The 144,179-nt window shown below is 42.7% G+C and overlaps 2 protein-coding genes, 1 long non-coding RNA gene and 1 pseudogene across 7 annotated transcripts in view; 2 read left to right on the top strand and 2 right to left on the bottom strand.

The window, feature by feature from the left end:
- Ncbp1 (nuclear cap binding protein subunit 1) overlaps window positions 1-15,499 on the top strand; it is a 37,279-nt gene extending 21,780 nt beyond the window's left edge. Inside the window, exons 13-23 of the mRNA XM_020158597.2 lie at window positions 268-330; window positions 530-604; window positions 2,908-3,011; window positions 5,266-5,388; window positions 6,452-6,554; window positions 7,136-7,229; window positions 8,309-8,412; window positions 10,006-10,120; window positions 12,063-12,191; window positions 12,867-12,980; window positions 14,233-15,499. Of these exons, the coding sequence (XP_020014186.1) occupies window positions 268-330; window positions 530-604; window positions 2,908-3,011; window positions 5,266-5,388; window positions 6,452-6,554; window positions 7,136-7,229; window positions 8,309-8,412; window positions 10,006-10,120; window positions 12,063-12,191; window positions 12,867-12,980; window positions 14,233-14,346 (1,138 nt within the window). The 3' untranslated portion in view covers window positions 14,347-15,499. The remainder of the gene's footprint in view (window positions 1-267; window positions 331-529; window positions 605-2,907; window positions 3,012-5,265; window positions 5,389-6,451; window positions 6,555-7,135; window positions 7,230-8,308; window positions 8,413-10,005; window positions 10,121-12,062; window positions 12,192-12,866; window positions 12,981-14,232) is intronic.
- A 2,306-nt stretch (window positions 15,500-17,805) lies between these two features.
- On the bottom strand, window positions 17,806-42,190 carry Xpa (XPA, DNA damage recognition and repair factor). Of its 4 annotated transcripts, none has more exons than XR_012440373.1 (7): window positions 41,902-42,190; window positions 36,770-36,880; window positions 31,228-31,333; window positions 27,962-28,145; window positions 25,834-25,951; window positions 22,892-23,124; window positions 17,806-18,033 (listed from the first exon to the last, which is right to left on the bottom strand). XR_012440373.1 is itself a non-coding variant. In XM_020158598.2 (6 exons), exons 1-6 carry the CDS (start codon window positions 42,071-42,073, stop codon window positions 17,885-17,887), a joined length of 840 nt encoding a protein of 279 aa, XP_020014187.2. In that variant the 5' UTR covers window positions 42,074-42,186; the 3' UTR covers window positions 17,806-17,884. The 4 variants fall into 4 exon arrangements, 2 of the variants coding, with proteins under 2 accessions (XP_020014187.2, XP_020014188.2); XR_012440374.1 differs by having other exon boundaries at window positions 27,980-28,145; window positions 41,902-42,188; XM_020158598.2 differs by lacking the exon at window positions 22,892-23,124 and having other exon boundaries at window positions 41,902-42,186.
- LOC109682969 (large ribosomal subunit protein eL27-like) lies at window positions 31,420-35,913 on the top strand (annotated as a pseudogene).
- A 22,514-nt stretch (window positions 42,191-64,704) lies between the features above and the next one.
- On the bottom strand, window positions 64,705-127,492 carry LOC141415400 (uncharacterized). Of its 2 annotated transcripts, none has more exons than XR_012440371.1 (4): window positions 127,223-127,492; window positions 81,215-81,406; window positions 79,906-80,086; window positions 64,705-66,454 (listed from the first exon to the last, which is right to left on the bottom strand). It is a non-coding gene; the product is annotated as an uncharacterized lncRNA (long non-coding RNA). The 2 variants fall into 2 exon arrangements; XR_012440372.1 differs by having other exon boundaries at window positions 81,254-81,406.
- Between the last annotated feature and the right edge of the window lie 16,687 nt (window positions 127,493-144,179).

The following is a 144,179-nucleotide window of genomic DNA, read 5'->3' as shown; positions in this document are numbered from 1 at the left end:
TATATAAAATATACATATGGTGCCTGTACAAATCATGTCTGCTACTCACCTAAAAAGAAATAAAAGGTAGCATTGTTAGAAGAAATATGGTACTATTAAAATGAGTTACAGGATTTGCAGAGAAAAGACTAAGTGGCAGGAGAAGACACAGCTACAGGTAGAGGGGTGTGCTTTTCATTAGTCATAAAACAGGATTTGTATATTTGAAAGATTATGTAAGTTTCTCTCCTAAATTACAACCATTCTTCCTCCCCCTCCACCATATAGGTTTATTAATTGGTTTTCTCATCATCTAAGTAACTTTCAGTTCCGTTGGAGCTGGGAAGATTGGTAAGTGTAGAGTTTTATCCTTCCTTTCTCTATGGTCAAAAATATTAATACTTAAAAGCAATCTACTATCAGTATCTGACACTACTATTTAGTATCTTTGGTATTAATTAACTATGAAGCAAAAGGAAGCTATAGTTGGTATAAGTTAGGTATACGCAAATTATGTCTAAGAACTTAAACAACTATATTTCCTCGTTAGGTCGGATTGTCTTACTCAAGATCCTGAAAGTCCCAAACCAAAGTTTGTAAGAGAAGTTCTAGAAAAATGTATGAGGTAAGTTCTTTGTGTTTTCTCCTTAGTTTAGGCTTGCTAATTCCTCCGGGAGGATTTTTTTCTTCTCTTCATTTGTGATGTATGACCACAATATCATTTCTTTTTTTAAATTCAAGTACTTGCCCAACTTCTATATTATTTTTTTACTCAGGCTTAAGACTGAAAAATTAAGCATCCATATCATTTGGATTCTATGTGAATTAAGCCAGTAAGAGGTTTTTTGTTGGTACTATGCTATTAAGTGATTTCAGACTTATAGAAAAATTGCCAAAATAGAACAAAGAGCTCTCTATTTCTGTTCACCTAGATGCCCTAGTTGCTACCATTTTGTCACGTTCTGGCCAATGCTTACTCCTTGTGTTCCACCCTCTCGCTACCATTACAACCCTTTGAAAATAAGAACTTATAATGGCCCATCATTTTTCAACACTCCATGATATTCTTTCCCCAAAACAAAGCCACTCCTACATAGCCAGCATACAACCCTCCAGATGAGGAAATGTGCTCTGGTATAATCCTCAGACACTAAAATTTTGCCAGCCATCACAGCAATCCTTCTTTTGCCCAGGAACCCTCTCTGGGAACATGTGTAGCACTGAGTTGTCATTCTCATCAGACTCCTTCAGTCTTTAACAGTTAATACTCTTTCTCTGTTTTTCTTTTTCTTTTTTTTTTTTAATGTTTATAATTTTTTTTCCTTTTCTTTTATTATTCATATGTGCATACAAGGCCTGGTTCATTTCTCCCCCCTGCCCCCACCCCCTCCCTTACCACCCATTCCACTCCCTCCCTCTCCCCCCCCACCCCCTCAATACCCAGCAGAAACTATTTTGCCCTTATTTCTAATTTTGTTGTAGAGAGAGTATAAGCAATAACAGGAAGGGACAAGGGTTTTTGCTGGTTGAGATGAGGATAGCTATACAGGGCATTGACTCACATTGATTTCCTGTGCATGGGTGTTACCTTCTAGGTTAATTCTTTTTGATCTAACCTTTTCTCTAGTACCTGTTCCCCTTTTCCTATTGGCCTCAGTTGCTTTTAAGGTATCTGCTTTAGTTTTTCTGCGTTAAGGGCAACAAATGCTAGCTAGTTTTTTAGATGTCTTACCTATCCTCATATCTCCCTTATGTGCTCTCGCTTTTATCTTGTGATCAAAGTTCAATCCCCTTGTTGTGTTTGCCCTTGATCTAATGTCCACATATGAGGGAGAACATACAATTTTTGGTCTTTTGTCCTTAATCAGTTTTAGGGTCTAGACCTTTCTTGGGCTGATCTGATATTTTCTCCTGAGCAGACTCAGGTCTTCCCAGGGTTTTCATCTTAACTTCACCCATTTTTCCCTTTGTAATTGGTTAGTGTTTTGAGGGGATAGTCTGAGGTTACACTCTTCATTAACTTTCCATTTTCCATTAAAACGTTCTGCTTTTATCAGTTACATTATGATGGCTAAGTAATGATTCCCTTTCCTTAATTAGCCTACATTTATTAGTTGGCATTCTACTATAAGAAAGAGCTATCCTTTCTCATTTATGTATCAGTAGAGACTAATGATTTTCTGGTTCATCCAGTATTTTACAATCCATGACTGTCATGATTTATTTTGATGCTGATATTATCCCTAGATTTGTTCATGGGAAGCCCCTGTAAGTCTTGTCTTTTTTCTTTTTACCCCCACCCCCCAACATTCCTTGAGCATTTCCTGATTTTCTGGCATAAGATTTTTTCCAAGCTTTTGCTGTCTTACCTTTTCCCCTCCTTTGGAATCTATTCAAAGAGCCATAATTTCTAATCATAGAATATGGTAGTTACGAACCATGACCTGGGCCCTTGATGTGCGTGTTTGTTATGTGGCACATACACACATACACACATACATACATACATACATCTATAAATGTTTTTATATCCTCCTTTGTGTATGTATCCATCTCCTCACTTCCACCCCAACATCTTGTTTCTAGACTTCTATTGCATGACTTGTAAATACTTTTTTATAGGCAGAAAGAAACTTATCCTCCATATTTATTTATCTGGTACAGTAACCAGTCTCCCAACCGTGCTGATTGTCTCCTCCACCTAAGTCCAATATCACTCAATATCCTTGACCACCAAGCTTGTGGGTCCCCTAGCTCACACTTTAGTGCAAGCTAGTAAGTTTTGAAGTAGGCCTGATTTTCATTTTTCCCTCATTCACTCCTTTATTGTCAGCTGTGCTCAGGGTGTTAGAGATTGTGGCTTTTCAGGTAAGTTGGGTGCTGCCAAAGAATAACAGCTGTTTTCTGAGGCTATTATTTGTATTATAGGTTGTCTTATCATCAGCGTATATTAGATATTGTTCCTCCTACCTTCTCAGCTCTGTGTCCTGCAAATCCAACCTGCATTTACAAGTATGGAGATGAAAGTAGCAGTAAGTAATTACACAAATTCCTCTGTCTTTAAAAAGTACCAATGCAAGTGTGCTCTGATGTCAGTTACTTAAGGTGGAGAAATTAAATTTTTCTTGAAGTTTATACTTTTTCATATTTGAAAAATGGTCCTTCACTAGCCACTACACTGACGATTTTCTCATGATCTAATTAGTTATTATCGGCCTATAACGTCTTCTGTTTTATACTGTTTACAGTGTTATGTCCATGACATTTTAAATAAGGTGCCAAGTATAGCGGATGAATTTATAGCCAGAATGTACTAACATGAAAAAGTGTATTTTTTATGCTTCTGGAAATTACTTGAATTGGTCATCATCTGATAACCATTCAGATCTGGTGCTGGGAATATGGTGTACATGACAATATACCTCTAGAAGTAAATTCGTAAATATGGTTTTCTTACCATTCAATCACATCACCTCTGAGGGTACACTATGAATCAAAGTGGCTATAGTTTGTCCTGTCATTTTATGCTTTGCACAGTATTTATCCTTAATGAAGGTGAGGTGTGTCTCTTGGTGATCACTGGTAGTTAGGTGGGTTTTTCCAAGTTTGACATTTCAGGTCGTACTAAAGCCAGCCCCTCCAAGATCCTTCCATTTTGTGTTGTGAAAGGTTTGCATCTGAGAATTCTGCCATTTCTTGTTTTGTGCATTACCCTAATATAGAAATCCCTAACTATCTAGCTATTTCCAGTTTCTGTTTTCTTTGTAGTCTCTAGCCCAGGCTCTGTAAACATCCTTTAGGAGCCAGTTTCTTATTGCCTTCTGACTTCCCTAATATAAATATCTTAATTTCTTGGGTAGAATGTAAATTCCTTGGTGACAGAGGATTCTTATTTTATTGTTTGTGGTTTTTGTTTTTTCACTCAGTTTCCTCCCATTTTCAAGGGAAAAGATCACAGCAAGTGTCACACAACTATCCTCCTGTGACCTGTTTTAACAGACTTTATTCATTCCAAGTGCTTGATAGCTCACATCCTATGGCCCTATGTCAGGATTGCCTTTTTTGTTAAAAGTGATTTCTTGTTCCTCTGGTGGTTCATATGGTGAGGACTCAATAGATGCTAACCAATAATGGGCACATGGTGTCATATCACATAAGCATCTTACTTAATGTAGATTTACCTTTACCTTTTCATACTCAAACTTACTCCCCACCATCCCAGAGGAAAGAAGAAAGAGAGAGTGTTGGCAAAAATGAAAAAGAAATAGGACTGGGTGCAGTGACTCACACCAGTTATGCAGGAGGCAGAAATCAGAAAGACCACAGTTTCAGGACAAGCCAAACAAAAAGTTAACAAGACTCCCATCTCAACAACAGCAACAACAGGCTAGGCGTGATGGTATACACTTGTAATCTCAGTTATATGGGAGGCCCTAAGTAGGAGGATCATGATCCAGGGCAGCCTGTGCAAAAACACAAGGCCCTGCCTGAAAAATAGCTAAAGCAGAAAGGGCTGGGAGTATGGCTCAAGTAATAAAGCACTAGCTAGCAAGCACAAGGCCCTAAGTTCAAACCACACTACCACAAAAAAAAAAAAAAAAAAAAAGGTCTGGCATGGTGGCTCACAACTGTAAGCTTAGCTGCTCTGGAGGTAGGGATCAGGGGGATCATTGTTCGAGGTCATACCAGGCAAGAAAAGCCTAACAATCAATAAGCCAAGTGTAGTGGTGTACACCTATGGTCCCAGCTATGCAGGAGAGGTCTTAGTTAAGAGGGGTGTTGTCCAGGCCAGCACAGGCAAAGACCTAGACCTACTGGTAGGGCAATACTGCACCTGAAAAATAACTAAAGCAAAAAGGGCTGGAGGAGGTGTGGCTCAAGTGGCAGAGTGCTTGTCTAGCAAGCTTGAGGCCTTGAGTTCAAATCCCAGTACCAGCAAAAAGAAAAGAAAACATGGCTTGTGAACTTTACAGAGGCTAAGAAGAGTTGAGGCTGGGCCTAAGACAATTGTAACTATCACCTTTCTCCTCACTGCTCATCTTGAAGATCCCTGTACTCCACATTTCAGTTAGTGAGGTGTTCAAGTAAGAATTGTGTCTTATTTTAGGAGAAAAACCATTGATCTTTGAAATGAAGCCTTAATATATGGCACCTTAGTTTGAATATTGATCTTGAGATAGAGTATTCTGTTTTGAAAGGAATCTTTTTTAAGTTTCTCAAATTATCTAACTACTCATAAGAATAGTCTTTCATCTTCATCTACCTTCCCCTCCATTCTATGTTTAGATTCTCTTCCTGGACATTCTGTGGCACTCTGTTTATCTGTTGCCTTTAAAAGTAAGGCAACCAATGATGAAATCTTCAGCATTCTGAAAGACGTACCAAATCCAAACCAGGATGATGACGACGGTAAAAAAATTAAATATTTCTTCCATAGAACTATGTAGAGGCCAAGTTCAAGTATAAATATAACTCTGACAACACAAGTTCGTCTTAAATTCAGTGCTGATAAAGCAGTATGTCAGTTTGGCCTGTCAATTGTTCTTCAAACCAAGGTATTTCCCCCCTTATTTAAAAAACAGGTCTTGACATTCCTGTGAAATAATTACTTAGATTAAGGACATAACTTGGCTGGGGACGTAGCTCAGTGGTAGAACACTTACTTGTCCAGCTTGGAGAAAGCCCCAAGGGTTTGATCCCCAGCACCACCAAGGGGGGAAAAAAAATACAAGGCTCTTTCAATATTCCCTGCTTTCACCAGAGAGATTCCTAAAAATGTGGTGTGTTAGAAAGGTAGATATTTTCTCCAGATTTTAAGCTATCATGACATTTAACATTTACCATATAATTTCAACCAGAATCTTAGTTTTGTTGTTTTCTGAGCAATGGTGGGAAAATTGACAAAATAACTTATAAGTTTATCTGAATTAATAAAATAGTAAGGAAAAAAGTGATGACTTTCCTTATCCCATATTAAAACAAATTATAAAATGTTTAGTTATTTATAGTAGCTAAATCAGTGTGCTGCTGGCACAAAAACCCCAATCAGGAGGACAGAGGACAAGTCTCCTGGCACAACTGGGTAACCCATTTGCTGGGGAAGCTTATTTAGAACATGGAAGTCATTACACATTGTCAAACATCCTAAGGCATAGGCTTGTATTTGCTGGTTTTATTTTTAGTTAATATAGTACCTTGCCATTATGTAGAAAAGATACAAATAAGAAATCTGTGTGCTGTTTTCTAAAAGAAATGAATCATATAGAAGAATTGGGGAAATAGCCCTGTAACACTTAAGAATTGATCGTGCTTAGTTTTATATTTTAGCATTTGAGATGTTTTTCTTTTATTTATTATTGCTGAAGAAGGACATTACATGAATGTCTGATTTAGCATTTAGATGTAAGCATGACATCTGCTTGGCATTCTAGGTGATATACTTACATTTTTTTCTCTTTGAAACATTTTTCAGATGAAGGATTCAGTTTTAACCCATTGAAAATAGAGGTCTTTGTGCAGACTTTGCTGCATCTGGCGGCCAAGTCATTCAGCCACTCCTTCAGTGCTCTTGCAAAGTAAGTACAAGCTTGGTGGACAGGAATGGTATAGTAATTTTTACCTAAAATTGTCAATTGTAAAGATCTTAGTGTTATTTGATAAAGTGTAATTTGGTTTGTGATAGCTAAAATCTTTATCCCACGGCTTCTGTCAGTCTGTATATACAGTTGCCTATGAACATGGAAGACACATTTTTTTTTTTCATACAGACATTAAGAGAAACTGGTAAAACCCCAGGCTGTTCAAGACAGTCATTTATATGGTCAGAAGCTCCCAGCCTGTGTAAGCATCTTCCCCAAGGAGCATAACCGGAAATGGGGTGTGTTGGGAGCCACCCAAAGGTGGCACTTAAAGACATATCTTCTAGCTTGTCAGAATCCAAAAGAAGAAAGAACATATAGATATTCCTCTCTTAAGACTTTGTGGCAGCTTCCATATAAACCAAATTCCTAATCATACCTTTTACATCCTTAAAAGGATATAAAATGATTAATATTTGGCTATTGTACACTTTTATACTATATTGTAACTTGACTTTGAAAACATTAAAATGCCTAATGAATAAGTATATATGGTATTTTTCCTCCATTATTAAAAGGTTTCATGAAGTCTTCAAAACCCTAGCAGAAAGTGATGAGGGAAAGTTACATGTGCTGAGAGTTATGTTTGAAGTGTGGAGGAACCATCCACAGGTGAGAATTACTTCATTGGACATGTGAGCCCCTGGTTACATGGGTATAAAGATAAGGCAATCTGAACTCATTTTTTTAAAACATTTTTTATTATAATATGATAGTTATATAGGGTGTTTTGTTATGACATTTTCATATATTCACATATCTTACTCTGGTTTGGTTCATCCCTTCCATTTTTCTCCCTCTTCCCCCACTCATCTCCTTAAAATAACTGACTGGTTTCAGTGCTCCATATTCATACAGACATAGAAAATACATTGACCTTATTCACCCTGAACCCTCTTCATTTCCCCTCCCGCTAATAACCTCCTCTGTTCTACATTCCTGTCCTTCATTGTTTTAGTGTCTGTTCATTGTTTTGCCCTGGTATTTTATCCATAGATATATTGTACTTTAATCAGTCAAACCCCTTCTATTATTCTTCCTTCCCCTTTTTCTTTCCTATACCTCGGATAAACAGTTTTCAGTGTATTTCGTTGTGTCCTGTTCCTACACAGTTCAGCAGTCATCTACACATCTGTACATGATGTATTTCAATATTATTCACTCTCTATCATTCTCTTATTTCCCTCCTTTCTTAGTCTCCTCTAATAGTCCCACTATTGGAAACATCAGAACATTTTTAAATCTATAGAAGCTTTTCATGGTATGGGTGTAATGATGATGTTGATTTATTCTTTAAGGAATGAGCATCATTTTTGGATTGCAGTATCTCAACACATTGAAATGTTGAGTAAGAATGTTTGTTGTTTGGCAGAGTCTATAAATTGGGGAGAAAATGGTTATTTATCCAGTTTCTACAGCCAAGATCAGATTTCTCAAGCCTCGATATATTATTTTCATATTGTGTATTACAAAAAGAATAGAAATAAATTTCATAAGACTTTATGCTAAAACATTGTTATATTTTTAATTTGGGGAATTCAGTTGAAATTATGTAAGACCTACTGGTCAAACCAATCGGTTCTATTGGTGCTGAAAATGAATTTTACAGTGCTCCTACTTTACTTTCATAATAAAGTATTATAATTTTGGCTACATGTAAGTGTGGTTTACCTTAATTCTTCTCATTGTAGATGATTGCCGTACTGGTTGATAAGATGATTCGTACACAAATTGTTGACTGTGCTGCAGTAGCAAATTGGATTTTCTCTTCAGAGCTATCTCGTGATTTTACCAGGTATGGACCAGAATTTGGAGCTCATATAAGAGACTTCATGTATCCCAATTCTGTGTTTTGTTTTGTTTTTTTGGCGGTACTGGGGTTTGAACTTAGTCTCATGTTTGCAAGGCAGGTGCCCAATCACTTAAACCACTCCACCAGCCTGTATCCCAATTCTTAGAAAATATGAACTTCGTAAATAATTCATATTACCTAGTAATGGTACTTATTTGTGAAGGTGCATAGCCTTTACAGTTGATAAGGACTGGAGCAACATGAGTTGACACAAAACAGGAAACAAGCAAATTAATTTGCAAAGAGGTAGAAATCCATCATAGTCCTTTATCTTCTCCACTGTATCAGTTATTGCCAGAGGACACTGCTCTGAGCTATACTGAATCCTTAAGGTGATAGGGTGTGGCCATAGGTTATCAGGGGCAGAAGTATGCCAAGCAAACACACAAGGCCCTGAGTTCAAATCTCAATACCCCGCCCCCAAAAGAAAAGGTTATCATTCCAGCCAAGTTGGTATTGACAAATGAAGACAACAAAAAGGCATTCTCAAATTTACAAACACTCAGAAAACTGACCACCCACATATGTATTAGCCATTATCCTGAGTGGTTTGCATTTTCAGTTCATTTTTTTGCTCACAACACTATAGTGGAGGTTCCATTATTGTCTACATTGTACAGAATATGAAAATGTCACAAAGTGCTAAGTCGCTTCCCTAAAGGCACACAACTAGGAGCAGAGCCAGGATTCAGACCCAGGCATTCTGAGGTCTCTTCATTGCTCAAGCGCTTCACCTGTTCTTTAACACCTTACTGATAAACAGCTAGTTCTGCAAAGCCTTCCTTGACTTCTACCAGAGTACAATTGCTCTGCTTTTTTGCCTGTCTGCTAACATTCTAGACTTCGAGTTTATGAACAATTGTCTTGGTCCATTGTCCAGCACAAAATTTGTAGAAGGAAGTACTACTTTGTGCTATATCCTGTAGTAAGGAGACCTTATTTACAAACATAAAAGTAAGAAACTACTTTTTTAAAAAATAAGCTGTTTATGCAGCATTTTAAAGCACCTACCAGGTAATCCTCATATGTGAACTATTTCCTGATAACTGATACAAATGATCTCATTCTTAAAGGCACAGTCCATTATCAGCTAATGAGTTTCTTGAATGTCCCAAGAGAATTGGCTGAGTGAATGTTAGTTACACAACATGAAGGGTATAAAGTGGCATTAGATTAGGTCCCATTTTGAAAAAAGTTCAACACTTAACATTTATATTTAGAAATGAGAACTATATTGCTATTCCTAATGTTAGTGTTTTTTTATAGTTTGTCACTTTAGTTCAATGAATATGTACACACCTATATCTAGATAAGGGGTAGAGGGTAATTGTCAAGGATACAATATTGCCTCAAGGAGTTTACCTGAGTCTAATAATAAAAGGCAAATCATGATTGTGCTAGAGAAACATACCCAAATCTGCCCAAAGGGTGGAAGATTCTGTCAGCCCTTAAAAATGAATAGGTTATGAAATTTGAGAGGTTTTATTATCTGTAATCATAGCTTAATATATTAACCAAATGCCATCTTACTTTAAGATTGTTTGTTTGGGAAATCTTGCACTCTACAATTCGTAAGATGAACAAGCATGTTCTGAAGATCCAGAAGGAGCTAGAAGAAGCTAAAGAGAAACTGGCAAGGCAACACAAACGGGTAAGTCTTGTGTCGATTTCAGAAACTCTGGAGAATAGTTAAAATCTACTGCTTTGATGGTGATTTGTTTCTGAGGCCAAGTTCTACAGAGCTGTTTGCAGAAGCAGAGGAAGGAAGAACAGGTAGTCTGTTGTGTGATTTTTTTTTTTTTTTTTTTTTTTTTTGTGGTACTGGGGATCAAACTTAGGGCCTTGTGCATGCTAGGGAAACACTTAATCTCTAAGCTGTATCCCCAGGCCCTGTTGTGTGCTCTTACACTGCACAGTACAAGCCACTTTTCTCTAGTTCATCACCTCTGTCTCTTGGTTGGCTTCCTTTAAGAGGTCAGTTTTATTTCTGAGTCTCTGGTGAAGGGGGAAGGGAGAAGATAAAAGGTGCTTGTTACATCTCCAGTGCTGTGGGGAACAGATGGGATGGGACAGTCACTCCCAAGCCCCAAGTACTTCTCATGGTAATAAGTTATTTAGTAGCCTAGAGGGAAGCTGTGATCTGGCTGCATTCTGTGACTAAGTGTAATAGTATTGATACTCTGTGACAGTATTTTCTGTTATTAGGCATATTTAGGAGAATAGAAGGTGGTTGGGGGGAGGGGGACATAACAAGGTCAATGACTTAGCTGTGCATGGTGGTACTCACCTGTAATCCCAACACTGGGGAGACTAAAGCAGGAGGATTGAAAGTTCCAAGCCAGTCTGTGCTACATAGCAAGTTTAAGTGCAGGTCCCTGTTCAGACATTAATAAACACTTATGTCAATGATCATGCACTCTCACAAACCTAAAATACTTTATGGTAAATGGTGCCATTCCATTTGATAGATGTGTAAGTTGAGGCTCAGAGAAGTAACATAACAGGCTCAATATTACATAGCTAGTGACAGAGCTAGGTTCTGACCAAGATCTTTCACACTCTGGAGACTTTCTCATGTGCCACACTGCTTTCTAGAAATATGCTAATATGGTAGCCACTAGTCATATGTGACTGTTGAATTTAAAATTATCTAAATAACAATTGAAAATTCAGTTTCCTTAATCACACTAGTCATATTTCAAGTATTCAGGAAATCCATGTAGTTGGTGGCTGTTGTCATGGGCAGCATAGAATCATATAACATTTCTCTTATGGCAGAAAGATCTGTTGGGCGTGGCACTCTGGAAACTTACCTTAGTATGGGTAAGGTTCCAGGCACCATCTGCTCAGCTACTTAGAACATAAAGAGACCCCATATCAGGTGCTGTGGTACACAGATGGGCCATAGCAAAATAGTAGTATCTAGAAGGATTACCAGGCTTTGCTTCAGTGACTCTCTCGCCTTCTTGCTGAAAGAGCCAGGTGCAGCTAAGTCATCTAACCTCAGCCTTTCCCTTGTCTGTAAAATGGAGATAAAGCATGCATTTTAGTCTTTTTTTTTTTTTTTAAAGTTAAACAAACGCTATATGCTTTTCAGGGTGAGATGGAAGGGAATTAAAACTTTACAGGGGTGTACTAAGCCCATCTTTTTTTTGCTCTTGAACAGTATGCTTTGGATTATTACTTGCCAGTCAAAGCCATTTCTAATTATGATAAAGGTGAACAACTGGGCTGTGAGCTGCGAGCTGCATGAGGACCTGCCCACCTTCCCATGTAAATCATTAGGTGATGAAAGACTAGCAAGGTGCCTCCTTTTACAACTACACAAGTGGTCAAGCAGTGATATCCACATCCCATTGCTGTTACCAAGACAAGTTCCGCTCACTATCCCCAGCCTAGCAAGCATCTATGAAACTTCTGAGTACGAAGACCCTGTTTCTAAACCACAACAGGATCTGGAAAGTGGGGAGGGGGAAGGCATTTCACTGTAAGAATACACATCTTTAAATAGCATTTGACTAGTCACAGTAAAATCCTTCCCCTTCTTTGATGGATTTCTAAGTGTTCTCCTTTGGTTCCTGTGCCTTCTGCAGCGAAGTGATGATGATGACAGAAGCAGTGACAGGAAAGATGGGGCCCTTGAGGAACAAATAGAAAGACTCCAGGAAAAAGTGGAGTCTGCTCAGAGTGAGCAAAAGAACCTCTTCCTCGTCATATTCCAGGTAACTTGCAGTTCCTTGACATGTAAAAAAATCAGTGCATTTTTTTATTTATAATTTTTCTGGAGTTTGTTTTTACTTTGGTTTTTTTTTTTTTTTCCAGTTATTACTTTTTTGCTTTGGGGTATTGTTCTCATTGTTGTTGAGATAGGTTCTCACTTTTTACCCCAGGGTGGCCTTGAACTGGTGATCCTCCTGCCTCAGTCTCCCAAATGCTGGGATTACAGATTTATATCAGTATTCATAGCAAATACAAGCTCACCTCATGGAGGCCACCACCTACACCTCTGAGCTCTGTACTATTTACTTAGTGTTTAAATACCTATCTTATGCTTAACTGTTCCCTATTGCTGGTGATTTAGATAACTGTTATCATACATATGGAAATTTTGTGTATAGATTCCTGTTGACATGTTATTTCCTTAAAATAAAGTAGTATTACTAGGATAGATAATTTAGACATTAAAAGTCTGTATGTATTTCCAAAAAAGGATGTACCAGTTCACATTATTACCAGTCTTCCTTTTTAGATTGACAGTATTTCGGTGCATCATGAAAATTAGGCACACGCCATAGTCTTGGTGATGCAGGCAATACTTTGAGGGCTCTTTATTATGAGTTTGTTTCTGAAGTAGAAGATTCTCCATCTAATACTTCAACTTCATTCATCCTTTCCAGCGTTTTATCATGATCTTGACTGAGCACTTGGTACGATGTGAAACTGATGGGACCAGTATATTAACGCCGTGGTATAAGAACTGTATAGAGAGGCTCCAGCAGATCTTCCTACAGGTTTGTGAAGAGATTTGAGTAGATGATAAACACTACTGTTCTCAAGACACAAAGGTTTTCCATTAAAAAAAAAAAAAAAAATTCCTTGTTAGACTGGGATGTAGCTCAGTGGTAAAGCACTAGCATTCCTGAGGCTTGGTTTTGATCTCCAGCACTACAAAAAAGTCCAGAAGGTTATGTAGTTCCTTTCAGGCCCTTTAGTTCCTGTCCATTTGCTGCTAGTATTCTCACCAGAGCCTTGAGGCTTAAATTAGTTTTATATTACTCAACTTGTAATTGCAATTTTCTATAGTAGGAAGCCCAACTATAAATTGTAGAGAAAAATGCTAAGGAACAGTATTTGAATTTATAAAAGTTCTTTAAAATGTCACTGCTCACAAAAGCCAAGGTAAGCTTTCTGAGGTCTCTGTAAAAGCAGAATGCTAGCCAGGCACTGGTGGCTCATCTCTGCAATCCTAGCTACTTGGGAGGCTGAGATAGAGAGGATGGAGGTTTGAGGCCAGCCCCAGCAAATAGTTCACAAGACCCCATCTCCAAAATAACCAGAGTAAAATGTACTGGAGGTGTGGCTCAAGCAGTTTACAGCCTGCTTTGCAAGTGGGAAGTCTTGAGTTCATGTCCCAGGACTACCCAAAAAAAAAAATGCCAGCTCCTGCTCTCAGCTACATATAAGTTAAAGATGTACAGGAGAGTGAAGCAATTCTTTCTCTTCAGATACTAGCCTCCTAAAGTCATTTGTTCTAGAAAAGTGATTAATGCAGAAGATTTTTCTAAAAATACTTCAATTCTTTAAGCCTCCAAATGGGAATTCCCTCTACATTTTTTTCATTCCTGCCAGTTGAAAAGCTTTAGCAGCCCCTAGTCTCCTGCGAGTCTCTGAGTATATTTTAGTCTACCCTACAGCACATAGAAGAGCTTCTTTGAATTTCAGACACATTTTGGCTTCCTAGCTCAGTCCCTGTTTGGATTACTTTTTAAAAAGTCATCATAAATTATGTCCTACTTAGCAGGGAGAAGGAGCTGAAGCTACTCTGTAGTAGTAGTAGCCACAATCAGGTGAGTTATTGAATATTCCCCTTTTCCCATTTGCCTCTGCATTTTCTTAATGTTGGGGCTTTTCAGGAGCCAATTATTCTTGTCAGCAGGAATAAACTACTTTTTTCCTACCTCTTCCACAGGCTGCCCAAGGAAATGTCCTACAAGATTGCTTACATGACTTTTCCTGACCTAACATCCTTTTCTTTGTCTGCAGCATCACCAGATAATCCAGCAGTATATGGTGACCCTGGAGAACCTTCTCTTCACTGCTGAGTTAGACCCTCATATCCTGGCTGTGTTCCAGCAGTTCTGTGCTCTGCAGGCCTAAGGATCACTTTATCTCCCATATGTCAAGACTGTTTTTTTTAAGTATCTTAAAATAATTTGTTTCCTTTTTTTGTTTGTTTTGAATGCTTGCTTTCTTTGTAAACTTTTACTTCTTAAAGGAAGAAAGGGGAAGAGGACAGTGAGGAATATGGCATTACCCTGCCTTGCCCCTAAATAGCAAATATTTCTTAATGACTATAATGTGACAATGACCATGATGTATTATATATGTGACAGATACAACATTTTTGTGATCAGTTTGATATTTTTTCTCTTTAAGGCACAAAACCACCAGTTTGAGATATGTGAAACACTAGAGGTCAAGCTTGCAAGGTAGTAAATAGAACTGATGGGTTTATTACCAGGTAGCATAGCTTTTTCACAGCTCCTGGATAACCTAAAATGGGTAAAATAAAACTAAAACTATATTTTGTAAACTTTGGTATTTCATGATTTATTATCTTAATCTATTTTAAAATTGGTGATTTCTTGCTGAAGGTATACTTACCTGCACTTGAAAGTGTTTTCTTCTAAATATTTTTAAGTAGTACCTTAAGATAATACTTCTTAGTATATAAAAGTGTTACTAGCCGGGAGCTGGTGGCTCACACATGTAATCCCAGCTACTCAGGAGGCAGGTATCAGGAGGATCGAGGTTCAAAGCCAGCCCGGACAAATAGTTCCACGAGACCCTATCTTGAAAAACCTTTCACAAAAATAGGCCTGGTGGAGTGGCCCTGAGTTCAAGCCCCAGTACGGCAAAAAAAGTGTTACTATTTAGAATACTGATTCCTAAGTTTGTCTGAATACAGATCACCTGGAATCTCTAAAGTTATTTTAAAACTTAAGCTGTGGTGTCTGGAGGTAGAATACAGACACCATCAGTTCTTCAGCCTCCCCAGAAGATTCCATTTTGGGAACCACTGTCATAGGACATCTGGTCATTTCCTATAGCCTCAGAAGATTTGTCCAAACTCTATACAAAGGTCATGCTCATGAGGAACTGCAAGGAGATAGATTGACTAAAACTGCACTTGGAATTAGATGTGGGTTTGGGTTTTTCTGTATGAATCCTGGTTCAGTAACTAATTCCTGAGCCTATTTCCTGTATGGTATTGAGGCTTAAATAAAATGAGAGCGTTTTGTAAAAATAATACTTAAGTATAATGAATTACCTCACATTCCAAATTTCTAGGATTTTTACACTTCATTAAACCTTAGGAAAACTAATAATAATTCTAGTTATTGGTAGTATTTTTGTGCATTTATACAACATAGGTATCTTTTTTATTACCTAAGTTTATGATGTATTAAGCATTTTCCTTGTTTGGCTATATGGTCTCATTAGGTTACTATACATTTTAATGGTCACTCAAATAATCCACTCAATAGATGGGAATTCTTAGAATTTTAAAGGTCCCATAAAATTTAAGGCAAGAAATAAGTACTCAGTAGGTCAGGGTTGTATGGCAGGTTCTAGGCTCAATATTCCCTTACTTACACCTGCTCCTCTATCCCATCACTTAAACATAGAACACCATGTGACTAATTTGAAATGGCTCCTTTCCCTCAAGAAGCCAAAGTGTAACTAATTAAGGCATTGGTAACTTTGACCTTAAACTGCTTTGTAATCTTTTCACAAGGCACAAAGTCTGGCTAATTATTAATCATCTTTTTAGAGAAATTTACAGGTTTTCATTTCCTTTCTCTTGATCCTCTCTTCATAGGTAATGGTTGATTGTGACCCTGCTCTGCCCAGTCAGGCAGTTGTATAGAAAAACTGGAATAGGTATTGAATTTTGAAGAAGGAAAGATACAAGAGCAAACATTCAACAGTTCCTCTCCCCACTAGTGAGGTTCACACAAGACAAAAGGGCAGTGTGTACATCATACCATACAGTAAATTCTGCTAAGTGGTACTGATGCCATTTAACATGCTTTTGTCAAAGTGAACATGTGCTCTTTTCCTGATCTGTGAAAATGAAGGATAAAAAGAAGCCTTGCCAACCCGGCAGAGTGGATTTAGCTGTCAGTGGTATCGGTATACTGGGATTATCTTCATTGATTAAGATAAAGAATGAATAGAAACACCTCAACTAGACAAATCTCTATATCAGCCTTGATAATAAGTGCTCAGTATCTAATTGCTATTAAAGATTCATCATATTAAATCTTTACAACAGCCCTCTGAGATGATTATGCCCACTTGACAGATAGACAAGCCCATGGAGAAGTTTGCTCAGGGTCCATAGCCAGGAAGTAGAATTTAAACTTCAAAACATGTGGCTCAAGAGCTCCTTAACCCCCACAATGTAACAGTGCTCTCAGCCACAGCCTGAACCCCCAGTGACTCGTCATCAGGCTAGGACCTTTTTCCTCACATAGAATCTAGCTGCCCATTCAGAATCTATTTTTACTTAGCTGTGATGTTTAGCATAGCACATACAAAAAAAAATCAGTACTTGAAAACTACACTGAATATTTCTGTGTTGAGTATGTCTATAGAGAACAATTAGGAATTATAGTCCCAAGACCTAACTTGGATTTGACTTGTTTTCAATCTGGCCTTTTTCCAAGTATAATCTCCAACAGCTGGTCTCAAGAGAAGATGAAAATGCACAAACTTCTATTTCTTCTGTCTGGAGCAGTGGATACAAATTCATGTCAAACAATAACTTGAAAATGTCCAGTTTATCTCAACTTGAATTTTTTGTCAAAATAATGACATATAGACCCTGAAGTCAAACTACTTGGTAATCCTTTTGACAAGATTGAGGGGAAATCTGAGTAGCTAAACTTGCCAAATGCCTGGGGTGAGGTGAGGTGGTGGATGAGCTTCCCTCCCTGAGAAGTGCTAAATAAGCATGGAAGCAAGCTGTCTTCCCTCCCAGGATTAAACGAGAATACCTGTATGGCACTTAGCAGTACTTATGATAAACGAATTAATACCTTCTTTGACAAAAAAACTTTTCCATTTTGACCCAGCATTTAGAAGAGCTGTCTGTGTGTGAAGCCCTACAGAAATAGGCCCTTAGGGTATAAGAAAACATGATCAGACTCTGGCAGTTCTTTGTTTATTCCTGCAATAAGCCAGCACTTGTCCCAGCAATGGCTTCCCACTTTGTTGTCTTAGAGGTAACAGTAATTCCTAAAAACCTGGCCCGACTGCGGTACAGCAGCATACTGCCATTCCCCGTTTCTTGGGTTGAGTATAGTCAGCTTCAGCCCTCTTTGGAAACTTTTCCTCCTGCCCCAAACTAGGGTTAGCCTCTTGTTCCTCGATGTGTAGCCGTGACCTGCCACTTTTGAACCTGCTCTTACCATTCATCTCCCACACACCTGACATTTCTCTCAACAGACCAGCTGGACCTTAACTGGAACTTGTTCCTAAGCCATGACATCTATAATTGTCACTGAAGCATTACTTATAAAGTTTTTTTCATCTATGAAGACCACATAGTGAATTTTGAACAAAGCCAATCTCAATTTCCTTTATTTAAATATAAAATTCTGTTAAAAAAAAGTCACTGAACTGAATGTCACATTTTTTCATATGTCAGTTCATGGCCACACACAGTACAGGTCTTACGGTACATGTCATCTTCTAAGTTTTCTTCTGGTCCATACTCATGTTGGTGAGCAGTTGTTTCTCTCTTCCACACGCTGCTTCTTACTGCTCGCCGCAATTCTATGAAAAAACAAGTTTTTCAGCAGAATCCTCAATTAGGCTTTCAGCCATTTTGTGCATTTAAAGTATCTATGGTTGGTTTACTTTAGTTTTACAACAGGAGTCAAAGTTGATTACACAAACTCGCAGGTTTTTTTTCTTACCTAATGTTCTTGGTCTATTAAATCACTTAAGTCATTGCTGGAGTGGTATGAAATGACAGATTCAGAAACGGGTATGGGGGTTGGAAGTATAGCAAAAAAAGTAAAAAGTAACAGAACAAGGTGCATTGAGGACAACTGATTGGAAAACAGGATGCCACAGCGGCAAAGGGGACTTGGCTGAGAAAAGAAAAAGGAGTAATATTTTAAATTCCATCTTTACAAGTCAGGAGCTACTTTTATACAAGAAGCAAGACAAATTTTGCTTGCAAGAAACTAAAAAGCCAAGATCTCTACCACTGTATGTTGATGTGTTTTCATCTTAGAAAAACCGCTCATGTGAGTGACATCAAGTCTACTTAAGTGTGGGGAGTGGATTATGAGAAGCCTATGAGAACTTGTCATAAGCATAGTGCTCAATAATCGCAGGCTGAGTTGGCACAGCCCCAGCAGCAGGAAAGTGCACAAAGCAGCACAGCTGCTTTTCCTAAGTTTAAGTTCAGAGAAGTAGGAATGCAGCTTTCCCTTGTTACAATGTCATGCCCCTCCCCAAGAACTGCTGCTCCACCTCCTTGTTTACCAGACTTGCTAAAGGAGGACAGGAGGGTTTTTTGATGGGTTTTGATTGGTTGCCTGGGGGTTGCTTGTGAGATTGCTGCTGAATGACCCGCAGCTGACTGCTGTGTCTCCACCAGAGCAGCTTTCTGCACGAGAACTTTATACATAGGCTAAAGAAAAGCTGAAGAGAACATGGGACAGTGCAAATCTAAGGACTGAGACTTTAAGAGTTATGCTAATGTAGGTTTTAGACATGGCTGCTGTTGTTTTGTCTGCAAGGGTGAGGAAAAAAGACTGAGATTATGCTAAAGAAAAACTAAGAAAAAACATGGGACAGAGTGGTCTAAAGAAAGAGACTTTAAAGAATAGAAGACTTTAGAAGCAAGGTTTTTATTAAAGAATAGTAAAAAAGCAAGGCCTTAAAGAATAAGACCCCAACTTTCTGCATGTCTGTTTGCCTGTCCTTAGTCCTTTCTCATCTCCAGTCACTCCCAGTTAGGCCAGTTAGGTCAGTAGAACAGGAGCATGAAAAAGCTCACTCCACTTAAGTACTTTACTCTGTCAGCATTATTTTAGGAAAGGAGTTGCCAATAACTTTGAAAATGACAACCTACAAATAAGAACCACAGAATATTAAGAGCAGGAAAGAACTGTCAAGTTTTTATTTTGCTTCATTTTATTTTGCAGGTAGGGAACTGAACAAAGATGGCACAGATTATCTTATTCCAGTGCTTGGAGTTTTTGACTTCCGTGATGTTAAGTCATTTTCATTGCATATTGCATTTTACCTGAACAGGAAACCAAACACTTAATGCTCACTGGAAATTAGCAAGCTGGCAACTTCTCAGTTTTTATTTAATAAATAAAAAGTAACACTAATTTTTGTTTACATTTCTCACCAATGATCAACCCAGCTCATCAGTCTTTGATAGTGATACTATCTAAGAGAGTATGACAGCTGTCCTTTATAATTTCAACCATAAAAATCAATGTACATTAATCCATTTTAGCTCTGTAGTAAGTGGTATCAAAATGCTACTTGGCTGTATTTCCAGCCTTAACATATCCTGAGGGTAAAAAGTGAACAGGGCTGTGTACTCCAGGCGCTGTTGTAAGCACTTCAAGTGCATTTAATCTTCACAACCTTTTAAGGTAAGTACAACTATCATACATACATTTTATAGATCAGAAAACCAAGGCAGAAGTTATAAATTACCCAAGGCCAAACATACAAAGGTACAGTCAAGCTTGGGCCCACATTCCTAACTACTAAACTGTACTGCCTTTTTCATACCTCCAGTATGCAAAGCTCTTTGTAAGTAAAAAATAAATGATGCTAACTATAACTGCACAGATGCCTCCTCATTTCAGATAATGTAGAAGCTACTTTACTACCTCACCAAGAAAACCATTCCAAATTTGATTGCAGCCTGATCATGCTAAGCTAACTTCTCTGCTGCATTTGAGTATTACGTATACTTAGGAGAAGAGGTAAGGAAGAAAATTTATTTTCTTCAGCCATAACTGAAGCTAAGGTTTTACACCAAGTAACTGTTTCTTGTCACCTCTGTTAATCTGTCAACCTACATAATAGAAAGCCACATCTTTATTATTTATTATAGACAGTACTAGAAAAGTTTGTGCTAGAAATCCAGAATGGTTTGGACCAGACTGTTTTGGATTTTGCAATATTTACATATACATAATGAGATGTCTTAGGGATGGGCCCCAAATCTAAACAAAATTCATTTATGTTTCATAAACTTAAAGGTAATTGTGCATAATATTTTCAGTGTGCCTATGTCTTAGCTACAGACTGTCACATAGGGTCGAGTGTGGAAGTTTCACCTATGGCATCATGTCGGCACTCAATGTTTCAGGTTTTGGATTTTCAGTTTCAGGATGCTCAACGTGCCTAACAGCAGGCTTGTTTTTTCCATACCTTTCTCTCCCTTTGTGAGCAAAGCAATCCCAAAGCCTACGTGGGGCAAGAAAGTAGGTGTTCATAGTAGGCCAGTGGCAGTCCAAAACAGGTTAGGAGGACTCCCTCCAGAGGCACAGCAGTGATAGCATATTGGTCACACCTGGGGGCTTTGATCGAGTCATGATATTAAGACTAATGGCAGCCAGATCTCTCTCTTTCTCTCTCTCTCTAAGAAAAAAGTTGTAAGGAAGAAAACCTGAAGGAAATCTGAGATTTTGAATTAGAACTGTACATATCAGTGTGAACTCAGGTTTATAGAGTATGTATAGAAAGAGAGAAAGAGACAGAAATATACATGTGTTTTGTGCTGAAAAGCAGAAGTATTCAAAAAACAGGTCACAAAGAACACAAGAGCTAGCTTAGAGAGATTTCCTCTGAACCAAATCTGAGATAATTTGGGGCACCAAAAGAACTAAAGGCAGAACTGGGCCAAACCCCTTTGAAAAAAGTAGTAAAATAAATAGGAATCCACAACAATAATAAGTGAATGGGGAAAGGATGCTGTGAATGCTGACTGCCAGCTGGGTAAATGGTGGGGGGAGAGCGGGAGGAGGCAGAAAAACGTTCTTGCAACTTGTCATACTAAAGGCTGACTCCAGGAAGAACCATCAATAGATGGATGCTAAATCCAGGAGAAGTAAGATATTTGCATGGTCTTAAATTTTTTCTTATCAAATCAATCAAACTGCTACCATTTAGAGCAAATGGATGTCATGTGCTCTAGATCTGAAGCCTTAGAAAGGTATATCACTTATGTAATAACCCTACCGTGAAATACATATAATACACTGCATTCATCACCCAGCAGGAAATGCCAGAAAAGCCCCAACTGAGAAACACCTTTTTTTTGGGGGGGGGGGCGGTTACTGGGGTTTGAGCTCAGCTTTGCAACACAGGTACTTACCACTTGAGCCATGTCTCTAGACTGAAAAACACTTCTTAAAAGGCAGGGTAGGAGAAGGAAAGAGACTTCAAAAGTTTCAATGTCATAAAAAGATAGGTATTATGAAAATCTACAGCAGAGTTTAGAAAGACTTGGTACCTAAAACCAGTATCTGATCCTAGACTAGATCCCATTGTAAAAGTGAAGCCCTGAATGGACATTATTGGATCAATGAACAAATCTAGAATATGCTTGACAGATTAGATTAAAATGCTAAATCAACATTAAATGTGCTAAAGTTAGTAATGTTGCATTAGTTAAGAGAATATCCCTATTAGAAGATACACTTAAGTATTAAGTACAACTTATTCTTAAATGGCCCAGAAAAAAGTAAGCTAGGTGCCCAGTGGCTCACACCTGTATTCCTAGCTACTCAGGAGTCAAGAGATCAGAAGGAACTTGGTTGGAAGCCAGCCCTGAAAAACAGTTTGAGAGACCCTATTTTGAAAAAAGGGCTGGCAGAGTGACTCAAGAGGTAGAGCACCTGCCTAGCAAGCATTAAGCCCTGAGTTCAAACCCCAGTACCACCAAAAATTACATGTGTACATACATACGTAATAAATACACTTCAGAAAGATTAGAAGTGTTTCACGTTGTGTCTATTAACAGTGCGGTAAAGCAGAAATCACCTCTGTTGTGGAAGGAGACCAGACACTTATAAACACTGGATGGGAAGGCAGGAAGCACTGACTCAGGATGCTGCTCGTTACCTACGGGACAAGACTCCAAGGAAAGACACAGTAGCATGCAAAGCTCTCATCTTATTCTACACTCCATGAACCAGAGCAAGTTAACAAGGAAATCTCTGTGTTTGTGTCCCTCAAACTCTCATGAGAAGCCAGGAACAGAATCACAAGCCCAGAACATACAATGCCCACCAACTTAAGAGACCTCAAACTGGGACTTTCTTACCTACCTCTTTTTTTTGGGCGGGGAGGGGAGGAGGAAGAGTGATGCAAAGTAAGAAGCAGCAGCATTTTCCATCATTCGGAAGGAACCTCTACCAGCACTGAGTTAAGCTGGAAGTACTGATAAACTGAACAGCAGCAATGCCACCATTTCTACATCTGCCTTCTTGGATCTAAGACCTCTAACAAACCTTGTCTATTTACATACACTTTATACTATTTATCCTTTAATTTTTTTTATACTTTAATTTTTTCTATAATAAACTCAATTCTCAAACTGCTAGAGTAGATCATATTCTAAAGGCAGTTAAATGTAATTTCTTACCTTCCCATAAAGAAGTAAACTCTGTATCAGCTTCTTTGTGGATCAGTATCAGAAGACCAAGAGGAACCAGGTTCCAATTTCTTTTCAACTAAAAAACCTTTAGACTTCCTTTTATTCCTTTCTGTTCTGAGCCTTCTGAGCAAACTGCACTGTCCGCTCCTGGTTCCTAAGCTCTACAGTCTACTCCACTCAGCCCTCTGGCCTAGTCAGGACAGGAACATATCCATCAATCTCTAAAGTGAATCAACAAGAAGCCACAATTAAAGAAGATACCCACATTGACCTCTCTGCACATTGAACACCAGAAGAGAATGGAGTAACAGTCACTGAACTCAAAGAGAACTCAGTCATATACAAAAACAATAAAATGAAAAACATTCTTATTGGTAGAAAAGGAAAATACAGCACTCATGTAATCATAACAAAAAGTTTCCTCAAACGCATGCTTCATTCAAACAAGAAATAAAAACTTTAGGCCAAATTTGAACTCAAGGATGAGGAAAACCCATAGCAGTTTATCTGGTGATTAATAGCACCTATTTAATATAGTGAGAAACAAAGCCAACTATTTTTAAGTGTATATGTTTTGAAATTTGTAGAAATATTTTGTAAAGGTTCTATTCATACTTATATTTAATATATATGCTTTTCTTAATAAAATCTTTGTAGAAAAAAAGCATGAGACAGATGCTATAATCTTTTACTCTGTTAGTCAAATTACTGGAATTTAGTTAGCATTAGATGACTTCTTAACCAAGCCACAGAATTAGTATCAAAAGATGATTACAGATAGCCCTCCTTTAAATATTTCATTACTCTGCAGAATCAAGTTTCTAATTAATATTTCTTTTACCCATGTGTCACTGTCTGCACCAAAATATCATGAAAAGTGCTTTAAGGAGGCAGCAAAAGAGAGAAAGTCAGGTGAGTTGAGGTAGCTGGCTTAAGAGAAACCTTGGGCTGATAGATAATCGATTGCTTAATGTGCCTTTTCACTACTTCTTCTTTATCAGCAGCTCTCCTTGCTGCTGGAAGACAGGAAGGATTGGTGTAGAACACTATAAAGATGAAAGAAAAGGCTAAGTTTCAAACCTCTCAATTAGTCCTTGCTGGCATGTGTGAATTACTGGGACAGAGCAGTGGCTCATTTGGAGAAGATGCTTCAAAGAAATGCTTCATACAGCACAGTTTGCTTTAGGAAACCTCTGCAAAGCCTCAAAAATGTGCTTACTTTCTGATTCAGACACTGATCATTAACAGTATGTATAAAAAGATGTTGTACATGAGATTGTCTTGATAAACTTCAGAAAGGTCCAGCACCATCTTTATTTTTAAAAAATTTTAAAGAGTCTATTCATATAAAAGAACTGGAAGGACATTAAAGAGTTTCTAAGGCCTGTCTGGGTAGTAGAATCATAGACACTAGTTTTCTAACTTTTCTACATTTTTCTTGAGTTACTCTTACGATGGAAACGAGGGAAAACCTCACAGTGAGAAGAAAAAAATGGAAGCTATATTCAGTTTTTGCTTTTTTCTTTGTTTTGTTTTTTTGCTTGCTTATTGTTTTGGTTTTGTGCTCCTTTGTTGAGCCAGGGTCTCACAGATAGCTGAGACTGGCTCTGAACTTGCAGTCCTCTTACCTCCACCTCCTGAGTAGTAGGGCTACATGCACACACCATCACTCCCTTTGTTTTGAAGACATCTGAGTTACAGCGGTCACCCTCCAAAACCTTTTTTAAGCCCAAAAATACAGGCAAAATTATGATGACTAGAACACTAATTTAATATATATGTAGCCCAACACACACACAAAGTGTGTGCTGGGAATCTACATAATTACTGCCAGGTGTGGTGGTATACGCCTGTAATCCCAGCATTTGGATGCTGAAGCAGGAGAATCACAAGTTGCTGCATAGCAAGACCCTGCTTCTCAAAAAAAAAAAAGGGACCCTTATGTCTTCTGCAGGGATTTTGTTGTCTTAGAGCATGAAGAAAGAACCCTGTGTGCTCCTACAATGCCCTATTGTTTGAAATTTCTCTCCTGACAAACTCACTCCCGCACTCATGCCAGGGCAGTGCCTTGTAAATACTGGATGCACAGATGGGTTGGTGGATGGATGCATGCATGTGTGGACAGCCTTATGGATACATACACACATGCACAGATGCATGGACAAATGAATGCACAGACAAAGGAACAGAGATTTGTGTGCAAAGATAGATGCACAGATGGAGGAATGACCATAGGCATGAAGACTTTCTCTCAAGAAAATCTGGTTCCAGTCCCAACTCATGTAAGAAGCCACTCAACCTTCCTGGGTCTTTTAGTCATATATAAAATAAAACTGCTTATACTAGCTGACATCAGAAAGTTCCTTTTCTAATTGCAGCCAGGCATGCTGGCACATGCTGATAGTTCCAGCACCCAGGAGGCAGAGGCAGGAGGATCTTAGGTTCAAGGCCAGCCCAGCAAAGTTAATGAGACCCTATCTCAAAAATAAATACATAAATGTAAAGTCCCTTCTAGCTACTAAGACTCAAGAGTACAATTTTTCATTTTAAGCAATTAGAAAAATGTGCTGATGAGCATCTATGTTTTCAAAACACTGTGCATCACTTTGAAGTTCAAATGCCAAACTTTAAGATTCAGATGCCAAGTCCTTGACCAGGGTACCATCCTATCCAGACACCATTCACAAACAAAAACACAGTTCACGTAAGCATGACAGCTTGCAGGCTTTTTAGAAATGCGTGTTGAGAGGTTTGGACTATGCCTAAACCAACCTACTTAGGACAGACAAACTTGGAGTCATTTTTTCCAAACTCGAGAAACACTTTCCAATCTATTGGTAGTATTATGTTTTTAAGCAGAAAGACCTTAGCTAAATCCTTTCTACCTAATGACAAACACTATCCTTCATGATATAAAAGTATCCACTCACCTTTTACTTTTTTGTCAAACTTCTTCTGCTTCATTTTTTCTCGGTTTTCTTGTCTTGCTTCCTTTGCTTCTTCCAGTGCCTCCTGACTACCCCAAACTTCAAGAGACCTCTTCACAATCTACAACATAGTCCATACTTAAGTCAGTTGCAATTCGGAGTTGCTCGATACTGTCAAGTTATAGTTATCAAGCCCATAGCTACCAAAGAATGAACTAACAAGTACAAATTTATACTTACTTGAAATTTAAAATATTTTAAATATTAATAAGAAACTAAAAACACACCTATCAAAACCTAGAAAGCCTCATCATAAATGCACTGAGTTAGACTATAAATAGGTGTCCTCTTGTACTTCTGTCAAGGGATCCACAGCAGGATGTGTGTCTGTAGGCTTGGTAATTCTGGCAGACTCACCAAAAATGTTTGTGGAAGATTAGCCACATCAGATCTGAATATGAGGTCATTTCCAAAAATCTCCAACCAAGAAAATCACCAGTTACAACTGTTCGTCTCCTCCTGGATCAACCACTGGTCTCCCCCACTACCTGACTGACTCTGGTCTATAGAACAGGACCTTGAAAAAAAAAAAAAAACTTTGGTACATAAATTACCTAAAGTGTCTTCACTCTATTTTTAAAACTTTGGATTATACTTTACTCTTTTTCTCAACTTTTTTTTTTGTGTATGTGGTACTGGGATTTGAACTCAGGGCCTCACACTGCTAGGCAGGTGCTCTACCACTTCAGCCACTCCACCAGCCCCTACCTTTACTCTTTTTTTTTTAAGAGAATATACAATAAGAACTATGCTCAGGATACTTCTTACAATATATTAAGGAGACCAAAATATCAATTATTATAGCCAGACTCAAATTTCTTGACACAATAAAGCAATACACTTGTATTTCATAAATTCTAAGATACTGCATTTTCCACAATTTAACATTGCTGACAATACTGCATCACCGGTGTGCCTAATGGGACTTTAACAATAAGAACCAAAAGTTGCCAGAAGAACTGGACTCAGGCTGAGGATGAAGCTCAGTGCAGTTCCCAGCCTCTCCAAAAAAAAAAGCATGGAAGAATTGGACTCTGAGTGTAACAACGTCTAGGAATACCTTAATAATTCTCTTGCACTTGCATTTTCCTTTTAGACATGTGTGCAAGTATGACATACATAAGATAACTATAATAAGGCCTTCAGTAAGTATAAAAGCACCAAGTGATTAAAAAACCCACTGGGTCAGTTTAATTAGCATTTTTCTTATTTTTAATGGTACATACAATAAACGGTGAATCTTCTGATAGTCTTATATTTAATGAAATTCTGTACATTTTATTTTATAATATAGTTTCTGAATTTTATTTAAAGGTATGGAATTTTCTATATTTCAGCTAAAACTATGCTCTAAAGCAATGCCTCCCAACTTTTTGATATAATGCACACAGAGAACACAATAGTATGTAAACCATTCTGGAGCAGATACGGGAGGCTGCCTGTGACTCTAGTCAACTGACCTGGGCACAGCTACCACATGAGTGACTCTTGTGGCACACCTGTAACCAGTCCCTAGCAAGAGGAGCTGAGATCACTCTGATATGCTGGTGAGCATTCCAGATGACACTTACCAAGTACAGTCACATTTCAGGCATTAGTAAAATTTCCTAACATTTTTCTCTTTTAAGATTTTTTTTCTTTTGGGTAGAAGTGAGGGGAGGAAATAGAGGAATGAGGTCTGACTCCCTGAACATTTTCAGTTTCAGAACTGTACATCATGTGCCATAGCAACCAGCCAGGCACTGGTTGCTCACCCCTGTAATACTAGCTCCTTGGGAGGCTGAGATCAGGAGGATTGCAGTTGGAGGCAAATAGTTGTGAGACCCCCATCTCCAAAATAACCAGAGCAAAACAGACTGGAGACACGGCTCAAGCAATAGAGCACCTGCTTTCCAAGTGCAAAACCCTGAATTCTAACCCAGTCCCACTAAAAACACTGCCATTACATACAACTGATACATTCCAAAACAAAGAAAGGAAAAATATCCTTTTCACTCTGTAAACAAAAATGGAAACTAATTATAAGTAGTTTATTGCTAAAACATAAACTAAACCAGAATTTAAAACTCACAAACAACTTGTTAGAGACCTGTAGTTTTAAGTAGAGTTTCATGTCACCCCACTGTGCATGATGAGGATTCTTCTTCACAATAAATTTAAGAGGTGGTTCTCTTTTTTCTAAATCACAATCTTTCAGAAGGTATTCTTGCTTTGCTTCTGTTTTGGTTATAAGCTTGTGTTTATCATCAGCATCTCTGAAAACAGATTCAATCCATTACATAAGTATATTAAATAACCTAATTTTTCACATAGTCTAGCAACCAGGGGCATGTGCCCCAAAAGAAACATAAACATCTTTTCCTTCCTGCTGATCTCATGTTCAGATCAGCAGCATAAAAATTCTAACAGAGGAGTAATGCACCTTTTCCTTACTCTAAGAAGTTACATTAGCAGCCGGCCCTTAACACAAAAATTTCTTGAGCTGGGGGCATGGCTGCGGTAGAGCGCCTGCCTTGCAATCATTAAGTCCTAAGTTTACACCCCAATACCACCAAAAAAAAAAAAAAAATGTAAATCCCTCTTATTCTATTCCAGAAGGAATTTGAAATGAGTTATAAATGGGGAGAAAATATAAATGAGAAAAAGACTCAATGTGAAAGAAAATGTAAATTAAATCATAAGGTCAAGATGGGCAAGCAGTAAGGAATGTAACAAGTAAGTCTGAATCTCGTCATCGCAGCTTCATTTCCAGCTGGTTCCTGGTGCTCTCAAAACCAAGGTAAGAATAGAAACAGAGTCAATGCACAGTTCTCATCCATTTGTTCTTCATCTACAAACCAAGTACCATGCAAGGCACTCGGAATACAACCTTGCTTTAATTAGGAGTAAACTGAAGCCTTGCTTTCATGAGACTTGTGTTCTAGTTAGAAGACAGTCAATAAACATAATGATGACAGATAAAAGAGCTGTAAGAATACAAAGCAGAGTGAAGGAACAGAAACCTTCAGTCAGAAGAGCAATGAGAGAAGGCTAGTGATGAGGGGACAAGTGAGCACTCTGAGGAAGTCAACAGCCTGAAAACCTAGCAGAAGGAACTATGAGCGCAGAGCTCTAGGGCTGGTGGACTCTGCATCTGCAGCTCAGAAAAAGGGCATGGGTGCTTACAGAAGGGATGGTGAGCAGAGATGGAGGTAAAGTCAGAGGCCTGCAAGAGCCTCGGAAGCCGTGGTGAAGACAATCATTCTAAGTGAGATAGTTTTGGACAAAATGCGACACGGAGAGGAGATTCTAGAGGTGCACAGGGGAAGGCTGAGCAGAGACCAATTAGAAGACAGTGTTCCACCCAAGCTCTGATGGTGGCCTAGACCAAGGGAGAAGTGGGGAGAGGTGAGAAATAGAAGATTCAAAATATAGTTTGAACACAGCCAAACAGATGTGGAATTAAACATGCAGTAGAGACAGTCAGTGAACAAAGTATAGGTCAGGAAAGAGAAATCAAAGGTTGTATCAGGACTCTCACAAAACCTATCTAAAACTGGGACTAACTTTAAGAAAGTTAAGTAATCTGGAAGTGTAAATAAAGGGTAATGGATATGTAGACTATTCTACTAAAATCATAATATTCAAAGATGTTGAAAAGAAAAAGAATGGAGGACTATGTTTCTTTTTTTTTCTTCAGTGTGTTTATTACAAATGAGAACTACTAGAATTTACATCCAAAACTAAGGCAAACTTAAAGTTCCAAAGCTAAAAAAGCTTGCTTCTGTCATGGACATTGCAAACCTCCTCTGTGATTTCCCTTTAAACAAGAGTATTTTCCAGACTAATACACAACTTTCTTTAAACTGATGTAGCAATTGCTTCCATTTTCTCATGGAAATAAAAATGTATGTGGTGCTTCAGTACCCAAAGATGGAATAGTGGCCTTAAAGGACAGTGGTAACGCTGTGAACCTCAGCACTTCATCCGTGGGAAGTGAACTTATGATTGAACAATCTGGCTGGAGCTCCAGGACATGTCCAGCCACAAGCTGATCATGAGACCAGGGACATCAGCTTCCACTCCCTGTCCACTGAGGATTCTGCTCAGCAACAAGCCAGTGATGACAGCTCCCAATGTCTGCAGCAAGGACTTTCACAAGTGGGTCCTCTAGGAGAGGGAGGAGATATCTAAGGCCAGGAACAAAGCAGGAGCAGGGAATGGTTAAGAAGAACAAAAGATTCCAAGATTGGGCCTTCAGTGTGCGAAGGCCACCAACACAGGACTTGGTTGAGTAAACAGGAGGACAGGAGAACTATGGGGAGTGACACGGATGATTTTAAGGTCATATAAAAAGACAATTCTGAGCATGGAGGTATACACCTGTTATCGCAGCACTTGGGAAGTGGAGGCAAGAGAATCTGGAGTTCAAGGTCAGCCACAGCTTCACAGCAAGACCCTGTCTTAAAACACCAAGGGCTTGGACTGGCAGAGTGGCTCAAGTGGTAGAGCACCTGCCTAGCAAGTACAAGGCCTTGAATTCAAACCTCAACACCAACACCACCACCAAGGGCTCAGTGCTACAGTACATTCTTAGCATATGCAAAGACCCGAATTTGGTCCCTGCTACTGTAAAAATAAATAAACATGTAAGGATAGAGGCTGGAAGAAAAAAAAAGATAAGAATATGATTTTTCCTCATCTATTCTCTTTATGAGGGGAGCAAAAAGGTGAATGAAAAGAGTTATTCTTAATTTCCCCTCCACTCACTGAAGGTCCTCTGAAGGTGCCTGTAGACTGGGATAAGTAAGAAACAGGGGGATCCTTAGGGCTGGGTGAAAAATAGGGTTAGAAATCTGCTACTGAGAGAGATGGAGGGAAAAGTGGGGGAAGGGACCCAGAGCAATGGAAAAGAAATTTCTATGGCAGAACCAGGGACATCCTCTCTTTTATAGGGAATATTATAAACAGACTTTCTGTATTTCTTTGGCAAAATGGGAACCATAGAAATATTTTGAACCCTTCAAGATAAAAATCATAATTACAAATTGCACATAAAATATCAAATCCAAACAAATATAACCATTACTTTGCCCGAAACCTAGATACAAGTATTAAATTTTAACAATTACTAATACCATCTGGTCTGTAATCCCAGCTACTCAGCAGGCTAACACAGAAGGACCATAAGTTTGATGCTAGCCTGGACAATTTAGTGAGACCCTATCTCAAAATAAGGTAAAAAAGGGCTGGACATGTAACTCAGTGGTAAAGTGCTTGCCTATCATAGGTGAGGCCCTGGGTTCAATTCCCAACACTATAAATCAAAACAAAACCACTCTGCAATGCAATAAGTACCTGCAGTTATCACAAGTTGCCAAATCGAAGTGGTTCATAAGATAAGAATCCATGAATTCCTTCCCACATTCTTCACAGATTACATAATCAAATTCCATAACAGGCCCTATAGAAAGGAAGATGAACTCTTTATGTTTCCTTTTTTGCAACTAGAACAATATATATTTTCCTCTATTTTGTTAGCTTATCATCATGTACTTTAAGCCAGACGCAAGTATCTATGAAAAAAATAAAGCCCTGATTAAATAATCATGTTTATCTAAAAAAAAAAAAAAAAAAGAAGAAGTAACATAAAGGGAAAAAAAGCTATCAGTTCAACAAGTAGTTCTGAGCCCCAATCTTGTGCACAATACTGTGTTAGTGTGCCATTGCTGCTGTAAGAAATCACAAGTTGAGTGGCTTAAAACAACACCCACCATCTTACAGTGTAGTTTAGCAGTCTGGTGAGGCTCAGTGGGCCAAAGTGAAGTTGTGTGTAAGCTGCATTCCTTTCTGGAGACTCCAGGGCAAAACATGTCCAGCTCTTAGAGGCCGCCTGCATCCCTTGACTCAAGACCCCTCCTCCACCTCAGGACAAGCAACACCTCTCACATGGGCATCACTCACTTCTTCCATAATCACATGACCTTAAGGAAGCCTCAATTACATTGGGCCCATGTGGATTACCCAAGATAATCAGCCTATCTCGAGGTTTGTAATTTTAAATCATATCTGCAAAGTCTCCTTTGCTACAGTACTGTAACATATTCACAGGCTCTAGGGCAGTACAGGTATGGGCATCTTTGCAGCCATTACTCTGCCTGCTATGGTACTGTCAAAAGTACAAAGGAGATTGGTCCTTGGGTAAGAGGGAGAGGAAGGATCTGCTTAGTTGGGAAAGATAGGACACCAACATACAACATGATCAAGAGCAAAAGAGTAAGGCAACAACAGAAGACAATCAATACAGAATTCATTTCCAAATGGGAAAATTACTCCTTACCAACAGAGCCAACAGCTTCCTCTTTATCTGTCTCACGTACTGGATTATAAACAACTTTAGCGGAAAGATCCACTGAGCCTTGCATCCTCAGTACTCAACAGAGAAACTTCTCTAGGTAAGGTAAAAGCTGTATTTCTTTATGGACTTCAAATGCCTTGCTAAGGATCTTAATCCTGTAAGAACAGATTCTCCCAGCAAGCCTAATCTTCACTAGAAAGACTAGAACGACTACACTGAGAAGCCCCAACTCTGAGAACTGCTACAGTTTCCAACAGGAAGACTAAGAGTTGTCACTTGTTCACCATTTGTTCTACATACTTCTATCCATGCCTTCCCTTACCACCTCTAAAACAAAAAGGTCTGTTCACATCCCACAACTCTTTAGTCTCACTAATTTCCAGACTCTTAAAAAAAAAAAAAAATCACTCTTACTCCAGACATGGAGATAAGGAGGCTAGCTGTTTGCCCAGCCAGGGCAAACAGTTAGCAAGCATGCATCTTGACCAATTAAAAATCTGGGCATAGTGGCGTATACCTGTCATCCCAGCCACGTGGGAAGCATAAATGGGAGGATAGTGGTCAGGCCTGCCAGGCATAAATGCACAAATTTTTCAAGCCCTATTTGAAAAATGACTAAAACAAAAGGAAAAAAAAAAAGGGAGGGCCTTGGGACATGGCTCAGGTGGTAGACTGCCTGCCTAGCAAGCACCAGATCTTGAGTTCAAAACCCAATACCACCAAAAAAAAAAAAAAATCACTCTTCTTTATAAAATAAAAGCACAGAGCTGCATAGCTATAGAAAAAAAAGGGAAAACTATAAACATTTTGGAACAGGGCTAGTAATATCTTTAAAAAATTTAGTCGGATGTGTTAGAATAAAGAAAACCTAGTCAGAAATACCAATTAGGAGGATACAATATAGCATTATTGTTCAAAGGCCATAAAATGTGCATACTGTTTCCTAAATTGGAAGTCTTCGTAACAGGAATTTTTAATATGCACAGGGAGATGTTCCACCTCATCGTCCCTTTTACGCTTACCGCTGTCTGCGGTGCACTGCAAACAAGAGCCTTTCCTCTTCCCATGCACTTATTCTTTGATTCATTCACTTATGGGGCTACTTACTACCATTATAGGCTTAGGCACTCCTACGGTGTTCACACTTCTCAGATTTAGCCAGTACCTCCTCTATCCCTGTAACATACCTCCATCAGTTTTGAAAACTTACATATTTCCTGGCAATACAAGATGATCCAAACCATGTGTCCCAGTCCCAGAATCAGTCACTGATCTGAACAGTCCTGGCTCCTTTTAATGAGAAATGCTATTAGTGTCCAAGAGTGCTCACTGTTATTAGGGCATCTTTGCTTCCAAGCACTCTGTGCGAACACAAAATTACCTGGACTAGTTCTTCCTGCCTGCTCCTCCCCTGTAGCATGTTTATGTCATTCATTTGGAAAAAGAGGTTATTTGCTTTTAGGTTTTTTTAGTCTTCCCGTTTTTGTTAACTTTTTTTTTTTTGGTGGTACTAGGGCTTCAACTCAGGGCCTACACCTTGAGCCACTCCACCAGCCCTTTTTTACAATGGGTTTTTCAAGATAGGGTCTTGTGGAACTATTTGCCTGGACTGGCTTTGAATCTCGATCTTCCTGACCTCTGCCTCCTGTTGTTAACCTTTTCTGAAAATATGTAAAACCTTATCAGAAATGTACATACTTTTTGAATCAGTTACTCTACTGCTATGAATCAGGGAACTGGGCAAGTTAACCGCCAAGGATATCCACTGTAGCAATAATTATTAGAATTCAGAAAATAAACAAAATGGGCTGATTTTAAATGACCCATGATACAACCATAAATCGGAATAGTATATAGCCATTAAAAAGCAAGCTCTTAAAGACTATTTAAGAAATGATAAAACACTCTCAATATTTTTATAAAAGAAAAAGAGTACATTTTCATTTACATATTAAAAATAACCCCAAAGAAAATATATCAAAAAGTTAGTTAGTGTTTACTGGGTAGAGTTAGTCTGGGAAGATGAAACACTTCTGGCAACAGATGGTGGTAAAAGCTGTGCAACAATGTGAATGTGAACACACTTAATGCCACTGAAGTGTAGATTTTAACATGGCTGCCCTAAGTAGTAAAATTTTATGTTGTCTATATTTTACTACAATTTTTTTTAAAAGACAACATGATTTTTCTACTGTGGACCTCCTGGCTGCTATGAAATGAACAAGTTGTGAAGCCTGGAAAAGTGGTGCTGATCCTGGCTGGATGCAACTCTGGACACAAAGCCACCATCATGAAGAACAATGATGAAGTCACCTCAGTCCATGGCCAACACAGCCATGCTCTGTCGGCTGGAATCCACCGCTATCCCCGCAAAGTGACAGGTGCCATGAGCAAGAAGAAAATCACCAAGAGGTCAAAGATCAAGTCTTTTGTGAATGTTTAACTACAATCACCTTATGCCCACACAGTACTCTGTGGACAATCCCTTGGACAAAATGTCCTCAACAAGGAAGGATGTCTTCAGAGACCCAGCTCTTAAAACACAAGGCTAGTCAGAAGGCCAAGGTCAAGTTCAAGAAGAGGTATAAAACCGGCAAGAACAAGTGGAATGTTCTTCCAAAAGCTTCAGTTTTTAGATTTTTTTGTTCCTATCATTAAAAATAAGAAAAACAGTACTGGGGATGAAGCTCAGTGGTTGAGTGTTTGTCCAGCAAGCATGAAGCCCTGAGTTCAGTCCCAAGTACCACCAAAAAAACAGAGTGTGGGGGAGGGAGACAGAGGGAGAGAGGGAGGAAGACGGAAAGGGAGGGAGAGAAGACTACATGAACAGTGATCTCCCTCACTGTTATACACTGTCCTCTCATATAGTCGCAATCCATAACAGTATTTAGTCTTCTAAACCAAAGCTGTGGCCTCTGGGTCAGCAGTAGCAGCAGCATCTAGAACTGCTCAGAAATAAATTAAAATAAATTACAGGGATGGAGCCCAGTAATCTTTCTTCACTCACCACCACTTGTTAAGCCAAGAGCCTTTGCCCAGGCTATGTCAGCCCAGAGAAAGGGGAACTTTTGCTAGTCTGTAATCCAAAGGGGACAACTTGTCTACTGTGTACTAATTCACTGTTAGTATAGTTGTATGGGCAAGCAGCAGCACATCAATGCAAGAGTAACAGTAATGCCACATGCATGTCTCAGTCAAATAGCAAGGTATGCCAGAAAGCTCTCAATAAATATTTGTTTAATAACCTATTAAATGAAAGCATAGGCTTTACAGCCCATGGTAGACTCAGGAATCTACAAAAACACAGTTATAATGCGTTTTCATATCCACAAAATGACAGGGACTTAAAGGTCACTGAATTCAACGTGCCCCTCCTGATGCAGGGCTGCTCCTCCACAGTGCTGTGGTGAGGTGGTCTTGGTCATCCTCTGATGCTTACTGTTAGGAGGCAGCAGTCGTCATGGCTAGGAAGTTTCTGCATTTCAGAGTCACTGTGAGGTTCACATGACATGTGTACCAAATCTGCAAGTGCCAAGTGCTAAGTATACGTAAGGTATACCTACATTACACTGCGCTGAATCTGCCACTCTGAAATTGTCCCCCACAGTTTCAAGTTCTGCCTGCTAGAGAAAATCACAGTAAACGTAATCTCTCATCTTCTTGTATCACAGGTGCTCGAAGCATAGTCCAGGTTAAGCCTAATAACTGTCCCTCACTTAAACTTCAAGACCTCCATCTGGCCACCTTATTTTGGAGACTATACACTTGCCAAATCCTTCTTACAATAACATACCCAAAGTAAGTTCAAATAGTTTAACCCTTGAATGCTCAGCATCTGAAAGCAATAGCTTAGACACACAGCGAAGGACAAGGCTACAGCTTACGTCAGTGAACACGCTTCCATTGCTGCAGGTGTTTTTTAAGCGCACAAGTCTCCTCACCCTGAGGATACGTGTATATATAATGGACTGACCAAAGTATGAAGTTTAGATAATAAACGAAACCCTTCTTTTATGCCACAGGTCTCCCTGTCTTCTAGTTTGTAAACTGCTTTTTTTCCTCCAAACATAAATAAAAGAGTGTCCTTAATTTGATCTCTTGAGTTCTGGCACCTCATTTTAGCCTAACAAGATGACTTTTGTTTTTTGAGATGGAATCTCACTATGTTGCCCAGGCTGGTCTCAAACTCCTGGGTTCAAGCAATTCTCCTGCCTCAGCCTCCCAAGTAGCTGGGATTACAGGCATGCACCACCATGCCCAGCTTATGAAGATAAATTTAAGTATTTACTCTACCCAACCATGCTTATTATAAAACAACAGAGAACATCAACACTTAGTAACCAAACCACAAGTTGAATAATCATTTCCACATTTATGGGCATTTGATTTATTTTAATCTACTAGCAGAACTGCCAAATATTATCACTTTTAATATCACTCACTGAACAAAGTAGCTGTGTATTGACATCAATTTCCAAAGAATTACACATTATTCAGGACAGTCAATCTAGATACTGATTTTCTGAAAAACTCACACTTTACCTGGCTGATGAACAACATTTCTAGTTTTATGTTCTTCTTCTTCTTCCTCTTCCAAAATGAAGCCTCCTTCTGTGTCAATTATTTTGGGGGCTGCTTTTAAATTAGCCACGCCTACAAAAAGAAAATGAAAAGTGGTCATCAATTAAAGTTGGGAAGCTCATCTGTTCCTTTGTGCAGAAACAGAAACTTTCTCTAAATTTGACAGATATCACACAAGACAAGGATGTCTGTGTCACCACTTCTAGTCTTCACGGTACTAAATGCTGCTGCTGGTACAATATGGCCAGAAAACCAAAAAGGCATGAAGGTGAGAAAGAAGGAAGTGGTATTTATTCATGGAGGATGTGACTGGATATGTAAAACATTCATAAGAATCTACAAATAGAATCAGAAATAACGTTAATAAGGAAGATGCATAAAACCTCTACACTGAAAACTACAAAACACTAACAGAAATCAAAGAGAATATAAATAAATGGAAAAATAAGCCACAATGGATTTTAAGTCTCAATATTATAAAAATGTCAGTTCTCCCCAAATTTATCTAAAGAGTCAAGGTACTTGCAAGTCAAAACCCCCAGCAGTGAGGCATGTACTGATAATCTGATTCCCACATTTATATGTATGGAGAAGAACCTAGACTAGCCAAGATAATCTTGAGAAAACCGGAAGATTTAAATGACTAGATTAAAGACTTACCTGAAACCTTTAGTAATTAAGACACTGAGGTATTGGCACAAAATAAAGAGGCAGAAGAGAAAGTCCTGAAGTGCACCTACACATATTTGGTCACTGTCAACAAAGGCTCCAGGGCAATTCGGTGGGAAAAAAAAGATCTTTTCACTAAATGGTGTTGGGATCTTACAGCACACTCAGGAAAAGAGGGTCTTCTCAATAAATGAACTTGGACTCTGCTTCATATAATACACATGAAAACTTTACAATAGATAATAGTCTTGAGTGTGAAAGCACCAACAGCAAAACATGGGAGAGAAATTTCATGAACTCAAGATGGCCAACGCTTCTTAAACAGACCCAGAAAGTATTAACTTAAGAGAAAAAAATGCTATACTGAAATTAAGACCTTCTCTTCATGAAAATGCCACTCTGAGAACAGAAAGCAAACTGAGAGGAAATTGTCTATCTGACAAAGGACTCATATCGAGATTATACAATGAAATCTTCTAAATCAGTATAAAACAAATAACCCAACTTTCAAAAAAGGCAAAAGATTTGAATAGGCACTTCACAAGAGAGGACATCCAAGTGGGCAGTAAGATGTAGCCAGTTCTCACCATCATTAACCACTGGAAAAACAAGTATTAACAACGTGACTAACGCCATGCTCCCACCAGAAGGTCTACATGAAAAGGACTGACCACACCCCAGGCTGAGGCTGTGCAGCAACCAGACTGCCATACTTTACTGGTGCCAGAGTAAACTGACAAAACCACTGTTTGGTGATCTCTACCGAAGCTGAACATACACCCCTCTATGAGCCAACAATTCCATCTCTAGGCATACACACCATAGACTTAAGTGCAAGTGTCCACCAAAGACATACAAGATGGCTAACAGCAATAATTCACTCTTGCAAACTGGAACAACCAAACATCCATCAAAAGGAAAATGGAGAACCTGTGGTATAATACAAAAGAATATTAAACACGTGTAAATGAAGAAACTACTAACACAAATGGCTGAATCTTTTAGATATTATATTGGGCAAAAAAAGCCAGACTCTGTAAGATGGGCTAGAGGCAGGGCTCAAGAAGTAGAGAACGTACCTAGCAAGCAAAAGGCCCTGAGTTCATACATACATACATACATACGTGTGTGTGTGTGTGTGTGTGTGTGCGCGTGTGTAACTGATCAAATGATCAGAACAGGAGTTACTTCTGGGAAAGAAGCAACAGGGAAACATCTAAGGCTCTACAGTGTATCTTCATTGCTGTGGTGTTCACACGAGCATTTACACAGGTAAAATTTGAAAGAGTGCCTTTTACATGTTAATGTATGATACCTCAATTTTTTAAAAAGTCACTCCCCTTTTCTGGTCTCAATTTCTTCCCCTATTAAATGAAGAGTCAGTTACAGTAAGTCTGTTTCCACTCTTACTAGCAACTCTCACATTATACTCTATTGCCTGCTCAGCTCTCAAATTCTTCCATCAGACTGAGTGCCGTTACCTGATATTCTGATACAGTAAGCATTCCGTGAGCACCCACTGGGTGAGTAATGGATGAATGTAAATAATTTTAATTTAAGGAATATTAAAGAATGAATGGAATGACCGTAAGTACAATGTGAATCAAGAAGAGAAGGTGGAGTGGGCAGGACCACGACTCGAGCAGAATTCTGAACAATGCCAAATCATTTCTAAACAAAGTCCAGTTTCTCTCTGCGGCTACATCTTGCTCCTTCCAGAGGGGTTCAGTGCCACTGTCTAGGAGAGTTCTGTCTTTTTCATGGCATGTCATAGCACACAGAGAAAATGAAAACTGCATAGCACATTGAAATAAAATTGCTGCAAAGCAAAAATGTCAGCCCCTGTACCGCTCTTGAAACACGGTGGGTTGAAGCCACTGCTTCAACACAATTAAGTTCCTGCTGAACTGTCCAAGAAATCTACTTGGAATTCATATTCATTTCCACGATCAGAACGGAAGTTTAATGCCAGTTTTGCTCTATTTTGCATGAGGTACAGATCAAGAAATCCTTACAAAGCAACGAATATGAATTAACTAGTGTAAATGAATCTTTATGCAAAAGTGACTATTTGGGACTTAGCTAGAACCTCGGAAAGCATCTGACCCATCCACTTGCTATTTAGAGGAGGAAGTGAGTTGTTCTCTAAATGAAAGCCAGGATCACTCCTGTGGCTACGACAAGTCCAAAGCAAAGCTCAGGTCTCTCTGAACTCCCAGGTACATCTGAGGTTTAGCTCTTCTCAGACACAAGACACACAACACACAACACAACACTTCTGATCCCCTCACCTACCTAACAATTCTCTAGTAGACACCACCTGGGTGTCTTATAACTCAATTCAATTCTGACGCTACCTACCTGGAGTTAGATCCCACAGGATGAGGCTGAGTCCCCAAGACTGCCTCGTTTAGGATGCTGACTGCAAGCCCCAAGTGCTTTGACTAGCATGCTATAAACTGGGATTCCCATTACTTCTCTCTTGGGTTCAGTTAATTTCCTATGGCAACACACAGAAGTCAGGAAAACTCTTCACTTTCATTTACCCATTTATTGCAAAGGCTATTTTAAAGGCTACAGATGAAAAACTACTTTGGGCAAGGTGAGGTCTGAAAGGGTGCCATATGGGGCAATTTCCTTCCTCACGGAGTTGAGGTGCACCACACTGCTGGCACCCAAAACTCCAGACTCCCGGAGGTCTAAGCAGGTACTTTGCACAAACCACATTGTTTATACAGTAAACCATCAGTTAGGGACTAGAGGGAACTCTCCAAAGTCCAAGTTCCCAGATACCAGCTAATGGCCAACCCTCGAAGCAGGCCTTTCTGCTGATTGCTCTCTCAGGCCTGCTGTTACCTCGCTTCTGCACCAAAAATTGAGGAAGACAGGTAGACAGCAAGCCAGCCTGATAGAAAATCATGCCTATGACAGAAAAATCAGCCTATAATAAATAAATGATACAAATCATACCTAACATTTACCAAATGCTAACTTTATACTAGACACTGTCAAAATCACTTTAAAAGGACTATTTTAACCAGAACTAACAGTGGGTGAATAGGATAAGCCTAACTGGGAAAATGTCTATTCAAGAACTGCCTTGAGGATCTGAGGTAGGAGAAGTGATCCTAAGATAAGTGATTCATGGTAACAGCAATTTAAGGTTGGGAAACTGTAAAACGCGTTAGCAAGCAAAGAGTTCGAATTCTTAATGTATAAGTTCTCTCAAGTGCAAAAGCCTTTCCAGGACTCTGGATGGGGTGCAGGAAACAGGATACACAGACTCATTTGCTCCTAAAGGGCAAGATCTCAACAGCTGACTCACCCAACATGTGACACTTGATCTTGCCCCACCCTACATTATTTTCTAACTTCCTTGTGGTCTACTTGGAGTTGGAACTCTTCACTTTCTCTATACTTGCCAGGCTGTGACAAGTTGACAGGACCTGTCTGGCTTTGGATATTGCTAGTAGGGTGGAGGGAGAACATTTTTAATGGCCCTGTGCCTATATGGATGATGGGAGTCTGGATGTACCTAACTCTCGAGGTCTGCATTGTGATCAAGGAAGAGAACAAAAAGTGCTTTACATTATAAAGTGTTTCATAAATATATGGATTTTCATATGACCTGGAAAACTTCCCTAAACCTGCTTTAGTTACAAGCAGCTTCTCCAGGAGAGCTTCTGGTCAGTAGCAACATAAATTCAACCGCAACTATAAAAGTAATATTTAAAATGTATACTGCTGTGAAATATAAGGGTTTCTGTTTAATAGTCACTAAGGATCATTTTAATGAGACAGAAAGAGATGTAAGAGAGACAACAGTGGAGGGTAGAAGCAGTCCCACCTTTTACCCAAATGTGAAAGCCGAGTTTGGTGGTACATGCTGTAATCCCAGCTACTCGTGAAGTAGAGGTAGGAGGATCAAGTTCTGAGGGTGGCCGGGGCAAAAGTAAGAGACCCTATATGGAAAACAAACCTAAAGCAAAAGGGCTGAGTGTATGGAGAATCCAATCAGATCATGTGAAAGCGAGGGCAGTGGCTGGTGCTTTGGGTTGAATGGATGAAGAGCGCAGGTGCAGGTTTCCTATTTTAAAGGATTACAGGTCTAGCAGCTGAATAGGAGGATCATCGTGGTAGGTGGTGGAGGCACAGCAAGAAGGGGACAGAAAGGTAAGGTCTGAAGCTGGCATAGCAGGCACCTCCCGGGGAGTGGGGGTGGGGAGCTGTACCCCCAAACCGAAGCCCAAGGCTGGATAGCAAGGTGGGGCTGGAGTCAGGAGCCTGGGTTCTAGCACACTGGACGCCCCAGCCAGGCCCGCGCGGTGGCTTCCCCGCGGACGTGGGCGGACCTGGCCGCGCGAGCCCATCTGGGGACCCGAGAGACCGGAAGAGGGAAAGGGAAGGCGCCGCCGGGTCCAAACCTCCAGTGGCCGCAGCCGCCATCGCCGGGTAAGGCCGGGCCGCCAGCCGGGCCTGGCGCAGCATCAGCGCCCGCTGCCGCTTCCGCTCGATGCTCGCGCGTACGGACGCAGGCAGCTCCGTGGGCGGTTCGGAAGCCGCTGGCCCCGACGAGGCCTGCTCCGCCGCTGCCATCGCCACCCAGCTCCACGGTCAGCGGCTCCAGCCCCGCGCACGCGCATCGTGCGCCCATAATTCGGCCGCGTTCCCAGAACCGCCCTAGTGCTCCACTGCGTAGCGGCTCTAGAGTGCGAGTGCGCCTGCGCCGCAGAGGGGGCGGGGCGGAAAAAAGGGCGGTGGGTGGGCGCATGCGCAGTAGCTGGGTGTTGTCACCTGCTCACTTGTAAGCTAGACCAAGGGTTGGTATTGAGGTCATTTTTCAGGACATAGCCATGTTTTAAAACAAGAGTTTCAATTAGTGGTTCTGACTATGGGCTTTGTACCTAGCTCTTACACACAATCTGTGTGATCTTGGGCACACTATTTAGAGTTCCTTGTCTTCTGTGTAAAATGGTGATTATGAAACCACCTCCTGGTTCGTTGGGAAGATTACATGTGCACAATGCCTGGCACACGGAAAGCTTCAAATGGTGGTGACAATCACAGAGACCAATGTTGGGCACATGGCCTAAGGAACAGAGTCTTAGGCTTGAAATAAGAAGACCTGGCCTCAAACTTTATTTGCTGTGTGACCTTGGCAAATGCAGTAGCTGGTACCAAAGCTAGGTTGACGATCTTTTCCATGTAATATGTTCCCTCAGTGTGGATGAGCTGCTGCCAGATAGGTAGATTTGAATTGGGGCAAAATAGCCTAACTTCACAAAAGTGTCAGTGGAGCAAAAAACTGCTTTTTCAAAAATGTTTGGTTCTTCTTTATTACATGAAACATAGTTAAAACCAGAAAATATTAAGTTCTATATCTCTGCATACACCATTTTGGAGTAGTTTTTAGAAAGACCAACCCAACACACTGAAATTCCCACTAATATCAATGGTTCATATTTGAGAAGTACAACCCAGTAGTTCTAATCTACTGGCTATATATATATACATACACACAAAATTTTAAATGTATATGTATAAAGCTGCAGAACCTTGTAAAAAGCAGATAACATGTTGAGGTCTTCTGGCTGAATTGAAGATAAAAAAATTCAATTGATCCCACTGCTTTTGTCCTCAGGTCTCTCTTCCTCTCTATCCACTGATCTGTCCATGTGAAAAAGTCTCAAATCTCATGACACCAAAAGCACAAGCAACAAACAAACAAACAAAAATCAGATTTCATCAAAAGTAAAAATTTCTGTTCATCAAAGAGCACTATCAAGAAAGTTGACCCTTAGGATGGAAGGAAATATTTGCAAATTAGATCTGACACAGGTCTAGTATCCAGAACATATGAATAACTGTTTCAACTCAACAATAAAAAGACAAACCAATTTAAATTTAAAAATGAGTAAAGGACTTAGACATTTCTCCAAAGCATACATACAGATGTCCAATAAGCACACAAAGAAGTTCTCAGCATTAGTCATTAGGGAAATGCAAACCAAAGCACAGTGAGAAACCATCTCATACTCACTAGTATGGCTAGAATTAAAAAAACTTAAATGGAAAGTGTTGGTGAAAATGTGGAAAGATTGGAATCATTGACATTGCTGGTGGGAATGTAAAATGGGTGCAGTCACTGCGAAAAAGTCAAACACACATTTACCATATGAGTCAGCAATTCCACTCCTGGTTACCTACCCAAGCAAATTAAAAACAGGTGCTCAAACAAGAACTTGCATACAAATGTTAAGAGTGGCACTATTCATAATAACCAAAGTTGAAAACTACCCAAATATTCAACAAGTAGATGCATAAAATGGAGTATCACTCAGTCCTGAAAAATAATGGAGTACTAATACATGCTACATCATGGGTGGACTTTGAAAGCATTATGCTAAGTGAAAGAAGCCACTTGTCACTAATGAAAAATAATTAACTTGTCTAGGTGTGAAACTCTGGTGAACTAGAATGTGAAGGTCCCTCTTAAAGAGGCAGAGAGAGAGAGAGCTTGAGCCCATTGTTGCCACATGATCCAAGCTTTCAAGAAAAGTCACTCAATTTTTAATGCATATCCAATCACCTAATGATTCTGATAAAATGTCGATTCTGACTCAGTAGATCTGTGGTGGGACCTGAGAATGCACATTTCTAGAAAGCCCCCTGCAGGTTCCACAGCTCTATAGACTCCATTTTGAATAATACACACTCAAATCACAGATTCTCAAAAAGCTGAACATTGAAGCACCTGGGAAGTTTAACAACAGCGATGCTCAGGCCCACACCCAGAGGTTCTGATATCACAGGCCAGAGGGGGCTCAGAGCATCAGGTTTATGGAAACCCCAGCGAAATTGAGTGGGCAGCAAACCTTGTAGCATGCCAGCCCCTTAGGTGACCTTTATAGACTCAACACCACTCTAAGTCTCTGAGCCTTTACAGTGACTCTGGAAGTCAGGGTGACAGCCTTCCCCCGAGTACCTTCTCTTTTTTTTTTTTTTTTTTTTTGGTGTTACTGAAGTTTGAACTGAGGGCCTCATGCTTGCCAGGAAGGGATTCTTACCAGTTGAATCACTCCACCAGCCCTTTTTTGTGTTGAATATTTTTGAGGTAGGGCCCTGAGAACTATTTGCCCAAGCTGGTTTTGAACTATGATCTTCCTGAGTAGGATTACTAGCTAGTGGTGTGAGCCACTGGCACCCAGCTCAAAGTACCCTCGTAAGGGTATTCAGTCCCCAGAACTCTCTTCCTAACAAAACATTCCATCCTGAACACATCAGGACATTGGGCACAGCTCAGATGCCACACAGGCCCTGTGATTTGTAACTCTTGACAATCTCTTACTCTTCTTTTGCTTGGCAACACCCTCTTCTTTGTGGTAGAGACCTTTGTTGGTGAGTTTCGTGTAATTGGGTCTGAATTGTGAGCTGATGCTTCAAGCAAGCTAAACGAGACTCCCTCTTTAAAGGAAGAGAGCATGTCCAGATCTGTGTATCCCACAGAGTGGCAGAGGCTGTAGGGCTGGCCCAGAGCAAACAGCATGAGTCATCCTGTAGGGGCACAAAAGGAAAACAGGCAAGGAAAATAAACCAATGGATGTATTCTTACCTCTCCCCACTCAGTCTTGGGGAAAACCTGTGACGACATCCATATTTTTTTGCTTTGTACCTCTCTTGTCTCCCAGACCAACTGATCCTAGCTTAAACAGAGGGACTCAACAAAGAACAGAGAGAATTGAAAGCCCTAGCCAAAGCCTTAAAAGAGATCGGGCAGGTAAGAATGGGATCCAGGAAGAAGAATGAGAAGCTTGTCAGTGCTTCCTGACAGACTCTCCTGTCTAAGTGCATTCCTGGGGTTATTCATGCCTGAGAAGATAGAGTGGGAACACATTTGTCTTTATTATCTAATAAATGGGATGTGTGCGCTTGCTTTTTATCTTTTTCTTTTTCATCTGATTCCCTGGGGCTTTACTCCTCCATGTGGTCATTTCAAACATCACTGGCACCCATCCACAAAAGGGGGATATCTGTGGCCAGGAGCACTCCGAGGGGAGATCTTTCTGGGACAAAGGCTGCAGCAACAGAAATGAGTCCTACCCTGCTGACTTAGCTGTGCGGCTTTAATAATCCAGGAAATGCCATCACTTTTTTCCTGTGTTCAACCAGGCAAACTTAGATCTCAACCTCCTGGAACTAAAAGATCAAGAGGTTGAGGTGAAAACATCAGCGTGGAGCTTTGATCAACAAAATGTGTGCAGAGAAATTTAGACTTGAAGACTCCCAAGTATTGTCTTTCAAAAAGCAGTAGGGGTGGGGGCCAAATGATTCAGGGCCAAAGAAAAATGACTGTCTACTCTAGAAGCTGAAGTCCTTAGTGACTCACAGTCCAACGAGAGCGGCCTTCCCACTCTGCATCCTTCTCCCTCCCAAGACTCTGAGTGTGGCCTAGAGAACCTTGCTTCTCACTGCCTATTCCAGGAAACCTGTCCTGTTTTCCTCCTCGGGCTGTCTGTGTACCTCATGTCCTTGTCCCATGGGCTAGCGTCGTGGCACTTAGCACAACAGTGGAAATACCTGCCTGCCATTCTTAGTAGGTTATCGTGTCCTTGAGAGCTGGGGCTACCTGATTGACCCCAATATCTGCAGGACCTCATGTGCATGTGGCACAGAGTAGCTGCTCAGTAAATGTGTGTGAAATTAGTAAAATTTAATAAATAATACTGACTAGGTCTAGCCATATGTCTCTCCAGCACTGAAAACTCAAAGTCCAAAGCTGAATCTTGCAACCATCCCATTTCCATTTATGTACTTCCGATGATAAGAAATACTCTAGAATAGTCTACCAACTTATTTTCTGGCTTTGTCCACTAGTTATTATAATAATAACAATAATGATAGTAAACACTTATATAGTAGTTATATTATACAAAGTAGTTTTTAAGCATTTTTAAAAATTCTTTTTTTGTGGTACTGGGGTTTGAACTCAGTGCCTTGGCCTTGAGCCACTCCACCAGCCCTATGTTTGTGAAGGGTTTTTCAAGATAGGGTCTCAAGAAACTTTTTGCCTGGGCTGGCTTTGAACTGCGATCCTCCTGATTTCTGCCTCCTGAGTAGCTAGGATTACAGGCACATTTTAAGTTAATTAATTAATGCAATCCTCTTAACTACCCAATGAGTGTATTCACTAGATGAGACAACTAAAACAGAGATATTAGGTAACTTGTTCAAGATCATACAGCTAATGAGTGCAGAGCTGGGCTTGAGTAGGTGCAGGCCAGCCTAGTATTAACATTGTCACCCACTAAATTATAGGTCTCTAAATTAGAATGAGTCTTCCTCATACTCTAGTGCTTGTCCTGCCTGGGTTAGGCAGGGTGGATCAGAACCCAGGCTCTTACAAACCTCACACAGAGACTCAAAACAGAGAGGCCTGTCTCTACCTGAAGACTGGTCCTACTGGAGGGATCATTGCCCATCTTGAACTGGGCCAAAAGAGGATGAACATGGTCCAGGGTCCACCTATTGGTGAATGAACCCCAATCCACAGGCTTGTGGATTCCTGTTGTCTGATTAGTTGGGGGTTTTCCTTTCAAATTATAACACATGTGGTTACAGCTTCAAACCACAAACCACTTGTATTTTATTGCCAAGTGCTTCCTGTGATGGTTACAGTTCTGTTGAATTGGTGACCTATTTATCACCAGATGCACTTGTTTTTGCAATTTGCATAATACCTAGAAAGTGGCTGGGAAAGGTTAGTTCAAGAAGAATTAACTTAGAAGGTAACACACATGTACAGGAAAGCAATGCGAGTCAACTCCCTGTATAGCTATCCTTATCTCAACTAGCAAAAACCCTTTTTCCTTCCTATTATTGCTTATAGTCTCTCTTCAACAAAATTAGAGATAAGGGCAAAATAGTTTCTGCCTGATAGCGAGGGGTAAGGGAGGGGGTGGGGGATGGGGGAGAAATGACCCAAACATTGTATGCACATATAAATAAAATAAAAATTTTTTTAAAAAAAGAAAAAAAGTGGCTGGGTATCTCTGCCTCAGTATCTTTTCTGGACACACTGCTACCAGTCTAGTTTAGTTCTCACTTAATCTTCCCTGGACAGCCTCTAAGATGACCCCCAGCCTCAGGCTGACGCCCTCTACTCCATCCTCCACAGGCTTACAGCTTTAGCTTGCTAAAGCACCACCTTGCTAAAGCCCACCTTTGCTGGGCTCTGACATCATTTCTTTTTTTTTTTTCATTTTTCTTTTATTATTCATATGTGCATACAGGCTTGGTTCATTTCTCCCCCCTGCCCCCACCCCCTCCCTTACCACCCACTCCGCCCCCTCCCTCTCCCCCACCTCAATACCCAGCAGAAACTATTTTGCCCTTATTTCTAATTTTGTTGTAGAGAGAGTATAAGCAATAATAATAATAGGAAGGAACAAGGGTTTTTGCTGGTTGAGATAAGGATAGCTATACAGGGCATTGACTCACATTGATTTCCTGTGCGTGGGTGTTACCTTCTAGGTTAATTCTTTTTGATCTAACCTTTTCTCTAGTACCTGTTCCCCTTTTCCTATTGGCCTCAGTTGCTTTAAGGTATCTGCTTTAGTTTCTCTGCGTTAAGGGCAACAAATGCTAGCTAATTTTTTAGGTGTCTTACCTATCCTCACCCCTCCCTTATGTGCTCTTGCTTTTATCACGTGCTCAAAGTCCAATCCCCTTGTTGTGTTGCCCTTGATCTAATGTCTGCATATGAGGGAGAACATACGATTTTTGGTCTTTTGGGCCAGGCTAACCTCACTCAGAATGATGTTCTCCAATTCCATCCATTTACCAGCGAATGATAACATTTCGTTCTTCTTCATGGCTGCATAAAATTCCATTGTGTATAGATACCACATTTTCTTAATCCATTCGTCAGTGCTGGGGCATCTTGGCTGTTTCCATAACTTGGCTATTGTGAATAGTGCCGCAATAAACATGGATGTGCAGGTGCTTCTGGAGTAACAGTCTTTTGGGTATATCCCCAAGAGTGGTATTGCTGGATCAAATGGTAGATCGATGACATCATTTCTTGACTCAGTTGTACATCTAAGTTCCCACCACCTGGTTCTAGCAGCCCTTCGGGGGACTTACCTTCCAGAAATCTTCATCACGAAGCTAATATGTAGACGAATTTTCTAGACCTGTCCCACACATCTCTGCTGCTGTACTTTGCTTGCGTGGTTTTCCCTCCCACTGCTCTTTTGCTCATGACTTCAATTCTTTTCTTTCATTTGCAGAGTTACTCATTCAATAAACCTTACTATGCACCTACTCCAAGCTAGTTTCAAATACAGCAATGAATTTGTCATGATTCTCCTTTCAAGGAGCTTAAAGTCTGAATTGGACTCCTTCTGGTCATATCCATGACCACTTGTCACAGTCTTCTCTGAAAGAATTCTGTTCCCCACTCCTTGGAGCCTTTTCCTGTTATTTTAGCTGGGAATCACTTCTTCCCTCCTCTGAATCCTATCCTTGACCCTTCACCCCCATCTTCCAAGCACTGATATCTTCTGACCTTCCATCTTCCATTATAATTGTACCCGGATTTCCTCTGGCTTCTTGAGGCAGACAGAACCCTTTTGCATCCAGGGACCAGAGAAGGGGCTGGCCCAGAGTGGACACCTGCCCAGCTAATGCTATTGATGGACACTACAGCCACCACCAGCCAAGAAGGACATAATTCTGAGAGGTTACACAAAGCCCTCGTGAGAGGCAGTGCCTCCCAGATTTACTGAGATACAATCTACGTGCCACACTTAGCCATTGAAAGTGCATGATCGGTCATCTTCAATATTTTCATAGCTGGGGCCAAGTGTTGGACACATGAGCCTGGTGGGGACATTTCATATTCAAGCCATCACACAAACAGATGAGGCAAGTTAGACACTTGCCTTTAAAGTCTATTGAAATTTCCTCACTTCCCCAACTTCCCCAGATAAATTTATTGTGCTCTATTTTTCCCCTTTAAGTTATTTATTTTGTTTTTTCTTTTTTGTAATTGACAAATAAAAACTATATGTAGTCATGTTGTACAGCATGATGTTTTGGTAAATGGATATATTGCAGAATGACTGAATCAAGCTAATTGACATATGTACTATCTCATATGCCACCTTTTTTTAATGGTCAAGTTTTTGGGGGGGCGGGGTTCTTTTTTCCGGTACTGGAATTTGATATTGTAAGGTGTTTAAACTGCTTTTGCAAATGCACTGACTCCTTACTTGGGCCCATGAAGTAACTAAAAATAAGAGAAAAGCTTGGCACCTCTGTCTCCATTTTGTACCTGTTGTCTTTTGCTCTGAGCCATTCTCTCCTGCAGCCACCTTGGAATCAAGGAAGGACAGTAATGATCGCTAACATCTTTATGACAAGGGTCTGAAACTTCCCCCAAGGAACAGCAGGACAGCCCATGCCCCAAATGAAGATGATTACCTATAGTGATGAGCCTGCAGCCTACAGCAGGAATAATCATGTCTCAGGAACCAGATAGCTCCCCTCAAGTGATGACAGCAATAACAACTTCTCCAGAACCCTTAAAGAACAAGGACTGAGATAATGACCAACCGGGTCCCACTCCACCACTGGAACACACCTGTGGCTGGTCTGCTTAAGAGTGCATACCTTTTGTCCCCTGCCCTAATTCTTTGTCCATTTAAAGCTAAAGCTTGTGTCGGTACCTTGAAGATGGCTGTAAATGAGCTGAAGTGCTTACTTTGCTTCTTCCCATGGTATGTAATAAATCTCCTTTCTCTGCCCTTACTGTGTCTCTTTATTTGGCGTATGGGGACAAGTTGCCAGACCTGACATGTGGAAGAATCCCAGGAGTTGGAACCTTGGGTTAAAACTCCAATTTCAATATCAGGGCCTCATGCTTGCTAGGTAGGCACTCTACCAGTTGAGTAATTCCCAGACCCGATTTTTTAAAATGTTTTAAAGAAATGCCCCATTTTTCTTAAAACACATGCTCTCTTATTTTCTTACTTCCCCCCCCCTTTTTTTGATAAATATCTGGCAAAAATGTAGGGGGGTTTTGGGAGGTGGGGTTGTTTGTTTCTTTGCAGTGGTAGGGATTGAACCCAGAACCTTGCACAGGCTAGACAAGCACCTTACCACTTAGCTACATCTTCAGCCCTTTTTAATTTATTTTACTTTGGAGTCAGGTTCTCACTAAACTGTCCAGAATGGCCTCAAACTTGCAACCCTTCTACCTCAGCTTCCTAAGTAAACTGGGATTACAAGTGTATACCTCCACACCTAGCTATTGTTCTTATTTTTATAAGAAAAATAACAGCACACATGCAAGGAGAAATGGTACTTGCCAGCCATCCTCAGTGTTAGGGGGACAGGAAGGAAGGAAGCAGGCAACAGTGACAGGCTGCAGCAGGCCCAATGAGGTCAACACTTCACTTTGTTAGAGTAGCTAAAAATCCGGGGGTTGTGTGAAACCTTTTGGTTTCTAAATATTGACACTAATGTTAGAAAACACACACAGGCTTGAAATCCCTTCCCAATGTCACGACCGTGATCTTCTCAACTCAGCTTGCATATCCCTGTGATGTGAAACTCACCCCTAAAGAAGCAGTCTTCTTGATCTATGGACTGTTGTGACCAACAGAAATGAGCTACTCTGATTAAATTGAAATTGGTCTGTCTGTGGTTCACCTGCCTACCACCCCTGACTGGCATAGCTTCTGCATTAGTCCTCACGCTAGTCTCAAGACCACTCATTCATTCATTCATCCAGTCAGTCACTCGCTCACCCCCAGGGCACAGCCTCTGTTGGAGCTACTGAATCTATTGGATCTTCCCCAACATTGCAGGGTTTTCATGAGTAGGAAGCATGTTTTATCTCTGATCCCACCTACAGCCTGAAACAGAGGGAGGCCCAGATAAGCCCTGATCCCATAGGGGGACACTACTACCTCCCCGTTCCTGGATGAAAGCTTCCAGGGAAGAAGTTCACTTGAGGACTTTGTATGTGGCTTCTTCGGGCAGCAGCCTGGCACAGTGAGCAGTGAGCCAGGGCTTAGCTGGACTTGTAGCCTGGGCAAGTCACTGATATCCTACCTCAATATCCTCATAGGTTAAACAGGGACATTTACACCCCATCTATGGCATAATTTTTTGCATTTATAATCATTTTGAAGGGAAAAGCAATGCACAGTGTAAGGACTGTGATGAGTGGTATGGTCGCTAAAGGATAGAAGGAGCATGGAGTCCCAAAGGCTGAGTTCGAATCCAGGATCAGTCGATTTGGGTAGACTTACTTAATCTCTATAAGCCTCAATTTACTCATCTGTAAAGTGGGATAAAATTATCTATAGGTCTGTTCTTGAGGTTCTAAATTAGAAATAACAGTGCCTGTTGAATGTCCTGCAGTCAGTGCCCTGAAAGGGGCAATGGTCATGGTTACCGACTGCCAGTAGAGGGCAGCAAATTATCCTGTAAATACAATCACCTCAGGTGTCCTGGGCACAAAAGCCAGAAAGCCTTCATTCACAGGCTGCAGGAGACCCACGCAGTGTGTGGGTTTACACCACACACACACACACACACACACACACACACACACACACACACACACATTCCTATTTTTATTTTTTTACTGGAAAGTTAGAAATTGTTCCTTACATGGGATGAGGGGTCAATTATTAGCAAAAGCAGCTTGGAGTAGTGAAAAGAGCACCCCAAAGCTGTGAGTGCTCAGGACCGTGGGCTCTTGTCCTAGTCCTTGTGCTGTGTGACCTTGGACAAGTTGCAACCTAGGTCTAAACTCCTCCTTGTAAGCCCCCAGAGGATCAGGCCAGGGCATCTTTAAGGTACCTTCCAGCAGTCTGTGACAGACTGGGGACAAATAAACATCGTGAAGCATTCAGGTGGGGAGTCTGGGTGGGGGCTATTGACTAAACGACCTCTGGATGCCCTTGCTGGGGCTGGGAGCTGAGGATCTATGAGGCCAGGGAAGCCAAAACCCGCTCATTCTGGCCTTACAAAGGAGTGCGGTTAGCGTCCTTGGGTGGCGCGATGTTTTCCTGCAAGAGCACAGGAACCTTACCATCTTTTGTGCAGGTTGCTGCTGAAGCCACAGAGACCACCCAGCCTGACAAAGAAAGGAATTCTTGTCTGCAGTTGACAGCCCTCAGGTTGACGGCTTTCCATTTGCCCCCGAGGCTGTCACTTGCAGACAATGGCAGCGAGCAGGGTGGCTCTCACCTGAGCCTGGCGCTGCCGCCAGAGGAGGGGGCAGTGGGCTGGGGGTATTGTCTCTCCTCCAGGATGGGCAGGTCATGAGATGGGCCTGCCTGCAGCAGACCGGCTCCCAGGCTGGGGAGGATTCTTTTCTGTGTGATGGCAACTTGTCTGCTGATCGGGAAGCAGTAAGCACTTACTATGTCCATTACTCCTTATTTAAAAAAACTATGATGAATTACTGATACAAAAACACAGATAGAGATAAAAGGAGTATCTACACAGTGTAATTTCCATTTCTGTCAAGCTGGCAAAACTAAGCTGCAATGATAGAAATCAGATCAATGGTTGCTTCCTTCCGACAAGGGAAGGTGGACTGCAAAGGGATGTGAGGGAATTTTCTTAGGGATGGAAACATTTTATGTCCCCAATTGAGTAGTGACACGGGGGAACACATCTTTGTAAAATTCATCAAACTATGCACTGAAAATCAGTGTGTTTTACTGTATGCAAATTATAGGTTTTAAAAAGGAAATGAAATCAACTTAATCCCATTAGCCAGAGGTAAAATGGTTATTCATTTATATGTGAATTGAATCGGCAGTATACACACAGTTAAAACCCTGCAAAGTACAAAAGGGCATAAGGCATCAAGCTGGTTGGTGTCTTTCCCACCCACTCTCCAGAATTATTCCCATCAGTTCCTTCAATATTTTCCTAAAGACACATCAAGCCATCACAAGCACATAGTAGACTCTTCATGTGAAAAAAAATGACAGCTTTCTACAGACCCAGCCTGCAGCTATATTAACCTGCTTTTTTTTTGGCAGTACTGAGGTTTGAACTCAGGGTCTCACACTTGTTGGGCAGGTACTTTACTACTTGAGCCATTCCAACAGTCCTTTTTTGTGTTGGGTATTTTTTGAAATAGGGTCTTATGAACTATTTGTTCTGACTGGCTTCAATCCTCCTGATCTCTGCCTCCTGAGTAGCTAGGATTACAGGTGTGAGCCACCAGCACCTGGCTCTGCCTTCTTAATATAACATGACAACATTAATATCTTCCAATGTCATTAAAATATTTGCACAGTGTCATTTTATACAACTTTTTAACTGAATTAGAGCATAAAAACAGAAATGTACAAAATCATACAAGTAAGGCTCAAAGCATTTCTACGCTCTGACTCTATTTCCATATCTACTGCTGATATAAAATACAAGAACACTTCCAGTTCACCAAAAAATCTTTTAGGCCCTCTCTTAATTACTGTTTCCTTCCCCAATCCAAGTCAGTAGCCCAGTCCTGACTCTAATTCCTAATTGGTTTTGCCTGGTGCTTGGACTTTACTTAGCAGAATTTTACAAGCTTTATTTTTATGTCTACATCCTCTCACTCAACAATATACTAACGAGATTCATTCCTGTTTGGGTAGCAACAATTTGTTTACTCTTATTGCCATAAGAAGTGTTCCTTTGTATAAACAGAACACATTTTTTTGTTCATTCTACTGTTGACCAACATGTGGGCTCTTTGTGCGATGAATATTTTTTAGCTGTCTTTTGATGAACATATGTTCTGCAGGCTTAAGAGCACAATAGCCAGGTGATAGGGTATGCATAGGTTCAGCTTTAATAGAAAGTGTCAATTATTTCCAAAAACTGACCACACTAATTTATATTCTTAGCTGCAGTGTGCGACAGTTCCAATCACTCTCCCTCCTTCCCTGCAACAACTATCCTAACGACAACACAGCATTTCATTATTTGGATGTGCCATACCTTATTATATCAGAATACTATGGGTCAGGAATTCTCTGCTACAGACCTCTGGTGTTCTGATCAAGCCTGAGGACCCCATCTCAGAAGATAACAGTAAAATGTGAGCCTTAATGTTAATGCACTAAACAACACCCTTTAGTGGAAGATCTAATAGCCACAGTAATTCCAAAATGCTTTTTTTTTCCCCCTCTGGTGGGACTGAGATTTGAACTCAGGGCTTTGTGCTTGCAAAACAGGTGCTCTATTGCTTAAACCACTCCTTCAATCGAGTGATTTCAAAACAAGCATAAACCTAAAAACAGGGGAGTCCTGCTATAGCTAACGGCCTGAGCCCTTGCCTCACATATGTGAAGCCCTGGGTTTGATTCCCAGGCAGAACTGAAAAAAACAAGCTTGTTTCCTTTCTCTTTTGTACTGCTTCTCCTATGAGTGCATATTCTTGACTTTTGGCAATTGTTTTGAATGGCCCATTCATTTAAAATTTTTATAGAACTCCTTATGGATTAGGGATATTATCTATGACCATTTTTGTTTGTTTGTTGTTAGATTTGCTTTTTCATGGTTTTCAGGATGAATGGAAGACCTACATTTGGCAAAATAACAAAGGTTGGCTAAGTAAGGGATGGAGGAGGTAGGAGAGACTGTTTTATCCTTAGGACAGTCCTGGGAGCTTAGCCAGGAGCTGGGGCTTGTTAACTCCATTTTGCAGATGAAGAAACAGAGCCCTGATGGGCAAAAAATGATCTCACAGGGTCAGACATGTTAGAGCTACATCACAGCAGCCCCATTCGAAGTCCCCTGTTCTCCAGGGAAAGGGAGTCAAAGGTCCAAGGTGTGTACACAGACAGCCCTTGAAAGGAATGTGGGGTTTTGTGGCTTGGGTTTTTCCTTCCCTCTCTAAGCACGCTTTGCATGCCAGCAAAGGGCGTGCTTTTGTGTGTTGGGGGCAGGGGGAGCTGCAGGGTTCCATGTCATTCCTAAGCCATTTGATAAAAGAGGTCCAAGCCTGGAACCTGTGAGGAAGCTTAGGAGTGTCTCATTGGAGCCGCATTCCTGCGAGGGAATGGGTGGGAGTGAGATGCAGCCTGTGGGTGGGAACCGGGCTTGGGTGCTGTACAATGATTCACGAGATGTTTTATCGGGATCCATGCATGGATTTCAAGTTCATAACATACCCCTTTTGTTAAATAGAGATAGACACTCTGCTTCACAGCCTCGAAACTGCAAACTAAAAAGATAGAAGAGGCCTGCACATGCCTGTGACGCTGCCTAGCCCTGTAGACATCTCCTTTGTAAGGGATTAAAAAAAAAATTCTGCTCAAGGGCATCAGGCAGAGGCCACACATCACACACGCCTCTTGGAGATTCACCATGATAATTAGCGCATTTGAGGCTTCAGGAAGTCAGCAAGGGTCTGTCCAATGCTTTATCCTGGAGCTTACTTAGCATCTCTGACCTCTGTACCTTTTCTCAGGTAACATCCAAGAACTCTTAGTAATCAATTCCATGGAACTTAACTTTGGTAGTGCCACCATGGAAAATACAATTCTACTGTATACAGTTGCTAGTAACAACAGCAGAACTCTAAATCATTAATACATTCCTCCATCAATTCTAATATATGACTTTGAACAACGTTGACATTGACTTTGAGCCAAAACAGATGCAGGTTAAATTCTATTACAACAAACCCCACGAGGCTGCCCAAGTTTACATTTATGCTATGCTTTAAAATACATCAGGTATTCCTTATTGCCACTACTTTCAGCAACTGAATCCTTTTCTGATCATAGTTTTATTGTGTAAGAAGTTTATTGCAATATGCTTTTGCTATGTTGTACTTTTGGGATGTCTCAGACTTGATATCATTAGTCATATTCATAAGATATCTCATTTTCAAGTTTCAGTATTATTAATATCTTTTATGAAGTCATAGTAATTTTTATGAAAATATATAAATGGACTTTAAAATATTTCTGAATAGAATCTTTTTCTCATTGTAAGAGTAATTGATGAGTCCTGTAAAATCTTTAGAAAATACAGAGCAGCAGGAAAAAGATCTACTGTCTACTCTCAAATACAAACACTATTAACATTTCCAATTCTTTCCTTCTATGCATTTACTGTTTACATTGCTAAGAGTCCCACTTTATAAATTTATACCTTACTTTATTAACTGAACATTTTAGCAACAGTATTAAGCATTTGTTTTTATACTGGATGAAACTCTGCCTCCCAAGAGGTGTTTGTGGCTTCAAATATTTGGGGTCCAGGAGTGATTAAGATGTTCCTCAAAGAACGCAGAGACTGCAGCACTGGCTTGTATGATGCCCTGAGCACCCACAAGATAGCATCTTGTCCCCTGCAGTCCTCCTTCCCACAGCTAAGTCCACTTGGGTGTCTCACAAACTCCTCCCCCTGCCCCAGGTATTAGGACTATCCTTCATCGGTGAGTCAGACATAAATCAAAGGAATCAAAGGACCCAGGTTAGGAGGGATAGGTGATTTCAATCTTATGAAATGCAGGAAATCTAAGTAGATGGTTCATTCACCAAGTTTGATTTTTCCTTTTCCTCCCACTTGGTAATAACAGAGCAACTCCCATTATCTTACAGTGTGAACGCATGGTAAAATACAAACTCTAATGTGGCCCTGGTGAGAACCTTTACAGATGTGGTAGTTGGGACACAGGGGGCTTTGATGATTTTGCAAAGATCCCTTCCCTTCAGCTGTCAAGTGACAACTCCAGAACTCCAGCCCTGGTCTCTGGAGTCCTAAACTCTGGCCTTTCACCCTTTTGTACAGACTGCTCCCTGCTTTCAGGCAGGCACAAAATGCAGAGTAAAATGTCAAACGAAAGTACTGCTCTCGGCTGTGTGTTGCTGGGCGATATTTCAATCCAACAGAATGAAGTGGCTTATTACAAAATCCTCCTAATTCCTCAGTCAACTCCCCTGAGCCCCAGTTGTGGGTCCTGGGCTGCTGGGTTTTCATCTGCGCTGACAGGTGCTGTTCATTCAGAGGGAAAAGCACGCAGGCCGGGGAGGTGGCATGGCTTGCATAATGGCCACAGGTGTTCTGGTCTGCCTTTCGGATTCACCCCTTTCACACTTTGCCAGACGACAAAGACATGGTGACGAAGGCTGGCCTGCCCTTCTGAGGCTCTACGTGACTGGAAGGATTTACAGCACACATTTTCTTGCCTGTCTTTTCCCTGGGAAAGTACAACTCTCAAAAACTTCAATCTGGAGGGTTGTTCTGGCTTAAATCTGGGTAAAGAAAGGTTAAAAAAATTAAAAGAGCCTCTGACCAAGGCTTGTGTGAGATTAGGGTTAGAATTTGTTAGAAATAGCTATAGATTAGTAGGAAAGGAATAAATTCTATTTGCTTCTTTAAAAACAAATCTCATCTTGAAAGGCATGCTCTTTGTCATTTGACATCATTACAAATGAACAAATTCCCAAGCCAGACTAAGAGGACACCACACCCAATGGTTCTATCTTCTCTTCTAAGCCATCAGATTTTCCTGAAAGACTGCACGGGAGATGTGTCATGTCCCAGTCTGGATCTCAGTTTCCTCAGCTAAAAGACAAGAGATTTTGAACACACAACCATTTCTAGCATAGTTTTTATTACTGGGATCTCAGTGCAGTGCATCGACCACGTGTCTTACCCCAGGCTCACAGTGTGCAATGCGCACATTCCCATCTGCAAAGAGCTCACTGCTCACTAGGGGAGGCTTACGCTACACATCCATGCCCTGCATGTGGTGCAGGAGCCACTAGAGAGTCTGTCCACTTGAGAAAACATCACAGAGAAAATGGCATTTCTTGGCCTTGAAGAACAGAAAGATGTCAACACATGGAGACAAGGAGGCAGGGGGTGCTAGGCAGGGAAGCAGGTGACTGATCTGTGGGCAAAGAGCCCTCCCATCTTTTGCACTGATGTCACTACTGCTCACGTGGCTTGGAGGTGGGGGGAGAAGGCTTCTCAGCTCAGGTCTTTCTCAGCGGCATGGGTTAGGAAGTCTTTTGCTGCCAAGCCGAAGGCAGAAGGTGCAGTCTTTCGCACCACGCTCATTTCTGACTGCCACTTGGATTATCTGTTCTAAGTGTTGTTGGAAACCAAGGTGACATAGCACAAATGAGTCAACTTTGTGAAGCCCTAAAGAGAGTGTAGTAAGCTGGGTGCCAGTGGCTCACACCCGAAATCTTAACTACTGAGGAGGCAGAGATCAGGAGGATCGTGGTTCAAAGCCAGCCCTGGGCAAATAGTTCATGAGACCCTATCTCGAAAAACCCTTTGCAAAATAGGGTTGATGGAGTGGCCCAAGGTGTAGGCCCTGAGTTCAAGCCCCAGTACCCACCCCCCTAAACAAAAAAGAGAGTGTAGTGAGCACCGTGGCATAGTGTATATATCTGGGCTGCAAACACAGGCTCTGGGCCTTCACTCACAATGCATTTTGCATTCTGACTGCCACCATTCAACAAGGTCATCCATGTGAGGAGTTGGGGCATCCAAACTTATATAGTCACCCCAGAATTCTTCTCTGTATGAGCCTCGGTTTTCTTCATCTGTAAAATGGGGCTCACGTTCTTTCTACCTGGCTCAGAGTTGTCATGTAGGTTACCAAGGAAGCATCAGGGACCAACTTAGATATGCCTCACTCCATCCCTTATTACAAATGAGGAAACTGTGACCCAGAGAAGAAAATATCAGTGGTCGGGCTGAGGCAGGAAGTCAGCCTTCAAGAGAGAATGCGTCTCTTTTCAACAGGCCTGTGAGATGTATGTATAAACATAGTATGTGACTGTCATTTGAGGTCATCCCTCTTAAAGGTGGCTAGACTTCAATCTGCCTTGTTTCTTTTTCTAAAGTTCTGTCCAGAATGGATACAGCCCTATACCTATGCTTCTCAGCCTCCTTTCAAAGGAGGGCTGAGGTATTTGAACCATCCATCAACCATGGGCCTCTGGTCCTAATCCCCTCCTGGCCACCCGCTGCCCTGCTGCTGTGACAGCAGTGACCACCCACCCCCTTGTGCCCCTTAATCAGGAATGCAGGGAATTAGCCTAGTGCATAAGGCCACTTGACCTTCTGCAGGGTGACACGGTGACGGGACAGGCAGGGGGAACCTTTTAGTGGCAAATGATTCTTACCTGGATTGGGTAAACATTCTTTAAACTTACGGATCTTTCTCAAATATTTGTCTCCCTGACTCGTACTTCATTCTTCCAAGTTATATGAAACTAAAAAACAACTTGGGAGGTTTCCAATCAATGTTTACCATAATCCAAAGTGAAATGTCTTCTTTTTTTTCCCCTATCATTAAAAATAAAACAACAGAATATACTCTTGTAGGGATCAAGGCCATGCCTTATGTGAGAAAATGTGACATTTGAATTAGTAACATAAGGACACTGACTCATTAAAACAACTTAATCCACTGACCATTCTATGACCATTCTCATGTCTAGAGACACAAATTTAAAAATCTCAGTAGAGTCTAAACCAAAAGAGAATGAAAACTTCAGGGAGGCTGCCTGGGTCACCAGCTCCTCTGGCTGTAGTGTACTCAGCCCAGATGACACAAATCAGCAATTAGTCCCTTCCAGACAACACTCGACAACAGTACAGAAGGGTACAGAAGCCCCTGGCTGCTTCCCATCTTTGCAAGCAGTTGAGGCTGAAATGGAGCCAAATGCTGTGGTTATGGGAAGTCTGACACCTCAGTGAGGACCTCTGATCCCTGAGGTGGCTCCTGCCATCGACCTGTGGCTTCCTGCCACAGCCACCATTGAGAAACTACTCTTGGGGACTCTGCCAGACAGAGGAATTAGACTTCCTTTCTCTTTCTGTTTGTTTTGCTTTTGTCTTTCTTTCCTTTCCTTTCTCTGTCTCTCCTTTCCTCCTTTCCTCTCTTCCTCCCTCCCCCACCCACCTCTCTTTCTTTCATGCTGGGGATTGAACTCAGGGCCTGTGCTTGCTAGGTCAGTGCTCTACCACTTGAACTACACCCCAACCCTTTTTACTTAAGTTATTTTTTAAATATGGTCTTCCATTTATGCCTGGGTGGCCTAGACTGTGATTCTCCTATTTATGCTTCCCACATAGGATGACAGGTATACACCACTGCACCCATATTTTTGTTGGTTGAGATAGGATCTCACTGTTTGCCCCTGCTTACCTCCAACTACAATCCTCACAATCTCTGTCTCTTGAGTGGCTAGAATGACAGGTGTGAGCCACTGCACCTGGCTGTCTTTTGTTTTTTGAAACAGTCTTGCTATAAAGCCCGGTCTTGTCTTAAACTCAAGATCCTTTTGCCTTGGCCACTGACTGCTGGATAACAGTTGTGCACTACCAAGCCCAGCGATTCTCTCTCTCTTCTGAAACATCCTCTAAGAGAAGAAGAAAGACATACCAATGCTTCATTCAAAAACAAGGTAAGAGCTAAGCAGGGTGCATGTAATGCAGACCAGGTAACCAAATAGAAACAGCAATTCCAATTGGGAGGAAATAATCAAGAAAACTTCATGGAGGAGATAGGGTTGGGTCAGGAAGTGTTCTGAGGGTTGGGGAATGGTGGATGGGTAAGGAATTTCAGTGTGAGGAAACAGAGAACGCATGAGCACTGGGGAACAGACAGAGGACAAGATGAGAAGAGGCCATTCAGATCCATCCATGTCCTAGGGAGTTTTGGGCACCAAGGTTTGGAGCAAGGTCGTTATTCTATAGGCGCTGAGGATCCTTCAAGATACCTAAGAGAGTAATGTCGTCAGAGGGAATGACATCGTTGGCACCTTCAGAGGTGTACAAATTATTAGAGAGGACCAACATAATAAAAGAGGAATTTTAGGAAGAAAATGACAATAGCTATGAGGTGAAGCAGAGTTGGAAGAGTGGAGCTGAGGAGACCTGCTAGGTGGTTATGGGAGATCTGGATGGGGCTTAGAGAAGATGGGCAAGAAGAGAGAGGAGCCTCCCGGACTCCACAGAGCTCTCCATGGGGCAGCAGAGTACTGCCCAGCTCAGAGGGGCTAAAACCATTGGAGGAGGCCATCTCAGCTTCCAAGGTCAACCAGTCTGTTTCTGCTTTGAGTTCCCTACTTGATACATATGGGTCTGCAGGGAAAGCATTTCACTTCTCTGATGCTCTGTTTCTTCATCTGTAAAATGAGGAGAGAGAACAGCAGTGATGATTTTCAGGACCTTTGAGAGATAAAATGAAACAGCATGTGCAAAGCACTTAGCATGGTGCCTGGCACTGGATATGTGCTCAGCAAATTCTGTTAAGGTAACTGAGACATGACCTGAGAGGGTCAGGAAGAATGACCTGCATCCTGAGGGAGTGACCTGTCCCTTCAGGCTCCAAGAAGGGAGCCTGAGTTGTACTAGGGTGTTTCCCTTTGTGCAAAGCTCCCACTTTCTGGACTATTGGCTTTTCCTGATAATTGATGAGCTCAGGAGGGCATGAAAACAAGTGGTGTGATTCTCCTTGTTACTTAAAAATTCCCATTTCCTCTCCAAAAGGGGGATAGCATGTCCCCGCGATTCCAAACTTTCAGCTGCATGGGTGTGTCTTCTGGTCTTCTGGTCTTTTCAAGGCCACACTCTAAGCCTGTGGCATCTGCAGACCATAACTGTACCTGCATTTCCTGGAAAGATGGCTGCAAGGCCAAGGCTGTTCCCCACTCTACAGACCCCAGGGTACTGTGAATACAGCTAGTTTCTTCTGGATCTAACAAGCCAGTTATCCAAATTTTTCACATGGTGAGATGTGGACTTACAGTGACACATACATTACATAGGTCCCTTCCCACATGTCAAACTTACGTGCAAATTTAACTTTTTATTTGAAAATAATTTCAAGCTTAGAGGAAAAATTAGGACAAAGGACTCCCTTATACCCTTTACCTAGATTCACCAATTCTTACCAGTTTGAGCTTTTTATTTTTTTCCCCCATTCTCTCTAAGCCATATAGAAGCCATTTGAGAGTAAGCTGCATACATCGAGCCCCATAGCCCCTAAATTCTTCACTGTGTTTCCTAAAGATATTTTCTTGCATAACTACAGTGCCGGGACCAACCCCAGCAAAAACAATGGATACAAGATTCTCAGCCAATCCACTTTATTTCAATTGCGGTAACTTTTTTTTTTTTTAGTAAGTCCTTTCTGGTCATTGTCCCCGTAAGTCCAGGATCCAGGCTAGAATCACAAACTGCATTTCATCTCTTTAGCCTTCTTTCACTTAGAATCTTTCTCCCAGACTTTCTTTGTCTTCTGACATTGACATTTTCAGACAATACAAGCTTTTTGTTTGTTTCTTTCTTTCTTTTAATAGAATGTTCTTCATTTGGAATTTGTGTGGTGTCTCTTCATTAGGGAAGATCTGGGTTTTGCATTCCAACATAAGAGATGCTGTGTCTTTCCTTGGACACACTGCTGTCCATCTGCAACTGCAGATGTCCACCTGTCCCCAATTCGTGATGTTAATTTTCATCACTTGGTAAAGGTGAGGTCCAGTTTCTCCATTGCTTAGTTATCCGTTCCCCTTTGCATCTAATAAATAATTTATGAACAATTTAAGATCATGTGAATATCTTTCTCCATATCTAAATTTCAATATAGTCATGGAGAAAATATCAGACAAATCTAAATTGAGAGACATTTGACAAAATCCACGACCAGGACTCCTCAAACCTGTCAAGATTATGAAACGAGGAAGGACTGAGAAGCTGACACAGATCAGAGGTATATAAGGAGAATAGACACCTAGAGCAATGTGCTATGCTGGATTGGCTCCTAGAACTGCAAAAAGATTATCAGTATAAAAACTGCTGAAATAGGGCTGGGTGTGGTGACTCATGCTTGTAATCCCAGCTACTTGGGAGCTGGAGATTAGGAGAACCAAGGTTTAAGACCAGCCCTGGCAAAAGTTAGTGAGACGCCATCTCAACAATAAACTAGGCATGATGGCATGTGTCTGTCATCCCTGCTATACGGGAGGTGTAAATAGGAAGATAGTGTGATCCAGGATGGCCCAGCAAAAACCTTGAGACCAAATCTGAAAAATAACTTAAAAAAAGGGACGGGGGCTGTGCTCAAGTGATAGAGCACCTGCTGAGAAGGCACAGGCCCTGAGTTCAAATCTGTATCCCCACCACCACCCCCTCAAAAAAAAACCCACTGCTGAAATGAAAGGGAAAGCCTAGAATTCAGTTAATATACCAATGTCAATTTCTTCATATTGACGAGTGAACCATGGTAACGTACAGTGTCAACACTAGAGGACCTGGATGAGGGTATATGGAATTTCTGAATTACTTCTGATAACATTTTTATGAATAAAAATTATTCCAAAATAAAAACAACTCTTTTTTTCATAACTTCCCCCTTATTGGTAACACACTTTAGGATTCTCATTCAAATCATTTTCACCATCATGGTTGTAAAATGACAAACTTCCAATTCTAGCACTTTTATTTATTTTTTTTTAATTTTTAATTGTTTTATTATTCATATGTGCATACAAGGCTTAGGTCATTTCTCCCCCCTGCCCCCACCCCCTCCCTTACCACCCACTCCACCCCCTCCCTCTCCCCCCCACCCCCTCAATACCCGGCAGAAACTATTTTGCCCTTTTCTCTAATTTTGTTGAAGAGAGAGTATAAGCAATAATAGGAAGGACCAAGGGTTTTTGCTAGTTGAGATAAGGATAGCTATACAGGGAGTTGACTCACATTAATTTCCTGTGCGTGTGTGTTACCTTCTAGGTTAATTCTTTTTGATCTAACCTTTTCTCTAGTTCCTGGTCCCCTTTTCCTATTGGCCTCAGTTGCTTTTAAGGTATCTGCTTTAGTTTCTCTACATTAAGGGCAACAAATGCTAGCTAATTTTTTAGGTGTCTTACCTATCCTCACCCCTCCCTTGTGTGCACTTGCTTTATCATGTGCTCAGAGTCCAATCCCCTTGTAGCACTTTTCTCTTTGTTGGTCTCATTCTATTTATTGTAGACAAGAGTCCCTTCTTCTCTCATCACTGATCTAATTATCATCAATGCACACTCACAGATTCCTAGTTTGCAGTGGTTTGTTACTCATTTTTTTTGTAATTATTTTGATGCTCCAGTTAGCCCACATTTGGCTGGTGATGCTCTTTGAGCTGATCCCCTGGCCCCCTTACCCCCCCACCCCCCGCCCTCTGAGCTACTGGGGTTTGACCTAGGGCCTCTTGCTTGCTATGCAGGTGCTTCAACCACTCCCCTGATCCTTTGACACCATACCCACCGCCTATCACTTTTGAGTGATGCCTTTCTTTCCAGCATAAAAAGATGTTCCTTGGGCTGACTGTGTGGCTTAAGCAGTAAAAGCACCTGCCTAGCAAGTGTGAGGCCCTGAGTTCAAACCCCAGTTCTGCCAGAAACAAAAAGATGCTCCAAATCGATCTTGTAAAGGAAAAGTATGAAACTGGAAAAAAGAAATGGGCCCTCCTGATAGACCAATGCATTGCACTGACAACCATAGGTAAAAGAGTAAATTATCCTGAGTCTAAAACCCGGAAAGAAATAACCATGCATAGGAAAAAAAGGACTAAATTGCCAGAAGATACTCTGTTGTAATTAAGAGAATTTTTCCATATTGTTCTTTTTTTCTGTATATCACAAGTTTTATGCAATGAGAATGTGTTACTTTTCAAATGGGAAAAATTACTTAAAAGTTTTTTTTTCTTTTTAAGAATAATGGAGTGGGTCAGCTCTGAGAATTTTTACAAAAGGATGAATGAATATGTTAAGAAACACTAATGAAAAGTGCACTGAAAGCCTCTTCCTTCACCTGGGTCACACTGCCAATAACAGAGTTCTGGCCACAGGCTGCTGCTGAACCAGGATGGCCACACCTGGGCTCCCATCCTTCCTTCCTCCATGTGCCACCTGAATAACTAAAATTCAGGAATGCAGGCCTCAGTTTCCTCACCTGGAAAAGGAGATAATTTCTTCCTACATCAACAGTGTCATGAGGCTGAAATAAAACCCTATGTGTGGAAACTCCTTTAAAATGCTACAAATGTAAATGGTTTTCTTAAAGAGCTTTTGAAAAATAAAATGGTTGCTTAATGTGTGATTGAAAGGTTAAATTTTTAGGTTTCCTTTGTAAAAGAGACTGAGTAGAAGAACTTCTGAGTCAGGCAGACCCGCTCCAGGAATCTGAGCAAACCCATTTGGCATCTGTCTCCCAGCCAAGGTAGAAACCTCTGCAGCAGCATCTTAAATTGGGACCCCAGAAGCAGCTTGGGAGGGAGAAAGCATGAGAAAGCCAGGTATGAGGAAGTATTTCCGGGTGACAGGAAAGGAAGTGGGCAAGTAGAATGGAAAAGGAAAGGAAGTCCTGCAGGGGTAACTTATCAAACCAGGGGCTCAGAGGACAAGTGTGGCTCAGTGCCACCAGGGAACTCAGGGGAAAGTCACATCCCAGGGTTGTCCTGGTCAAGAGAAAGGAAGCTGGAGGAGGGACATCTCACCTCAGCACCCATCAGTCACTGGAAATGGGGAGGGGGACAACCTCCCACGTACTTTAGCTCTCGTGTGTGCAGGTGAAGTGGACTCCAGCAGTCCTGAGCTTCGTCCTCTATGAAAGAGATGTAGCTGTGGCTGCAGGCAGGCCCCAGTGCTAAAGCAGCTCAGAGGACACAGGCACAGCATTGACAATGTCAGTCTAAAGAAGGAACTGCTTCCTAAGTTTGGGGATTCAAAACAAAGGAAATAAAGTGAGAACCAGAGTCACACAGAGGACAGGCCTTTGCCAGGCACCACAATACAGTCCCTCTTGGTGTCCTCGGGATGGCTCCTTCTTCAAGGTCACCTCGCCCTCTTGAATTCATCCATCACAAGGCACCAAGGTGGATTGAACTCCAGGGAACGACGCCTATGTCTCAGATACAGGGTGGCCTTCTCCTGGCTGCAAAGACAGTAGCGAATTGGGGAGAGTCAGTTAGATAAACAGGTACCATCCCAAACAAAAAGCCTTGTGAGCTCATCGGCTCGTTGCTCCTTTATTGTTCTCAAAAGTAATTTCCCCACATCCTGCATTTTGAACATGAACAAACATGTGAAAGAGCCAGATGCACTGAAGCTGGAGTCACGTAGACCTCACATCTAGCTTGGGAGCAGGGGTCCAGAGCCCAGTTCAATGGCTGGCTCTATCCTGCCAAAGGCATATAGTCTCTGCAGAGAACATTTGTGCAACTCATTTATAAAACTATAAAGCCGTAACGTTTTTGTGAGGACCAATGACATATCTAAAGGCCGTCATAAAATGTTCAGTTTACTGTACATATTGTTATTCACATTTGTGCATGATTTTTTATAAAACTATGTGATCACTCTTTTTTTCTTAGGATTATTCATCCAAAATCCTGGGACAAACAAACCCCAGCCAAGAGTTAGGATATGAATGGCCAGGCTTTGGGAAGATAACACGAACTCATGCAACCTTCCTTACAGTGAAGCAACCAGGCTCTAACATCCCGTGAGTGCAGGTTTTTTCCTAGAGAATTCTAATGAGCTTAGTTATTGTGTCTGGTTTCTCAGAGTAGAAGCAAACAAAGACTTAAGAAGTTGGCTCACTGACCCTAACAAAAGGCATTATTTAGCTGTCTGACAGGAGAAATGCCAAGAAGACTATAAATGACAGCTATATTCACTCAAGATCAGAGTCCAGGGTCAAAAGCCTGCACATTCCAGAAGCCCTTCGTGTCGGTAATGACTCAAGACACGAAGAACCAAGTTGCTTCATGATCTATGCTATTTAGCAGGGTGCAGACAACTAGTAGGAAAGAAAAATTTTCAATAACTCTAGTAATTAAAACATAAGGCATATAAAACAACACTGAAATCCACAGTGTTCGAATTAGCATGAGTTTTTTGAATTGAAAACACTCCATGCTGGTGGTGATAAGGTAACACTAGTCCTGGAAAAGTGAAAATGATACATGTGTCAAAGAAAAGGCAAAGTGAATTTTGATTACATAGAATATGATATCATCTGTATCTAATAGTGGAAAGTTGAAAGCTATACAGGAACATGGAAAATTGCTTGTGATATGTTTGAGGAAAAGCCAAAAGTCACTAAATTGCATAGACAGACCAAATACTACTGCCTACATCCATATGCCTAAGAACGAGACTAGAAAGAGTATCTGTGTTGTCTTTCTTTCCCATTCCTCCTCCCTTAGCATTTACCAATGGGGAAACTGAGGATGAATGGCCATCCTTGCTGTTTAGAATCCATCTCTACAGCTTCAATGTGGGTTGAAGGGGCAGAAGGGAGGAACTGGTGACCATGGCCCAGGAGGATGGGGTCACGAAGACACCTGGGGTTAGAGGTAGAGAGGGCTGGTTCAACCATGGATTACACATACACACCTTCTGAGCAATGGTGCCTACTTTGTGGCAGACCCTGAGGGAGAGACCTAGAGCTCACTCTCAGGGGGCACAATGGAGAAAGGGATGTTCTCTGCCTGAGATGAGGTGGGAGAACAGCAGGAGCAGGTGACATTGGGATCTCTAGGTGGGCTGAGGACATGGGGCATGCTGGAGCAGGGGTTTGCTGGCTTTTGAAAGCTAGTTGCTAAGTTTTCAGAAATCTCCTCATGCCAGTGCTTAGATACTGAATTATTTAAAATGAATTTGGTAAATTGCAACTCAATAAATAATATTTGAAACGAAGGTAATACTTGAAACTCATCACATCCTGTTGTTTATTTTTTTCTTTTTGGTAGTACTGGTGCTTGAACTCAGGGCCTTGCTCATGGTAGGAGGGCTCTCTATCACTTGAACCACACCCCTAGCCCTCTTTTGCTATTTTGTTATTGTTCAAGTAGAGTCTCCAGTTTTTTGCCCAGGCTGGCATCAGACTGCAATCCTCCTATCCATGCCTCTGATGTAGCTGGGACGACAGGCACATGCCACCACTCTTATTGATTAAGCTGGGAGTCACCATAACTTTTTTGCCTGAGCTGGCCTCAATCCTCAAACCTCCCAATCTCTGGCTTCCAAATAGTTGGGATTACAGGCATGAGTCACTGTGCCCAGCTCACATTACTTCACTACATTTTATTATTATCTCTGATTTTGAGATTATTTCCCTCTATTATATTGACATGGTAGAAAAACCATACTATGACAGGCTACTGTGCCTCTCTCCCCAGTGACATCATTTTGCCAGTTTGAAACTGGCCATCATGGCAGCAGTTACACCCTGTAAATGGGAAATGCTACAAATCAGGATTTGATTTAATGTTCTGTTACTTGTCTAGAGACTAGACAAGTAACAAGAGACTAGACAAGACTTGTCTAGAGACTGGACTTAGAAGGACTGGAGAAAATGTTAATAGTGCAGATTAAGTTTAAAAGTGTCAAGCCAGACATGGTCCCAGATTCTTGGGAAGCTGAGGTAGGAGGATCACTTGAGTCTAGGAGTTTGAGGACAGCTTGGGCAACATAGTAAGACCCTGTCTCTTAGGAAAACCTAATAAAAGTGTCATGTCTGTAGTGTTGATATATTATGAATAGTGCAGGAATAAAGCTATCCTTCTAGCATTTAAAATGACTATGTGATTTGCAAAAAAGTTACTTGTGTCACTGATGAATGAGTGAAGATCTGTTGTGTGTCTTCATTATTTCATTTTGTCCTACCCATTAGCGTAAATGGAAATATGGTACTAATCAGCATTCATGAAAGAATTAAGCTCCATGACACCAGGGACTTCTTTGCTGAATCCTTAGTAGCCGAGTATTTGTCCAAATGTGATTTTGTAACACTATTTTTAGTGATAAAATTGCAAAACCTGTAGTGAATTTTATAAGGACTAGCAGCACTGAACTTGAAGGTGTGTGGGATTTACAATAAAGAGCATTGCACATCATCACTTGTACATTTTGACTACACATTCATTATGTCAGGAAAGCCTCTTGGAGAGTCATTGTTAAACACTGACCAACATACTACTGTAAGGACTCGGGCAGGTAGAGATGGAGCAGGGATAGCAGAAGTAGGAGCAGAAGAGATAATAAAATAGCTTCTATAGCAGGGTGACACTGGGAGAAGACGTGGCTCTTGTTCCCTGGGCCTGCATCCCAACTGCCTAGGTTCCTCTGGCCCTGGTCCCTGGCTTTCAGGAGGAAGGAGGACTCCTTGGGTGGGGTGCTCCCGACCTCCCACTAAGCCAGCCTTTTGGAGACTGTGCTGAGCCAGGCCACCTCTGGAGGAAAAGCCTTGAGGCCATTGGAGAGAAGGGACCCTGTGTCTTCAAAACATCCCTGTGGTGAAGACTGCCAGAACTGGGAGGGCCAAATGATCCCTTCACACAGTGCCAGCCTTCTGCAGGTCAAAGCCCAAAAAGCAGAAGATGGGGAGAGGAGGGGAGGTCCTGGCAGGCTGAGGGGACTCCAGAGATCCCTGCATGTCCAGCGGAACCTATGCATCTGCCTTCGAGGACACACACTGTGGCTCAATCACGTGATCCTGCCATTATTTTGTGTCCTCTCTTCGCTATATACACCTGTCCTTCACTTCCTGTTCCTATGGTTTCCCCACTACTTTTCCTAGGTTTTTTTAATGTCTGTATCTGTAGCCAGTTTTCTCCTTCAGTCCCTGCCCTTATTTTTGTTCTTGATATATTGCATCTTCTATTTTTTCCTTAATGATTTCTAATGCTGGTCTATTTTATCAGTTTCTCAAAGAACTCTTTGTTTTGTTAGTCATCTGTGCTGCTTTTTGGTTTGATTGGTTGATTCTATTTTGACATTTCTACTTTTAACTTCCTCCATTTCTTCCTTCTTTCTCTGGGTTCATTTTACTTTTACTAGTCTCTTGGGTTGAAAGGTTAGTTGATATTACTCCTTATTTTTAAATTTTTTACTTTTAATAGCGAGGACAGTTAAAGCTATCAAATTCCTTCTAAGTGCTGCTCTGGCAATATCCAAAAATCTCATATCCATTTTCCAGCTTTACTGAGGCATGCTTGATAAATAAAACTGTACATATTTAGGATATATAACATGGTGTTTTGATATATGTATTCATGGTGAAGTGATTACCACAGTCAAGCTAGTTAACTATCCATCATCTCGAGTAGTTACCGTGTGTGAGTGTATGTGTGAGATGAGAGCACCTGAGGAAATTGCTCAAGTATATAACATGTTATTGTTTACTATAGTCACCATGTTCTGCATCAGGACTCCAGTACTTGTTCATCTTACAACTGAAAATCACCAACATAGCCACCACCTCCTCTTCTCCCCACCCCTATACCTGGTAACCACCATTCCATTCCTTACTACTATGAGTTGACTTTGTTTTTACATTTCACATATAAGTGAGATCAGGTAGTTCAACAAATATTTCATTACTAACTACATACCAGAACCTAGGAAGTAGTGATGTTATTATCATTTGGTTTTAAATAATGCAATTTCTGTTTGAACTTCTCTTTAACTCAAGAGTTATTAATTGGTGCACTTCTGTGGCCAGGTGTCTGGACTCACGAGGGGAGCCATCTTTCAGCAACTGAGTTCAATTGCTTTGTAAACTGGTCAGTGAATATGGTTGGTTTGAAATCAGTGTTTTGGAATTCATTGAGATGCTTACATTTTTTTTTAACTTTTTAAAAAGAAATTGGAATGTAATACACAGTCAGTAAAACGCACACATATTAAGTATATTGCTTGATACCTTAAAGCAACTGAGGCCAATAGGAAAAGGGGAACAGGTACTAGAGAAAAGGTTAGATCAAAAAGAATTAACCTAGAAGGTAACACCCACGCACAGGAAATCTATGTGAGTCAATGCCCTGTATAGCTATCCTTATCTCAACCAGCAAAAACCCTTGTTCCTTCCTATTGTTGCTTATACTCTCTCTACAACAAAATTAGAGATAAGGGCAAAATAGTTTCTGCTGGGTATTGAGTGGGGGGGAGAGGAAGGGGGCGGAGTAGGTGGTAAGGGAGGGGGTGGGGGCAGGGGGGAGAAATGAACCAAGCCTTGTATGCACATATGAATAATAAAAGAAAAATTAAAAAAAAGTATACTGCTTGATGAATACTCACCAGTGTATATCTCCACCATGTTCTGTATGTCAGATAATATACAAAACATCCCCACCATCACAGTTAACGCCCCTCAGTGGTAACCTCATGATTAACGTTTCTATTTATAACATTTTAAAATTCTTACAAATGGAACGATACCATGTGTATTCTTTTGCATCTGGATTCTTTTACGCTACGTTTTGTTTAAAGATTCGCCCATGCTTTTTGCATAGAACAATGATTTGTTTCATTTTCACCAAAGCATAGTGGTTTATTATACAAATACATTTCAATTCATTTATTCAAGCTACTATTGAAAGACACTGAGGTTGTTAGCAATTTGTGCCTGCTGTAAAAGATGATACTCTGAACATCCTTGTAAATGTCTCCTAATACGCACGTGCACATTCCCGCTATGTATGTATATCTGGTAATGCCAGCTAATTTTTCATTTGGGAACCTGATGGGCTTTTGTTTTGTTTTGTTTAACTCTACTACTTTAAATCTTAGTTGGATCGAGGTAGGGCACAGAAATGTCCTTTGGGTGTGACTGTGTCAAATGTCTCAGGGGCCTTAACTCAGTAGCATCACCCCCACAAGCACACTTTAGCATAGCATGTTGACTTCAAAGAGTGAGAGCGCTCAGGCAGTGTGAGCTCCTGCTTCAGAATCATCCAGACGTTTGCTGAGAATGTGTGATCTGACTGGGGTGTACCTCAGTGGCATACATATGCCTGTCACATGTGATGCCCTGGGCTTGAACCCCATCACTGAGAAAAAAAAAAACATGCAGTCTTGTGCCTGCCACAAACCTATGGTTTGGGCTCTCTGAGCAGGAAGTAGGAGTCTGCATTTAGCAAGTATCCCAGGTGATTCTACTACTCAGAAATTAGGGAAACCTTCCTACGAAACCTTCCCAGGGAGCTCAAGTCACTCCCAGTCCTTTTAAGGACTTGGGAATCTCACTACACACAGCAAGGTCTGTGAGCCTTGGGAGAGTAGGGCTGTGGTCAGGAAGTGGCCTGACCATGTCCTGACCATGGTGTGTTCTGACTAAATGGATGTAATTAGTATGAGGATGGCTCAGCTGGGAAGTCCCATCCTGTTCTCTTGAATATAACAGTCTGAGTAGAAAAGGCAGAGGGAGGAAGGAAGGAATGTTCTTTCCCAGTGATTTACTTGCTATATTTAAGTTCTTTCCTCTTGTGACATGCACACCTTAAATCTAAGGTCACCTGGGACCCAAAGCAGTCCTGTGAGGGAGTAGGGATTTAGTCCTGTCATTGACAAGCTCCCAACTGGACAAACAGATGGGTGTGTACATAGGAAGCCACAATGCAGAGGGTGAAGTGAGAGTCAGAGAGAAGAAGCAGTGTTTGGGGTGAGCCCTGAAGGCCAAGGAGGACTACAGTGGCAGATACAGGCAGATATAATACACGATGAGTGATAAATGCCAGCTCGGCAGTTTAAAGATGGACAGTCAAACCAGCAGAGGCTGGGGGAACTCTCCCAGGGGTCCTAAAACCTGCCTCCCCTGCCTCCTGGTGTTCCATCTCTCCATCTATTTTGGAGTTTATCTTTCAGGGAAAGTTGGATTCATACAGTGTCAATGAAGGGCCAGCGGATGTGCAAGAACTTAGTATGAACTTGCATGCATAAAGGAATCCAAATACACTAAGCAAACTGAGAATCGTAAGGTCTTTTGTATGCCTCTCTGAGCTAATATTTCACAAGAACACCCCTCCAAGGCAAAATCCAGGTGATTTTGTGTTCATAAGTGGTGTTTACAAAGTATGTTGGCCTCGAAATGACATCCACATGGAAGGTCAGATGTGAGAGCAAGAACTTGCTTTGCAACACTACTCTTTCCAGAGCTGTGCTTGGGCCTGGTGAGTCAGGAAGCCCATGTTCTGGGCAGTCTGTGCTTGACTTGCTCTGTGATTTGGGCCATTCCCCGTCCCTCTCTGGGCTTCAGTTTCCCTGTGTAAGAAGTGAAAGCATGAGGCTAATTGCCTCCCAGGGATCTTTCAGAACCAGAGTTCTCAAATCCTACTGTCTTTGGGTACTTGCAACAGCCCTAGGAGATTGGCATCATTCTGTCATTTTTATAGATAGACAGTCAAGGCTCAGAGGACAGAAGAGTCAGAAGACACCACAGAGTCAGGGGCTGAGCCAGACCAGAATGCAGAGCCCACACCTCTGCACATGTGTACCCCCAGAAAGCCTCATGTGTGCACATGTGTGCATGTGTATGCGGGTACATGTTTCCACATGTGCCCCAGAGCTGCCCTGAGCTGTTCTTTGGATGCTGCATGTGCAGACTGGTTGATGGGGCCAGGTCTGACCTGATCCAGGCAGTTCCACCCAGAGGGAGGGGGAGAGGAGGGGCAGGGGGAAAGGAGACAGCTACACCTACATTTTTGTGCTGCTCACTGATTTCAGCTGCTGTGTACTTAGCTAAGTCTGAATGACTCCAAACACAGGCAGTGGGCCGGAACATTCCCTGAAAGCCTCAGAACAGACAAGCTTCTCTTACAACGAGGATCCATTCCTGAACGAGCATTCATGGTCCTTCCTGTACACAGAAAAGCACATGTGCGTGAAAACACACACACACACACACACACACACACACACACACACACACAGCGTTTCTCCCTCTGTGGCTTCAGCTTCCTCATCCATAAAATGACAACCATCTTCGCCTTACCAGAAGATCCTTAGAATTCAGAGGCATTAAATTGATTTTGCAAACAATAAAGTACTGGGAAGATTTCATGAGCTAATGTTCATCCAGTCTGCCCACACAAATGGCAAAGCACAGAAGATCTTCCTTTCCTTCAAGTGATAAGGCATGTAAGCTGCACTTAAATGGATATTAGATAAATTTAATCTGTAGATTAAGTTACCTAATAACAAGTTGCTGATTTCAACCTCAGAAGCATACTGATGTGTCCTTCTCTCCCCACCAAATCTGGAATGGTTTGATGGCCAGAGAATACCCGGATTCATAATTCAAAAGGAAGATGAAATAGTGACGTGGGTAATAGAAGGGACTCTGGTAGTCAGGTATGCTGGTGTGCACCTGTAGTCCCAATTACTCAAGAAGCTGAGGAAGGAGGATCACTTGAACCTAGGAGGTTAGCCCAGCCTGAGCAGCAACATAGAAAGACCATCGTCTCAAAAAAAAAAAAAAAAGAATGGACTCTGGGAACAAAAGGTCTTGGCTCAAATCCCAGTTCTGCCATTTGCTAGTTGGCTTGTATTGCCTTGGACATGTTATTTAATTGTTCTGTGCCTGAGGTTTGCCATTTGTCATGAGTGGGGGACAACAGAACCCATCTCCATTGCCCATCTGTGAATGTCTGCATATGCAAAGCTGTTGGATGAGAGTAGCTAGTATTATTTTCTTTTCTTGGAAGAAGAGTTCATGGTGGTGATGATGGTGGTGGTGGTGCACAGATTCACGTTCACTCAGTGACTCTTTGCCAGTTTCAAGGCTGGCCCCCAGCTCTCCTGTAGGCCTTCCAGCCTGCATGGCTTTGGGGAGCCCTCTATTGTTAGAAGGAAGGGTGGACACTCTGCCCACATCCCCCACTGGCAGTTGTAGTGAGAAAGCAGGTGGTGTTTCTTTGCACTGCTCACCACCATCATCAGTGCCTGGAGGCAGAGGTCTTGTGGCCGAGGGTCTGGAACCCTGAGGGTTTTAAGGACTTGGAAGTTTATCAGAAAAATGACTAGACTAAAGGAAGAACTCAAGCTTGAGTTCTGCTCTACATGATTTGCAGGGTGACCCTAAGCAAGCCACTCCTCATCTCTGAGCCACGTGTTGTTCTCATGCAGAACTCTCTTGGAGTGATAGAAATAAAATTCACTGTATTTTATTGTTTTAAGAAATCAAGAAGGGTGAGGGTGGAGCTGGTCTTAGGGATATCAGACACCAGCAAGACTCGCCTCAGTTTCTCATCTATCCTGCCACAGATATTTCCTTTGGGGTGATCACATGACTTCAGCAGCTACCAGAATCCAGAAAGGATTCTGCCAGGCTTGTGTCACGTGAGCATCTCTGGACCAATCATAGAAGTCACAGGATGGAGTCCCTGACTGGCCCAGCCTGAGTCTCATGCTTTTTCCTGGCAGAAACATTAAGAGACAAGTTCTCTTCGCTAGGTGCTGGGGACGGCATGAAACCACATCCTACAAGTGCTACATCCTCTTAGTGTGGCTTTAGTATTGTGTTTATCCTAAAAGGTGCTCTTTGTAGAAAGAGCTCCACTTAATACAGCTTAATGCTGACCAAATCCCCCATCTGCAGCTGCTGTTTGCAGAGCTTACATGGCGCGCATGGCAGACGAAGCCCAGGCACTGTGGCAGTCTCGCTGGAGGGCACGGCATGAGGTTTCCCTGCCCCAACCCATAGTTCCCAGCCCTGGCAAGACCCTGGTCCCCATGTCCTTTGTCAGCCCCAGTAAATCTCCAGGAGACAAGAACACTAGCACAGCGTGATACTGCTGGAAGGAACCTCAAGAACCACCTGGACAGTTTCAGAGGTGGGGAGACGAACCAAGAGGACTGGCTTGGAGAGGGATCATATTCTCGCCTCCCCTGTTTCTAATTCATGATTTGGCTCCAGGGATGGAAGCAGGGAGGCATTTTCTCTCATCTGATGGACATGAGTCCTAGCAGAGGTCCTTTGAGGCTCAGAGAGAGAAGGGACAACACACCCCTCACTTAGTGATTCGTGCAGAAGCTGAGACCCTTCCTTGGGTGTCCCAGCTTCAGGCTCACTACCCCCCGAGGCAGATTCTTTAGGCTTATTCCCATGCCCTTAGCACCTGCTGCTTTGCCCCAGGCTGTCTCTCTAGTGGTCATTCCTAGCACAGGTCAGACATGCTGGGGGACTGACAGCCCCTCAAGCAGGGAAGGACAGCAGTTGGTGGCTTCATACTCCAGCTGCCTCACCCCCAAATAGTATTAACTCAGGGCTGTGCACATGTCCCCTCTGACTCCCATAGTCCTCAGTGGCATCAAGTTTACAGGGGTTCCCTGCTTGACGACAACCCACTATGGTTCCTCTTCTTGCTGGACATCCATGCACCCCAGCAGCGTTTCCCAGACCCTCTCCCAAAAAAACAACTTTCATTCGAAACTTTGTCTTAGAGTATGCTTCTGGGGTAACCCAAATGAAGACAACTGCCTTCTTTAAAAAGGAGAATAGCACTGGGGTGCAGCAGCGTGCACCTGTAGCCTCCAGCAACAGAACACATAGGTAGAATTGCCATCAAGGTTGACCATGTGGGAAAATCTTGAGACCCCACCTGAAAATTAACTAAAGAAAAATGGGGGCTGAGGGTGTGGCTCAAGTGATAGAGCACCTGCTTAGCAAGCATGGGGCCTTGAGTTCAAACCCAAAAGCTGCTAAAAAAAATTGTTTTAAATAAAAAATAAAGCAAAACAGTACTGGGTACGCACCTGAAATCCAGCACTAGGGAGGCTGAGGCAGGACGATCATGAGTTCTAGGGTAGCCTAGGTTACACAGCAAGACCCTGTCTCAAAAAACCAAGGACTGGGACTAGCATGCACAAGACCCTGGGTTCGATCCCCAGCACTGCAATAGTTGAGCAGGGCAGCTAAATAATGACAAAAATTATGTCCATCCAGGTCAGCCATAGAATGCTCGCCATTTTCTTGCCACCTGCCTTCTCTTTTCCAGGCCCCCACACTCACCACTCATCAAGGAGTAAAAACCTGTGAGGGGGTCACAGGCCATGCTGTCAAGACTGGCCACTCTCCAAGTCCCGACTCCCTCTCTGAGCCCTGGTGACAATTCCTGTGGCTCTGACAGGTGCCAAGAGTGAGTTGGCACATGTCCTACCCAATCAGAGAGGCTGTAGAATATTCCTGTGACACACACAGCCCAGGCTTAGGTTACCAGTTCCTAAAGTGACTTCCAGCATGACCTGTGCCTTGGTAACACAGCCTCCAGACCCCTAGGTCTGAGGACCAGTTCCACTGGATCACAGAATGCTGGAAGTGGAGAGGCCTCAAGGGACTGGGTGGCCTGACTCTCCCATTGTTGGGGGAAGACTTAGACCAGGGGGACAGGTCTTGTCCAAGGTCACATAGTATAGCAGGAATGGAACCTGGACCCAGGATTTTGCACTTTGGTGTTTTTCTTCTTCTTATTGACTGTATGGAAGAAGGAGAGGGAGTGAGGCAGATGAGAAAGGGTTGGATTTAAGGCCAGCAGACTGTGGCTTCAAACCCAGTTTTGCCAATTCTTGGCTGGGATCTTAAGCAAGTCATTCAGTTCCATGTGCCTCATTTCTACAATTGTAAGCCTGGAGTTGTCCTACCCATCTGACGGTTATTGGGAGTCCTAGGAGCGATAATTGAGGTGGGAACACCTGGTAATGATAGACATCAGTTGACTCTGAGTCTAAAACAATTCCTCCCACTTTATGGTCCCCCACATGAGTGACACTCCAAGGAGGTTAAACAGAAATATCCTTAGCATCTTCATAATCACGCAGGTTGCAGTGTGGAATTTCCAGCTGTGTGCCTCAGAGTTCCACTTCTATATGTGAAAAGGTGCTGTGGGAGGCCCTACCAAGTAAGTTCAGGAAGGGTTGCATTACTGGTGACCAAGTTGACATATTGCAGGACTTCTCAGGGCCTTTGCTTTGTACATGTGCAGTATTTCTCAGCACATCTGACCAAATACCTCTGCTTGTCAAGAACACTAAATATCTCCTGGTAGTGTGTGTGTGTGTGTGTTGAGGGCGGTGTTCCATGGACAGTTATTGGTCTACAGGAAAGGTCACCTGATGGAAGTCAGAAGCCCCTGGCTCTGTATTTTGTGTCTGCTATTTACTCGTGTGAGCTTCAGGGTCCCCATCTGTAAAACAGTTTGGATCCTCAAACTGGCTTCCTTCCAGTCTGCTGTGCCGGAAACTTGCAGCTCCCTGCCTGTGACCTTGAAGCACCAGTTCTGGCCTAGGACAGTCCTGGGAGATAGGCAGAGGTCCAAGAGGTGATCAACCTGTGAACAGTCCCAGTGTTGGTCTCCTGGCTTGCCCTGGAAAGGTGGGCAGGGCCCCACCTGGGCAGAGGAGACTGGCCTCCCCTCCCTCCTCCTCTGCTCTCATCTGGGGGATTAAGAGTAGGCCCATCTCCCATTCAAGCCATTCAGCAAGACAGGAAGCCAAGCTGCTCCTGTCCGCCTGCCTCTTTGGGATTACCATGTTTTGTGCTGAGGCACTCACACAAAGGGAGGCCCAGCCTGCTGGGAAAGTCCTGTCCCAAGAATTCACCACCTAGTGCCTGGGGTGGCCTAGGGGTCGCAAAGCTGGGGAGCTCCAGGCAGGATGGGTACCATTCCTTTCAGCACCTCCCATGAGACAAGGTCGTCGTCATGTGCACACTTTCAACCAGAATGCAGGAGTCTTTCTCCCACACAAAGCAGACTTCTGCACAGAAGGCAGGCAGGCCAGTAAGTTCAGTTCATCTCCCAGAGCAGGATTAGCTAGGTTTATAAAATACTGACAATCCACAATGCTGCTAATTCCAAAATTCTCCAGTCACCTAAGCCCTATCTCTAAGAATCATCTTAAAGTCCTTTTTCCTCATTCCCCTTATGTGGTCACCAATCAGTCCTGCCTTCAGAATGCCTCTCCCATCTGTCCCCTCCTCTCCCATCCCCATGGCCACTGGTTCAAGCTTTCCTCCATCCTCCTTCGAATACCTGCAACCACCTCTTCACTGGCCTGCCCGCCTACCTCCTACCTACTTCCAGTCCTTTGTCCACCCTGCAACCAGGGTGACCTTTTGCCAGGAATATCTCAAGTGCTTGGGACATGTTAAATGCCCCATTGGTGGCAGCTTTGACATTTTTAAAGATACAAGTCTTATCAGGTCTGTTTGCTACATAGAAGCTCTCCATGCTTTGCCCCTAGGCCTCAGGATAAAGTGTAATTCCTTACCCTAGCATGGAAGGCTCTTTCTGATCTAGCTCCTGTCCACTGCCTTAGCTATATGTTCCATCACTTTCTGGCACAATCCCTGTGCTCCACTGGAGCCCAAACACTGGGGACCTCTTCTTCCAGGCATGGTTCCTCCTCCCTGACCACCCTACTTTCTCAAGTGTCTTGCCAATTCAGGACCTTACTAAGTTGCATCATCCTCTCTATACCAGAGAGGATATATTTCCTGCACAACAAACCACCCCCAAACATCATGGCTTGAGACAAGAAACCGATTCTTTCTCACAATTCTATAGGTTGGCAGGCGGATCTTTTGTCTGGGTTGGCCTCACTCACGTGTGTGGTGCCTTTATTGAGATGGCCAAGACAGCCGGGGTGGCTACAGTCTTTCTTGGCATGATCACATCCTCCAGGATTTCTTTGTGTGGTGAACACAGGGGCCCAGCAGCAACAGAGAAGGCCAGACGCCATGTCCAAGTGCTTACAAACCAAAGCAGGTCACATGACCAAGGCCAGACTAGAGGGTAGGAGACAAGAAGAAAAGCAGTCACATGGTGAAGGGAATGCATGTCAGGATGCAAAGTCATTGTGTCTGTTTTACAAAGTACTATACTTTCTGGAGTTTTCTATGAGCTTTCCTGATACTCACTTCTTCCTTGTTCTGATAACATCACCCTCCTTTCTTTTGAAAAACTATTCTTTTTTTTCCTTAAATAAAAATCCCTTCCTCAGGCCCAGAGATGAGTAAGCTGGGTTGTAATATCACATCTTCTGCACCATGGTGATTGGTCCAAAACTCAGGCATTTAACCCAAGACAGGCCAGTCAGAGTTCTTCCTTATAATTTTAGATTACTGCTGAGAGTAAAGAGTTCTTTGTGTTGATCAAACTCAGAAGATAAGCCCAGAACTGATGGCAATCATGATGCTACCAAAACTTCTCTCACCCATCTTCTGCCCATCTCAGTTGTTTTATAAACCAAACAATACCCCCATTGGCCTAAGTTGGTTAGAAGTTCTATTACTTGAGAAAAAAAAAAGCTGTCCATGTCACCTTCCCTGGTTCCAGGCAGAAAGGATCATACCTCCTTGTCTCACAACTGCACCTGAGGCCACCTCAATCATCAACTGTTGTCTTCGTGACATTGCTCAAGATACGGAAAAGTGGCCAGACATTGATATGAGGCAGCCAGGAAGGCCGGTAAACAGTGTCGTACGAGAGACATCAGTACGTTTATGACCTAGTCTTTGAAGTCCCCCATGGCTACTTCTTCTCTATTCCCTTCACTAGAAGTGAGTCACTAGGTCGCTCAATAATCAAGAGGAGAGGAATTAGGCCCCACCTCCTGAGGGGAGGGATATGAACAAATTTGTGATATATCACAACGTCACCATCATTTATAATAGCTACCATTTCCTGAGGCCTCACTATGTGCCAGGTGCTGTACTTTGTGATTCTACAGAGTTCTTTGTGTAATCCTTACTAGAACCCTACAAGGTGAATAGGATCTCTGAGTTTTCAGGCAAGGAAACTGAGGCATTGAGATTTAGTGATTTGCCCAAGGTTGCACAGCACACAACAGAGCAAGGGTGGGAATCCAGGAGTCAGAACCCAGAACTTAAGCTGTATCATGAATGACCTCTGACCTCCAGAAGTGCAAGAGAATAACTTTCTGAAGTTTCGACCTGTCATGTTTGTGGTAGTTTGTTACAGCACCCATGGGAAACTATATGGAGGTGTGGTCCACTTCCTCCCTATTTTTCCATGATGCGCTTGATGGCAGGAATGGATTGTTCCAGGTCTGATAGCATGGTTCTTCTCTTTGGTAGCAACACATTCTGAAAAAGCAGAAAAATTAAAATCAGGTGAAAAAACCGAGAAAGAAAATTACATAGTAACACCTGTATTGTTAATAACTTAGCTAATATTTTACTCTGAGCTTCCTGGCAGTCAAAGCAAAAAGAGAATTGAGGTGAACTTTTTATTTTATTGGTTAAAATAAAAGAACTAGTTCTTTTCTTCAAGAAACACCTATCTTTCCCTCCTATTACAACCGAGTAAGTACGTCTTCACACAGTGCTTGCCAGTGACTGAGAGATCTAGGGTTGTCCTCATGCAAGGGTTTCTTACATCATGCCTGGACAAAAACTCCAGCCCAACAGGGAAACACAATTCAACATCCTGATTAGTACCCAAAGCACCCCAGAGTTCATGTCCATCATCCTTCAGATGCCCAAACAACTTCCGAGAGCCAGGTGGGGGCACTTTACGCATGTAGAAACAAAGGCCCATATGGTGGCCCTGGGTATCTTGCTGTATCCAGCAGGGCTCTCATGTGATAGGTGATATTGGTGAAGATCTCTATGGGGGCCCCACACTGATGGGTAGCGGGGCTGGGGTTCCATGAGGCTCCAAGACCAGGTCTCCTTGGTATATTAACTCTAGTTAGTACACTGCTTCATGTTGTTCTACGAGAATCTCATGCACCCCGTCTTCCCTCTCCAAACCCACTGTGCTTTCGTGGGAAGGTCTTCTCACACTTTAAGACTGGGCTACCTGCCCTGGGCTGCTCAGTGAAGGATATCCTGTCATGAGTCAGCCCCTGCTCTAGAAGAGACCATATTCCATGCCCTAATCTCCATCTGATCTTGTAGGTCAGGTCCCAAGCTAGCTGAGAACAGTGGCCTAAAGGATAGGAGTTGGGGAGGTGGGGCTTAGACCAGCACTGCAAAATATCCACGGAATGAAACCAACACCCACACCAGCGGAGGGCAGAGGACGTGGCCAGGGCGCTGTCCACTCCCCAGTGCTGACCGGTCTCCCTGTTGCTGGGAAAAGACAGACCTATATGGCTACAGTTTGACCCACCTCTCATCCTTCCTGAGCAGCGACTGAGAAGGAGGAGACACTGCCTCACCCGAGGGACTGAGAGAAGAAGGACTGGCTGTTTCTGCCCTTAAGTTTTCCCCACATCATACCCTCTAGAGCCTCTTTCCCCCTAATTCTTCCTTTTCTCTCACCCCTTTCAGCCTCCCCTTCATTCCTGTGGAGTCATCTACTTCTTACCTCTCTATTCCTACTCACCTCTCTGTATCTTTCTTCTTCCCCCTTTCCTCTTTATCCACTAGCTGTGCAACCACTTGCAAGTTTCTTAACATCTCTGAGTGGAAGCCCTGACCTCATCACAGTGGTTGTAAAACTCAACTAAGAAACTGCTCGATCTAAATGCATTCTGCTCACCCCCTTCTGTTTCTCCCAGGTAGGAAGGAGGACAGGTGGGGACACAGCATTATTTCCTTCTGCTCCACTAGAAGAATCCACTATACTGACTCCCACCAACCACACTGGAGAAAGCCTAAGGGCACGACCAGCCTCCTCTTCTGCCTGAGGAGACAGACGCTGCCCCTGGGTATCTTGCTATATCCAGTAGGGCTCTCAGGTGACAGGTGATATTAGTGAAGATCTCTATGGGAGTGGAACCATGATTTACCAAGCACTTTCCATGTGCTGGCATGGGCCAAGCATTGCCACCCATGTGTCACGAATGATGGCGTGCCACGTGAGTCAGGTATTTCCATATACCCATTTCACCTGTGAGCAAAAGTGCAGAGAGATGAGCATCACGCAGACGTAAGTGGCAAAGGCAGGTGACGCCATGCCCTTTGACTTACCTTTTTACTATGGGAAGACATAAAATAAAGAAAAGCAGACAGAACAGTATAAGGAACACTGTGCACGATCATCCAGCTGCATCCATCAACCCTAGGCCAAACTAGTGCCGTGCAAAACCATTTCACCCTTTCCTTATACTGAATCACGTCTCAGACATCAAGTAACTTTGTCCATGAATATTTCAATATGTCCCCTTACAAGATAATGCTAATTCTTAAAACATAACTAAAATATAATGGCTATGCCTTAAAACTTTGCAGGAATTTCTCAGCATTACCAGGTAACAAGGGAGCACATTCAACTCACGCTTCTATCACTGGCAGTCTCTCCTGATCTCCCTGGCTGCTTCTGATACCTCTTTCACATAGTGTGTCATCTAAAGCTCATCAGCCCTTGAAGACACACAGGGCAGGGCATTTTCTGGATGACCAAGGCTCAGGCAGGAGAACAGACCCAGCCAAAGTTCCCCAGTAAATTAGGAGTACCGCCAGACTTTGGCCCAGACCTAGTGTCTCCCAACCCTGCCTGTCTTCAACCCAGGTGCCTCCTGCTGGGGGTTCCAACAGTCAAGGGCTCTGGAGGAGCAGGCTGAGAGACTTCCCCAACAGTGGCTGTTTGTTCTTAGTTGGGGACGACAGCGAAGCCGCTTTCTCTTGGTAGGGACAGGCTCATTGCTAGGTCTTTTGAGCAGCACTTCTTAAGCGCTCTGCACTAGCGCAGACTGGACACCGAAGTCTGGCGGCAGGCACAACAGCAAGATCACTTGGCGGACCCCCATTCTAATTCTGCTTTTTACCTAAGTGCAAGAGGAGGGCAAAGGTCTCTGCTTTGCTTCTGGGAATCCCCTTGCCTGGCCAGCCCTGCACATGCGGGGAATGCCAAGGATTCCTTTGTAAATCCCCTGGCTTTTACTGCTGATTCTTCCATTAGTGTGCAGGGAACAGAGCAAAGCCCTCGCTCGGCTGTTGTTCAGGGCCTGCCATCTGCCCTGTAACCTATTGTGGACAGCAAGGAGAACAGGCAGCAATGTCAGGGGAACAAAAAAGCTTTGTCCTGGCTAAGTCCCAGAATTCCCCTTAGAACCTCCCTTCTTCCACTTTAACTATGTTCTCTGTCTAAATGCAAGCACTGTTCCCCCAGGTGCTGTCCACTAAGTCTTCCTCCATCCCTCAGATTTCATGTCCCGTTATCGCCACCTGCTCCTCAGCTGCCCATGTAACCATGGCATTCGCTTCTTCACGGTTTTGTTAATGCTGTGTCCTCTGACAGCAAGCCTACCTCCTTCTTCCTCCACTAATCCCCAGGTGTGCCTCGGGACTCGACAGAGACACCACGTTCTCCAGGGAGACTTCTGGGTACCTCTTTTCTCTCATCTGCTTCCCAGCCCCCTATAGCAGGCCCAAACTTCACCACTTAGTTCCACGCATCATGACTGGCAGACTGGGGACCCCTCAAGGCAGGGATGGTATGCTGCTTGTCTTGAATTTCCCCAGGCTTCACCACAGTGCCTGGCACACAGTAGGATCTCATCTTAATGTGTTTATTGAAACACACTGTCTCCCCAAACCCTCAGGGTCAGCCCTGTGGGCAGCAAGTTCAGGCTACTCAGCAGTCATGATTCTGCCTATTTTACAGAAGTGGAGACTAAGACTCTGAGAGCCAAGTGGCCCATCCCAGGCCACCTCTTACTGAACAGGGAGCCAACCTCTTACCATGCCTCCTATTTCCTGGCACTGCTGTTGCTCCCACTGCTGCCCTTCTGGACAGGTCCTGGATGCCCAGGTCAGAGCAGCTGTGACAAAGTAGAACACAGGCAGTGTCTAAGGGGACTATGGAGCTGGCAAGTGGTGCTCACACACAACTCTGACTGCCCTAGGCTAAAGCCCAAACCCTCATCCTGGCACCAGGGCCCCTCCCCAACTTCCTCAGACTCACCCTTCCAGCCTCACCCTTCAACTCCTCCTCAGAGCCATACCTGCCCGCTCACCCTCTGCTGGGCTCTTTTCAGCACCCTGAACTTGGTGCCCAAACTCTAACCCCATCATGTCCTAGGACACCAAGACCAGAGGAACTGGGTAAGGGGGTCGGGGGGAAGGGCAGATGGTCATAGGAGTCGGTCAACGTTAGGTGAAGAAACAGCAAAGTGCTCAGGACAAGCAGATGCACTGGCACCTCCCAAGCTATGCCATGGAATAGGACAACCAAGGAAGTACTTTAGCTATTGCAGCACAAAATAGTGCCATAGGGCACACAGTGATACTGCCTGACATCTATCAAGGCAGCATGTGTGGAGTAGCTTACATGCAATGCTGCATTTTATTCCCACCATAACTCTAAAAGGTAAGTTCCTTTTTTTCCCCCTCTGTACTATCTATGACTGAGGAAACTGCAGCTCAGACAGGGTAATGAACTTCCCTATGGTTGCACAGCTAGAAAGTAGTAGAACCAGGATTGCAAACCCAGCCTGTGCTTCTTGCCACTGTAAGTCTACCTTTCCATCTACAGCATTGTCCCTTGAGGAAATTCAAGATGCAATTAACATGCTAAACATCCAGAGGATTCTTGTATAAACTAAGCATCTCCCACACCTATTTGAGGCTGGAGAAACTCCCTCCCAAATGCTACCTTTTGTTTGCTGAACCCTATTTACTTCCCACAGAGCACTGATGCCTTCTTGAAACAGTTCCTGAAATGCAGCACTGGGAAATATCAGCTGTTGTCTAAGGACCTGAGAGCACAGGGTAGAGAGATGAAGGTAGGCTGGAGTCCTCTTCACTCAGCCTCTTTTGTTAGACACATGGGATTCTGATGCCCAGAGAGTGGCGTGTGCTCTCCTTAGATTGCACAGCCAGGGAGGGGAGGAAGCAGGCATGGGACTCCCTCCCCAGGGAGGGCCAGCTGGGGGGCTGGCAACTTGCAAACCTCCAGCAGGTGGTATTCACACACTTTCCTGTAGAGGCCGCACAGGCTTCGCTTCAGGAGATAGCAGCTGTTGGAAGGAGCATTACCTTCCTGAAAAGAATCCTAAGATGCAAGGACCACAAGACCAGTGGTTTCCACAGATCACGTCAAATGGAACTGCCCCCACAAAGTCCCAGGTCGGGGAAGGTCCTGCACAAGACCACAGAGCAAGTTCAATGCCCAGCTAGAACCCCAATCCAGGCTTCTGTCTTCTGCTGCAAGGTTCTGTCTGGCCTTCCCTGTTGTCTGAGCTGTGTGTTGGTCTCCTCAGCCTGGACAGAGGCCCCTGGAAAGCATGGAGACCCACTCCAACTCAAGCCTGACTTCCAGGTCCTGACATTCAGAGCTAAAGAAATTACCATTAAGTGAGTGAAAAAACATGACCCTTGAGTGCCACCAACAATACTGCTTCTCATCTTGATACTTTACGTGGCTAGGCTTAACTTTTGGCTGATCCTGAAAATGACTGTTTCCTCCAAAGATAAACAATGGCTACCAAAGAATAGCAGTAATGCTTACATTGTGATTAATATGTACATGTACACACACACACACCAGCCATCCCCTGTTGTAAGGGACATGGCAGTAAACATAACACTGTCCCCACTTTCAGAAAGCTGACAATCTAGTAAGGCAGAGCCCCATTAAACAATTCATTTCATAATTAATTAACCAATTAAAGTGGTGGTAATCACTATGCAAAGAGAGGCACACTGTGATTAGCTTGAGTGTAGAAAGTGGCAGTTAATCGGCCGGATGTTTTGAGAGCTGACATTAAAACAAATATATCCCGGCTCCATAAATCCATTATAAAAAGAGCAAGGAGAGAGTTGTTCTTGCTTATCTGAGGGAGATGCTCCCTGTCTAACACTTCCTGTCTGCTGGAACACTGCTCATTGGGTGGGCATTGTTATTCCCATTTAAAGAAGAGAAACCAAAGGGCCAGAGAGGTTCACCAGTCCTTCAAAGCAGGACCAGGATCCAAACCCATGCTGATGTGACAGCAAGGCTCAGAATCTCTCCTGTACCACATTGTAGCTTCTAATCTTAAGAGCTGATCAGCCAGGAGCTGAAACTTTGGACTCTGACATCATAGGTATGTAAAATCTTCTTGTCAATATCATCTCCTCACCACAGGGCCCTGGAGAAGAAACCCTGCATTTTCCAGGAACCATGAGAAGATCATGCATGATGCAAACCACACTTCTTGGGGGAATGGTTAATTACTGGAATGATTACATTCCTTTCCCCTGAGATACAGGGCTCTTGAACAAAAAGCTTTAATATTTCATGTATGTAAACGGAGGAACTGTTCTCTAGCTTTCAAACAAGATGTCCAGATGGGGTCTCTTCTCTGCCTCTCTGGGACTTAAGCAAACGTTTTCCTTCTTTAAGACAATTCTACTTTTTGGTGCCGACAAAAAGCTTGCCCAGAGTTTCTGTCCCCAGTTTTAAGAGCAAAACCATTTCCTCCTAACCCAGTTTGCTCATTGCTCATCAGGGACAACGGGACTTCAGTTTTCATTTGAGGAGAAAGAGGCCCATCTTTTCTGGATTCTCCTCTGGTCTGGAAACATCCTGGTGGGCCCAATTCTACAAATGCCTTTTCCCATCAACAACAAGCTCTTTGGAGCATTGTCAAACGTCTGGAACGAGCCCAATTGTGGAACAAGGAAGTGTAGATTGTGCCTTGGCTAAGGCACCTTCCTGGAAGCCTGCTGCCCCCACCCAAGTTGCCCCATCATGAGGTCTGGGGACCTGAATGTCCACTGTGCTGCTCCAGAAGCAGGCATTGTGTCTTTGAGAGCAAGTGGGGAAGAGGACACCTGGACAGGCATGTTCGAACAGCCCTGTTCCTAAGGAGCAGGGAGCCTGCCTTTCAGGTTTCCTAAGAGCTCTGTGCCTGTGGGTTCCATAATGAGGAGGGATTTGTTTGTTGAAGGATCTTTTCAGCTTTATTGCTTAACTCAAAGGTGAGAAGGAGGTGGGGGCAAGATAAGAATTTACTCTCCTTTGCCTTCTTGAAGAGTCCAAATTTAAGTTTTGTCTATAGCTGCCCCAAAACAGCAGACAAGATAGTTTTAATGATGGGGGCCCAGGAGTTCTAGTCCTGGGTTGGCCCTCTAACTTGCTACATGAACAGGGACAAACACTTTCCCACCTTTGGACTTCATTTTCCCCATCTGTTCGATGAGAAGATGTGGTACGAGGATCTGTGCCTCAGTTTCCTCATCTGTGCAATGAGCATTTTCTGACTGCCCCCCCCCAGCCCTGATTATTAGAAAGATCAACATGGAGTAGATCTGGGAATCCAAGGCCTCATTTTTACACTAGATGTTTGAGGACTGTAAGACTGAATTTGAGATTTCCCTAGTGGTGGTTCACAACCTGTTGTGAAACAAATAAAAATGTTTTACTTTGAAAAGTTTTTGATTTGCAGAAGAGTTGCCAAAGTCAGAATAGACAGTTCCCATATATCCTTCACCTAGCTTCCTCTGAATTATGAAGTATGACAACCAAAACCAAGAAATTAACATTGACACAACACTATGAGTAAAAACTACAGACTTTACTCAGATTTCACAAATTTTTCCACTAATGTCCCTTTTCTTGTTCCAAAATCCAACACAGGGTACTACATTCCACTTACTTGTCATGTCACCTTGCTTTCCTCTAATTTGTAAGTTCCTTTTCCCATGACCTTGACACTATTGAAGAACATCGCTCAGGCATTCTGTAAAGTATCCTCAGCTTGGGCTTGTCTGATATTTTCTCATGACCTGACAGAGCTGAGAATTTGGGGGAAGATTATCACAAAGTCCTCTTCTTATTGTTATACCAGTGGCATTAAATTTGTCCCTTGGTTAAGGTGGTGTCTGCCAGGCTTCTCCACTATATGGTACTGTTTTTTCCCCCTTTCCACTCTCCACTCAGAAAGAGAATCACTGAGTTCACCCTACAGTATACATCAAATTCAAATGAGGAATTAAGCTCCACCTCCCAGGAGAAACATCAGACTTGTAGTCATGTGATCAATAAGCATTTTGGGGAAATTCCTTTGAGGCTATACCAATATCCTGTTTCTCTTTAAACTTTTACCCGCCGATTTTATCATGGTCAGTGACTCATGCAACTGTTACATGGTATCCTAGTAGGCAATTTTCTAGTTCCTTCATTCTTTCTGTATTTATTCCTTCTATATTTATTTGTAATTCTTCACCGAGGAAGATTTGCTTCTGTCTCTCTATTCACTTATTTACTTATATCCACACGAACTTAAGGGTATTTATTTTCTCCTTTGGGTTATAATCCAATCCTACATTTATTTACCTTGTTGCTCAAACTTAGTTGCTGGGAGCTCCTTCTGGTTGACGCTTCTATCCTTTTGATATGTCCATCTTTCTGTTTTTAAAAATGCATACTTCCTAGCCAGGTGCCAGTGGCTTGTGCCTGTAATCCTAGCTACTCAGGAGACAGAGACCAGGAGGTCCGTGGTTCAAAGCCAGAGCTGGCAAATAGTTGGAGAGACCTTATCTCAAAAAAAAAAAATCACAAAAGAGCTGGGGGTTGCACTCCACCAGCCGGTGGAGTGGCTCAAGGTGTAGGCCCTGAGATCAAGCCCCAGGGGAAAAAAAAAAAAGCACACTTCCTTTCTGGAAGTCTTTTAGACACTAAGATCATCATTTTTCTTGATTCAGTCCTACAACCGGCCACTTTTTCAAGAAGCTCTGATTCCTTTGATTGGAGAACAGCATTTAGGAACCAAGATCTGGATATTGGATGTGCTAACTGCTATAGGAGTGTCACTGCTTCTTGGCTGTCTCAGTGGATGCAGCGAGGAAGTATGTATTTCCCTAATCTGAAAGTCCAAAATCTGCAATGCTCCCAAGTCCAAAACATTTTTGAGCACTAACAGGACACAAAAACTTTCAGATTTTGGAACATTTTAAACTTTAGATTTTTTTAGGAATTAGATTTTTTTTAGGAATATTCAACTGGTAATGTTAATGCAAATACTCAAAAATCAAAAAACTCCAAAATCTGAAATAATTCAGACAAGGGATAAACATGTATATGCATACATATATTATATGTGTGTATTTATGTGTATATGTTAACTTGTACACACACACATATGAGTTCATACTGTTCTTTGCACCTCTAACCTGGCCAAACAGGGCTCATTCTAGTCTTTCCCCTGTGCTCATGTCTGACTTTTTTCTCTGACAGTGAGAAACCTGGCTCCATTATCCATACTTCATTCACCTTATTTGTTCAGCTCTCATGTACATGCAAAGTAGTTTCAGAAAGCTAATTGCACTTCTAAAAGAAACGTATTTCCAAGCAGAGTACAGTGTTTATAAACAGTCCTCTTTGCCTTTCACCAAACATCATTTTTAACAGTTAAAAGAAGGCCTGGATGCAAATTCCTGCTCTGTGCCACTCATTGGCTGAGTAAGGTACACATTCAACCTCTCATTCATCTCAGCTTCCTCACCTGTAAAAGCTGTATAATCAGCTCTGTCCTTCCTGCTCCATGGCCCTGATGGGAGAGGGAGAATCAGAGGAGAAATAAAGGAATTCAGAGATATGTGTGAGCACCCCTCCAGTGTCTGAGATGATCAAAACATCACTGTTCCCTCTGGCTCCAGGTTTGGGCACTGCCAATGGCAGCCTCTGCCCTCTCAGCTTTGTCCTATTGTAAGGCACATACAAGGGACACAAGAGTCCACTCCTTTCTGCATCCGACTCAGTGAGTCTGAGCCAGCCAAGCTGAGGATGTGTTGGGGCACCTGGTCTCTGGTTAAACAAACACAGACATAAGAGGATCTGGGCTCTCAGAGGTTCTCATGACCTGCTGGGGTGTTTCAGCCCAGCCAGCCTGACTGGAGCCACCAACGCAGATCACTGGTCTTTGCCCCTGGCTGCTTCTTCTTCCACAAGCAACAGGCCTTCCTGAGAGTGGGGATCTTTCCTTGGGAAGATCTGCCCCAGCACCCTGAGGTGGGAAATTTGTTCTCACTCTGTGTTTTAGACTGGTAGAGCCCCTTCCCTTTTCTGGTCCTCAGTTTCCCTATCAGTAAAATGAAGGAGTTAATAATCTACTGTATTAGCAGTCACAAACTAGTAGCAGGACCCAGCAGGTCCGTGTTTCATTTGCATTGTTCAGTGTGTTTTTAAACAATAAAAGATTTTATATTTTAAAATAGTTTTACATTTATAGAAAAATTGAGCAGGAAGTATACAGAGCTCCCATACACCCCTCTTCCTATCCCTACTCTGAGTTTCCACTATTATTAACATGTTGCATGAGTATGGCACATGGATTTCATCTGGTGGACCAATGTTGACATATTAGTATTAACTAAAACCCATACTTTATGTATATTGGGGTTGATTCTGTGTGTGTGTGCTGGGGATCAAACCCTGGCCTGCAGCAAGCTAGGTAAGCACTGTACCACTGGGCAACACGCCCAGCCCCTAGGGTTCATTCTTTATGTCACAGAAATCTATGGGTTGTGAGAGACGTATAGTGTCATGTCACACAATAATTCTCTGCCCTAAAAATCTGTTGTGCTTCATTGATTATCCTTCCTTCTTTCCTTTCTTTCCTCCCAAACCTCTGGCAACCACACATCTTTTTACTGCATGTACAGCTTTGCATTTTCCAGAGTATGACAGATGTAGAATCATACAGCTTGTAGCCATTACAGATTGGCTCCTTTCACTTTGCAATATGCATTTAAGATTCCCCATAGCTCTTTGTGGTTTGAGATTCTTTTTGCCAAATACTATTTCACTGTATGGAGGTACCACAGTTTATTTATCCATTCATCATTGTGATTTTAAGCTAGAATTATTAGCAGCATTATTACATTGATATCAGGTTTTCAGTGTCTCCTAAAGGTTGGTAGCACTGGATCTATCTTCCTAGATGGCAACAAGTGGTAGAAATGAAGTAACTGGCTCTCTTTGGTTGGGGCATGAGGACTTGTTCACTACAGTTTCCTCCTATTCTTCCTAGGTGACCAAGTTTTGCATCTGATTAACTAAGTGACTGCAGGCAAATGTGCTGGTGGCTTTCCAACTGCACCACTTTCTAGCCCCCAATCCTATCTCTGTCCTTTTCTGTCCTGTGAGACTGACCTTGAAGACTGCATCTCCCAGGCTCCCTCACTAGCTGGCTTCCAGGTGACTGGCTGTAGAAGGCATTGACCATTGTGTGTTGTTACCATGCTCCCTCACTGCATGGACACCTGCTGTCTGGTAGAAGCTACAGCTCTCCAAAACCATGGCTCCCACACTCCCCCACACTCCCAGTCTTCACTAGCACTAGTAATCCATGCCTTCCTCTCGTCCTCCCCCTAAGAACAGTCTCTGGGTCTCTCAACACCTCTTCTTTATTCCCTTAGCCATACTACTCCTCTGCAAGTACACTTTTCATCAAAGTTTATGTGTTTGAGTCATCTGTGGTGTGGCTTTCCATTTCCTGCTGAGACTGATGCAGCAAACTACTTATTTTCACTGTGCCTCAACTCCCCTGTGTGGAAACGAGAGTCATGGCAATTCCCACTTCATAGGGTTGACCTGACCATTAAATGAGGAAATTCTGGTATGACGCTTAGCTCACTGCTGGCACATACAAGGGCTCAAAGAATGTTCAGTAATAATATTATTATAGAATTTATGACCCTGGAGCTGCATGATTTCTGTAAGTTCTTAAGCATCGATAGAATATGAATGACTGATTCACTACACAGAAGTTGCTGCCAATACATCTCCAGAGGTCATTTTAATCTTTTGCTCTCAAAGTACAGTTGAGGCTTAAGCAATGTGAATTGTAAGTAGCTCTCACTATTTATAAGCAAGAGGACTGTGCCTTTTAAGGAAAGCTTGAAGGCCATCCTTTCCTCATGAGAAGTCACCACGTGAAACTTTCATCCCCTCTGACATGCAACAGCTAATATATGAAAAACTTCCTTTATGTCAACTAATCCAAGTCTTTATCCATAGAATTGTGTAACACTACTCACTTCTACCTCTACAGATGAGACAAAGAAGGTCCAGAGAGACCAGATGACTTGTCCAAGGTCACACAGAAACAAATTTTTGAACAGGGACTAAATTCGGGTGTGCCAGCCCCAAATCTAGTACATTTCCCATCATACACCCTACACATCTCCTGGTAAGAACTTTGTCACACCAGCACCCAAGGAATTTTTCTCACCACAAAAATCTTCTCACTTGTAAGCAGAAGCATCAGTCAGCCTTATGAATCCCCTCATTAAATTAGCATGGATCTTGAGACGGTTAAAGCGATTGTTGAAGGTTGGGTAAAGTCTGCCCTTGTCCACCCCTTTTCTTGCCATGCTCTAGGAAACAGCCTCCACTCCCTCACTTCCTGATGCCAGCCAGTCTCACAGAGGCTACACCCAACTTGACTTGATACCCTCTGACGTGCCTCCTAGCAAGAGGGGGAAAGGCTGACAACCTGAAGAGCCCAGAGAGAAGGAAGCAGAAAACAAGGCTCAGGTAAACAAATGAAATCCTTCCACCATATTGGCAAAATAAAAGAGAAGAGGGATGAATAAGTCAATAAATTGAACAAATTATCAGAGCTGGAGTTGCTACCAGGTCTGAACTACCTCTTCTGCTTCCCTTTGCTAAGCATCAGTTTTCTCCTCTATAGAATGGGTTGCTGCTACTGACTCTTGGGAGTTGTCTTGGGACTGAATGAGATCAAATTCACATGGCATCTAGCCCACAGCAGACCGTTGGTGATGCTTGATTCTCAGCTCCTCTTGTCTTATTGCATACTTCCCAACACATTCTTTGACTTCTGTCAGCCCTCTGGAAACTGAGGCTTCCTGATACTAATGATATCTAAGAATCTTATTTAAGATTTATGATATTTAGGAGCACAGAAACTTAAAGTTCTAACTTCTTAGACACATATCTATATGTGTATCTTAGCATTCAATGCAGTGTGGGTGGTATTTACAAGGTCAGTGCTTAAGAAATATTACTTCACTTAGTGATTTAAAGTTTAAATGGTTGAAGTTTAAGCCATGGTCACCTCCTACTCTTAACAGACCCTCTTTCTGGGCACCTTGACATTTATGAAATCATCAGAGCCCCAAACAGCCTGGGAAGTGGTAGGAAAGTACACGTCACCTCCATTATATGGAGGGAAAATTGAGTCTCTGTGAGGTTGGGTGACTTGTCAAGGATCACAGAAGTCTGCTGACTCAGTACCTTGTGGTCTTTCCATCCTAAGGGGCTGACTGTTTATCTTTGATGGGAAGGAAAGGGTATCCCTGAGCCAGCCTCACAGTAATGCTTCTCTCAACCTCAGAAGGGCTTCTCCCAGTGAGGAAAAGCACTTGGGTCAGGGGACCTACCACAATCAAATTGGGCACAAAATTGGGTTTTCCAACTCTTTCCATTAAACTCTTCCCATTCTGCCATGTGTCTTAGACTCAAAAGGAAGTAGATGTAAAGCAAAAAGTACTTGGAACTAATAAAATGAGAGAAATATTTCAGGTCCTCAGACCCCTAGTGCATCAAATTTCCCCCACACACACCAGAAATGACTATGAAAAGAGTGTCCAGCCCATGTTCTGCCTGCCCAAAGGATTCAAGGTTGGAATATGTCCCTGGAGTCTAGGACTGGCTGCCCAGCTGCCCAAGAGGTTCAGAGAAAGCAATCAAGCCCCAGAGCTACTGGGTGGAGCCAAGCTTGGGACACATACATTGTTCTCTCTAGCACTGCTTCTGACCCAGTGCTACACAGGTCAGTGGAGATTCAAGTAGGGACTGGGAAAAAGAAGTGGTGGGGCTACTAAGAGAAACCAGGGCTCCAGAGAACACTTGACTTGTCTCTCAGTGGAATCAGGAGCACACTCCAGTGATACCCATGGCTATTTCCCTGTATGGCACCCTGCCTCTCTAGAGCCTGCTTTTGACCCTGCCAAAAGGGACAGATGGAAAGTAGGAGTCTCATAGAATGGAGAAGCCAGAGGAGCTGGGTGAGCTGAGAGAGTTGTGGATGAACAATATGTTTATTTCCTCAGTTTGACAAACATTTGCCAGCTACCTGCTGTGTGCCAGACTCTGTGCCAGGATCTGGGGATTCGATATGGAATTGCACATGATGTTTGCCCTTTATGATCTAGTTAGCAGAGCGTGCCAGAGCCCTAAAGTGGGGCTCCAGAATTACACAGCTTGGTCTAGTCTTGGCTTAGTCCTTTGATGATAGATGACCTGGCCAACTTGCTTAATCTCTCTACTCTCAGTTCCTTTCCTCAAATAGCTACACTAGAGATGAAATAAAATAATGACCTGGAAGTACTTTGCAGGCAGAAGCTGAATGAGGAGAGATGACTAGTGCCTCATGTTATCACTAAAGTAGAGGCCATTATCTAACCACCTTTCCAAGTACCAAGTGTCTGATCAGTGGCATATGTAAGTATCCCACCAGTTCTGTTATAGCCGTACTACTATCTATATTTTAGAGATGATAAATAGAGGCTCAGAAAGGGGAAGTGACTTACTCATGATCACACAGCTTGTAAGTGACAGAGCCAGCATTGGAACCAGGTCACTCAGACTCCATAATTGATGTTCTTTCTGGACTTCCTCCTATGACTTCCTTTTTCCTCTTCACTTAGCAATGACTTACTGAACCTGTTCACTTTGTCAAGCATTGTGCTAGGTCCAGACACGCAGAAGTGAGCACAACAGGCCTGGAGCCTTCCCTCATGTACTCACAGTCTAGCAGAGAGCACCAGCAATGGAGACTAATTACAACCAACTCACCAAACAGTTGGTTCAGACCTCATGAGAGTGTGAATCAAGGAAGGCTTTCCAGAGACAGTGGTGTTTGAGATAACATTAAAAGCCAACTGGAGTTGACCAGACAAGAAGTCAGAGAAGAGAGAACAGCCTGGAGTCTAGAGTCACAAGTGTTCAAGGGCCAGATATGGTGGTGCATACCTATAATTCCAGCACTTGGGAGGTTGAAGCAGGAGAATCACAAGCTCCAGGCTATGCAGCAAGACCCTGTCTCAACAAATAAACAAAGTGTTCAAGGAAGAGGACAAAAGAGAACACATCATCTGAGGAACAGAAAGACAATTGGAGCAACAGGAAGAAGTGGAAGCAGAAGGAAGTGGTCCTAGGATTGACTGAAAAGGAAGGCAGGAATCTAGTGACATCCATCAAGGAGTTTGACCTTATCCTGAGGGCCTTTGAGAGCTGAGCTCCTAGGGTCTCCATACCCCTCATCTATATCATTGTGGCTCCCCATTGTCCTCTGACTGACTGACTTGGCAGTCGAAATGTGAGTAGGGATCAGGGCCAAAGGATCTGACAGTGGCCAGCAAGCTGAGGTCAGAGCAGAGCTCCTGGAAGGAGAGGGAGGAGCTGGGCAGGAACCTGGAAAGGCCAGAGGCAGAACAGCACCTGGGACAGCTCTCAGTAGCTCTTGGGACTCAAGGGCAGTCAGACAGCCTTCCTTCCATCCTTCCACCCTTCCTTCCTCTACAAATATTTATGAGTGTCTATTCTGGGCACTGGGGGATACCTCAGAAAACTAAACAGACGAAATCCTCTGTCTCCTAGAGGTGGCTTCCTAGTAGAGGGAGATAGACAATCAATGTAACAGGTGGGCCAGTTATGCGTTAGATTAGAAGGTGACAGGCATATGGAAAGAATGGAGCAAGCAAGGTGACAGGCATATGGAAAGAATGGAGCAAGGAAGAGCTGTCAGATGGGCACTTGGTTTGTGGCCTTTAGAGGTAGAATGTGAATTATGGACAAGTGTGTCCTTGAGCAGACCACTCTCCTGGGGAGGGGCAGAAAGGAGAAGCCTATTAGTAAGCAAATACTGTGTGCCAGGCACCTTACCTACACGGTGCCTACTCCTCACACTGAGGTGGGAATTATTACATTGGTCTTTCAGGTGTGGAAAGTGATGTTCAGGAAGATTAAGTTACTTCTGTGAAGTCACACTGTTGTTAGTGGTGGGGCTGAAATTTGAGCCCAGACCTCTGATGACTTCCACCCATGATCTCACAAGGCTCTGTGGTCTAGGTAGCATTTTCCCTGGCTTTAAAAGCCCAGTAGACTTGGGACATGTAGAGGTAAGGCTGGGGTAGGGAAGGAGTGAAGATAATTGTAGGTCCCTGGATTTAAAAAGTAGTTGCCTTTATTTGATTTAAAAAAAAATAGAGTATGCGGCTGGAGCTAAGTCTGAGCAGGCAAATGGGGACCAATTCTTGAAAAAAGAACCTTGAATGCCAGGCAAAAACAGGGGAAGGGGTGGAAGGAGCAGCCCCTTCCCCTGTTGCCCAGCAAGCTTCTAAGCCGGTGTCTTTAGTGGGAAGGGTAGAGCAGAACCCTACAACACAGAAGATGGCTTTTGACATCATATTTAATTAAATAATTTTTGAAGACTTTCGGAGAAAAAAATCACAAAACTTGCTGGGCTTTGCTTGGTGGTGTCTGCAAGGGAGTTTTAGAAACAGACAGGTTAATGGATCAAAATATAATGCTTACCACTTAAATAGCTTATTTCACAACAGCTGCACTAAGTCCCTAAGCCTCCTCCACACAGGAGGAGGTAGCAGACACCTCTGTTCCTTGTGGAGGACAGACAGCTCAGGCTGCAGGCACCTTCAGCCCCATCCCCAAGGTGTGGTTTTAGAAGGACACAAGAAGGCAGAAGAAATGTGGTGCTTATACACAATGGAATTTTACTCAGCCACGAAGAAGAATGAAATCTTATCATTTGCAAGTAAATGGATGGAATTGGAGAACATCATCCTGAGCAAGGTTAGCCAGGCTCAGAAGACCAAAAATCATATGTTCTGCCTCATATGTGGACTTTAGATCTAGGGCAAAGGCAGTAATGTTGTTGGACTTGGGTCACATGCTAAGGGGAGAGCACATATGGGAGGAATGGGGATAGGTAGGAAACCCAAAACTTGAAAGTGTTTAATGTCCCCACTTCAGAGGAGCTAATACAGTAACCTTAAAACAACAGAGGTCAATAGGGGAAGGTGACCAGGAAGTAGTAAAGAGGTCAGGTAGAGATGAATCAATTCTGGTTGTAATATACTCGTGCATGGAAGCAATGCTAGGAATCTCTCTGTACAGCTATCCTTATCTCAACTAGAAAAACGCTATGTCTTTCTTATTATTGCTTATGCCTTCTCTTCAACAAAATTGGAGAAAAGGGCAGAACAGGTTCTGCCTGGAAGCGAGGGGAGTGGGGGGGAGGGGGGAGAAATGGCCCAAACAATGTATGCACATATGAATAAATGAATAAAGAACAAAAATTAAAAAAAAAAGAAGGCAGGAGGGCTGCTGAGTGGTGAGTGTAACTTCTTAGATCTTGGACCCATCCCCCATCAAGTCCTACCCTAACCATGACCTTGGTGTCCAAATGGGAACTATTTGGAAGCCTACTGAGGTTGAAGAATAGATGTCAAAGGGCCTCAACTGTCCACCACTCCTAGCCCACTCTGAGCTGGGTTTCCATTTGCTTTGCTCTGCTCATCAGCTATATAATATAACTACCAATGCAGGGTCTCACCATGCAGAAGGTATAGAGAAGACCACCTTCCCAGTTCAGTGCACCCTCAACACCCTAACACCCATCCACAAGATATATAGGTCTGTCAGCCTCTACATATGGTCAGAGAGAACACAGATCACAGCCTAAAAGTAAATTCCAAATATAACTCTTCCAAGAGTTTAGAATAAAGAACTATGTGCCCCCCACAGGTATCGCCTATGTTTCATTGGCCAGCATTGGATCTCATGCCTTTCTCCCCACCAATGAGTTGAGACAGAGACAATGGCAAACCAAAAGGAACTTTCCTTAAAATTTCCTTTTTCAATCAGGCTTGCCTCTAAAGTTGGGAGTGGGGTCATGTACCCAGAGTCAGGTGGCTGTGGCTACGTGTATATGATAGGGCTGCCTCAATTACATTAGGGTTCAGTTAGGAGGGAACAAAAGTTGGAAGGGCACAGGGCAGGCAGCTAACAATATGCTCAGCTCTGCATTTAATGGCATCCTAGCCAATGCATTCCTTAAACTTGAGTCACATCAATTTCTTAAGCAGGAAGTTTTCTCCCAGTAGTTTCTGCCAAAGGATGGTAACCAGAAAAGGCATCCCAAACCTTGTCCAGAAGCAGCCTTCGGGTATCGACTTGTACCCTTCTAGGTACATCAAGGAATGTCCCTCTGGCTAGGCTGGGGGTTGTTCTGGAGCGAGGTTGGCCTGGAGCAGGAACACCAGATGGTAAGTCAGGCTGCTATCAGTCCTGGCCCTGTGAAGCCAGGGACAGCCCAGCCAATAGTACGGAGACATGAGTCATGAGGGGAAAGGTGGACCGAAGGGTATGCTCTCAGAGGGTGAATTCTTGGGGATCCTCTCACAGGATGATGTTAAGATCCTGAACCCTTCTGGGAGGGCAAGACAGGGAGACAAGACCAGAAGTAAGGGACAGAGGGGAGAGGCCCCCAAATCCATCTCCTTCACTGGTCGTAACTGGTGCTGGGCATGTTGGATAGACAGGGCTCTCACCAGGACTGCCCCAATGGTCCTACTGGGTCAACTTAGGGCATCACTTGGTGATGGGACCAGGAAGTCCATCCTCTCTTCAACCTGCATTCTCTGGACAGTCTATACTGTTGTGCCATCAAGGCTTTGCCTATTACTGTGCTCTCATCAGAAAAGCTTTCTCTGTCATAACTCCTTACTTTACAGGTTTGGAGCCCCTGCTGAGTGGGTAGCTTCCTGTTTTATTAGCACACAGCCTCATCCTTAGTTATAATCCCAGTCCACACCGGTATCTGCCTTACTGATTAGCTGCAAACTCTTCAGGGGCTTACGATGAATCTTGTTTATCTTGGTGACCTCTGTGGTACTGGCAGGGGGTGGCCACAGTAGCTGCTTGGGAAGCAAGGGAAGGAGAGGCAAGAAGGAGGAAAAATCCCTTTGCCTTCTCAGGGCCGAGAGGCCCCATATGGTAGCCAAGGCCACGTGTGACTGTTTAAATTTAAACTAATTAAATAAAACTTAAAATTAGTTCTCTTGTCATACTGGCACAGTAGCCACACATGGCTAGTAGCTACCGGTTGGTCAATACAAATATCCAAGACAATAGGAAGTTCTAGTGGACAGAGGCTCAAACTATTCCTGAAGCTCTATGGGGAGCAGACTATCTACCACAAACTCCTTTCTTTCTAACTCAGCACCCAGCACAAGGCCAGATATGTCCCCCTTTCTCCTCTCTCTTCTTCCTCTCTACCCTTCTTTCCCCACAGGGTCAGCCTACTAGTTCACGGCAGATTCAGTGGTTCACAAAGCCTTTCCTAGCCTGATATCTAACACTTCCTACACTCTTGCAAGGTAAGGAAGAAGGTAAGGATGAAGAAACCAGAGCTCAGAGAGGTGAAGAAACTTGCCCAAGGTAACTCAGATCAGAGCCTGGGCTAGACCCAAGACTCCAGGCCCCTTCTTTTGCACCAATATTGTGTCACCTGTCACTGAGGAATCATCTAACCTAACCTGCTGTCTGATACACTAATCCCTTCAACAATGGTCATAGTTCCCAGGGAGGGGGAGGAGTTCAGAGGTACATAGCATCTGGCTATGTGCTCAGGCCTTTAGGGCAAAAGACATGGGCTTAAATCGCAGCCACTTACTAGTTGTCTGAGGCTCCTGTATCTCCAATTTCTCATGTGTCAAGCTGGGCTAGTAGGAGGGCTGCAGCGAGGGAAGGAGTGGGTATAACACTTAGTGAGTGCCAGCAACAGAAGCTTGCTCCAGTATGACCATCAGTGTTGTCATAGAGAGGCCACACCAGAGCTGTGGCTGGTGTGCCCCACAGTGCTGCCCTCCCACACAGAGCTTCATCAGGCCCAATGCCTCCCTCACCCTTTCATGGTCCCCAAATGCCTAAAACCTGAGATGAGTCCAGATGTGCTCGTGGGGAGAAAGTCCCAGGGTGAGGTAGGCAGTAACCACACTCCTCTACAGAAAAGAGATGGGGTGGACAGGAAATAAAAATGGGGTCAGGGAGTAGGGAGACAGAAAGGGACGAGAGGAGACTGACATGAGGTGATGTCATTGCTAAAGGAAACACCGCTTTGGACTGGTTGGTGTGCCTCCTGAGCCGTCATGTGCAGCTCTGTCAAATGGAACAACAGCAGCTCCCCACTGGTCAGGGCTGAGGATGAAGTGAGGTGCTGCACATGGAGCCCCATAGCCAGGGTGGAGTCTACAGGAGCCCTGGGAAATGTCTACTCTTGAACAATGGAGCACTGTAACCTGCAATGCATCCCTTCAAAACATCATAAGGGCTGAGGGTGCAGTTCTGAGGTAGAGCACTAGCCTAGCATTCGAGAGGCCCTGGGCCCCCACCCTTGAGGGTGAATCTTGACTGCTACTTGATTGAATTGAGAGCTGCCTAAGAAATCAGTAAACATAACTCTGGGTGTGTCTGTAAGGGCATTTAGATGAAGAGAGCTGTAACCTCATCACTGATTTAATCCACTGATGGATTCAAAATTTGAATAGACTATTGGGAGACGGTGGAAACTGTGGAAGGTGGGGCCTGGTTGGATGAAGTAGGTCACTAGGAACATGTCTTTGAAGGGCATATGTTGCCCTGGCCTCTTTGTCTTGATTCTGCTTCCTGTCCACAATGAGATGAAGAATCTCTTCTACCACATGTTCTGGCTGCCATGATGTTCTGCCAAAGTGCATGGGGCCAAGCAACCATGGACCAAATCCTCTAAAAATGTGAGAAAAATAAATCTTTCCTTCCTTAAACCTTTTCTAACAGGTATTTAGTCACAATGACAAGAAAAGTAACTAACACAAATCCCCAGCCACAAGAAACAAAACATAACAACATAGTAGACACACAATTCCTACTCTTTCCCAATACCCACATCAGGGCAAGCTTCACAGCAATGTCTGAGGAGGATCACTGTCCCATTCCTGCAAGCTGGCAGGAAGCAGGGTGATGTGCCAAGGTCACCCAGGAAGGCAAGATACCAGTCCTGCCATTCATGTCTGGCTAAAGCTAATTCTTGTTCCCTGAAAACCAAACTGTGGACCCACCATGGGCCAGGCCCTAGTACCTTCTCCATCCTAGCACAGGGACCCCCTCACAGCCCTTGACCCCAACCACTGGGCATGGTGGAGAAGAACGAGATACAAGCCCAAGCCCTGACTTCTGTTCTTCTGCTGCAAGATGACAGCATGATCTTAGGTTTCTCCTCCCCCTTCCTTGGCCTGGGTTTCTCCATCTGTATAACGAGGGTGCTGGAAGACAGGACTGTCAGGAGTTCTGACTCAAAAAACTTGAGATGGTATGGCAGCAGCAGGTATTAGAGGGAGGAAATTGTCTTCCGTGGGACAGAGCACTCTGATCCTCCTCCCCTTAATAACCACTGATTTGTTAATCCCTGGAGCAGCAGGGCGAGTTACCAGGTATCATTAGCCCCAATTTACAAGCAGGAGGTTAAAGGAGAGAGGGATTGGTCTCAGGCTCAGAGCAGGGAAGGGATCAGTGAAAACAAAGCAGACACTACAAATTGCTTCAGGATGATGGAGGGGCAAGGGAGGCACAGGGGATTGGGGGGAGACAGGCCCATGGGGAACAATCTACCCATGCTTCCGATTTTCATGGAGTTGGAGTCCCTTCCAGAGCATTTGAGCCAGTTCTCTCTGTGCACAGATGGGTAGATTGAGGCCCCAGGAGGGAAGGGACTGGCCCAAGGTCACACAAGTCAGAATTACAGATCAGAAGTTTTTAACTGAGGCTGTTCTGGTGACTCTTAAAAGCCCTCCCTGAATTCCTAGAGAAAGCAGCCAGCTGTAAGCCCCTGGGGATTATGTGTGCACTAATGGCCTGCGACAAAGGCAGTAGGATAAGCTCCCTATTCTGCAGACTAAACAAGGCTCAAGGAACCAAATCAAACAAAGCCTGAGAGCTTTCCCATTGGCCCAGCTGGTGGGCCAGAAGCTGCCCAGCCTCTTGGGAGGCCAGGCTCCAGGCCATGGCCTAGAATCTCCACTGGAGGTTTTTCTCCCTTTCTCTACTGTGGGTCTGATGACCATCCCCCTCCCCCACTTTGTGATACAAAATGCACTTCCAAAACATGGCCCAAAGAGGAGTAAACTGAGATCCAGAGAGAGAAGTAAGATACTTGTCCCAAGTCACATAGCAAGGACACTAGGACCCAAGATCTCCTGACCCCCCACTCCACCAAGCCCCCCAAAATTCTTCCTTAAATTAGTGCCATGTGATATATGAACATCAAAGCAGAGGAAGCAGTACAGTGTCCCCCTTATTCATGGGGGATGTAGTCCAAGACCCCCAGTGGAGGCTCAAAACTGTAGATAATACAAGTCTTTTATATGCTGTTTTTCCTATATATACATACCTACAGTGAAGTTTAATTTATAAATTAAGCACAGTAAGAAATTAATAATGAATAATAAAATAGAACAATTATATCAATATCCTATGATAAAAGTTAGATGGATGTCATCGCTCTCAAAATATCTTACTGTATAGTAGTTCGTAGCAACCTCGGGAAAGTTTTTTCTTTCCTTATTAAAGGAAGTCTTTACAGCTTATTTGTGGTGTATGGGAATTTCTCTACTCTTGTTCTTTGGGACCATAATTAAGTAAAGGGTTAGTTGAACACAGGCATTGTAATACTGCAAAAGTTGATGTACTAAGACACCTACTAAGTGACAAACCAGCAGATAGCATATGCAGCAGGAAAACACTGGAGATGATTCATATCCAGAATAGTGTGAGATTTCATCACACTATTCATAATAGGGTACAACTTAAAACTTAGGAATTATTTATTTCTGGAATTTTCCATTTAATATTTTCAGACCAGGGTTGACCATAGGTGACTGAAACTGTGGGAAGCAAAACTGTGGATAAGAAGGACTTCTGTACTCCAATTTCAATCCATAGTATTGTCCCACCTGGTGTCACTGGAGTCCACAGCTCAGGCTTTGGACCCAGATAGCTTGGGTTCAATCCTGCTCCTGTCTTTTCTTAGCCTCCAAGGTTTGGTAAATTACTTTAGCATTCTGAATCTCAGTTTGCAGATCTCTGAAACAGAAGCAATAATGGTACTTTCTCCTAGAGTTGCTGCGCTGGTTAAATGAGTTCCTGAATACAGACGTGGCACTCCAGCCTAGCATATAGTAAGCACCCAATTCCAGCTATTGATATTAGCAACTCTAGCACTAACCTGCTGGGTGTCCCTGGGTAAGGCCCTCAGCCTCACCAAGCCTTCTTCTCTCCCAAATGGGATGTCACAAAGATTCCTTCCAGCTCCAGAGTTCTGTGCTCTCTATTGCCCAACCCAAGTGAAACTATAGATCCCAGAAGAGGGGGAATGTAGGAGCCTTATCACCTCCCTGATTCCCTTTTAGGCCAGGCTGCTTCTGCTGTCCCCAGGCTCCATGTACCTTTACAAGAGTTCTGGATGTGTTGATTCACATCCAGAACTCTCTCCATTCCCAGAGCTGTGCTGAGTCCTTCCTGGCACTATTTGAGAGGTTTGCCGGCAACTGTGAATTATGATGCTTTGAGCTTTGAAGAGCTGGGAAGAACATGGAGATTCAGATTGAGGAGGAGACTCAGGAACGTTTGAACACTGCAAGGGAGAACATCGCACCGCTTCTTCCCTGGCAGCACCACCTAAGGGTATAGGGAGACACAGGCATCCTCCCACTTCCAGATGACTTAGGCATCCATCTCCATCACCCTCCTCTATCATATGTCAAAAGCCCCTCACCCAGCCTTAATCATACAGGTATTATTCTAGTCATTTCTGAATGTAACTCCCTTTCTACATCATAGAATTCACTTCTGAAAAGTGAAAATGATTTGGCTTCAGGCCAGGGGCCTCCTTCTTGCCTCTGGGTTCTACCAGGAGCAAGAAGGGATCTGCCTTGTGGGGATTAAGGTGGGACTTCTCTACCAGCCAGGGAGGTGCAACAGGATGCATAAGGAGATTATCTACCTGTCCCTGCTCACCTGTCTGTGTGTCAAGTCTAAGTCCCTAGAGGGGTACATGTAACACTGTTTAGGATCTTCAAAAAAAAAGAGACACCCTACTGCTGGGATTAGAGGGAATGGAGACATCCTCACCTTTCACACCAAAGCTTCGGATGACTGCCAACCCACTCAGTCTGCCAGATGCTAAGCCTAACATTGCACAGAAGTGATTTATTCCAGTGGATCTAAAATGACTAACATCCCAGGGGCCCCTTATCTTCTTCTGTTGTCCAGTGTGGACTCCAAGGAATGTTTCCAGACATAGTATAGCTGGAGAAATCCTGGGTCTGTGTTAAAAAGCTCTGCTCCTCCAGGGCTTGCCGTGTGGCCTTAGGCAGGTCATTTTCTCTCTTTAGGCTTTCATTTCCTAACCTGTTAACTGAACATAATAACTTCCATCCATGTCCATTGTTCATAGCTATAAGAAAGGGCTTTAGGAAATGTGTATTGTGGCAGAAATCCAAGGGTTTATCATTGTCTTCTGGACAAGGAAAACAACGCTTAAAGCAATGGCTTCCAAACATCAGTCTACAGTGGAAATGTTGATATGTGATCATCCGATGATACTTACTGGGAATTATTGGATCTTAAATGCTCCACAGGCCATGAGTTAAAGGCTTGGTCTCCAGCCTGTGGTGCTATTGGGAGGTAGTAGAACCTTTACAGGTGGGGACTGGGGAAGGAAGTTAGGTCACTGGAGGCATGCCCTTGAAGGGCATACTGGGACCCTGGTCACTTGTTTTCTTATGTCTTTGCTTCCTGGTTGCCATGAGGTGAGCAGCCTCCTCCACCATGATGTGCAACAGGGTCACGCAACAGTGGTCTGAAACTGAGAGCTATGACAGACGTTTTCTCATGTAAGTCCATTGCCTCAGTCATTTTACCACACTGACCACAAAGTTGACTAACACAGGGAAGAACTGATTGGCCTTTATACCTTTCCTAATTATTTTCTTTTTGGTACTTGAAATTTCCTTTTTTTAGTGCTAGAGATTGAACCCAGGAACTCATGAGTAATAATAGGTAAGTGCTCTACCACTAAGCTACATTCCTAGCCCCAAATGTCCTTCTTTTACAAAATAATGTTGTATCTTAGTTTTTGATGGCTTGTAAGTTTCTTTCATTGTCCCATCTTAGAAAATTCCATACAAATTCCCTCCTCCACTTTTACTTGAAATATTGGTCAATCCAAAAGTCTGACAACCACTGTCTTAGAGGATCAATATTATGCCTATTGAGCTGGTCATGTTGGAAAATTAATGATGAAGAAATAACATCTCAGAGAAGCTACAATAATGGGGTAATAGTTAGTCCCTCCACTCAGATCTCAATCACAAAGTGCCTCTTACAAGTAAATTTTTAGGAGATGTTCAGGTTCCAAGAGATGACACAGAGCAGTGGTTAAGAACATGGACTCCAGGGCTGGGGGCATAGTTCAAGTGGTACAGCACTTGCCTTATAAACACAAGGCCCTGGATTCGATCACCAGTACTACAAAAAATTTTAAAAAAAGAACATGGACTTAGGAGTCTTCCCTCCTGGGTTCAAAGTCTGACTTTGCCATTTCCTATCTATTAGCCTCTCTGGATTTTAGTTTTCTTATCGAAAGGTAGGAATAATAATAACACTTACACCATAGAGTTGCTTTGAAGATTAAGTGGCTAAGCCATGTGAAGCATTTTGAATAGGACTGGCACATAGTAAGTATTCAATGTATTTTAGTTGTTGCTATTTTTTTAAATTATTAGCATTGTGTTTTAATAAGGTAATGAATTTGTCTCCAAGTCTACATAAATTCCATCTCAATACATGAAAGGAAGCTGTAGCTGCAATCTCAAAAGTGCTCCCTGTAATCTTGGAGAACTCACAGAGAAAAGGAGAAGAGGTAAAAAGCTAGGTGTCAGTAGGTGTTTTACTTTTCAAAACAGCAAAAGAAAGTTGAACTGCAAAACTACACTGATCCTCTTATCAACAAGGCAGTCCCTCATAAAACAGAATACATGGCAAAGAGATGAAGAGAATGTAAGAAAATTAGGGGATTGATTCAGGAGATTTGGCCAATAGTAATTTCAGGCAAAGAAAGAAAAGAAGGTGGAAACTTATTTTAAAAGAAAGATTGATTGATTACCCCCAAACTGAAGCATGTAAGTCTCCAAAATGAAAGAACCCAGAGAATAAGGTCCATGAATTAAAAACACAAACAAACATCTCTCACCAGGCAATCACTGCAAAGTTTGAAAATATTGGTGCTAAAGAAGCAACCTGTAAGGTTCCAGACAGCAAAATCAGACTGCACACAAATGGTCAACAACTAGAATGACTAAAGACTTCTCCAAAGAAACAACTGGAAGTCAGAAGAAAATGGAACACTGCCTTCAAAATCCTGAAGGAAAATGATTTCTTTTATATAACTCAATTCCTAGCTAAGTGTAAGAATAAAATAAAAACAATTTGATACATGCACAACTTCAAAATGTTTACTATCAGAGCTGTGTCAAGATTCTGTCTTTATTTAAAATTCTGATATTTTATTCACCATGGATATTTTTGCATTAATTCTGGTTTTGGGAAAATAGTAGGTTAAAATATTATTTACCTTGATAACGGAGATTTTGGTGCCCCCTAAATTTTGTGCTTGCAGCAAATTCTTTATTTGTCTACTCTAGTACCAGTGTTAATTTCCATACTCTTTTTTAGGAAGTTACTAAAGTCTGTGCTCCACCACTCCCCCCAAAAAAGGAGAAAAGCAAGAAGGAAGAAAATATGGATACAAGAGTGTGTCAAGATTAAGGGATCTCTATAATACTGGTGAAGGATGATCCCAGTGTGACAGCCATTCACGAGTCAGAAAGGACAAGTCCTGGATTGGAGCAAGTAGAAGCAAGAAGTGAAACAGCTTATTTCACATGTAAACACTGAGAGGAGAGCACTTATTCAGTGAGAAGTAATTAAAAAAAAACTGAGCAAATGAAAACACATGATGATTGCCTCCAAACAAAAAGAAAAAAAATTCTGAAATGAGAAAAAATAATATTCTACGGGTGCAAGTGTGGAAATCAGTTGTATCATGATAACAGTATGGCATTATAATACTGTAGTACTATTGCAGTGTTAACCTAATAAACATAATGACACAATTATATTGGGAGGAAGGGGTGATAAGGAAGATGTGTACAAATGGTGGAGGCGGGTGGAAAAGAAAGCTCAATCTTCACCTTTATGGTGGTAACTCAAAAATCTGAAGAATCAAGTAGTATCTAACACCAAAAGTGCAGTCAACAAAAACTAAAAAACAAGTGGAGCCACATCAGACTAAAAGGTTTCTGCACAGCAAAGGAAACAACCAGAAAAATGGAAAAAATAAACTATAGAATGGGAGAAAATATTTATAAACCATACATTTTATTTCGGCTTAATGGCCAAAATATATAGAAAACCATATAACTCAGTAGTAAAATGAGTAGTAAATTGAGTATAACTCAATTTAAAAATGGTCAAAGAACCTGAACAAACACTTGTCCAAAGTAGACATACAAAGGGCCAGCAGGTACGTGAAAAGAATCTTCACATTGCTAATCAACAGGGTGTTAGTCAGCTTTTCTTTACTGTAACATATACTGAAACAAAACCAATTTATAAAGAGGAAAGTCTTCTTTTGGATCATGGTTTTAGAGATTTCAGTCCATTGCTTTGGACATGTGGTGAGGCACTACATCATGGCAAGAGTGCTTAGCAGAAAAAGATGTTCACCTCACAGAGCCAGGGAGGAAAGACAGAGACTAGAGAGCAGGATTCCAATAGCCCTAAGTGACCTTCTTCCACTAGACCCTACCACTTAAAGATTCTATGATCTCCACTTTTCCTCACAATGCTCCCTCTGAGGAGCACGTCCTTAAAAATAGTTCTAACAAAAATGAAGATGATTCCTCACCGCATTTTGCTGACCTCCTGTAGACCATATCGCAATTAATCTCACTATTAGTTTAATTATAGCAAGATTTGGTTTATCAGCTATCTGTTCAGAAGGGCATGTCGGGAGTCTTCTGGAGACATCAAAATTCACTGAACTCAAAACTCCAACTCACTCACCAGAAAGACCTAAAGCAACAGGAGTAAGACTAATTGGTATTGCTGTCTCGCCATCTTGTGAGATGCATGAAAATTCTTAGTCACTGCCTATGTCATGGGTAAAATCCCAAATCATTTTGTGGAGTTTGTTATTGTTCCAACAGCCAAAATAGAGCCAACATCTGCATGTACCAACATTTCTTTCTAGTATCACTTCCTGGATCCTTTTCTTTCTTTCTTTCTTTCCTGATTAGGTAGCCCTCTCTTTGCCACCTTGGGAAAAAAACAAACAAAAAAACCCACCATTTCACTGGACTTAGATTTCCTGACCCTCTTTTAAAAAAAAAAAAAAGAGTCGCCATGGTATAAAATAGACTACTGAATCTCAACCAAGGGCCATTTGGCCCCATTGGAGACATGTGGCAGTGTCTGAAGACATTTGGGAGTAGGACACTACTGCATCTCAGGGGCAGAGATCAGTGCTGCTGCTAAACACCCTATAATGCCCAAAGCAGCCCCTCCCGGCACTGACTTACAGCTCCAAAATGTCAGTGGTGCTGCTACTGAGAAACCCTGGACTACACTCTTTGGCTTCAAGTGACAGGGACCCAATTCCAACTTGCTAAGCAAAACAAAAACAAAAATAAAGAACAGGGTAGTTATGGGTCTGATATTAATCATCACTTTTTAAAAAGAAGGTTAGAGCTAGTGTAAGAGGAAAGAACTGATAACTTAAGACTCGAATAGAGAAACAAAAGAAATCTAAGCAATCTTAAATTCAGTTTTACATACACAAAATTAGCAAAAACACTGAAAATGATAATTCTCAATGCTGTTGAATATATAGAAACACTGATAGGCTTGTACACTGCTGTTAAAATAGAAATTGTCCACTTCTTTGGGAAATCAAGTTGGTAATATCCTAAAGATTCAAAAGTCAATTCTGCTCTTGAAAACTGACCTTAAGAGAAGAATTCAACAGAATAAAAAAAGCTTTGTGCAAGCCAGGTGCCAGTGGCTCATGCCTATAATCGTAGGTACTTGGGAGGGTGAGATCAGGAGAACCTTAGGTCAGAAGAATCACTCGGCTGATCCTGGACCAGATTCCTCACCTACTAACTTGTGAGGAATAATAAAACAGAGTTGTTTTTTTTTTTCGGGGGGGGGGGTTGGTTTGTTTTGTGTGCTCTGGGTATTGAACCCTGGGTCTTACGCATGCACTCTACCACTTGAAACATGCCTCCAGTCCTTTCTGTTTGGGTTTTTGAGACAGGGTCTCACAGCTACCTTTGCTAGGGAGTGAACTTGAGCTCCTCCTGCCTTTGCCTCCTGAGTAGCTGGGATTTTTTTTTTAAGCCACTAGATTTGGGAGCAATGAATATGTATCAATACATAACCAGCACATTCCCATTGGAGGATGCTTAAGTATAAACTCATTATTCCAAAAACAGGAAAAGAAAGGTACAGAATCTAGCGTTCATCCTGCCTTCTGTTTATGACTAAGAATAATCAAATAATAGATGGCAACAAGCTCTTAATTACAGTTACCAAAGAAAGAAGCTCAGAGGTAAGAGTATCACCTAAAGTCTCAGATAAGACAGTAGGTTAGGCAAGGATCGTTGATGGCTACTAAAATCATTAGGCAAGAGGCCAGACATTCTGATGGACAGGCCAGGCTGTGGACACCCAAGCCTGCTGATCAATATCTTCTTAATAAGCCACAATGAGCAGAAACAAGACAGGTGTGCCTCCTGGTGTAAGGCTACAGACACACAGCCCCACCTCCACAACTTTCTTGCCCTTAAGTTCAGTGTCCTAGAATCTGACCACACTTCTAGAGACCTCCACCAGCAACCAGAGGAGCATGGTCAGTGACCCCCTGGGAATGCAATCAGCAAAATCCAGAACCAGAACAACTCTCCAGGATCAAGTTCTTCAAAAGATAATTTTTTTTAAAGTAGAGGCAGAAGAGAACCTACTGATTTAAAGACAGACATCTATTGATTAACTTTGGCATATAGACTGACTCTGGACTCTAATATACATATATTTGAACACTGACAAAGATATTTGATGATATTAAGAAAAAATTTTAGGCTAGGCATGGTGACTCAGGCTACCTACTCAGGAGGTCAGGGCAGGAGGATCTTGAGTTCAAGGCCAGTCTGCGTAGCAAGACCTTTGAAAACCAACATAAAAACAAAAGGGCTAGGAGCACAGTTCAAGTCCAAAGTGGGAAGCCCTCAGTTCAAACCCCAATACTGCCAGGAAAAAAATTTTTATCTAGCGATAAAAGATCTGTGTCCTAGATATACAAAATAATCCAATGTGTAAGGAGATGGGGTGGATAGGGTATATTAAAGTAAGCTTGACTGCATGTTGATATTGTTAAAGTAACAATATCTCTTCTTTAATAATCTCTCTTCTTTTGTATGTAATTTAAATTTCAATTTAAAAAGCAAAAACAAATGGCTCTGGAAAAAACAAACCCAGATGGAGTGTAGATTGATTTTAATGGAGCATCCCTGAGTGACCTGAATAGAAAGAAGACATTCTTCTCCTCTCCCTTCTGGTCAAATCCCCCTGCACTTATGGGACTAGAAACCCAAAGAGGCACCTGAAGTCACATTTTAAGGCTGCATAATGGAAGGGAGTTTGGAGAGGGAATGAAATTATTAGGGAGGATTATACTGTCACCACTTAACACAATGGAGATTGCAGCTCTTAACTGCCTTAAACAAGTCTTACTTCATACCAGAGCTGCAACTAAAGCAGGCGTCGCCATGGGAAGCGGATCCTGTCCAGGAGATCAAATCTTTCTTCCTGGCTGGCTCTTTGAGTGCAGGCTCCCTGCCTATACAGCAAGAGAATGGACATGGCTCTCTAACACACTTGAAATTCCTTTTCCTCTTCAGTGTCTTTGTGGCCAGGTATCTAGGAAAGCCCAGGAATGAAGGCGCCTCTGGATAAAGTTGGCCAATCCTGCCTTGGAAGAGGGCCTGGTGTCCAAGGCAAGTTACTGCCTTTTTCTGTGGGACCCTGTTTCCTCCAGATGCAGTGAGAAGCAGTATGGCATAGAGTTAGCCAGTGGGCAACTCACCAACTGTGCAAACCTGGTCAGGTTATATAACCTCTCCAATTTTTAAAGTGGGAATGATAACTTCCATTTTACATTGTTGGTGAAAAGATAAAACTAGACCATATATGTAAAGTGCTCAGCATGACACCTAGCACAGAGTCAGCTCATGACAAGTAGTTATTACTACTATTTATTTCTCCATAAAATGTAGTGGATCTAATGATCATTAAGGGTCCTGCTAATTCTGATGTTGGAAAATTCATTCATTATACAGCAAACTGTATACCAGGTGCTGGTACTGAGGTAGAGACATACCTGATGTTGGAGTTAGGGGCTAAAGTCAGCGTGTTAGGCAAAAACTCACCATTCCCAAATTACTCTTGAAAATCCCTCCCTCCTCAGCTGGCCAGTCATTCATCTGCTGTCCCACTCATAGGTGCTGCAGGGGTGGGAGCTTGCATGATCTGGGCAATGGAGTGGTAGTGGCTGAGGGATCTTTTAGGATGTGGCCTCTTGTCTCCTTGGGACCTGGAACATGATCATTGTAAACTCACCCTGGGTTCAGAGCAAAGTTGTACTCCCTCCATTGCCTGTGAGCCTCAGCACCAGCTCCATTAGCCTGCAGCCACTTCCCATCAAGTTTAGGGTTTCCATGAGCTGGTCATTGCCCTGTGGCCAGAAAAGAGCATGCTGCTTTGGCAGGCTCTCCATACTCCCTGTGGTAGTCATGTACACACACCTACTCTCTTCACTTCTCACAAATGTCTTGAGCACTTGCCAAGAACAAAGGGATGGGGCTGGAGCTCAGTGGCAAAGTGGTCAGCATGCAAGAGGCCCTGGGTTCCATTCCCAGTACTGACAAGAAAAGAAAAAAAAAAGAAACACACAAAGAAGATGTCATGCTGAGTACTGTAAGGCAAAGGTGGCTTCCTCTCAGGACTGTGCAGATGTGGACCACAGCAATAGAAAACATGGTGGACAGGGCCACAGAAAGGGCCAGAGATGTAGAACAAGATGTGCGAGATGATATTGGAGCTGGCTCTTAAAGGCAAGTAAGATATGAGGACATTTGGGAAAAGGAGCTCGGGATGAGGTGAGAGCACTAGGCAGAGTACAGAGGCAGTAAAGATGGACTGCACCTGGAAAACAGCATTAGATCACATGGTTGGCTAGAAGGAGAGGTGAGGCAGGTGGTGAAAGGCCTTACACCCCTGCCAAGGAACAAAGATGTGATTGCACAGGAAGTAGAGAGCAGAGGACTGGATCTGGGCGTGGGAAGGGACCCCTAGCTGGGTGTGGAGCCCTTTGCCCCATCCCTGCCTCATACCTTTTCATGGGTCATGGTCAGCACCCTCCTACATTGGGAAGCTGTACATCTTTCAGTCCTAGATCAAATCTAGAGTGGATCCAGCAGCATTTTGGGGATGAAGAGAGGCAACCCTTGGGTTTCTCTATACATTTCCCCTTCATCTCTGGAGAAACCGCTCCAAGATGGAGTGGGAGTAGGGGAGGAGAAGAAGGTTAAACACAAAGGAGACTACTAGGAAGGTGGCAGACAAAATGATCTGAACATTCCCTGCTACATCCAGAAAGACTGGGTACAATTTTTTTTGGTAATCATTTTAAATATATAACTGAGCTTACAGGAAAGTGAGGGCATTTTCAAGATCAAAACAAAGGGAGAACTGAAAACTGGAGCTGGTAGAAGGCTACAGCAGCCTTACACAGTTTGAAACAGGAGCTGTCAGGACAGCAGTAGATTTGGAAACTTGCCTTCCAAGTGGGAGGGAAACCTGGCAAGGACTGTGCTGGAAAACCCCCTTCAATCCCCCACCCCCCACCAAGAGCCTCACCCTGAGTGCTCTGAGGCCCTGGTTGCCCTTGGCTGACAAGGCCTGGAAAAAACATGGGTATTTTTCTGGGGAAAGAGCTGATATGATGGAAAGATCCCCTGACTGGACTCTACCTCTAACTCCTCACTTTGCTCCTTCCCTCTGTGAGTCTCAATTGTGCCATCTTTTAAATGGAAAGATGTCACAGTGTTGCTGGGAGAATTCATCCATTCCTTCGACAAACATGTATTGAGCAGGGAGTGCGACAAGTGCTAGGATATGGAGTTGAACGGGAGCAAATCCCTGCCTGTGAGGAGCTCATGTTCTAGTGGGGAAAGAGATAATAAATAAAACAAATGGAAATGATGTGGCACAGACAAGCACCAGGGAGAGAGGATGTTCCCCCAGCCTTGGATGGAGGGCTGACAGGCCCTGCAGGGAAGTGGTGCCTGAGCTGAGTTGTGAGGGACCAGAGGAGGTGCTCACATGAAGGAGGGGAAGACATTCCAGGAATGAGCACAGGTCAGAGTCCTGAGCATGTAGGGGAACACTGCTCACAGCACAGACTTACTGGGCAATAAAATGTAAGTAGAGTATAAGAGAGAAGGCCAACAGGGACTCAACTCACAGGATTAGAAGATGAGGCCTTGAACAGGCTCACATAAAACTAATGAGAATGTCAGAGAAACTTGTTTCTCCTTGAAATAAATTACAAGCCTCTTCCCACTGCCATGACACCAGGGGTATCACGGGAGTAGAATTCAGGCTACCATTTTAATGTAACCTAGGTTTCCCAGAAATCAGAGCCAGAGTCACAGGGCTTATGGGCTACTGTTTTGTTAGGCATTGGCAGTGAGTGACAAGGAGAGTGGGACAGGAATGAGAAGGGGCCAAAACAAGTAAGTCATGGAGATAGTTACTGCTAAATGCACCTTGTCTTATAGTCTCATGAAAATGTCTCCTAAGGAACCATGCCATCTGTGTCTCAGATAGGATGACCAACCATCCTGGTTCTCCCAGGATGGAGGATTCCCCAGGACATGGAACTTGCAGTGCCAAAGCTGGGAAAGTTTTGGACAAAGTAGGATGAGTTGGTCACCCTAGTCTCAGAACTATTGGGTTTGAAGGAAGCTCGTATTTGATGGTTCACATTTGCTTTAAGACTAAATACAGAAAAGAATACGGGAAACAAAAAATGTGACGTGAATATTGTTGGAAGAAGTGGAAGGATGAATCAAAACAGTGATAAAAAGGGCCTGGCTGAGATCGAAAACAAAGTTGTTGCTATGTGGTATTAATTTCATTTCTTCACTCATTCACTCTTTTTGGGTCATGCCAAAGACAGTTGGTTCCCACTGACAGCATTCATCAATGATTCATTTTAGCCATACACACACATATCAGAGTGTCAGAGTTGCTCAGTGCTCCAAGTTGTCATCTAGGATCACAAATCCATCATGGCCACGGTCCTCATGCTGCCAAGTGATCTCTCTCACAGCTTCCACCAATGGATGGATGCTGAAGATCCAAATCTCTAACCCAAGTCCAAACCTTCCCCTGGACTTCAAACCTCCATGCATCCAAAAGGCACTTCAATCCTATAGCCAAGCCCATACTCACCATCTTTACCCCCAAACCTCCTCCGGTATGGCAGCAGTCTGTGCACAAGGGTATCAGATTATCTCTCCAAATCTACATCCTTACTTGGTTCTAAGAATGTAACTCGTAAGCTTTCCCTTGAAGTCAAGAACCAAGAGTTTTCAGGAGCTACATGTGGGATGACCTGGAGGGAAAAAGTTATAGGCAGAAAAAAAGGCCTATGACAGGAAAGAAAATGTGTTCAAGGGATGGAAAGAAGGTCAGCATAACTAAGCTTGGTAAATAAGGAAGAGACTGGTTTAAAAGGAAGCTGGAGAAACAAACAGAAGCCAGATCACCACAGAATTTTGTAGGCCAAGTTAAGGAGCACTGAGAAGTCATTCAAGAGTTTTAAGCAAAAGAATTGGCATATTCATCAGGGTTCTCCAGAGAAACAGAACCAACAGGATATATAGAGATACACAGAAAGAGACTTATTGTGAAGAATTGGCTCATGGGAATTTTAGATGCTGAGAGGGCCCATGATCTGTGGTCTGCAAGCGGGAGGTCCAGGAAAGCCTTTGGTACAGTTCCATTCTAAGTCCAAAGCCTGGGAACTAGGGGAGTCCATTAAGGCAAGAGAAGGCAGAAGCCCTGGCTCCAGAAGAAAAGGCAAATTCACCTTCCCGCCCCTTCTGTGTCCTATTTGGGTTTTCAGTGTCCTATTTGGGTTTTCAGCCTCCCATTGGTGAGGCTGAATCTTTTTCACTGTGTACTTAATCCAATGTTAATCTCTTCTGAAAACATACCCAAAGACACACACACAGAAATAATGGTTTCTTACCAGTTATCTGGGCACCCCTTAACCCAGTCAAATCAACACATAAAATCAGTCATCACAGTTGACATGATCTGATTTACCCTTTTAAATAATCACTCTGGCCGCCAAGTGGACATTAGAAAGTAAGGGAACAGGACAGAGGCAGGGATACCAGTTAAGAGGCAACTGCATAATCTAGGTGAGAGCTTATATCGATTGGAACTAAGGTGTGATAGTGACAAAGAAGGGGAGTTTCAGATTCTTGAGTATATGGAGTGAAGAAATCAAAGATATCACCAAGGTTTTAGGCCTGATCATGTGTGTGAATGAGTGTTACTGACTGAGATGGGGAAGACAGAGAGGTGAGTAAATAAGCAAGACTTAGAACGAGGTAAGTCAGAGACATTTATTCAACATCCCAATGGAGGTATCAAATAGGAGGTTGAATATATATGAATCTGAAGTTCCAAGAGCTGGAGCTAAAATTTTGGGAGGCACTTCTGCATAAAGTGTATTCAAAGCTTTGAACCAGAAGAGATTGCTGTGGGGTGGGGGGAGGGAATGTGGCCAAGACTCAGAGCACCCCGACATTTAGAGATCAAGTAGCAAGTGAGGCAGACAGCTAAGGAGACCACAAAGGGGCCAAAAGGATGTGGTACTCCAGAAGCCAAGGGGGGAAAGTGGTTCAAAATGGGCATGGTCACATGTATCACATGCTGCTGAGAGAGCAAGTACAGGGGAGTGAACTCTGGGAGTCATCAGTGACCTTGTAACAAGCAGTTTCAGTGGACTGGAGGAAAGAGAAGCCCGTCATAGAGGGCTGAGCAGAGAACTGAGGTGAGGAAGTAGAGACAGAAAACAATGCCCTGAAAAAGACTGCCATGAAGAGCAGCAGAGAAAGAAGATGTCAGCTACAGGAAGACACAGAGTAAGGGAGGCTCTGCAAACCCTGGACACACTGGGGTACACATGCATTTTGTTGGAAATGATCTGAGTAGAAAAAAAGAAACTGGAGATGCAGCAGAAGTGGGAGAAGAACTGAGGAAGCAAGAGACTGGAGGGTCCAGCTCACAAGTGAAGAGGTATTTTTTGATAAAAGCAGGATGAACTGTACTTCATCATACAATGTGAAGACAGGCAAGGTACAGGAACATACATTCTGCTGAGTTGAGCGGTCTGGTGGGAAGAAAAAGGTCCTCCTGTCTAACCACCTCTACTTTTCAGTGAACTATGATCTAAAGATGGGGTAGGGGGCTTAGGGGTCTCAGTGAGTGGGGACAGAAAAGGAAAAGATGGGAAGTGAGCAGGTGAAAGGCATAGCACTGCGAGTAGGACTGAGTGCTCCTTCGAGATGCGTGGTCAGGAATTGTAAGTGAGATCAGTTGGTGGGTGTCCTGTGTGTTTTCCTTCCATGAGGCCTCCATGCTGAAGCTCAGGAAGATGTGTAAGCTTAAGCAGAGAGCAAATATGAAGGAAAAAGAGTGTAATAGGGAACTGGGTGCTTTTTTTAAACAGAGTGGTTATGATGGTGAGTCCCAGCAATGAAGCTGATGAAGGGCGGAAGAACTCAAGGGAAATGACAAGTGGTGAGGGGTGTGTTTGGGGGGGGTTGGTTGTAATATACTAGAGTATCCTTGAGGTGGAAGTCTTGTCAAGGAAAGTTGAATGAAAGAAGGTGACAGTCATTGAGAGTGGGATGCCTTGATTTGAGGTGATGATTTGATCGTGACTAGATGACAGGAATGGGATAGAGCAAGGTGTCAGGATACAAAAAGGAAAATGAGCCCTTAGAAGAGGTTGTGAGTATTGGGAAGAGTATAGTTGGTGGCCAGGGCTCCCAAACTCACAGAGCAGGGGTTTAGGAGCACAGGGAAGGGCGGGAATGGAGTCAGATCGGAGACTGTTCAGAGCAGCTGGGGATTAGAGTTCCATGGACCTAAAGAGTGGGGGTTTCTAGAGATTAATGAGGTAAACAAGTATGCAAGCATCTAGGGGCCAGTCCTGAGGTTGTCCCAGGGAGAGGTGGGTTTGAAGCAGAAGGCACTCAGCTGGAGGTAATAGTTCTCTCCTGTCCCTAGGAGTGGTGCAGAAACCATAGAATATGTGACTTCCTGCAGGGGTTCTGTGAGGTGGCTGGCATTGGAGTTCACCAGGAGGGCTCTGGGGAGGAACCATCTCTGGATCCTTAAAGCCAACTTTTCTCTAATCTGAGGACAAGGTGTCCAGAGCCTGCCATTTTGCTCTTGGGTGGTGCACAGGTACAGCAGGCAGGCTCCGAAATCATTTTGCACAAGTGCCATTCATGTAAACATCATGCAATATCTCTCTTGCAGTCTGCAAGCCCTTCTCGAGTTCCAGGGGGAATTTTAATTTTTCTATCTTGAAAATAATCTTAACAAATAAAATCATGTTAGTCACCATCTAGATGTAGAATTATCAGATAAAATTCAGGACTTCTTGTCAAATTTAGATTTCAGATAAACTGAAACTACTCTTTTAGTATAAATATATCCAGAAATTTCATAGAACATACTTATACTAAAAAATTATAACCATCACTACATGATGCCAGTGCCTCTGTGTGTATGTAGATATGTTTATTATATATTTGTTATATAAATAAAAGGGGTTTTTCTTGGCAATACTGGAGTTTCAACTCAGAGGCTTACACTTGCTAGATAGGCACTCTGCCACTTGAGCCACACCCCTGTCCTTTTTGTTTTAGCAATTTTTCAGTCTCTCAGGGTTTTTTTTGTTTGGTTGGTTAGTTGGTTGGTTTTTTTCCCCAGGCTAGCCTGGACCACTATTCTCCTACATCCATTACCTGCACAGCTGGGATTACAGTGACGAACTATCACATCCAGCTTTTTTGTTGACATGGGTTCTCGCTAACTTTTTACCCAGACTGGCCTTGAACCATGATCCTCCCAATCTCTGCTTCCTAAGTGGCTAGGATTACAGGTGTGAGCATGCCCAGTCCTAAATATGAGATTTACTATAAGGAATTGGCTCACACAATTATGGAGGCTGGCAAGCCACAATACCTGCAGAGTGAATCAGCAAACTGGAGAGCCAGGGTTTAGTTCCAGTTCAAGTCCCGGGGCCTGAGAACCAAGATCGCTGATGGTATAGTTCCAGTCCAAAGACCTGCATGGTAGAGACTAAAAAATAAAGCCAATGTCCCAGTTTGAAGGCAGTCAGGCAGAGGAATGCTCTCACTCCAGGAAAGATCAGCCTTTTGTTTTAGACAAGCTTCATCTGATTGGGTAAGGCCCACCAACAGTAGGAATCTGCTTTACTCAGTCTACTAATTTAAATGTTAATCTCATCCAAAATTATCTTACAGAAACATAAAGCATAATATTTATCCAAACATCTGGGTACCACATGGCCCAGTCAAGGTGTCCCATCAAATTAACCATAACAGTGCCCATGTCTGCCCAGTTTATGATGGAGTTGGGACCAAACAGTACAATTTTATTCATTAATGAATTAATGAAAAAAGGCAGGGAAACCTAACCTCGAGGTTGACATGGTCACATTAACTGAAGAGGAAACAATAGCACAGCCCTGTACAAAGCCAGCTTTCTCAAGTCACAGAGAAAAGTCATAGAGGAGTCATTTGTGTGCACAGTAACAGGAGCAGGCGAAATCAAGAACCTGCTCCAGTGGTTCAGCCTTATGGTGGAGAGCCACCTGACATCAGCAAGAGCACAAATCTGTCGCATTAGCTGCACTGGTTTGGTTTGGATGGCTTTTGTAGTCCTGGATTTAATTTGTAAACTTGTTTGGCTTTATTGTGTATAGGGAGGTCGTATCTAGTTTTATATCTGTACATCCTTAAGATACATTAAACAAAAACATGTTTAAACCAATCCTGAGGAGTCCATGAGATTTTTATCCTTTTAAATGGGTCCATTAGTCTATTAAGCTGAGTTTGAGCAACACTTACCTAGAATAAAGGAAAAAGTGTTTGTGGCCCTTTTTAGGGGATTTTTTTTTTTTTATGTTTTAGAGCATTCTACTTGCAGAATTTATTTTTTATTTTATTTATTTATTATTTTTTATTATTCATATGTGCATACAATGCTTGGGTCATTTCTCCCCCCTGCCCCCACCCCCTCCCTTACCACCTACCCCGCCCCTTCCCTCTCCCCTCCACTCCCTCGATACCCAGCAGAAACTATTTTGCCCTTATCTCTAATTTTGTTGAAGGGAGAGTATAAGCAATAATAGAAAGGAACAAGGGTTTTTGCTGGTTGAGATAAGGATAGCTATACGGGAGTCGACTCGCATTAATTTCCTGTGCGTGTGTGTTACCTTCTAGGTTAATTCTTCATGATCTAACCTTTTCTCTAGTACCTGTTCCCCTTTTCCTATTGGCCTCAGTTGCTTTTAAGGTATCTGCTTTAGTTTCTCTGCGTTGAGGGCAACAAATGCTAACTAATTTTTTAGATGTCTTACCTATCCTCACCCCTCCCTTGTGTGCTCTCGCTTTTATCATGTGCTCAAAGTCCAATCCCATTGTTGTGTTTGCCCTTGATCTAATATCCACATATGAGGGAGAACATATGATTTTTGGTCTTTTGAGCCAGGCTAACCTCACTCAGAATGATGTTCTCCAATTCCATCCATTTACCAGCGAATGGTAACATTTTGTTCTTCTTCATGGCTGCATAAAATTCCATTGTGTATAGATACCACATTTTCTTAATCCATTCGTCAGTAGTGGGGCATCTTGGCTGTTTCCATAACTTGGCTATTGTGAATAGTGCCGCAATAAACATGGGTGTGCAGGTGCCTCTGGAGTAACCTGTGTCAGTCTTTTGGGTATATCACCAAGAGTGGTATTGCTGGATCAAATGGTAGATCAATGTTTAGCTTTTTAAGTAGCCTCCAAATTTTTTTCCAGAGTGGTTGTACTAGTTTACATTCCCACCAACAGTGTAAGAGGATTCCTTTTTCCCCCGCATCCTCGCCAACACCTGTTGTTGGTGGTGTTGCTAATGATGGTTATTCTAACAGGGGTGAGGTGGAATCTTAGTGTGGTTTTAATTTGCATTTCCTTTATTGCTAGAGATGGTGAGCATTCTTTCATATGTTTTTTGGCCATTTGAATTTCTTCTTTTGAGAAAGTTCTGTTTAGTTCACTTGCCCATTTCTTTATTGGTCCATTAGTTTTGGGAGAATTTAGTTTTTTAAGTTCCCTATATATTCTGGTTATCAGTCCTTTGTCTGATGTGTAGCTGGCAAATATTTTCTCCTACTCTGTGGGTGTTCGCTTTGGTTTAGAGACCATTTCTTTTGTTGAGCAGAAGCTTTTTAGTTTTATGAAGTCCCATTTATCTATGCTATCTCTTAGTTGCTGTGCTGCTGGGGTTCCATTGAGAAAGTTCTTGCCTATACCTACTAATTCCAGAGTATTTCCTACTCTTTCCTGCATCAACTTTAGAGTTTGTGGTCTGATATTAAGATCCTTGATCCATTTTGAGTTAATATTGGTATAGGGTGATATACATGGATCTAGTTTCAGTTTTTTGCAGACTGCTAACCAGTTTTCCCAGCAGTTTTTGTTGAAGAGGCTGCTTTTTCTCCATCGTATATTTTTAGCGTCTTTGTCAAAAACAAGGTGGTTATAATTGTGTGGCTTCATATCTGGGTCCTCTGCTCTGTTCCACTGTTCTTCATGTCTGTTTTTGTGCCAGTACCATGCTGTTTTTATTGTTATTGCTTTGTAATATAGTTTGAGGTCAGGTATTGTGATACCTCCAGCATTGTTCTTTTGACTGAGTATTGCCTTGGCTATTTGTGGCCTCTTGTGTTTCCATATAAATTTAACAGTAGAGTTTTCAATCTCTTTAATGAATGTCATTGGAATTTTGATGGGAATTGCATTAAACATGTAGATTACTTTTGGGAGTATAGACATTTTTACTATGTTGATTCTACCAATCCATGAGCATAGGAGATCTCTCCACTTTCTATAGTCTTCCTCAATCTCTTTCTTCAGAAGTTTATAGTTTTCCTTGTAGAGGTCATTCACGTCTTTTGTTAGGCTTACACCTAGGTATTTGATTTTTTTTTGAGGTTATTGTAAATGGAATTGTTTTCATATATTCTTTTTCAGTTTGTTCATTATTAGTGTATAGAAATGCTAATGATTTTTCTACACTGATTTTATATCCTGCTACCTTGCTATAGCTATTGATGGTGTCTAGGAGCTTCTGAGTAGAGTTTTTTGGGTCTTTAAGGTATAGGATCATGTCGTCTGCAAATAGGGATATTTTGACAGTTTCTTTACCTATTTGTATTCCTTTTATTCCTTCTTCTTGCCTAATTGCTCTGGCTAGGAATTCTAGTACTATGTTGAATAGGAGTGGAGATGGTGGGCATCCTTGTCTGGTTCCTGATTTTAGAGGGAATGGTTTCAGTTTTTCTCCATTAAGTATATTGCTGGCTGTAGTTTTGTCATATATAGCTTTTATAATGTTGAGGTACTTTCCTTCTATTCCTAGTTTTCTTAGAGCTTTTATCATGAAAGCACAGAATTTATTGAAGTAGATATTATTAGAGGGTTTTTTCAAATAACAAATTGGGGAAAGTGTGTACGAGGTGCTAACCTGGATTTGGAAAATGTTCCCTGTCACATCTCCTAAGAGATACACACAAAGAATGGTGGTAAACAAAAGAATCTGAGCAATCCAACAGAAAAAGACACCAGATGTCATTCACTCTAAATACCAAGGAAACCAAGTACACTGAAATACAGTTTTCAATAGCATTTTAATGCAAACAGGATTGTACCTCAAGGAAAGAAGAAGGAGGAAGGGACAGAAAAAAATGTTTAAAGAAATAATAGCCAGTAACCACATCTTGTGTGATTCCTTACATAAAATACCTAGAAGAGGCAAATCTATAAAGGCAGGAAGTAGATTAGTGATTGCTGGGGGCAGGGAGTGATGGCCAAAATAAACCAGTTTCTCTTTGTGAAAATGAAATTGTTCTAAAATTGGCTGTGGTGATGGATACACATCATCCACTCATATAATAATATACACTTTAATTGTTATATATTATACAGATAGTGAAGTAACTGTATACTTTAAATTGGTGAATTATATGATATGTAAATTATATCTCAACAAATCTGTTTAAAAACTAAAGATCAGCTGGGCACTGGTGGCTCACGCCTGTAATCCTAGCTACTCAGGAGGCAGAGATCAGGAGGATCGTGGTCTGAAGCCAGCCCAGGCAAATAGTTCACAAGTCCCTATTTCGAAAAATCCTTCACAAAAATAAGGCTAGTGGAGTGGCTCAAGGTGAAAGCCCTGAGTGCAAGCCCCAGTACTGCAAAAAAATACCCAAAAAAACTAAATATCAAAAGTGTCCCAATTTTATTCAAATATCAATTCAAAATTGTATACATTACCCTATTAATATATACAATTTGTTTCTATGTATCAGTAAAAATTTTAATAATAAAAATTTCTAAGTATGTTGAAAACTATAAATGCAAAGATCCAACAAGGCCATTGAATCCATTTCATGGCTTGCAGAGTGGCTCAAGTGGTAAAGCACCTGCCTAGCAAGTGTGAGGCCCTGAGTTCAATCCTCAGTGCCACCTAAATAAAATATTTTTTAAATTAACCTATTTCAAAGAAACATGAATAAAACTACACCAAAACACAGAATCAAATCTCTCAAAACACATGATAAAGAGAAAATCTAAAAAACAGAGAATGAGATACATTCTGTGCAGTGGAAAAAGACGGCAGCTGATTTGTTATCGGAAGCAATGTAACCTAGAAGGGAGTGGGGCAAAATCTTTTAAGGTATGAAAGGAAAGAATTGTTAAGCTTGAATTCTACATGCAGTGAAATTATCTTTTAGAAAAAAACAGCAGCAGAATGAGCTATCCCTCCACACTCATTAAAATGGCCATTATCCAAAAAATGGAAATAACCAGTGTTGGTAAAGATGTGGAAAAATTGGAATCTTTATGCCTTATTGATGGGAGTGAAAAATGAGGCAGTCACTGTGGAAAAGCTGGTGGCTCTACAAAGAATTAATCATAACATTACCATTCATCCAGAAATTCTACTCCTAGAATAGACTCCAAATAACTGCAAGCAGGTGTTCAAATGAATACTCTTCACAACAGCTAAAAGATAGAGACAACCCAAATGTCCATCAACAGATGAATGGTTAAACAAAATATGGTACACATGTACAAGGAATATTATTCAGACACAGAAAGGAAAGAAGTACTGAGGCTACAATATGGGCGGACTTTGAAAATATCATGCTAAGTGAAAGCAGCTGATCTATATTTTTGGGATTCCATTTGGTCTTTATTCCATGTTCCATTATAAGATATCCAGAACAGGCAAATCCACAGAGACAGAAAGAACAGTGGCTGCCAGGGCTGAGTAAGAAGGAAATGAGAAGTGACTTCTCAACAAGTATTGAGTTTCCTTTTGAGGAACTAGAGTGAGGATGGCTGCACAATACTGTGAATGTACTAAATATCATTGAATTGCACACTTTAAAATGGAGTTGCTCAAGTGGTAGAGCACCTCCTAGCAAGTGTGAGGCTCTGAGTTCAAACCCCAGTACCATCAAAAAAAATGGTGAATTTTATATTTTGTGTATTTTACTACACAATTTTAAACCACAATGTGTCTATAAAACGGTTAAATCAAAAAGAAAGTCTAACCATACCAAATATTGACAAGGATATGAAGAAACTAGAACCCTCCACCATACATCACTGATGGGAATGTATGTTACAACCACACTGAAACAATTTGGCAGTTTCTTAAAAAGTTAAACATGTATAACCTACCATATGATCCAGGTGCCCCTATCCTAAGTATCTCAAGAGAAATGAAAGCGCACATCCACACATTTTGTGTACACAAAGGTTCACAACAACTTTGTCTTATGACCAAAATCTGGAAACATGCAAAGTCCCTCAACAGGAATGGATAAAGAAATAGTGGTATGTCCATATAGTGGAATACTGCTCAGTAATATACAAAGAACAAGCTGCTGATATATGCAACAATTTGGACAACTGGATTAGACCAGATGAGAAGAAGTCAGAGAAAAATGAGTTCAACACTATAAGATCACAGTTATGTTAAAGTTTAGGAAAGGCAAACTATGCTATGATGACAAAAGCAGATCAGTAGTTGTCTGGTGACTATGTGAGGGGCATGGGAAGGGATTGGAAGGACAGAATTCCAAGGGATACCAGGAAATTTTGACAGTAATGAATAGATTTACTATCATGGCAATGGTTTCACATATGTCAAAATTTATCAAATTGTATGATTTAAATATGTGGAGTTTATTGTATTTTAGTTATATCTCAATGAAGCTCATAAAACATTTTAAACTCTATATGATAATAGGTGTTTAGGGAAGCTAATGTAAATCAAACATATTTTCCACTAGCTTGCACAGTTACAATTTTTATATTTGTCTTTAAAAACTTTTCCTCTTGTTCCAAAAGGTGAAAGTTAGATCTTAAAACTCACTAAGCACTCAGTGAGTTGTGTTCCTGACTGTGTTGGACAGAATAGGCTAGATGAAGCTATAGTGACAAACAGCCCAAATTGGAGTGTGGCTTAATCCCATCAAGATTTACTTCCCCTGTGTTCATGGTGGTCTCCCTGAGATCCAGGCCAATAAAGTTCAAACATCCTGGAATATGTGGTTTCCTTGGTTCAAGCAGGTGGAGAAGAGAGAGCTAAAGAGTTAAGCACCAGCATTTCAATGCTCCAGCCCAAAGTGACAAACACCACTCGTAATCACATTAATTAGTCAAAAATAGTCACATGACTGTGCTTTACTTCAAGAGAACCGGGGAGTCTATGCCTCATCTACTGGGAAGTAAAGGAGGGCACTAAGAAAAGAGTAAACCCTAATAATCTACCACAATCCCCTGTAATATTAAAAGTATTTCCATACCAACATATTGTAAAGAGATTAAAAGAGAGAGCATAGTCAAAGAGCGTTAACTTTACAGGAACCAATGTTTTACTCAGAAAAGGAAGGAAATGTACTGCTCCAGCCCACTAAGAAGTCCACTCTTCTCTTGGTATGGTCCCTGTATGGACAGCCAAATTTCCAGACAACCGACAGACAGCTGGGTGGCAACCCTATTTGGTTAAAAAACAATCTCCTCACTGCCTAAATACCGGCTCTGTTGTACTTGCTATGCATACCATGAAATGCCACCACACTAGCTCACCATGGCCAAACCCACCAGTTGGGGGTTTAACAGTCATGGAGTCTAAACAAGGCACTAAGGGGACAAAGGAGCAGAAGCAATGAAAAAAAAATTTTTTTCTAATATTTTAAACTTGGACCTCGCCACTTTTTTTTGCCTAGTTTTGTGATATAATCTGGGTTCCCACATCACCAATTCTGCATCATAGCAGTTTTGTGGCCATAGGCAAATCCCTCCAACCTGTACGAGGCTCGGTTTCCTCACCTGTAAAATGGGAATAATAAGTCCTACCTCCCAGGATGGTTGTGAGAACAGGAATGAGGTCACGTCTATGGAAAGCTTTGTACACTGTGAAGCTTTGCATCCATCCAAGTTATCATCACCATCAGCAGCATCATGGCTGTCTAGTAGTGTCTAGAAGGGTGCCCCAGGGTTGGGGAAGGCCCAAAGGAGAAAGGGGCTCCTAGCCCGACCCTCTGACTCTGCCGGAGTTGGGGCCTCTCTAATTAACTCCTCTTGGCACGATTTTCTTGCAGGACATGTTTGCCAACCAGCGAAAAGCCAGGCGAAGCTTCCAGTGGCCGCCCACTGGCCCTGACACACGGGGGAGGAATGATGACTCACAGCCTCTAACAGCCTTGCTGACAGGCCTCTTGGCCCAGCCCAGCAGAGGCTGTAGAGGCTGCCAAGGGGGCAGCGGGGCCACTGGGTTTTCTCAAAGCTAAAGAAAGATCAGAAAGAGGGAAGAGAAGAAAACGGAGAGCAAGAAAAAGAAAGTCACAAGAGGGGGAAAAGGAAGAACGGGGTGGGTGGGGTGCGGAAATGAACTTTAAAGTCTCCAGGGGTCAGGAGGAGAGGAGGTACAGGGAGTTGTTTAATAGCCACACAATGTTTTGCAAAATGAAAAAATTCTAGCGATCGGTTGCACAACAATGTGAATACAGTTAACGTTACTTACTGTAGACTTAAAACTTAGTTAAGTGTTCTTTTTACCACAATTAAAAATAAAATTTAAAAATTATTTTCTAAAGGTTAAGTAAGAAAGGGGAGAGGAGGGAATGAAGAATGGAGGGAGAGGAGAGAGAGGAGAGAAAAGAGAAGAAAGGAAAGTAAAGAGAGGATGGGATGGACGGGGAGTGGAAGAAAGGACGGAGAAATGAAAAGGAAAAGATGTCAGAGGAAGAAAGGCAAGAAAAGGCGATGACAACAAGGTCAAGGAAGGAGGCAAGGAATGCAACTCGCAAGTGGTGTCCACCGCTTTCTCCTAGAGAGGGGGCGTGGCTTTCCCTCGGGGCGTGAGACTTGCGTGTGACGTCATCGCGCCGCGCCGCCACGGCGCCCGCCCTCATTCCCACGTACCGGCATTGTGAAATCGCGGCCGCGCTGGAGGCCGCCCTGCTGGCCGGTGCCGCTCTCCTTGGGTGGTTGCGAGTCCCTCGGCCTCTGGCCCCCTGCCCAGCCAGCCCCGGCGGCTGCGGGAGGGCGGTAATTGCCCAGAGACGCGGCACTTACTTGTGCCGGTTGTGCAAGGCCGCGGGGGGAGGGCCCGGGGCGGTGGCTCTCACGCCTCAGCGACCAGGCATGCGCGGGGGCGATGGCGGGCTGTCCGGGGAGGGGGCGCCACCCCCCGCGGGAAAACCGGCTGGGCCGCTCTGGTGTGGATGGGGACCGGAGACTCGACCTCCCACCCCAGCCACCTGCCAGGTGTGTGACGTCGAACTAGTCCCTCGCTTGGTCTAGCGCCCCAGACTCCTTCCCGTGTACTTGGAGTAAAACCACCACCTCTCTCAGTGATTGTGAGGATTAAAAATGATCGAACAGTGCCAGGCACACATTAGGTACAGTTCATGGAAGCCACGCTGAGATCCCACGTGCCTGGCTCGCCCGAGGTCCCACGCACTGCCAATTAAAACAGTTCAAGTTGCTTCTGTCCTGATTTTGCTGGGTGATCCTGGGAAATTTGCCTCCTCTCTGGCCTTCAGTTTTCGGAAATTGGGTGATGATGGCGCCCACTACACCAGTCTGTCGGGATGATTAGATGAGATGACATCTGAGAAAGTGAGAAGGATATACCTGCATCAGTCTGCAAACCACTGTCCTCTTTGGAAAAGTCCTTTCCTTTGGCTTCCATGACAACAGGCACCCCTGGCTTTCTTCCTGTTTCTCTGGTTGCTCCCTATTCTCTGCAGGCCCTGCCTCCTGTCACTTGTCTTAAGAATCGTGTGCCATGGGGCTCTCTCTCACAACCTTCTCACAGTGAGGGGTGACTTGGTGACTGCATCCTCTCTAAAACTTCAGTTCTGTGCAGCCCAGACCTGTCTTCGGTAGGTCCAGATGGTTACAGGACCTCTCCTCTCAGATGATTCCACAAGAACCTCACATTCAACATGCCCCAAGTAGGACACATTATCTTCCTGTCCCAAAACCTTAGCACAACTCTGGGCTCTGCATTCTCCCAAGTCAGAGCGAAGCCTGAGATCGGCCTTACAGCTCTCTCTACCTCTCTACTGTCTTCAATTTCCTGATACTGTCCCAATCTTGGCCACTGCCATATTGCTCACTTGGGAGACTGCAACAGCCTCCTAACTTGGCACTCTTATCTCCACTCTTGTCCCTCCAATCCATTCTCTACACTAAAAGCAGAGTGACAGAGTGAGATCTATCTTTTACTCCCTCCCTTTCTCTTTCCCTCTCTCTCTCCCTCCCCCTTTTTGTTTTTTGCTTTTCTGAGAAAGGGTGTTGCTATGTAGCCCAGACTGACCTCAAATTTGCCTCACCCTCCCAGGTGAGATTACAGGTGTGCACTGCCCTGCCTGTAGAATGATCTTTCTAAAACAGAAATCATGTCGTATCACTCTGCTATGATCTGAATGTTTATGGTTCCCCAAAATTTATATTTTGAAATCTTAACCCCTCAAGCGGTGGCATTAAGAAGTGGATTCTTTTGGAAAATGGTGCCCTGATAAAAGATGCCCAGGGGAGCTCGTTCACTTCTTCCACCATGTAAGGACAGGAAGAAGTTGCCATCTGTGAACCAAGAAATGGTCCCTCACCAGTTGCTGAATCTGCCAGCACCTTGATCTTGGACTCACAGTCTACAGAACTGAGAAACAAATTTTTGTTGTTTACAATTTTGTTACAGTAGCCTGAATAAATTAAAACACACTCCACATCTGTTTCCTGCTTGTCTCTACAGCTGGGCTCCTATTACCTGCCATCCAAACTAACCCTACAAGCTTATCTCTGTTCTCAGAGTGCCATGCCTCCGATTCTTCTCACATGCTGTTCCCTCTGTATGGAACACTATTTGGCCTCACTCATACTGGTCCTACAAATCTCCACCTGGAGACTTCCTTTCCCTGACCTCCCTACCCCCTCACTGACTCATGCACCCCTTCTGTTTCCTCTCAAAGTAGAAATATATGCACTAGTGGTGGATTTTTTAATACAGCTGTATAAATCTCATTTTTAACTAAAATTCTTATAGCAAGAAGTATTTGTGCTAATAAAGAGGGAAAAAGTATGTAGAGGAATATCTGCCCAAATTTTAATAGTAATCATCTCTGGATGATGGAATTATCCGAGATTTTTAACTTACTCATTTTGATTATCTGTATCTTTTAGATTTGCTCTCTAATTATGTGAATATTTTGAGAATAAATGTTTGTTAACTAGATATTTTTTTATCCACAGGCCTAAGGTAACCTGGCTGGGAAAAGTTGGGCTTCTTGGAGCTCCTTGCCAGCTTGAGAAGAGCCTAGATACCAGGACAAAAAATGTCTCTCTCTGACTTGCACCCAATTCAAATACATAGTAATGCCAGCAGGAAGCAAAAAAACAGTTGCTGCTTGGGTAGAAATGGATGCCGAAGGAATTTTCATTCATTGGCGAACTTGGCTTGAAGGTTTCTGGATGGGTAGTATTCATTGAGGCCCTGGAGATCTTCAGATTCCACCCCCTCACCTTGGAAACCCAAAGATGATTGGTGACTTGCCAGATCTGCCAGATCGCACAGGAAGGTGATGGCAGAGCTGGAATTTGGATATGTTCCCTCTTTCTCTGGTTCCTGCTCATTCCAATGTATGTTCCTACAAATCCCAGCAATTGGCCTGACTACACACACACACACACACACACACACACAAACACGTGGTAGGGGGAGGTAGGGAGAAAGAGAGACAGAGACACAAGGGTAGCCTACCAATCCTTGAGAAAGGAATCTCACCAAACTGTTCTAAAGAGGAATATTCAACTCTGCAGCAATTACATTCCAAACTTCATTATTTTCTGCAGAGTGCTTCCTCTGTGTCAAACACTTTTCCATAAACTATTCTAGTTTATTGTTTTATTTTATTCTCCTTATGAAGTAGGTATTAGTATCCTTTTGCTGTGTGAGGAAACAAGGAACTTAAGTAACTATCTCAAGGTCACAACCAGTGGCAGAGCCAGGATTCAAACGTCCATTTTCAGGAGACCTACCCTGTACCTGTGTTCCCTGGTCCACACAGCCATTCCACAGCTGTTGTCCTTTTTTATAGTCTGCAGAGAGGTAGTTTTGAGACCCACAAGAAATAGAAGCTAAAAAAGGCCTCGGAAGTACTCCTCTTGTTCCATTATCCAAACAAACCATATTCAGAATAGTTTAACCACAAACTCTAGACAGAAGTCCTTGAATTTAAACCCTGGCTCAGCCTCTTATTAATTGTGCAACTTTGGGCAAGTTACTTAACTTCTCTGTGTCTCAGATTCCTCATGTGTAGAGTGTGGCTAATGATAACCTTTAATTTATAGATATACTACAAGGATGGAATGAGTTACAACGTGAAAGCAAATCAAACAGTGCCAGACTCATGGTTAGCTCTCTATCAGTGGGGAGCCTGTGTTGTCATTGTCACCATTATTGCCATACTCTTCTGACTACTATGAACAGTTTATGACCACACTCACAACTGTAATCCAAGCTATTCAGGGGATAAAATTGGAAGGATCAAGGTTTGAGGCCAGTGGGGCCAAAAAGGTTGAGACTCCATCTCAAACAACAAGTCAGACATGATAGTGTTAAAACAGTCATTCAGCCATAAGGAGATCATCAGTAGGAGAATTGCAGTCTGAGGTTGGCCCCAGGCAAAGCCACAAGACCCTATCTGAATAATAACTAAAGCAAAAATTAAAAAGGGGGCTGGTGATGTGGTTCAAGTAGTAGAGTACTTGCAAACAAGTGAGAGGCCCTGAGTTCAAACCCCAGTACTGACACAAAAAAAAAAAAAAAAGTTATGATACCAGGTCTCAAGATAGTTAGTGAGCAGACAAAGATGACAGCCTTCTCCTAGGAAGACATCCTATGGAAGATGATAGAGTAATCACAATTTAATATGGTAAATGCAGTTATCTGAGCTACATATGGGCACTCCAGAGAGGAACGAAGTTAGGCTTGAACCAGGCTAGCCCATGTGTCTTTCTGTTCCTCCTCACTGTTTGGGAATTTGCCTGTGGACTGCATGTGGAGTTGTGACACCAAAAGGAGGTTCCTGAGGCCATGGCTGCCCCAACTAAAGATGTTACTAATATGAGAGCTAGTCAATAAACGTTTGCTGAATGAGTTGATGAATCAAAGGCATTAGTGAAACCAGCGAACTTTCTTCTCTGCTCTCACCTTCCCTGCCTGCAGGCACAGGGCAATGGCAGGGCAGAGCTGTCCTACAAGATCCCTGGGGACAGCTACCTACCGCTCCTCATCCTCAGAACGTGGTTCCTTGAAGTCCCACTATTCACTGGCTCTTCTTTTGTCACAGCAGTGTCTGACACCCTCAAGAGGGATTTCTGATCCCACAATTCAGTCATTTCCACAAGTTTATTATTTCTAGGTGCCCAACTCTGTAGAGAGGAAGGTGGATCAGCTGCAGTGCCAGTCCCCAGCAGAATAAATAAACCAGATCAGATTGCTATCTTGCAATAACAGAGCTACCTACAGACACTCCAGAGAGGAACAACAGTTAGGCTTGAACCCAGCTCTCCTGTGTGTCTTTCTTTTCCTCCCTACATGTAATCACTGTTTCAGCAGCTGTAGGAAACCAATACGGACAAATTGCAGATTATGTGCAAGGCACTTTTATTTGGGTTTCCTACTTGAGCTACAGTGCCACACAGCCTGGGTTCAAATCCTGACCTCACAAATGTCCATATGTGGCTTTGGTCAACTTACCTCTGTGGCTTCAGTTCCCTTATTTGTGGACAAGAAATGATATTCACTCTTCCATAAATACACACCATTTTGTGGTTCTCCTTTTCTTCCTGGGTATTTGGGAGTGTGTGCTTCCTGCCCCCTTGCAGTAAGGTGGCACCATATGACTAGTTCTGGCTGATGAAATGTGAGCGGTAAAAATCCCCTGTGGGACCAAGCCACATAACCACCAACTCACGTGTACCTGTGGATATGTCACAGACTCTGGGACATGGTGAACCTCTCAGTGTGCCTTCCCACACTCACCCTCCAGGACTCTGAGCTTCATGTTACAAAATGAACAGTAAACAAGATGGGAAGAGAAGAAAACTGAGGGGGCTCCGAGGGTCAGTGCAAAGCTCATTGAGTGCAGAGCGTGAGGTCCCACAGCATGTATGTGTACCTCCAAGGATGACAGAAGGCACAGCAGTATGAACTTAGTTGCTCTAATAATTTAATTAATTATGGCAAATGATACTGCAGTTGCAGGTAAAGCTTCTTTTTAGATTAAATTATGGGGGTTTTTTGTTTGTTTGGTTTGGTTTTTTAAGTGCATTGAAGCTGGGAGCACTGGCTCACACCTGTAATCCTATCTACTCAGGAGGCAAACAGTGGAAAGATGGAGGTTTGAGGCCAGCTCAGGCAAAAAGTTTTCAAGACCCCCATTTCAACCACTAAAAGCTAGGCACAAGGGTATGTGCCTGTCGTTCCAGCTACTCGGGAATTATAAAGAGGATTGCAGTGCAAGCCAGCCCAGGCATAAGAGCAAGACCCTGTTCCCCTATTTGAAAAAAATAAATACTTCGAAAAGGGCTGGCAGCATGGCTCAAGTGGTGTAGTGCCTGCCCAGCAAACACAAGGCCCTTAGTTACCCCACTACCACTGAGAGAAGAGATGGTTTAACGAAAAACAGTGACTAACCCCACAAGTGCTTTGTGAATATAGTGAAAACCATAAAGGAAGATTCCAAACACTAAAACCATGGCCACCTTCCCTGGCACAATGAAAAGAACATGGGGTGGGCTTGGGGACCAGACAGGCCAGGCTTAGATTCTAGGTCCTCCCCTTGTCAGCAGTGTGACCTTGGCTCACTGGTGGATTGTTTCTTTAGGAGTTTTAATAGGGACCATCATGTCACCTTCATGGGGTGATGTGAGGCTTAGGACTTACTTTCACCGTAGTGATCCTGTGTCTCCCTTGGCTATCGGTACCTGTGGGTCTTGACCCAGTCTGGAAATTGAGCACCATCCTAATCCACTGAGTCCAGTTGGACTAATTTCCTCCAGGAGCTCCCACTCTAGTGCGGGACAACTGCCACAGACTCAAAGACTGGATAATCTACTGCCCAAAGCACCAGAGCAGACAGGCAGATGCTGAGGTGGCTCTGAAAAGAGGCAGGGACGCTAGAGATTGGTCTGGAGCCATGAGTGAGTGTTGAGCAGGCAGAGGGCAGAGAATGCATACCAGGTTGCCTCACCCTGAGCCTCAGTTTCTTCTTTGATAACGTGAATAATACCACCTACCTTTTGCTGTGCTGCTGGGAGGATTAAGTAGGATAAAGCCTAGGAAGCACCTCCCACAGTGCAGGCTCAGGTTAGGCCCTGGACAAATGAAGGCAATTACTTTACATTGTGCTAGATAATGAAGCCCCAGTGGGTGGCCTCCTTCCAGAGTAGAACTGTCTTCTCCTTCCCTGTGACTCACCTCCAGGGACTACCCATGGGCAAGGGTGTCCCAGGCTCTTGGGCAGGTTAGAACCCTCCAGCTCCCTGGAGAAAGGCCTTTATTCAAAAGAGATCAATGCTGAGGCGTGCTCCCTCTTCCCACGCCTCATGTTGCACACACAGACCTTGGTGCTCACGAAAAGGAATATCATTTCTCAGGTCAGAACCGAGTATCAAGTCACATTTCCGCCATCTAAGGAGAGATAGATTGTGCCTCTGGGCCGGTGAGGTCCTCCTAGACTCATCCTCAAGAACCTGTGGTGAGAGCACAGAAAGACTCCCTGCCAGAAAGAAGCAGAAGACCACAGTTTAAATCTACCCATCAGCCTATGAACCACATCACAGCCTACTCCCCCTCTAGGCCCCAGCATCTGAGACTAGGGAGGGGTGGGCTGACCATCAAAAAAAAAAAAAAAAACACCAGACCCAGGCTGGGCATGGGGCATATGCTTGTAATCCCAGATACTCCCAACTCCCAAGGCAGAGATTAAAGGCCAGTCTAGACAAAAAGTTAGGGAGACTCCTCCATCTCAATCAGTAAGTAGGGCATAGTGGCATGCACCTGTAGTCTTAGCTATTGGGAGGCTGAGATGGAGGACTATTTGACCTCCTTCCTGAGTACAAGATCAGCCTGGGCAACATAATAAGACCCTGTCTCAAAATAAAATGAAACAAAAAATAGCAACGCCCCCCTCCACACACACACACACAGAGAAACACACAATAATTTACCAGCATGGCACAGACTAATCAGAGCAGACACCTGCAGGGTCCTGACTGTCCCTTCCTTGTCAAGGTGTTAATTTTTTGCTTGCTGGGCTGGGGACTGTCTAGGGTCCTGGGAGGGGCCAGCATAGTCAGAACCAGAGAAGGCTCCTTAAAGAGTTGGAAGTGTTCATTCTCAGCCCTGCTAAGGGCTGCAAAGTGCAGGGGGGAAGGTGGAGATGGGGTCTCAGGAATCTTTTTTTTTCCCAGCCCAGGCCACTGATACCTACCTACTTTCTCTTTCTATAGATTCGCTTTCTCTGGCCATTTCATATAAACACCATCACGCAATATGTGGTCGATGCATCTGGCTTCTCGTATTTAGCATTATTTTGTGAGTTTTGCCCATGTCATAGCATGTATGAGTGTTTCATTCTGTACCTCATTCATGCTGAGTCCCTGGCATCCTCCCAATGCCTGGCACATAGTAGTGCTTAGTAATTGGCTGAAGAATCTCACTGGAAGAGGCGATGTCCTTCCAAAATGAGACCAAAAAATTCCAGTGGATCCCAAGCTGCTCCGACAAGGCACTGCTCCCGGGGTCCATTGCCGATGATATGAACATAGCACTTGCTTTCAAACCTGGAGTGTGGGCAGCTGCTCTGATGCACCCTTGACCTCAGAGGTACACTGTCGCATCCCACCCGTTTGTTCTGAATCTGCCCACATCTCCCCTTGTCCTGGCTCTGGAAACCATGGCAACTCACCACTGGCTCCTAGATTAACTTTTCCTCTTCAACCCCGAGTGGGGAATCGCCTGTACTAGTCAGAAAAGAACACTCCAGACACAATGAGAGTTCCTGGGAAGATGGCACTGGGGATAGAGATGTTCACCCTGAATTGTCAAGGGTTACTTGCATCCCAGAAAGATAAGAAATTGACCTGTTCTCCCCTGCCTTGCACCAGATTCATGGGCAGCTCTCAGAAAGGAAAAGGCTGACTTTTGAACAGTCCATGCTGTATGGAAATAGCTCCACAAAAGACAAAAGCATTAAACATGTCCTGCAAAGGCTCCTGGACCCAGTGTCAGCACTAATTTAACTCAAACATCCACTGAGTTCTATGAGTGGGCCAGGCACAGTACTAACCACAAGGTGAGGAGGGCATACATGTATAAATGCCTGCTTTTTTTTTTCCTTTTTCTTTTATTATTCATATGTGCATACAAGGCTTGGTTCATTTCTCCCCCCTGCCCCCACCCCCTCCCTTACCACCCACTCCACCCCCTCTCTCTCCTCCCCCAATACCCAGCAGAAACTATTTTGCCCTTATTTCTAATTTTGTTGTAGAGAGAGTATAAGCAGTAATAGGAAGAAACAAGGGTTTTTGCTGGTTGAGATAAGGATAGCTATACAGGGCATTGACTCACATTGATTTCCTGTGCGTGGGTGTTACCTTCTAGGTTAATTCTTCTTGAACTAACCTTTTCTCTAGTACCTGTTCCCCTTTTCCTATTGGCCTCAGTTGCTTTAAGGTATCTGCTTTAGTTTCTCTGCGTTGAGGGCAACAAATGCTAGCTAATTTTTTAGGTGTCTTACCTAGCCTCACCCCTCCCTTGTGTGCTCTCGCTTTTATCATGTGCTCATAGTCCAATCCCCTTGTTGTGTTTGCCCTTGATCTAATGTCCACATATGAGGGAGAACATATGATTTTTGGCCTTTTGGGCCAGGCTAACCTCACTCAGAATGATGTTCTCCAATTCCATCCATTTACCAGTGAATGATAACATTTCGTTCTTCTTCATGGCTGCATAAAATTCCACTGTGTATAGATACCACATTTTCTTAATCCATTCGTCAGTGGTGGGGCATCTTTGCTGTTTCCATAACTTGGCTATTGTGAATAGTGCCGCAATAAACATGGGTGTGTAGGTGCCTCTGGAGTAACCTGTGTCACAGTCTTTTGGGTATATCCCCAAGAGTGGTATTGGTTGATCAAATGGTAGATCGATGTCCAGCTTTTTAAGTAGCCTCCAAATTTTTTTCCAGAGTGGTTGTACTAGTTTACATTCCCACCAACAGTATAAGAGGGTTCCTTTTTCCCCGCATCCTCGCCAACACCTGTTGTTGGTGGTGTTGCTGATGATGGCTATTCTAACGGGGTGAGGTGGAATCTTAGTGTGGTCTTAATTTGCATTTCCTTTATTGCTAGAGATGGTGAGCATTTTTTCATGTGTTTTCTGGCCATTTGAATTTCTTCTTTTGAGAAAGTTCTGTTTAGTTCACTTGCCCATTTCTTTATTGGTTCATTAGTTTTGGGAGAATTTAGTTTTTTAAGTTCTCTATATATTCTGGTTATCAGTCCTTTGTCTGATGTATAGTTGGCAAATATTTTCTCCCACTCTGTGGGTATTCTCTTCAGTTTAGAGACCATTTCTTTTGATGAACAGAAGCTTTTTAGTTTTATGAGGTCCCATTTATCTATGCTATATCTCTTAGTTGCTGTGCTGCTGGGGTTTCATTGAGAAAGTTCTTACCTATACCTACTAACTCCAGAGTATTTCCTACTCTTTCCTGTATCAACTTTAGAGTTTGGGGTCTGATATTAAGATCCTTGATCCATTTTGAGTTAATCTTGGTATAAGGTGATATACATGGATGTAGTTTCAGTTTTTTGCAGACTGCTAACCAGTTTTCCCAGCAGTTTTTGTTGAAGAGGCTGCTATTTCTCCATCATTTATTTTTAGCTCCTTTGTCAAAGATAAGTTGTTTATAGTGTGTGGCTTCATATCTGGGTCCTCTGCTCTGTTCCACTGGTCTTCATGTCTGTTTTTGTGCCAGTACCATGCTGTTTTTATTGTTATTAATGCCTGCTTTTTTATTGTAGTTTGATACACATAAAATTTGCTATTTTAATCATGTTTAAGCATGGAATTCAGTGGCATGCATTACCTTTACACACAAACACACACCGATAATAACAAATATGAGCTTCCTAAGGCTACTATGATAAATTACACTGGGTGGCTTTAAACAGCAGAAACTTATTTTCTCATGGTTCTTGAGGCTAGAAGTCCAACATCAGGGTTGTGTTGCTCTCAGAGGCTTCAGGAGAATTTGAATCCATTCTATCTCTCCTGGGGGCTGTCAGCTTTCCATGGTTTCTGGTTCCCCCAGTCTCTGCCTCCCTGTTCCTGTGACTTTTCCTCTTCTCTGTGCACCTCTCCTCTGCCTGTGTGCTGTAGGAACATTTTTCACTGAATTGAAGGCCCATCTGGATTATCCAGGATGATTTTACCTTAAGATCCTTAATTCAATCATACCTCCAAAATCTCTCCTTTTAAGTATGTCACATTCACTGATTCTGGGGATTCAAATTCTGACATGTCCTGGGTGGGGCGGGGTGGGGAACCATTTTGTTTTCTGGTTGTCATTTTGTTTTTGAGATGGGGTCTCATTATGGAGCTCTGAACTGCCCTGAAACTCACTATGTAGCTCAGGCTGGCCCTGAACTCAAAATCCTCCTGCCTCTGCCTCCTGAGTGATAGGATTATACCATACCCCCCCTAGGGGATAGGGGTCACCTTTCAACCCACTCAACAAATGTTGGCAAGAATGTGGAAAAATGAGAGCTCTCATACATTGCAGGTGAAATGTAAAATACTGCAACCACTTTGGAAAAATCTGGTAGTTTCTTAAACAGTAACATGAAGTTACCACATGATCCATCAATTCCATTTCTAGGTATAAGCCCAGCAAAAATGAAAGCATACATCCACGCAAACACTTGTACACTGATGGAAGCCATCCAAGTGTCCACCACGTGGCCAACACATAAACAATAAGTAGTGTATTTATACAATGCAGTATGATTCAACAATAAAAAATACTAGTACATGCTGCAACATGGATGAACCTTGAAAACATTATGCTAAGTGAAAAAATTCAATCACAAAGGTTCACATATTGTGTATTTCTACTTATATATACTGTCCAAACAAAGCAAATCTATAGACAGAAAGCCAGTTAGTCTCTAGGACTATGCATGTGGGGAGAGAGAATGGGCTTTAAAAAAAAAAAAAAAAAGACTGGGAGAGACTACTGATAGGTACAGAGCTTTGGATGATAAAAAATGTTCTAAAATTGATTGTGATGCTGGTTGCACAATTCTGAGAATATATTGAAAATCATTGAATGATGTATCTTAACTGGATAAACTGGACACCATGTGAATTATATCCCAATGAAGCTGTTATTTAAAAGATAAGCAAGTGTGTCTCCCTGCCTCTAGCTCATGTGGCTGCCCCATATGCATAAGTTACTCTCCCAATAGGCCTACCTTCCTGTAAATAGTGCAGCAAGGGTCTGTCTCAGCAGCCCTGCTTGGAGAAGAGGTAGAAGTTGAGGTATCTTCAGACCATCCAGGACCAGCAGTCTGACACATTCAGGCATTTCCTGGGTACCAACTCCATGGAGAAAGAAGGCTGGTGAAAAGGCAGAGAGGGATTGCCCACAAAACCCAAGCTCTCACATATTAAAAAGAAGGGTGAGCTTCACCTTCCTGCTGCCTGCAAACTGCCCCATTTAACCCCTCTCCTCTCCTCTTCTCCCTCACGCTTTGGACATTTTTCTTCAAGGGCACTATGCGTCTTCAATAATTATTCACTTACTGTCCTTTGCCACCACCACAGCCCCCCTTCTTCTTTCAAAGGGAAACAGTGAGCACAAGCACATTCCCCAACTCCAGCATCTCAGAGGATATCCAATCTTGTCCGGCCTCTTCAGTCTACAGATGGGAGTCTGAAACCCTGCAGCGGGTAGAAAGAGGCGTGTTCATGGTCACAGGACATCAGAGACAAAGCAGGCTCTGGCTCCTAACTAGTGCTCTTTACCCTTTAATAGGAGTTTGATGGCACAGTACCTTAATAGAGTGAAACAGAATCTGATTACCTATGAACCTCTCAATCTGAGAAGTCAGAGAGGCAATAGTGGAGTGGTTCAGAACCTGGTTGTTATGATTACATGATTTAATATATGTAAATTTACATGTATTGCCAGGTGTGGTGGTGCACACTGTAATCTCAGTACTTGGAAGGCTGAAGCAGTAGGATCTCGAGTTTGAGGCTAGCCTGGGCTATACAGTGAGTTTAAGGGCAGCCTAAGCTTATATAGTGCAGCCCTGTTTCAACAACACAAAAAATATGTATAACTTGCCTTAAAGCATGTCTGGAAAGAAGGAAGAAAATTCTTCCACATATAGAAATGTGGGCAATTCTTGAGGACATGGTGTTAAGTGAAATAATCCAGACACAAAAAGCTAAATGATCCCAGTCATGTGTGGTATCTAAAGTAACCAAATTCATAGAAACAGAAAGTAAAATGCTGGTTGCTGGCGCCTTGGGGAAGGGGGACTGGGGAGTGACTGTTTAATTGGTATAGAGTTTCAGTTTTGCAAGATGAAAAAGTTCTGGAGACACACTGCAGAGTAATGTGACTTTACTTACGAAAGCTAGACTATGCATTTAAAGATAGTTAAGGAGGTAAATTTTATGCTACATGTGGGACATTTTTGTTTTTACCAGAATTCATTTTTTAAGTATGCCTGGCACCTAGGGAGTGCTGCAGCGACTTGTGGCCCAGTTTTGCTGTGGTTTGGTGGGCATGGTGACCGGGAAGCCAGCTTGTTCAGATCCCCTATAGGCATAAAGGTCCTCACTCATGTAAGAGATGCTGCTTCTTTACCAGAACTTGAACTTGCAACCCAAGAGTGAAACAAATTGCTGCCACTCCCGGTATGCTCCATCCCTAAGAACTCACATCCAATGCTTCTTCCTTCTGGAAAATCCTCCCAAGACGCCACCTTCCTTATCCTTCATATTCCAGAGCAAAACCCCACCCTCCAGTCTTACTCCACTTCCCAGCTGCCTGCTGCTCATCCTGCAGCCTCTGAGAATAGCCATCCATTTCTCTGTGGCCTTCCACCCTGCACAGGAGACCTTGTTTCATGCCTCCAACAGTGCATGAGCTCCTGAGGGCAGAGGACAGCCCCACACACAGTGGCACTTAGTATGTTGGATGCATGGCTCAATGGATGAGCTGAGTTTTCCCGGAGCTTCTAAGACCACAAATACCTCCCACCCTGTGCCCACTTCTCTTCCTGTATTTGCAAGCTAGTCCTGTCTTAAAGCTCCAAGTGCTGCCTGCCTCATATTGCTCTCCACTCAGGACTTGCACTTCTTCAAGGAGCAGGCAGGCGTCTTCTTTGTACCCAGGGCATTTATCACAAGATTTTACATGAGGTTGAGACAAAAATATGTTGGACTAAATTTATTTTGCTATTTTAAAAATACTTTACATTCTAAATTATTAATCACAACATTATTTATAGTAGAGAAAAAACTGGATAGCTTAAATTTTCAATAAGGAAATAACTAAGTTAATTATAATGAAACTTGGTGGAACTTTCTGCAGTCATTCCAAATAAAGAATATAAACAATGAGTAGCAAGATAGAAAACTTGTGAAGTTAAGCAGAGAAAGTGAATCATAGAAACGTGTATATCCTCTGATTAACAGCTATAATGATTAATGTGCATCGCGAGCTAAGCGTTTTGTAAATTATCCCATCTAATTCTTAGAACTCTTTGAACTAAGTACTGATGTCCTGCTCACAGATAAAAAAGAAATGGAGATTTGGAGAAGTTAAGTGACATCTTCGAGGTCTCACAGTTGGTAAGACATATGGGCATAGCTCTAAACTGACCTATGCTGACCCAAACTCCAACTTTTTTTTGCAGTACTGGGGTTTGAACTCAGGTCTATGCCTTGAGCCACTCCACCAGCCCTTTTCTGTGAATGGTTTTTTCAAGATAGGGTCTCATGAACTATTTGCTTGGGCTGGCTTAGAACTACAATCCTCCTGATCTCTGCCTCCTAGGTAGTTAGGATTACAGGCATGAGCTACCAACACCAGGCCCAAACTCCAACCCTTAACCACTTTGTTACACTGCCTTCCAGCAAAATCAAGTCTATAAGTATAGTAGTGTTCATGGAGAGACAAAGCTGAAAGTTTAGGCAGTAGGGGCTGTGCACAATATTAACAATAATTGTCAATATTTGAATAGTAATTTAAAAATTTTAAGGATAAGATACAAGATGCTGGTGATAGCATTTCCTAATGGCAGAAGGTGGAGTGATGTGTGAAGACAGGGTATGCTGCTGAAAAGGCAGGGCAGAGAGCTTGGTAAGAATAGGAAGCAGGGACTCCTGTCCTCTTCTGCCATCACTGTAGCATCATGGACTTGGTCATTCTCTGGGTTCTGATCATTCTAGAACACAGAAAAGCCTATAGAGTTCAGCCATCCCGCCTGACTGTGCCAGAGGCTCTAGCTCATTCCACCCCTTCTAGCCTCTGGGATCTGTCTTCTGTTCTTTTGCCTAACAGGTTGGGGCTTTCTGCAGACAACTCAGTTGTACTTGCTGCTTTACACCTGCCTTTTCATTTCATCCCCACAGCAACCCTGCAGGTGGGTTCTTCAGTGATTCCCATTTTATAGATGAAGACCCTGAGACTTGGCAAGGGAAATAAATTGCCCACAGTCACATCCTTAGCAAGGGCTGAGCACTGAAATAAGTTCGAGTTCTAAGTTTACAATTAATGCCCCATCTTAACCCATTTTGTGCTGCTATAACAGAAGGTTGCAGACTGGGTAATTTATAAAGAACAACTCATTGGCTCACATTTGTGAAGGCTGACCAGTCCAGATGGAGGGGTCACATCCAATCAGGGCTTTCTTGCTACATAATAAATAACATGGCAGAGGGTAGCTCATGGGTGACAGGGAGCAAAAGGAGATTGAGTGCATCCTTTCATAAGGAACCCACTCCCTCAAAAATGCCATTAATCCATTCAATGACAGTGGTAGGCCATATTCCAAACACCTCCCTTTAGATCCTACTTCCCAACACCACCACACTAAGGATAGAGTTTGCAACACATGAACTTTGGGGGATACATTCAGACCATACCATTCCTCATCTTCCATACACAGAAGATGGAATTAGTGACCTCCGCTCTCCTTCCTCACAGAGTAGCTTAAGGAGCTACTGAAATGATAGACATGGACCCACTTTGTAAATTGGAGAGGCAAGAAGTGGAGTATGACAAAGACCCACCTAGGTTCAAGTCCCAGCTTCACAGCTCATTTCCTTTGTGACCAAGTGAACACCCTGGACTTGTTTCCTCACCTACAAATTGGGGGCAATAGCACTGGCCAGTAAGGATTTGATTGGAGGTCACATCGTAAGCACTGAATGTCCACTCTCCCCCTCCCAAGTACAGGAAGCTCTAGTGAACTGTAGCTCATCCTAACAGCAGAATGTTAAAGCCAAGAGCTCACTAACCACAGTATTTTTTTAAATCAAAGGGCAGGAAGACATAGAGTCAAAGCCAGATTGGTATCAGGGAAATAAAATTTACATGAAAATAAGGAAATTCTGAATAAACAAAACTGGCCAAGCCAGGTGTGAAAAAGGAGATCCTGAAGCAATGGTATTTTTAGCAACCATTTTGCCTGCCATTCTTTTTTCATTTTCCTAACT

Source organism: Castor canadensis, chromosome 13 (genome assembly GCF_047511655.1).
Source record: "Castor canadensis chromosome 13, mCasCan1.hap1v2, whole genome shotgun sequence".
In the NCBI taxonomy this organism is placed as follows: domain Eukaryota; kingdom Metazoa; phylum Chordata; class Mammalia; order Rodentia; family Castoridae; genus Castor; species Castor canadensis.
This window is presented reverse-complemented; position numbering and strand designations above follow the sequence as displayed.

Excerpts from the sequence above, each read along its gene's own strand:
- Xpa (XM_020158598.2), bottom strand. The coding sequence starts at position 42,073 with ATGGCAGCGGCGGAGCAGGCCTCGTCGGGGCCAGCGGCTTCCGAACCG. Across the intron at positions 31,334-36,769 it reads AAATGTTGTTCATCAGCCAG|GGCCTGTTATGGAATTTGAT; the intron begins GTAAAGTGTGAG and ends TCCTTTCTATAG. Across the intron at positions 25,952-27,961 it reads AGGTCTCTAACAAGTTGTTT|ATTGTGAAGAGGTCTCTTGA; the intron begins GTGAGTTTTAAA and ends ACTATGTTGTAG.